The sequence below is a fragment of the Vitis riparia genome, chromosome 16 (genome assembly GCF_004353265.1).
Source record: "Vitis riparia cultivar Riparia Gloire de Montpellier isolate 1030 chromosome 16, EGFV_Vit.rip_1.0, whole genome shotgun sequence".
Classification (NCBI taxonomy): Eukaryota; Viridiplantae; Streptophyta; class Magnoliopsida; order Vitales; family Vitaceae; genus Vitis; species Vitis riparia.
Window position 1 is genome coordinate 13,008,900 of NC_048446.1, and position 144,179 is coordinate 13,153,078.

Below are 144,179 nucleotides of genomic sequence, written 5' to 3' on the forward strand. Positions count from 1 at the left end.
TATGCAATAATCTGTACTTTCTTTTCAAATGTTGTATAGCTTTTGAATAAAGGAATCGAACTGTTTCTTGTTCTTGTCAAATACAGTAAGTGTTTTCTGCAATTTATTGAATAACTTCCAAAAGATTGAGAATGTGGAAGATGTAATGCTTTCAATATCAAAGATAACAATGGTTCAAATGCACTGTCAATGACAACCTTTGAAAAGCTAGCTTTAGAGTCCAACAATTTTACAAATGAAATCTCTTTGATAGTTTCGCCAATGCCTCTTTGTGAATCTAAGTCCTCCTTTATAGTTGGAGAGGCGGATTCCAAATGAGTTCAAATTTCTCTCCCGAATCTTGAAAATCTTTGGATTTTTTTTTTTTTTTTTTTTTTTTTTTTTTGGTCATTCTGAGTGTTGTGAAAGATTCAATGAAGGTGTTCAGTTATCTTGTCACTTCTTTATTCTTTTGTGATTTTGAGTCTTATGAAATAATCTTTTCTCCTTTTGCAAACACAATGAAGTTTTTGTCTTGTTTAGAAAAGGATGGGTGTCTAGTTACCTCTTATCTTATTACATTTCATAAAGAAATCTTGATTTTGGATTATTCATAGTTAAGCTGTGTTTCATTATTTTGTCAAGGAAGTTGTCTTGCTGAGCTATCTTTCATTATTTTCTAAGGAAAGCAATCTTATATTATTGATAGCAAAACTATTTGATGGTTTGAGTCTAAAATATTTAGACCAAGTAATTGTTTAACTTCAGTCTTGACTTTTCTTACTATTTCAGTATGAATTGGAGTTTAGGGAGAAGAATTTTTCTCAAGTCTATTACACAGTTTGACACATAATGAAGACATTTTAAAAATCTTTGTCTTTAATTTAATCAGGGAAGTTTTTTTACAAATCTTATTTATTTTTTAATTAGCCTAATTATTTCTTGATAAATTTCATGTCCCAAAAATCTAATCTTGGTGTTGAAACTATGGGACCATTAATTTTCCTAATAGTATAACGAATATTTGAAAATGTTAAGATCGTTAATCTATTAATACTGAGAATATTAAAACTTCCTAATATTATTTCTTATCATGGGTCTTTTATTAATATGAATGTTATTTTCAAATATGGGTTCCAAAAATCTTGTAAATTAATTGCAATTTTTTAGAATTGGCTCCATATAATCGCTCATTAGTTTTTTCATAATATTGTGTGGGAACTAATCTTTCTTGAATACAATTAAGATTTGCTTCTAAATCTATCGGAGCAATTGTTCTTAATTCATGATCTGTTATCATAAAATTGATATATACATATCATTTATGTATATATATTCTTGATATCTGACTTAGAAATATAGTTTCTTCTTTTTTGTTTCCATTAGTTTTTAAAGTTGTTCTTCTTGAATGTTGTAAGAACTGTGTTATGCTAGCATTAAAAATTTTAAATTAATTTGTCAATTTTCTTCTTTAATCTTTTTACTTGGAATTTTCTCTCTTTTATTTCATATTGTAAATCTTGAAGTGCTTAAATTATAAGTTTGTTCAACTCTATTATCTTATAACTCTTGCCTTTTAAGATTTAAAAAAATTGTAATATATCATCTTCTTTGAAAAGTTGGATTATTTATTTTGTCAATTATTTCTAGAAATATATTTTGGTCCGTTGTGAGTACATTAACAATTTTATGCTACAAAAACATGGTCTTATACGTTCACATTCACTTTCTTTTGATAGATTTAGTATGTAAGGAAGAATCTTATAATATTGTATTGTTTAAGTTTTCTCATTGTGTTTCAGTTTCTATACAATATTCATCAGCAATATCTAAACTTATTAAATTAAACATTTGATTTTTCAAATCTTCACCTATGTGTAAGTTTTGAATTTGTTATGTTACTTTACATTGATATTTCTAGAGTTTTGGTTTTCCACATTTGTAGCAAATAAGAGTCTTAAATTTAGATTTTTGTTTATATTTTTCAATTTTGTCTTGTCTTTCATTTTTCTCTTTGAAGTATTGCTTTAATGGTTTTTGTATTACCTTTTGAATCTAAAATATTTTTTCCTTTTCTCTTTCTTTGACATATTGAAGGAAAAGAGTTAAAATTTCATACCCGTACTATTCGCTCATAAAAAGATCCTAACTCCTTTTTGTTTTATTTGAATTTATTTTGAATTCTTGCATTAATTTTTAACAAAGAACATAAAAACCATGCTTCTTAATTTATGCAATTAGTGATTTCTCCATCTATTAAGGCTTCATAAGGAATTACTCCATCAAATTTTTCTTCAATTCTAAGTTTGACTCTTTCTACAAGTACTCTTGGAAGACTATCAATAAATCTAATTTTCCAATAAGGTTGATTACATCTATTATAGTAAAAACCTTAGTGATAAAGACATCTTTATACTAGTTAAAATCTTCCAATTTTTTACACTTTATATTAGAAAGAATTTTTGAGGTTCTTTCTTGAAATAATAGAAGTCTACTCAAAAGTATTTGGTTGTTACATGCATTAAAGTATTTATAATATCTTGTAATTGATCTTCTTGTTTATAGCATTTACTATGTGTATGTGTGCTCTTGATGATTGAGAATATTATCTAACCATTGTTTTAACTGCATAGTGAATCGTCTTGATATTGTGAAATCATATGATCAATTTTTTTTTTCTAGCCTTGTAAGCAATAATAGTCATTATCATTTCTTATAAAATATTGATTATTTGGTGTTCACTTATTCCATCTATATTTCATTCATATACGTCATGTCCATCATATTTAGATTAACTAAATTGACTTCTTTCACTTTTTTCTTCATATTGCATATCAAGAAAGGGTAGAGCTACTACTTGGGTGAGTTGGTTGAGTTAATGACTAACTCAAACCCAACTTGAATAAAGAAACAATTAACCTGAGTTCAATCCAACCTAAAGTCTAACTCGAGGTACTCAATCCAAGCCCAATCCAACCTCATTTTTATGAGCTCGGGTTGTTCAAGTTAGACTCGGGTTCATCAAGTTGCATAATTCAAAATCTATTTATAATATTTTTTAAAAAAACTTCTAAAATTTATTTATATAAAAGTTTAACTAGTAAATAAGACAAATTTTCAAAATAGCAATAAAAAAATAAATATAATTTTTTTATAAAATATGAGATTTTGTCTCACTATGGTGACTTGGGGATGATCATCTATATATATATTTTATAACTCCCTATAAAATAGAGAGACCCCTAATGAAAATCCATTCAGTTTTTCTCGTGCATTCCATCATTTCTTTCTTGTTTTCTTCTTCTTCTCTCATTTTGTTATAGCACATTATCAACACGAATAGTCTCTACAAAATAAATAGAAAGACTTTTTCTCTTCTTTCTCACATGAAAGATATGTCATAAACTTGTACTCTAATTTTCTATTTTATTTATGTTTGATAAAATTACCCTCTAATTTTCTATTTCGTTTATTTTATTTGAATACATAAATATGTACAAATATTACTTAGAGAATATGTTTTTCTTTCTAGTCAAAAATCATGAAAAAAAAATCATAATCAAAAGTTATAAATATATATATATATATATATATATATATATATATATATATATATATACAATCCTTATAACCAGAAGTTATGTGGTAAATTACAAAATTATAAATACATAACCAAAAGTTATGTATATGATTCCTAATGATTCCTAATTATTTGTTTTTAATTATACAGCATAACTAGAAGTTATACAAAACAATATTATATAGTCAAAAACTATAAAATGAATAGTTCATAGCATGAAGCTATATACAAATCTATATAATAAATAATTCATAGTTTGAAGTTATGTACAAATCTAAAAAATGAGTAGTTCACAACCTAAAATTATGTATAAATTTGCACATTTTTGTTTTGACAAAATAATCATAGCTTGAAGCTATGAAAGATATTAGCTTTTAATTTATTTTAATTATATTGTATAATCGAAAGTTATACAAAACAAAATTTTATAACTAGAAGCTATACAATGAATATTTCATAACTTGAAGTTATGTATAAATTTATACAATTATGTTACAATAAAATAGAATGTATAGTAGAAATTATATAGGAAAAAAAATTTCATAGCCAAAAGCTATATAAACCATACTTTCTATACTCAAGGAAGAAACTTGAAAACATTGATATTTTAATTTTGTACAGACAGAAGTTATACAAAAAAATTCTTAAAGGCAGAAGTTATGAAAAATTCTATTGATAATTATTTCATAGTAGGACTCATATAGACAGTTTTTAAAATTTTGTTGTCTAACTAGAAGTTCTGAAAAATTTATTCTTTAATTAATATTGTCTTGTTAGTTTATGAAAAATATTGTTTATCATGATCAACCTATGTAGAGAAGGAAAGCTTATATTCTTATAATTAGAAGTAATATAATAATTTGTATTTGGTGGCCTAAAGCTACATGAAAAACAATTTGTATATCGTTATAGGCTAAAGTTATATAAATAATTAATTTGCATATTCTTATGGCACGAAGCTATAAGAAAAAAACTTTTGTAAAAAAAATTTATATCTTGAAAAAAATATATGTAAAATATTTTCATAGCCTAAAGTTCTATGAAAGAAAGTATGTATATATTTTCTATATATGAAAACTATAGAGATTATTATTATTATTATTGTTATTATGTTATTATAGCTAAAAGCTATACAAAAAAAAAAAAAAAGGTTAATATTATATCATTTCTCATCGCTAAGACCTATGTGGAACAATTAATTTTGTAATCTTTCATGGCTAAAAGCCATATAGAAAATTTATAACCTAAGTCATATATGTGAAACAAAATATATGTTATACATAAATAGAGATTATTATAAGTATTATGATATAAACATCGTTGTTTCACTTATAACCTAGAGTTACAAGAATTTTATATATTTCTATAGCCTAAAGTTATGAAATATGAATGTTTCTCTTTTTTAAAAAAAATTATTTATTGAAATCCTTAATTTTCTATGATTGGATGTGAATGTATCATTAGTATTTTTTCTATTATATATGAAGGTTTAAATATCTAGATCTATAATTTTCATGCTTCATTTTTTTAAAATGGTCATGTTTCATGAAAAGGCATAATTAAATGTTTCACATTTATAAATTTATTTAAATATTTTTAGTTTTCTATTTAGCTTGTTATTGTATGTAATATCTATGTAATTAAAATATAATAGTCTTTTAGTTCTTTAGAATAATATAAAATAATGATATGTCTGCTAAAAGACTACAATCCTCCCCTAAGTTCACTATAACTAGATGTAATTGAGAATAGTAAGTTTTTCATTAATAACCACCAATCTTTTCTAATTGGATTGGAATTGTTCCCTGAAGTGAATGTAACCAATTAACAATACGATCATAGACTAGAATATGATCTAAATCCAATATACAATAACTTCTTAATCTATGAGGGTCATTGTTTTCCCAAAAAGAAATTCAAACTCTACCACAAGAACTTGTGAAATGAAATGAAAAAAAAAAAAAAAGTTAGGTTTGTATAATAAACCTACCATAGTTGAACAAAAAATGATTGTTGATGCATACTAGTCATACGGTCAAACATTTCATTGACTTCTACCAAAATTAGAAAGAAGAGATTAGTAAATAGAAGGTTAACATATCTAACCTAGATTATTATAACTTTCTTTAGAAATCCTAATGATAAAATTTACTAATTGATTGGTGACAAAAAATATTTATGTTTTATTTACATATAATATTGATTGCTTAATAAGTATATTCTAAAATGCTTGTCTCACTAATTGTATAATATGTAATAATTGATGTCATTATCATATATATCAATTTATGCAAACTTGATTGAAAGCTTCAGATGAGCTCATACTATGTCACTAGTTGATTGATGTCATTACTAATTATATCAATTTATGAAAACTTGATTGAAAGCTCTAGACAAGCTCATACTATGTCACTAGTGGCGCAAGAATCCATATGAATGATAGTTGATGTTCTATCAAATCTAGAAGAATATGAGATGACTAACTTGGTTCCTCATGGTGAACAATGATGCATCAACTCCTGGAAATATCAAATGGATATTCGTTAAAGAACTAGAAGTTTCTTCAACTAGTGAATGGTATATTTGAATCTTTAAAGCATATTATTATATGTTAAGCAAATTTCTAATTTAATGAGACAATTTTTTCCACCTTTAGAGGGAGAAAATCTAGTTCCAAAAGAACATGAAATTATTTGGAATATATTAACTTTGACTCATCTTGATCCTTATATTAATCAATGTGAATTGGGAGTTCAAAAGATTATTTATTTGCAAGGACTTGCAAATTAACTATTGGATGCTTTCATTGATGCAAAGAAAGTGAAAAAATGATTTTTACCTACTAAGAATATTCCAATAAGAATTGATGTCTTTGAAGGACAATAAAATAATGAATTTAAAGCACGCATAAAGCGTGGTAAACCTTGAAGAGACAAACACATTCCCTACAAAAGGAAAACACAAGGCAAGAGGAATATATAAGGAAAGATATATGAAAATGTGGCACTCTTGAAGAAGTTGCATCTAAAAATGAGTTATTAAAATGACTTATCAGTCTCAAGTAACCCCTGAAGAGGCATAGTTTAAATAAGTACCCCTAGGAGAGGCACATATTGTACAATTAGCTCTTGAAAAGGTATAAGCACCTAATAATGATGATATATCTCAATTAGTTATTTACATTCAAGAGAAAAATGTAATTGAAATACATCTATTATAGATAATGTATTCTCATTCCAAATGGTCATTGACATCATAAAAAATGATAATGACCTTGAACCACAGAGTATGGAGGATGCCAACATAGAAAAAATTGGTCAAAATGGAAAGAATATATCCTGACAAAATTAGACTCATTAAAAAATAAAAAGTATTTGAACCAGTAATCCAAATGCTTGAAGTTGTAAAGTTTGTCAAATATAAATAGGTATTTATAAGAAAATGCAATAAGAAAAATGAAATCACGAGATATAAAACATGACTCATGGCATAAGGTTTCTCGCAGAAACCTGGTATTGACTACGAGGAAATATATTCTCCTATGATGGATGTAACCACATTTAGATATCTAATTTATTTAGCAATATCAGAAGCTATGCGTCTCATGAATGTCGTTACTGCATATTTATTCAAATCTTTAGATAATGACGTACAAATAAAATTCCCTAAAGGATTTCAAATGTTTGATGCAACTAATTCAAAATATTATAGCATATACTTAATTAAGCTACAAAGGTCCTTGTATCGATTAAACAATCCAAAGGCATGTGGTACAATTATCTCGATGAATATTTGAAATGGGAAGTATATTTTTAACACGTTATTTGCCTATGCATATTTATGATGTTAAATATTTTTAATTATTATAGTATATGTGGAATATTTAGATTTTGTTTGAACTCCTGAAGAGCTTACAAGAATAGTTTACTATTTTGAAAAGTAAATTTAAAATGAAAGATCTTCGAAAAAAAAAAAATTCTTGACCTACAGAGTGAGTACTTTTCAAATAAAATGTTAGTTTATTAGTCAACATATACAAAAAAAGTCTTGAAGCACTTTTATATGGATAAATTACATTTATTAAGTTCTCTTATGGTTGTTCGTTCACTTAAAGTGAACAAGGACTTCTTTCATCCTAAAGAAGATAATGAAGAATTGTTTGGCCCAAAAGTACCATATCTCAATGCAATCAATGCACTAATGTATCTTGCAAATTGTATTAGACCAAATATAGCATTTTCTGTCAACTTGTTAGCAAGATACAGTCCTACCTCAAATTTGAAGGCATTAGAATGAGATTAAACATATATTATGATACCTTCATGGAACAAGTGACATGGGCCTATATTATTCAAAAGAATCAAAATTGCAATAGATTGGGTATGCAAATGCAGGATATCTTTCAAATCCTCATAATGCTCAATCTCAAATGGGATATGTCTTTACTTATAATGATACGACAATATCTTGGAGATCAGTCAAGCAAACAACGGTAGCCACCTCTTCAAATCATTCAAAAATTCTTGCAAGTCATAAATGTGTATGGCTAAGGTCAATGATTCAACATATTCAAAAAACATGTGGACTACCTTCCATCAAAGGCAATGCAACCAAATTATATGAAGATAATATTGCTTGTATTGACCAAATTAAAGGAGGATTCATAAAAGGTGACAGAACTAAGCATATCTCCCCTAAATTCTTCTATAACCACAAGCTCCAAGAGAAAGGTGAAATTGATGTTCAGCAAATTCAGTCATGTAATAATCGACCAGGTCCATTCACAAAGGCATTACCTTCAACCACATTAAAAAGGTTAAGGTATAACATCGAAATGCGAAGATAGAGAGATCTACCAATTGAAAAGTTTAAGAAATCATTATCATGTCTACAAAAATAGGAGAAAACCTATATGGATATACTGCACACTTTTTTCCTTCATCTAGGCTTTATCCCACTAGGTTTTACTAATAAGGTTTTTAACGAGGTAGTTACCATATTCTTATAATCATCCAAAGCAGAGTGTTATAAAATATAAGATTTTGTACCACTATGGTAACTTGTGGATGATCATCCATATATATCTTTTGTAACTCCCTATAAAATGGAGGGACCCCTAATGAAAATCTATTCAGTTTTTCCCGTGCCCTTCATTCTTTCTTTCTTGTTTTCTTCTTCTTCTTCCATTTTGTTATAATAATATGTTTTATAAAACATAATATATATATATATATATATATATATATATATATATATATATATATATATATATATATATTGATTTTCTTTTTCTATTTTTAATATAAAAAAATCAAATTATATTATATCATATATATATTATATAGGATAATATGTATTATAAAATATTATAAAAACATTAAATTGTGTTTGGATTAGATTCAAGTTGCCCGAACTTTAACCTAAACCCAACCCAAATTGAGCTTAGGTTGAAAAACCTAACCCAAGCACAACCGGAGTATTAAAAATGATTTACTCAACCCTATCCAAACATCGAGTCAAGTTTGGGTTGGTTTAACATAGTAATTTTCAAGTTTTTGGTCTTGATCAATAATTGTGAATTTAAATATATTTTCTAATTCTTTTGTAGTTAATTTTGAAGGATGTTCCAAGGTATTAATAGTGAATTTAAAGAGTATTATAATTTTTTTATTAAATGCATTGATTCCAAACCACATAAATGTAGGAATGTTCATGTATTTATAGTTTTTTTTTGTCTAAATTTATTCCTTTCTTCGTTAGTGTATTTTGAAAAGAACCTTTTTCTTTTTTCTTTTATTGTAACAAAAATTCAAATGGAATATGGTCTTTATCAATCTTAAAATGTTTAAGATATTATAAATAACTATCTTGGTTTAGAGGGGTTTTCTTGAATTTGAGATTGATTGGGTGAAAATTAACCCATTGTAATTCTTGATTTCTATTTCATGAAGGTGTATAACCAAAACAAGATTGAAAGAAAGAAAATCTTGATCGGTTTTTTACATTTAAGGAAGGAATTCTATGGTTGTTATCCCTTCTCTACCTTCAATATAATAGGCGGATTGAATATTTTCCATTTTTTGGGGGTCATTAAATTTTTGAAATTGCATTTTGATTAAGTCGACAACCATTCCCAAGGTAACCACATAAGATCCATTGTTAATGCATGTCCATAATTTGCTCAAGGAAGAAGAAAAGCTTTTCATTGATTTTTTTTATATGGAAGGAGAGAATTATATGGTTCTCATCCCTTCTCGATCTTAAATATAATAGGCATGAGATAAAAGTATTTTTTCTATTTTTTTTTAGGGGTTGTTAAATTTTTGAAATCTCATTTAATAAAGTCGTCAATTGTTCTCATGGTAACCACATACGTTACCATTGTTGATGCATACTAATCATTTGCTCAAAATATCAAGTGTTTCTCCCTTGAGAGATGACATCAATCATTTGGGATTGGGAGAAGTTGTTATGGTTTTGTGATATATTTTGTAAATAATTAGTAAATATTTGGACTTGAATCAATAGCGTCTCCTTTGGTTTGATCATTAAGAGTTAAACCTCTATCCATAAGCTCATTATCCATACAACTTAAGGTTACATTAGAATAACAACTGAAATAAACTGGCCCATTAGTCATGTTTGATTCCAAGAATCCAATGATTGAATCTCCAAAAGTATTAACTTGCTTCTCTTGAACAATACAAATAGGTTTGTCAACCTAACCTTATTAATGGTTTAATAACAACTTACACATATCCTATATGCAGACATCTTAATTTTCTTTTGAAAATTTGTACATTTTTTAATTAAGGGTTGAATTATTTCTTATTCTTGTCCCACACAACCAGTGTTCTATGCAATTTTTATTCAATACCAAAGATAACAATGCTTCAAATGCAATATCAATGACAAACTTTGAAAAACTAGCTTTAGAGTTTAGACTCTAAGATATAACCTACACTTTTTGTTGCTCAAATGGAATGATGGAATTATTGAAATTTCCACTTTGGAAAATAATTTAGAAGTGATAATTTTACAATAATTTGGTGGTCTAAATGTTCATTCAACTTGAAATTTGAAGACCAGAGAATGGAATAACTAACCTTTTTTCCCCTCTTTTAGCCAATTAGACACTAATAATGTCATTTCTCTTGCGCTTATAATAGTTACCTCTATATACATATACGGACAGCAGACAATTGTGTTTTGGGCCCAGCTTGACCCAAAAATTAACATTTGATCCATATAACTTACATAATTAATAGAAATGATATAAAATGTTAAGAAACCAATATATCCTTCAAATTTCCATATATTACCTGTTAAGAATATAAAATAGTGATAGACTAAAATATCCAATAACCTTTCATGTAAACTTTTTTAAATTTTGGATTTTAACAATTTTCACACCACTATTCATACAACCATAATAATTCTATTTTAACAATTTGGATTTTTCATTGTTTTTAAATTTTTTTATATAAATAATTGAAATTCAGCATTATTTTCTATTTTAAATTATAAATAAAGAAAAATTATGTTCAAAAACTATTTTAAAAAATACTTTCTAAAAAAATAGTAATTGATTTATATTTTTTATATTTTCTTTTTGAAAAAACATTTAATTAAAAAATGAAAACTATTTTTAAAAATAAAAATTGAAAACCTTATTTAGTACTATTTTTTTATATAAAAATAATAAAAAGAATTAAATTTTATTTATTGATTATCCATTTTTATTTTTTTTTCCCATTAGTTATTTTAATAATAAAATAAAAAAAAATATAGTATGTTTACAATTAAACAAAGGAATTGGTCAATTATGTGTTTTTTGTGAGACTATCTTTTACATAAAAAAATAATTAAATAACTAAATTATATATATTTATTACTCTTTTTAATTTTATTTTCTTTATTTATTTTTTGTCTAATATAAAATTTTAATATATCCATAATTAACAAAGTAATAGATTAATTGTGCACATTTTGATCTGTTAAAATAAATTACTTTCTAATTTAAATAAATAAAATGAAATAAGTAAATAAATTTGGGGTTATTTCTATTTTTTAACATATCTTATATTAATATTTTTTGTGGTTAAATAAATTTTTTATTATTTTTTTCTTTAATTCCAAAAATAAAATGAAATAAATAAATAAATTTGGTATTTTCTAACTAATCTTATATTCATATTTCTTATGGTTAAATAATTTTTTTATTCTTTTTTCTTTATTTCCAAAAATAAAAGGAAATAAATAAATAAACTTGACTTAAATAATAGTTTTTAAGTAATTTCTTTGTCTTATTTTTAATTACATTTTGCATTGAAAATAAAATAAAATAACGTTTTATTTGTTTTAATTATTTTAAATGTTAAACTATTGGGAACATAGTTTACACACTCATGTGGATATAATTTATGCATATATATATGAAATTTATACCATTATACAATGTTATTACACTAATTGTACAAGGGGTATACAAGACTGTACATTTTAAACAACATTTTTTTTTCTTGTCATCTAAGGATTATACGTTTTCCTACCACAAATTCTTTTATTTTATGTACTTTATTTAATTCGCATATGGCAAATCAAATACATACCTTAATAATTATGTTTAGGGAAAAATTTTGTTTTTACGTTTTATATCATTTTTAAATCAAACCATTAAAAATATGGTTCATACATCATATGTGGCACATAATGTATGCATATAGATGAAATTTGCACCATTGTACAAGGGTGTTATACTAACTGTACAAGGTAAATGTTCAATTGGACAAGACAAATGTTCTAATTATACAAAACAAATGTTCTAACTATACAAGCTAGAGGTATACAAGGCTATCCTTTGTGAAAGATTTCAATCAATTTTGGACAACTTTTTTTTTTGTCTTATCATCTAAGGATTGCACACTTTCAAGGTACACATTCCTCTATCACACACTCATCTTATGCACTTTATTTAACTCGCATATGACAATTTGAATACTTATCCCACTAATGATGTTTAAGATAAAATTTTGTTTTTCCATCTTCCACTATTTTTTAAACCAAACTAATGAAAACATGGTTAATCTACCTATGGTTACACATTGAGTGGGGGGTATGTGGAATTTGAGTTATTGTACAAGGTATGTACACTAAGTATACATGATAAATATATTAACTGTACAAGGGTATACAAGACTATTATTTGTGAAGGATTTTAAGTAATTTTGAAAAACTTGTTTGTTTATTTCCCCTAACCGAGGATAGTTGACATTTCATACACACATTGGTTAAACATACATTCATCTCATACACTTTATCTAACTCGTATATAATCATTTGAATAGGTACCTCACTTATGATGATTGTAAAACAAAATTATACAAGAATTTTTCTTCTTTTTTAAAACAAAACCAATACAAACATGGTTAACCGACTTAATGTCATATATTCGTGAGATGATGTATGAAATTTGAATTATTGTATAAGGGTATTACACTAACTGTACAAAACAAATTTACTAATTGTACAAGGGTATACAAGACTACTTTTTATTAAGAATTTCAAGTGATTTTGAAAAACTTTCCCATTTTTTTTCCACTTAAAGATTTTTCCGCACTCAAATTCTCTCACTCAAGAATTGTTTCGAATTTTATTTTTAAATTTCATCATCAAAATTTTGTAATTACATATTTTGTTTTTGAAGTTTTAACAATGTTCTTTCTTTCCACTATTTTTTTTTTTTTTTTTGTGAAATTTTATCCAAATGAATCTATATTTAAAATTATAATCATATTTATCAAATTTTTTACTAAAATTATCTTTAATTCTTTTAATATATTTATACTCATTTATTTAAAAAATGAAAAACTAATTTTTTTTTTTTTTTTTTTTTTTGTAAACATGTTCTATTACCTTTCAAGTAAAAAATTAGATAAGTTTGAAAGTCAATGAAAAAAAATTAAATACTACTTTTAATAATTTTTAGATAAAATTTTATATAATATATTTTATTTGAAATTTAATTTCTAAAGTTTCACTAAAAAATTATATTGACAATTTTCTTGTTGTGAGTCAAAATACTTTGCATTAGTCTATCTAGATAAAAAAAATTATTAATATAATATTAGAACTTCATATCTTAGTTATTTTTTTCAATAAATTTATCTTTTAAAAAATTTTAAAATAAAAGCATTAAAAATTAAAAAGCCAAAAGGATATATATATATATATATATATATAATAAGAGTGAAGTGATAGTCAATTTTTAAATTTTTTAAAATATGGTTAATGTAGAAAATATAAAAAATGATTAAAAATAAGATAAAAGTATAAATGAAAGGGTAATATAAATTTAAAATAAAAAATGAAAATTAAACTAAAATATAAATATGAAAAATCCCAAAATTTTGTCCTTACTTATAATAAGAATAAAAAGATTCAATATCTTTAAAAATGAAAAAAAAAAAAAAAAACATTATTGTTTTTTATTTGACATAAAATAGAAATATAGATTGAAAGAAAAAAAAAATTAAAAATGAGTAATACTTAATAGGGAATAAGAAAATGAAAAAAAAATACAAAAAAATTAAAATTCACACTCACTATGTGCCTATGTAAGGATTAAAGGTATCTTAAGGATTAATGAAGGACAATATCCTTCTTCTCAATTTTCAAACTTTCTTTGAGTGTTGAGCTTAATTATGTAAGATATATGGACCAGATCTTAATTTTTGGATTCTCCCATACATATACTTGAAGAAGAGTGCATTTGAAAGTGATTTTAAAAAACGTTTTTAACATTTATAACACTTGAATTATGAAAATTTTCAAGCATTAAAAATATTAAAAGCGCTTTCTATAATCACTACCAAACGGGTTCTTAAAGTGTGTTTAGGAGTGATTATAGAAAATGTTTTTAACATTTCTAATACTTGAATGATGAAAATTTTCAAATATTAAAAATACTAAAAGCGCTTCAAACGGGCTCTAAGTCGGATTTTGAAATTACAAAAAAATATCCATTTTACTCGTTAAAGACAAAAATATGATTAAAATATACTTACATAATTCATTACATTTATAACATTATAAGATGTAAGATATAAATAATGTCTAAAATAAAATAATAAATAATTTATTAAATTCCTATACACGTAGATATCATGTTTTGAGGGGGGAAATTAGAGAATAATACAAGGGGTCCAATAGAAGCACTTAGGAACGGCTTCTAATCAAAATTGCAACTTCCCCAAATATAATTTTTCAAAGTAAAGAAGCTTTAAATCTCAAAGCCAAAACTACAACTAACGTAGAGAATTGCAACTTCCTCAAAAATAATTTTTCAACCAACGAAAGCTTTGAAATCTCAAGCCAATACAACAACTAACCTAGATCCCAACAAATCCTAGAACATAAAATTACAAAATTACCCCCGGGTAACAATTTTAATACCAAAAATGTCTCAATTATACCCAATAATTTCTCTTTATATCAGTATTCTCTGCAATACCACATCAAGATACTCTTGCCTTTTTGCCTCAGCAAAGAACATCCATTCCACAAGAGAAGGTTGTCACATGCCCAACCAAGAATTGGGTAGCGTGCATAATAATGATTTACATGACAGGATAAAATATCCATGATAAAAATGAAAACAGGACTTCCAAAACCCTCGTACCACGTAGACCCTCACTCAAATACAATGCAATGAGAGCATTACAGACTGCAGATAACCCCCTTGATTGGATTGGAAAAGAAAAGATCAGAAAATAAAAACACAGTCAACTGTTACGTCCAGCTAAACATAGTCAAGAGGCAAAAACTGGTGTCTAGAGTAAAATGGATAATGGCAGATAATATCATATTGATGGTGGTGTTTTTTTTTTTTTATTTAATTATAAATAAAATCAAATATTTTGATTTTTTCTATTCAACAAAAAATTTATGATAAGTCATGAAAAAATAGAAAAACAAATAAAATAAAGTCTAAAAGCAAATTGTTTTTGGCAAGGAGTTAACTTCCTTCTCAAACCCTTCCACAGGCAAACCCAAGAACTCACTAAAGGAGACGAACTTCTTGTAATCCGAATCCCCGAAGTTCTCATCGAACTCCACATCCTTCCCACCCAACGAGTCTAACTCTAGGCAACCCTCAACATTACTATCTCCTAAAGACCCCTCGTTCTACTCCCTCCAAGGGTTAAGGCTAAAAACCCTCACCAACAAATCACCCTCATCTTTGAGAGAAAAAGAAGGACACGGAGCGAGAGCCTTACCCCCAAGAAGAAATCCGTAGACAAAGCCAAACCTGCAAAGCCATCTGCTTCAACCAAGAGGGCGACATCAGCTGAAGGTGACCCAGACACAATGCACAAAGTCGTCGACAAGATGCAGGGATTAGGAGGAAGCTTCTGGACCACCCTCTCTTTGCCAATTAGTGCGACAGGCCTCCTTATAAAACCGTTGGCTCCACTAGACGGACCCTCAGCAGAATGGGCCAAAACAACAAGAGGTTAACTAGGCCCAACGGGCCCTGAACAAACGAACCCTCAGACAGACCCTTAAGAGGATAACTAGCCCTTGAGGCCTAGCTCAAGTGGTAAAGGGATGGGGAGGGCTTGTGGAAGGTTCTAGGTTCAAGAGAAAAAAAAAAGGCCTAACACACTTAAGGCCTCTCTCTTCGAAGCCCAATGGGGAATAAGGACTTCAAATGCTGCCCACTAACCCAGAATGGCCCATCAAGGGAGGCCCATGGACCATCCAAGAAGGCCCAAGGCCTAACTTAGCCCTTCTCACCTGCACCTTCAGCCTCCAAAGCACTGCTACAGAAAGAGGACCTTGTACCCTTCAAAGCGTGGTCAACACACAAAGGACCAGTTGACGCCGCCTGACAAATTTCATGATTCCCAAAGTCTACCCCCACTCCCCTAGTCAAGCTTAGTCTGCCCTCACAATCATCCTGACCTCCACACCCTGCATCCCTCCTTTGTGGAAACCAATGCCAACATTGGAGAAGACTCCCACCGTAACTGACTGGTGTAGGCCGAAGACCCTACCACCACATGTAAGAGGCTAGGCACCCTCTTCCCATTGGAGCGAACGAAAATTCTGGCCCACTGGAAATGTCATCTCCCCATTGTCTGCATCCACACCCACAAACCTCCGCAAGCGCTCCGACTCTCTTGAAGAACTCCATTCCCCACTATTGCAACAAAAGCCCAAAATATCTTACCCAAGCTCCTTTAACAGGAGCCCATTCCTCGAGACAACCCGCTTCAGGGCTCCACCAGTCAAACTTCAAACTTTTTCCATCTACAGTACAGCACCCCAGGCTCCACACCCCGTCAACATCCTTAGCGTTATCGAAGACAAACAAAATCAAAGCACCACCCAACCGCTTTAGGCGAAGATTCCCAGCCAGACTCCAGTTGTTGCTAACCCACAAACTTAGTGTACTCAAATCTAGAGGCTCATCAACAAGACACCCCCAACTGCCCACAAGGCAAAGCTTCAACCGCTCCAGGTTGCTCTCTATATCCTCTTGCCCACACGCTAAATCCAAGCATCCTCTCCCATTGCCTTTTTACCATTGGTGACTCTGCATGGTGTTTCTTCTGCACACAACCTCCTAAGACAAACATTCCCATATGGCAACTATGAAGAGTTGTTTGCTGGCACCACCCCAATGATCCTCCACTTGCTTGCTAGTCTTCCAAACCCATTCAACACCCCTTCCTTCTGGGAAGATTAAGGAAAATCTCTTCCCCTTGGACAATAAAACGGAATACTGCAAGAATCTTCCCGCATTGTTGCTTCGGAGTTCCAACTTGAAAACCCTTCCCCTTCCTTCCACTCCAAACTAACAAGCTTACTGTTAGTTCTGAGATAATCTTGTTATTTCTGAGTTTATGATGATTGTCATCTTATAAAGGACAAGACTCCAAATAGAGTGTTGCGGCAGGGAGTAGTCCTTAGGGATGGCTTGGATCAACTTGTTGTGCTAAGAACCAATTCTGGTTCCAGCTTGAAGTCCACAGTTTCCAATAATCCAAATGTTCTTTTTCCATCCATGTTTCTGTCATATTCTAGTCCTACTGTTTCAGAGTCTCTTTCAATTTTAAACTCAGTAAGTTCTTCTACTTGCATAATTGTCAGTGGAATAAACAGAGCAAAATTGTGGAATAAGAGGCTTCGCAACCCTAATGTTCAAGTCCCTAGTCAGTTACCCTCTGTAAATGGAATTCATTTCTATGAAGCTTGTCAACAGGGAAAGGAAGGCTAATTTATATTTCCTATTTCCATGAATAAAACTATATTTCCCCTTGAACTAGTGCATTCTGATATTTGGGGCCCCTGCTCCTATTCTTTCTGCTGAAGGTTACAAATATTACATTCATTTCATTGCCAATTTTTGCAAGTTTAGTTGGATTTATTCCCTTCGTGCTAAATCTGAAGCTAAAGGCATCTTTTTTCAATGGAAAAAACTAGGTGAAAGACAATTTAATAGAAAATTGAAGTGCTTGCAAACTGATTGGGAGTGGATTGGGGGTTGAATATCATGGTCTTTCATCTTAGTGCTCAAGGTGTGATGTTTAGGAATCCTTGTCCCAAACACCCCAACAAAATGGAAAATCAGAGCATAAGCATAGACATACAGTTGAAACTGATCTTACTCTTTTAGCTCAAGCTAGTGTGCCTTCCCATTTCTGGTGAAATTCCTTTGTTACAGCTGTCTACCTTATAAACAGGCTGCCTGACCCTACTCAATCATTCATCACCATTTGGAAGAGTTTTCAATAAGAAACCAAACTAGTCTTTCTCATAATTGATGTGCTTGTTATCCTCTTCTTATACCTTATAATCATCATATATTTGCTTTTCACACATCCAAATGTGTATTTCTTGGTTATAGTCCCTCTCACAAGAGCTAAAAGTGTCTACACTCATCCAGGCAAATTTATATGGCTAAAAGTATTTCCTTTGATAAAAACAAATTTCCTTTTGAACGGATTTTTCTTCTGCCAATTTCTTATATAAAATAGATTCTGTTACATCCTCTTCAGTTTGGATTCTACCAACTCCAACACCTTCCTTGTCTCAGGCAAATTCATGTCACCAGCTCTGGCACCTCAAGTTATTCAGTTCAGCACTTACAAAGTTTAGCAACACCAACCTTTCCTGGTCCCGAATCGCTTTCTTCACCTGAACACAACCTCACAGCTTGTTCCCATAAATACTCCTACGCAAACCAAATCTAAATCTGGTATTTTTAAACCAAAAGCCTCTACAGCCAACCCCATACCAGTGTCTGAATCTGTGACTACTGAACTAAGGAGTATAGATCAAGGACTAAGTGGTGACTGATGAGAATTGGAAAGATGTCATACTTGATGAATAGAAGGCTTTAATGAATAATAAAACCTGGAGTTTAGTACCTTTTACCTCTGCTATGAATGTCGTTGGAAACAAATAGGTTTTCAAAGCTAAATACAATTCTGATGGCAGAGTTCACAGATATGAAGTCAGTCTTGTTACAAAGGGCTTCCAAAAAAGTTCAGGTATTGATTATTTTGAAACTTTCAGCCCAGTTGCGAAGCCATTCATCATCAAAGTCATTCTTAGCTTGGCCATAGGCAGAGGTTGGGATAACCAACAAATTGATATCAATAATGTCTTCCTTAAAGTGGAGTTACAATAACTTGTAAACAAGGAACAAGTTAAGGGCTTTGTTGATAAAGGCTTGATTACATTTGCTGCTTGCCCGAAGCTTCATATGGGCTGAAGCACACTCCTAGAACTTTGACAATATCAAAAGACATTGTTGCAATAGGGATTTGTCAATTCTACATCAAATAGAAGCTTGTTCAGCTACAAATCAACTAGTAAAGTTGTTTTACACCTAGATGATGTGGATGATAGCTTAATTACTGAAGATGATTGAATCAAGTCAACAAGTGGCAACTGCTCTAAACAATCAATTTGCGTTGAAGACCTTGGGTTTCCTTCATTATTTTCTCAATTTGGAGCTCATAGAGACACTTAAAGGGTGTATCTTACTCAATGAAAGTATACATTGAACTCAACCAATCTAGCACTCAACTGTAAGCATGCATTAAATGACACTCTCTCACCCTATCTAGCACTCAACCAATCAATAAAATATAACAGGGCCATCTTGAATATATTGGTGAGTCCATTGGAAAAAGGTACAGATAAGGGAATTCTTTAGAGCTTGATCTGAACATTGAATTCTATCAAGAGATCTTTGATTTCATTCTTGTCAAATTATCCAAAAAAAGCAAAGAGGAGTTGCCCTCCACATCTTGGCACAAGGCACTTCACTAGGCGTTTCACTAGGTGTGCACCTGAACAAAGTCAAACACAATCTAGGATGCATGTCAATTTTATAAAATATGACCAAACTACAATTAAACTAAAAAGAATTCAAGATTTCAAGCATTTAAAAGAATCATCTGACCAAAAACTAATGAAATTGTTTAAAGTTTCAATATACCATCAGGAGTTTTGTGTATAAAAGATTTTAAAAAGTGGAAGAAAATAGATGAGGCATGCCTCTCCAACATGGTGCGTGCCTTTGTGTACGTGAGGCGCTATATCCATGCATAGAGGAATATCAGTTAAGATGAATGTTTTATCAGCAAGTATCAATTGAGATGATTTGGACAAGCAAATCAAATAATGAGGGCAGTGGAATGCCTAATACAATTAAATTAAACCTAATAGTTGTTATGCCTGATGGATGATTCAAGGTGCCAATCGGAAACCCAACAGGCTGAAAACATCAATTATTGATTAAAATTGTCATGACACATGAATCACTGTTTGTAAACCCAATTTTGATCCAGTCGTTTTACCTTGAACCAGATTAATCAAACAGATGTTAAATTCTTTATGAGAAAAATGCTACTTCTGGTTGCTTAGAAACCCAAAAAGTTTTCCTTTTACTTTTATATGAAAACAATCAGCTCCATTTGGTTGAATTGAAAAATAAAAATCATGTTTTCTCTTTGGTCAGACTATTTTCAGTTTTCTTGGGAATCAAACTGAGGAAAACCGTAAAACTCAAAACTCCAAATAAATTTTTCCACTTGCCAGTTTTCCAGGCAACCAAGCATCTATAACAGAAATCGAAAGAAAATACCCACAATTCACAAACTAACAAACTATCTGGACTATCTGAGTTAAAATCAATCCCTCACAAATCCAAAATCTTACCTCAAACATTTTTATCACTTTACCCCAATTTTCTCGCGAGAGAGATAAATCGGATCAGAATATATATAAATTAAACCCATCCAATAAAAATCCAATCCCTCGGAAAATTTCATTTATATCATTCCTTTTCAGGTACAAAATCATATAAAAAAACGTATAAGACCCAAAAATAAAAAAACGAAGAACCTGGATTGGAACGATGTGGTTTATTCTATTAATCGTCATCTCTTTTCTTAGGCTTGCGATACTTCTCTTCGAGGTGCCTGGCCATGAAAATAGCAGTGTTCGCGAGTTTCTTTATATTGGGGACGTTGTAATTCTGAGCTATGTAAATTCCACATGCGGTTCCTACCATGAATGAGAAACTGCCCTTGAATATCCCCATCACCCTCTCTCTATCTTCTCCTAGGGCTTACGATTTCGATCTGTGTGAAAAGTGACCTGGGACGGAAGGGTAGTTTGGTCCTAAGTTTTGTATTTATGAAGAAAATAACCAAATAAATTACTTCATAGGAAGGATTGCTAAAGTGAAAATAAAAATAAAAATAAATATATATATTTTAAAATTGAAAATTTTATTTTGTATTTTGTGTCAAAGGGAAATTTTAGAAGTAAGATGAAAAAAAATAATCATTAAACAATTTAAGTATAGCCATGTCTTTAATTAGCAACTTATTTAATTATATTAAGGGACATCTCATTTTAGTAATTAAATATTAATTCATAATATTTTCAATGAATAATAAGTTTGTGTTAAATAAATTAACAAGATTAATTTTTTAATTAATAGATCATTAACAATACAAAAATATCTCAATTAATAAACATACTTTTAGCTTTGTAAATGATGCAAAACATGAAATAAAATAAATTAACTAAACAAGAATTAGATATTCAATGTTAAATATATACACCAACTCGTGTAAATTTTCTTACTTGTTCGGTAACTTTCTTTTAAGACTTTTGTAGAGAGTTTCGGCCATTTATTTCTCTATGGTTCTAATTTGTTCCGCACATGCAAAAGGGTTTCTCGGCTTCTGCACAGGGTTGAATTGCTTCTCTACGCTTCTAAAATGTTGGCCGACCTTCTGGATTATTTTGTACAGTGAGTCAAATTTTGTCTCTTCAAAAAATATTATTAATAATTTTAAATATTAATAATTGTTTTTAAATAGAAAAGTAGATTAATGGAAGGAAATTTTGAAGCAAAATTGTAAAAAGCTTAAATAATTGAACATAGATATTTCCATAATGGATTAGAGGAGTGTGCATTTTTTCGAAATGAATATATTTTCAAATGAAATTAATAAAATAACCTTAAAACTAAAAATTCATTAAATATTGAATTATACTAAAATAAATAAATTAAATTACATGCTTAAGAAATTAAAATTTTGTTCTGTAATTGTTTTCTTTGAAAATAAGGTTGTCAATTTTGCTAGAAAATAAATTTTTGAAAACTTATTCTAAATGTTTTAAATATATTTAATTTAATTGTTTTCACTTATTTGTTTGAGAATGTTTTAAAAAATAGTTGAATAAATATGAAGAATAATTAAAAATAAAATATTATAAAATTTTAATTTTTAATAACATTTGAAAAACACATAAAACATAACATTCCAAATTACCAACAGATGGTTTTGTTTTTTGAAAACATTAGAATTGTTTTTGAAAATGTTTTCAAGTAGACCCGAACTTTCATTTACTTCAAATATATTTATATTATAAAATTCGGAATGACATTTTTTTTTATAAGTTTTTGACCTTTTTTTATCCTTATTTTCTTTAAATATTTACCAAATTTATATTAATGCAACACAACCCGTAAAGCATTGTTCACTCATTTGTAATTTCACCCCAACTCCATTCATTTTGCCCACTCCTTTGTCGTGATGTGTGGCAAGCCACAAGAATTCTTGCCATTACACCATCTATACTAGCTTGATTTCTCATGTCAACTCTTGTACATCCTTAATTTCTCTTCAATTATGGTTAATAAATAAACCTCATTTGCTCTCACACCATCTTCATCTTCATTGTATTCTCTTCTTCTCCTTTCAAGGTTTTTTTTTTTCTCCTTCTCATTTTGTTGATATATCATAAATTTTAAAAATATTATATATGGTATAATTGGAGTTTGAAAATATATATATAATCATTATTGATGAAATGGATGACAAACCCAGAATTTTTACCATTCATGGAGAAATCAATATGCATTTAACTCACTCAAAATTGAAGAAAGAAAAAAAATCCCAGTTAACACAAAATGTAGGAATAAAATCCCTTGTAAAAAGCATAATTAGGGATTAGGTTTAGGATTGCAAATTTCAACAATTTTTTCCTTACATTTTCTTGGGAACCAAACAAAGAAAAAACATAAGAGAAAATAATCTTAGTTAACGAAAAATCACCTCATAATGACAGGGTTTCAAAAAAATATATTGTGTTGATGTTGTTCATCGTCTTGACTCGCATTCCCTTCTCTCCTAGGCCCTTTTTGACCCACAAAGTGGGTTTGCATATCCATATTCAACCAGATTTTCTCTTTTAAATTGTATATTTCAATTTCCAAGAAACGTACTCAAACGGGTTTTATCTATACATACATATTATAGCACATCTTAAGTTACCCTAAAGGAACTCAACACTTTGGTTTATGTTATTTCTCTACTAGTTCAATACCTCTTTATTGGTTTAGCAATACTAATTGAATAGGTTATCCCATTACAAGGAGCATCACAGTGTATCATACTTTTATTAAAGCAAACTTCATATTTTAGTATTCAAAGAAGTAAAAAACAATTACTCGCACGAGCATCAAGACAAAGTATCAATCGCTCTTTAGCCTTCTTTGTCTTCACTTTTATTTTCTTTTTTTACCTTTTCCCTAATAGCTAAAGCTTTAAGAGTTAAACTCTTTTTCTTTTTGCCCTCAAGCTCTTGATGGCTTTTCATTGTAATTATCTCATGAGTCATCAAGGACTTAGTCAATTCCTCCAAAGGTAGCTTAGTCAAGTTTTTTTATTCTTAAATCGCAGTGACCTTAACTTTCCACTTCTTAGAAAGAGACCTTAATATTTTCTTCACTTTTTTAGATTCTTTATAGGTCTTCCCCAATGCTTAAAGTTCATTGACAATGTTAGTGAACCTTGTAAACATCTCAACAATAGATTCATTATCATTCATAGAAGATAATTCATAGTTATGACCAAGAATATTGATTTTAGGCTCTTTCACTTGATTTTTTCCCTCATAAGTTACTTCAAGTAACCTCTAAATATTTTTTGTCAACTCACATCAGCACGCACAAGCATATTCATCTCTACTAATAACACAATGTAAGAAATAAATAGCTTTTGTATTCAATTAAGCTTTCTTTTTATCAAGTTCATCATATTCTTTCCTTGGTTTTGAAATAACCATTTCATTCTCTAATTCTATTTGAACATGAGGACCACTTTCAAGGACATCCCAAAGATCAAAATCGATTGACTTTAAAAATCATGTCATTCTTGTTTTGCAATAAGCATAATTAGTTCCCATAAAGAATGAAGGTCGTAGTAAAAAATCCTTATGGGATAAGTTTGATAAATTAGTCATGTCCTTTGAGATGGTTAAATCTAAAACAAAAGGTCTAACTATGATACCAATTGTGAAACAAGGTTAAATTCATTAAGAAAACTACCCAAAAATGGGGGGGAGGGGGGGGGTGAATTGGGTGATTAAAACTTTTTCAAAAACTAATCAAATTAAGAAACAATTAAAACAAGTAAATAAATAGAAGAGGGAAGAGAGATGAAAACTCTTTTTATAGTGGTTCATTGACTCTGCCTACGTCCACTCTCCTAAAACTCCTTTCTGAGTAAGGGCCTCACTATCTAAGGCTTCAAACCAAGCCTTCAAACTTATACAGTTGGATTCAAGACTCCAATAGGCACTACTATTCTTTTCAAGTTTAAAATCAACTTGAAGTTTTAAAACACTCAACTTCTCACCAAAAATAGACTTTTAACAACACTCAACCTAGCACAGAGTATGGCTCAATACAAAGAAAAGTTAGGATGAATTTAATGGGGTATGTTAAATGGATTTGCAAGTGAAAAGTAAATGCACTTGAGTTGAGAGCTTTTACTGAGAAAAAAATAATAAATAAACAAGCTAATGCAGATGTTCTCTTCTCAATAAATTCATAAGAGCTCTAAGTTTATTATAAAACAGGCTCAAACATCTCATTATGCAAAAGTAGGCCTCGATCGGTCAAGCTCTAGTTCGATTGGTTAAATAGTAATTGGGCATTAAATGCACTTAAGGATGAAAATATCAATTTCAACGGATATATTGGTAACTTGGGTTTACGAATATATTAGGATATATTAGTGGATATTTTGACACAAAATATCGATAGGCCAAAAATTGATCAAAACTCATGGAAATATAAGAAAAAACTCTTAGAAATGAAATTAGAAGTATAATAGACATTTTAAAGTTGTTTTATTAAAGAAATTGATATATTGGCAATATTAAATTTAATTATATCAATAGGTCAATAAGAAATATGAATTTTACAAGTGTACACTTATTATTAAGTTACATGAAAGATTTGATTCCATTAAATATTAATAATTTGTATATATTACATTGTAATGATCCTTTAGTACCAAAATGATGACCGATGTGGTTCAATAGAATTGGTGGCTAAAGAAATCTCATCTTATTGAAGGAGACAATATCAGTACCAACTCACCAAGCCTCAATAGTATTGATTAAAAATCCAAACATGTTATGCATAGATCTCTTAAGTCCTACACACTGCCTCCACATGGATGGGATACTCTGGGTCCACTCATGTGCTTGTTTCAAATCCTCCTTACATCTTATACGAAACATAATATCACATTTGTGTAGAAAAACAATAGCTAGACATACCATACTCTTCATTGGTTGAACTTGAGTCCATCACATAATTTTGAGAATGTTGACCATAACCCATCATATAGAGATGATAAACATTAGTCACATTTGATATATGAGTCACTAAATTAAGTCTTTATACTCATAGACTCAAAATTGGTTGAAAATGACTCCTCATTAAATGGTATCATCCTTCATCCTCTTCCTCTGTACGACTTCCCAATAGTTCCTATATATGGACCAACTCTTCTAGAGCCATGATTTTCATCTTATGTGCAATGCGTGAAATCATTCTCACAAGTGAATGAGCACATTGGATATTGATTTTCTTATTGTTACCTAACATCTCCTCCAGCATTTCCCACATTATCATCACCTCTATCATCAATTTCACCTCTTGAACTATCATAACCAGAAGTAGAAGTACCAACAACACTAGGTTTACTACTTTGTCTAGCACTTGTGGAGTCAATCGAAGGTTGGGAATTTATTACCACCTGAAATGAATCCTCGGTGTCTTTTCTAAAACTCTCACTATGAACTTCATCAGACAATACTTATTCAACATCAACACCAAATTCTCGAGCACTAGCGGTAATTCATGGATCAAGATTTCTAATGTCATCATCTAAGTGTAGAAGCCTGTCCCATTGAAACAATTTATTATCTTTGTCTTTACCCACCTCTGTTAAAATATTAAGGAGATCAAGATAATCTTTCTCAGCAACTTCATCATTATCTACCTCCATATCCCGTAACTTTAATTTCATGTTATAATAACAAAAAATTGATTGTTGTAGTTGGGGGTAAGCTAAACGATTTCTTTGCTTAGTGTGGATGAGAGTGAATGTACTCCAATTTCTCTCATAAACGAAAGATGATGCAGTTTGTGATAGAACTTTGATGGTTAGTTTCCTTAATGTGGGCGTATGGTTTCTATACATGAACCATCATTCAGTTGCAACCAATTTCACAATTGTATAAATATTTATGTTGTAAATCTACAATAATGATAATGAATTTAGTTTTCTATTAACAAATAGTACTCACCGGGGACCATTTGTGATTTTGCTACAATTGTCGCTCGATCGCTGAATCCTCTTTTCGCGTCTCAAAAGAGTACAAGCTATGTATTCAATATTCAATATATCAATATCATATTTTTAATATATGTTAGGATAAAATGATGAATGAAATTATTGTTTGATTAAATTATGTAATCTAACAGTTTTTAGTTTACCTCATTTGCAAATTGACCAAGTGCTTCAACCACCAGGTCTAATCTAGCAAAAACCTCATGGACAACTTGAAGTAGCTCAAGATTGTTACCAAATCTAGGCTTGTACTGGAACCTTGGATTTAGGAAGTATGCTACAACAACAATTAAGTAGAGTTATTATTTTGTAATAGGAAATTATATAACTCAAAACTAACAACTTATGAAGATAAATAGTATACTAACTTGCCTGCTACATGAAATGGATGTCTAAGTGTTTTTTCTTAACAACTTTTAATTATTTGGAACATCCATTCTCTAGCATATAGATGAATAAGGTTCTCTTTCATTACTTGCATTAACTCTTACACAAAACGTATTGTAGGAACAACTTTTGAATCTACGAGTCTAAGCACCATGTACAATGGCTCATATAATGAATCTACTTTTACCACTTTGTCCCAATAAGGATGGTCGAACATTAATTTCTCCACTTCTTGTCCGATTTTTATCCAACTAAGCTTGTGTTGTGCTTATTCATCACTCATAAATAATTTCTTGAAATTGACCCTTTTTCTTATAAGACTATCAAGAGTAATGTAGTTGGTTGCAAATCTAGTAGCACCATGTCAAACAATGTCTCTCCACCACAAAACTTTCTCATCTATGCAAGTAACCAACCATGGCTGTAAATGAAGTTGGTTGTCTTGCAGGCATTGGTTATCACCTCTGCAATATTGGGTCTTTTGCTAATGTCCTCGAACATTAAGCCAATGCAATGTGTTGCACGTAGAGTCCAATATATGTTATACTTCTTCATTAGCAACTTTCTAGCTTTCACGAACATTGAATCGAACTATTATCTGTGATAAATTGGACCACATTTTCTTGCTTGACATTTTTTATAACATTCTTCAACAACTCATAGATCTATTTGTGGTGTTTGATATTGTTGGATGCATCCACAGATTTAAGGAAGATTGTGATGCCTTTTGAATAGGTCATGAAATTAATTATACTTAAAATTTCGTCGGCAATGTCCATCAATCGGACATTATAGTGCATTCATATGTCTTTCATTTTTCTCTTTGCAAGTTCACATAAGCATCCATATCGTTGTACTTATGTCCAAGTATTTATTCTTGATTTCATATGGAAATGGAGGTTTGATACCCATACCTGCAATTCATATGTAAGAAATATTTAAAATAGGAAAAAAAAATTCTACACATACTCAAAGAATATAAAAATATACTAATTACATGCTTGTTATGCACCGATTATCATGTTCTTAAAGTGATGAGAGTTTGCTTTATAAGACACAACACTTTCATAAATGAAGAATTTGTTGATTAAGCACCTCATAGTTTCTTTGATGCTTCCACCTTTGAATAGATCTTTGAAACTTCTTTGTCTTGCTACAAAGGATTTGCACAATGAGAGGGCAACAGTTAGTGATAGATATGAATATAAGACAGTTTTTTATTTCCGCATCTAACCCGTTACATCACTAGGTTGTGAAGGCTCCCTCATTTTAGGCTTGCTTCCCACAAACATTTCTTGTTATTGTTGATCTCATTCAGTAGCTTCTGAGGCTCAAACTGTAGCTCAACAAGCATCATACTCATCAATGTGCATATTAGCCTAGTGCGTTGATTACTATTAAAAAAGAGCATATTTTAAATAATAATTCTCACGAGTTTCACATCTTTTGAGTAGTAATTATGCCTAAAACACTCAATTAATATGGCATTGTCCTTACAAGAGTTACTAATAAGTTTTATGAAGTTTTGGAGTCATTTCAAGGTATGATTTTGATAAATTGGTGACAAAAGAGATGAATCAAATTGAAGAGAACAAATAATGTTGATGATCATCCAAATGCATAATGAAAGAAGTAATGCAATTGGTTTGGACCGGGATTTGAGCTGATTTGAAGGTAGTTGAAGTGGGAAAAAAAGAAGGAAATGGAAGAAATGACAAAAGAAAGCTTAAAAATAAAATATTTCCATTTCGCATGACTATGCGAAATGGACCAGAAGGTGGAATTGTGCTACAAATAAATGAGAATTGTCAAGCTGATTTTGCATGATCATGCGAAATTTTCGCACAGTCGTGCAAAATACTCCAGAAAGTTATAACTATTGTTGCTGAATTCTTAATTTCGTACAACCATGTGAAATTGGTTGAGCCCGCGCGAAATGATTATTTTGTTATTAAACTCCAGATTGCTTGAAGAAAAAACTTCTGAAAAGCCTTTTAGATGAGGCCAAGTGTTCACTTGACCTTGGCCTATAAATAGAAACTTGATTTTCTCATGAAATGAGCTTTTTTGACATTTCTAATTGTAGAATTTTTCAGATTTTCTCTTTCAATAGAATTCTCTATTTTCCTTTATTTTCTCTCATTTTCTCACTAGCCAAACATGCCTTGTAAGACCAAATCTCCAAGCATGAGTGGCCAAATCTTGTTTTTCTCGAAGGAATGAGGATCTAGAGGCAAGATATATGGTGAATTAGATAAATGAGCTTTGATTGCAAAGACAATTTGATACAATTGATTAATTAATTGAATTTTGGGGATTTTTCTCTTCAAATTATTTGGATGACTACTACAATGCAAACTAGGTAGATTCATTAAATTCTTAAAAGCTAGATTTTATGAGATTGAAGAGTTGCATTGTGTGAATCATTGAAAGATAATTTAAGATTAATTGAATATATGATTTGAATTGATCTCTTGGATTAAATAACCTAAATTGAAGAAAAAATAGATCTAGCTTTAAAGCTAAATAAAAAATCGGTTTAGATGAAAATTTAAGTTTTCAATCTAACTCAACTCTCAACATCTATTCACCATGAAATTGTTTTCTAAAAAATCCTAACTCCGAGAATTTCATTTCCTATTAATTTTTTTCTATTTCACATTTCATTATTCTTCTCAATTTGAAATCATTGTTATTTTGAACTTTTATGATAAATTGTCAAATTAATTTCACTTGATCACAATCATTTCTTCTCCTCATTCAAACCTTAATTACCGAAAACAATCCATCCTAGGGAACGACACCTAAAAATCACTATACAACAGTAGTTTGTACTAAAACCACTTTTTGATCGGGTACAAGCTACTCTAGAATAATGAATTAGGTTATAAATTGTGTTTTGATACAATAAATCGAAAAATCAATTGATTTGTACGCATTATTGTCGTCATCGACATCATCATCCTCATCATGAGTCTTTGACTGTCTCCCACTGTGCCACATAATTGAGCTCGAAATTCTTCAATATCTGTAGATTTTTTTTTTTTTTTTTTTTTTTTTTTTTTGCTTTAGTTTGTTTTTTTTTTAATGTAAAAGCTCTTTTCTTTCTTGTTTCACTTCTGAAGGCACTTTAGGACACTTTTTGGTATTTGAGTTGGGGTCTATATATGATAAATGAAATTTAAATTGAATGTCTCCACTTTTAATCAGTAGACTACAATAGTTACAAATTATGTCATTTTTATTCCCCTCCACAAGTGTACAATGCTTCAAAGCAAGATCTCATTATGCTTTGCCACTCTTATCTACACTTGCGCTTCCAATTCCGTTAGTCATTTCCTACAACTTGCAAAATTAAAGTGTTAATTTAATTCACTTAAATATATTGGACATTTATAATTATTTAGGGGATTCAAATGTAGAACCTTGCATATAAATTAAATTGGATGAGCAATAGACTATAATTTAACTTGAATATAAGGTTAATATTAAATTTAATAACAATTGAAAGTAAAATATGCATAACATAAAATTAAATAAATACTTGACTACAATTTAAATTTAATAGTACACTAATTGTAAAAATATTAAAATTAAAGCATTAATTTAATTTACTTAAATGTATTGGACATGTACTAATTACTTAGAGGATTAAAATGTAGAACCTTCCATATAAATTAAATAGGATCCACATTAGACTATAATTTAACTTCATGAAATTAAATAAACAATTGATATACTAAATTTAAACCATTAATTTAATTTACTTTAGTATATTGGACATGTACTAATTACTTAGGTGATTAAAATCTAGAACCATGCATATAAATTAAATTGGATATACAATATACTATAATTTAACTTGATTATAAGACTAATATTAATTTTAATTCATGCCATAAAATTGAATAAACAATTTACTATAATTTAATTTCAAGACTATAGTAATTTTAAAAGAAAAACTAATCTAATTTTTTTTAGTATTAAACTAATTTTCAAATAAACTAACAATTTCAATCATTCCAAATTTTAAACTTCTACTAATTACATAATTGAAATTGAATTAAGTACATATGGGATAATTTAAAGTAAATGATCAACCTCGATTTGGAATTAATGCACCAGAACACCAAATTCTCAAATTTATAAAATTTTGAGAATAATCACAAATAAATTTTGAGCAATATGAAACAAGATACTTTTAATTGAATTGTGGATAAAATAAAGGGAGAATTGTGTTTTGGGTCCGGCTGGGCCCAAAAATTAACATTTGGTCCTTCAACCACCCATATTTAAGCCCAAGACTCAAACAAAGTATGAAAATTAAGATGAAGGATATTGTCTTTCATTAATTCCTAAAATACCCTTATCCCTTATATGCCTACAAGTGAGTGTGAATTTTAATTTTTTTTTTTTTGTGTTTTTTTTTTTCTTTTCTATTCCCTATTAAATATGACTCATTTCTAACTTTTTTTTTTCCTTTTTATTCCAATATATATTTCTATTTTATGTCAAATAAAAAGCAATAATATTTTTTTATTTTTCATTTTTAAAGATATTGAATCTTTTTGCTCTTATTAAAAGCAATGATAAAAATTTTGGGATTTTTCATTCAAATATTTTTTATCTTTTAGTTTAATTTTAATTTTTTATTACCCTTTCATCTATATTTTTCTCTTATTTTTAATTATTTTTTATATTTTCTACATTAACCATATTTTTAAAAATTTTAAAATTAACTACCACTTCACTTTATTATATATATATATATATATATAGCTTTTTAATTTTTAATGTTTTTAGTTTAAAATTTTTAAAAAGATAAATTTGTTGAAAAAAAATAACTAAGATATGAAGTTCTAATATTATATTAATAATTTTTCTTATCTAGATAGATTAATGTAAAGTATTTTGACCCACAACAAGAAAATTGTCAATACAATTTTTTTAGTTAAACTTCAAAAATTAAGTTTCAAATAAAATATATTATATAAAATTTTATCTAAAAATTATTGAAAGCGGTATTTAATTTTTTTATTTATTGACTTTCAAACTTATCTAATTTTTTACTTGAAAGGTAATAGAACATGTTTACACAAAAAAAAAAAAAAAAAAAATAGCTTTTCATTTTTTAAATAAATGAGTATAAATATATTAAAAGAATTAAAGATAATTTAAGTAAAAATTTTGATAAATATGATTATAATTTTAAATATAGATTCATTTGGATAAAATTTCACAAAAAAAAAAAAAAAAAAATAGTGAAAAGAAAGAACATTGCTAAAACTACAAAAAAAAATTACAAAATTTTGATGATGAAGTTTAAAAATAAAATTCAAAACAATTCTTGAGTGAGAGAATTTGAGTGGGGGAAAAATCTTTGAGTGGAAAAAAATAGGAAAGTTTTTCAAAATCACTTGAAATCCATAACAAAAAGTAATTTTGTACACCCTTGTACAATTAATAAATTTGTCTTGTACAGTTAGTGTAATACCCTTATACAATAACTCAAATAACTCAAAATTTTATTTCTTATGTGTTAATTTTTGTAGGGAATGTCTTAATGAAATAGTTTGGTAAAAAAAAGAAAAAAAAAAACTATCAATAATCGTCTTAATATCAAATTCAAGTTCTTTAAAAATCGTACAAAACCTATTAGGAGCCTTATACACCCTTGTACACTTAGCACATTTCCCTTGTACAATTAGTGTAATACTCTTGTACAATGACACAAATTTCATATTTGTCATAACTTAAACGTATTTTCAAAAAGAGACAATATAGAAAATAAAAATAAAAACTAGAAAAATATTTTAAAACCAAACTCAAATATAATCTATATAATTTTTAGTTATTTGTTTTCATCTAAAACAAGTAAATATACCTTTCAACTCTTTTTATATAAAAATAAATAAATAAATCTCTACTATGCATTGATATAATCCACTTCTAAAATTAGGTCATATGAAAATATTTTAATTGAGTACTTAAAATAAAAACTCTCCATCCATCATCATTTTAATCGAGTACTTAAAATAAAAACTCTCAATCCATCCACTTTCTTTATTTTTATTTTTATTTTTTATTTTAATAAATTTTCAATTAATTCAAATCATTAAAAAAAAAATCCTTAATAAACAAATTTGTAGCATTTCATATAACTTATTACTAAAAGTCATGTTCAAAAAGTTATTAAAATAAGGAAGGAAGAATATTAAAAAAAAAAATTGAACTTTTTATTTTATAATAGTAAAAAAATAACTTTAAAATACTTTTTAGTATAAAAAAAATTAAAATAGTGAATATATTTATTTTAAATGGTATTTTAATCATTAAATTATTTACTTCTAAAATGTAAACTATAAAAATAAATGTAAAAGATAATTTTTATTTATTTAAATTAATATTTTTTTAGAAAATATTTTCCAAAATAGTCTTTGAATCGTTAATATAATTTTTATTTATTTATAATTTAAAAAAAAATTAATGTAATTTTTCAATTATTTATAAAAGAGTTTTAAAAAAATGAAAAATCCAAAAATGGTTAAATAAGAAAGAAGAGTGACAAGTAGTAGAATAAAGACAAAAATGAGTCAAGTGGGTATTTTTGTTAATTATTATCTCATATCCTTGGGTTTAAATATGAGTGGTTGGAGGACCAAATGTTAATTTTTGGGCCCAGCTGGGCCCAAAACACAATTCTCCCTAAAATAAATTGAGAATGAAATATATATAGAAAAATTTTGGGGCAAAATAGAAGTTGAATGGTCATTTTAATGTTAAAATTCATTCTTGGTCATTAGATTAAAATTTGAATGAAAAATGACCATTGGATCTTCAAATAACCATTGAAATCACATATTAACCGTGGGATCAAGGCTAAATTTAATCTTACCCTTTGGATTTGGCTTTTGACGGTTGGGATTAGCTTTAAAGGTCAAGCAATTAAGATCTCTAAGAAATGAAAGATCCAAATCAATAATTCTCTACCTTAGTTATATTATCATCCATGCATGTGGCATAATCCTATATATCACATCATCTAAAGCTAAAATCCCAAAATTAGTATAAGCTCGGGAATTAATTTTAAACACATACATTAAGAAACTTAAACACATACATTAGCTGCAAAAGATGACTTAGCATTTATTTAAGTAGGTAAAATAAATTAATATCATTATTACATTATATCAATATTTATTTAATTTGTTTCAATATCAAGGAGTGAGGATAATTTCCTTTTATTTATTTAAAATATTGGACATTAATTCTTACTTCTAAAGTTCTGGTTCTCCAAATTTGAGAATATTTTAATTATATAATATATGAAAATGAGGCTTCTTTTGGCGGGAAGCTGACTCAACCCTCGGACCATGCGGCGCAAATGGTGGGCCTTCGTACCTGCCACTCATCATTCGCGTCTTCTCCACGCTCCTCATATGCGCGTCAGGAAGCTTTCTTATTAAAGCAGTTGTTCCTTCTTTTCTCTTTCTTTTTCTTTTGCTGGTGTTTTTCTCTTCTCCTCTCACTCAAGGACAAGTATCAAGAACACAACAGAATCCGCTATCTCTTCCTACACAAAATCGCTCCAATACACCAACGTCTGGTATGTTGGACTCAGAAATTTTTTCTTTCAATTTCTCTCTAGATTTCTTCACATTGTTTCCTATATTTAAAATGAAAATGCACCAATTGATCATTTTTTTTTTTTATCAAATGTTTGATCTTTGAAGGGCTTCTGGATTGGAATATTTCATCTGCTTTGGAGAGTGTTTTTTATTTTTTATTTTTTTTAAATGGGAAAACGTGGTATGCTTTGAGGGTTTTGTTTGGTTCCCTGAAAATGGAGTAACAGTCCAGACGAAAAGGAATTTAAATTTATAGCATTTGTGTCTGTTTGTTTGCTCAGAACTGTAGAGAAAAAAAATGGAAAACATAATAAAATTAAAGTTTTTAAATCTGATTTTGGAGGTGGTGAAACAAGAAATCTCACTCAATTGAGCCTAGTGTTATTAGTTCTGACTGTGGAGTTGAGTTTTAGATTGGCATTGATTAAGAATCTGCTATGCATTTAGTAGAGTATAATTTGATTGAGGCCTATAGTTCTAATGCCCAATAAATGTGATTACTTGCAGTCAGACCATTGTGCCGATGAGATTCAAAACAAAATAAATGGAAAAGCAAATATGGGCAAGAAGATATTTAAGATGTTTTGGCAAGACTCAAGCCACATCTGACCAATGAGACAAGGAAATCTATTATAATTATTAAGGAATCATTGATTTGCATCCCAATCAATGTTGGAGAGGGGCAATCTAGGTTTTTCGAGCCTTGCAACTGTATAGACATACAACATAAGACAGGGGGAGAGCAGTCAAGCAAATAATAAGACGTAAAACAGTGTAATTGTAAAATGAGTTCAATTTTATGCTGGGAAAATCAACCATGGAAGTTATGCTCTTGCTCAAGCGATTACTCTAAAAGTTTACAATAAGAAGAAAGATTATATGGTATTTATTGAGCTAGAAAAGGTATCATTGGAACTTTGTGGAGATAATATGGTGGGTATGAAAAAATTTAAGAACTATCAGATGTATTGTTGTGTCTCAGGACATGTATGATGAAGAGATAACTAGCCTAAGAACAAAGATTTTAGGTCATTGTGTAAGTGGAAACAAAGGCTTACTGAAGACAGATGGCCAAAAGCTACATAGAAGTGACCATGTTTGTTATTCTGGATCAATCATGCAAGATTGAGGAAAATGAGTCCATAAAAATGGAGCATGGTGAATGGATTGGAAATTACGTGTATTATATGATCATACTAAGTAATTTATAAGGAAAAAAATTGTAAGATTTATTAGATGGCTATAAGGTCAGCTATGCTTTATCATATTAAATGTTGGACAGTTAAGAAAACATGTTAAAAATGAGTGTAGCTGAAGTGAGGATGTTAGCATGTGTGAGTTGTAATACAAGAAAGGAAATGAATAAGGGAAAATGATACTTAGGAATTTAGAGATCATAACAATTGAGGATTCAAGTAAAGGGGGAAGTTGACTAAAATGATTTTGACCATGAAAACCAATTAATGCACCCTAGGTGACTTAATCCACCTGGGTTCGGGGCAGTGCATTCTCAATCTAAAAACTAATCCTTCAGATATTACTTATCACATGTTTCATACCTTTTATTCAAGTTTTATACCAAGGGTGGTCTCTTGTCACTTACTTTGGGTAAGACTGCATATATAAAAAATTATTAAGATTGTCAGAGATGTGACTTGAATTTAAGCCACAAGGATGATTTGCATACAGACTTCTTTTTCCCTCAATGTTTATGTGGTCTATGGACAGTGGGATATCGGATAATGTTTACGACTGTAGACTCTAAAGCATTATGCTTGTTACTAAACTTTTTTTTGTCTTGTGCTGTTAAGAGATGCCTTTTTTTTTTTTTTTTTTTGAAACTTTTCATTCAGCCTATTTTGTTAGAATACGTTTATTGGTAGCAACTCAACTTTGACTAATTCTAACACTTAATTGTTAAGTTCACAGTTAAATTATTAAGTCTTTGATTTGTTGCCCATAACCAAGCCATCTAAGCTGAGTTTTGTTTGTCACTCAGAGATGCTACCTCCTAGTTCTTGAGCATGTATGAATTTCTAATTCTATCTTCTTTTGTCTTTTCCTCAATTCCATATAATGGTTAAGTTAATAATCAAACACATACGATTTCCTTGTAATGGTATGACGGATATGGGAAGATGCTTCTGTAGTGGCCTTAAAAATGTAAAATAAATGAAAGAAACTATGTATAATGGAAGATTGAAAGGGAGTTACTAAAGATTATCATCCTACATTCAAGGTTCGCAGAAGTGAAAGAAGATCTGGAGTTAAAGGACCTGCCCATGGTGGGGGGCCCTTTTACATGGACTGGAGGAGCGAGTAATCAGTCTTCTTCAAGGTTGGATCGTTTTCTGGTTAATGAGGAGTGGGATAGCCATTTTGGAGATGCGAGGCAGTTTCTCCTTCCAAGACCCGTGTCCGATCACTTCCCGATTCTTGAAGAAATCACGTGGAGGCAAAAATCCAGGGAAGTGTGGCTGAAAGAGGGAGATAGAAATACCGGTTTTTTCCACAAAATGGCCAACGCACATAGGAGGAGGAATAATGTGGACAGAATTAAGATTAACGGAGCGTGGCTCACGGAGGAAAATGATATCAGGGAAGGGATCGCCAATGCTTTTAGGACGTTGTTGTCTAATCCGGGGGAATGGAGACCTTCTGTTTCTGGGCTGCAGTTTGAGATGTTAGAGCCTTTGGACGTCAGTGCATTGGAGTCTCCTTTTATGGAAGAGGAGGTGCTTGACGCCCTAGAAGGCTGTAATGGGGATAAAGCCCCGGGGCCAGATGGATTCTCTATGGCCTTTTGGATTTTTGCTTGGGATTTCGTGAAGGCTGATGTGATGAGCTTCTTTAAGGAGTTTCACGAAAATGGCAAATTTGTTAAAAGCCTAAATGCAACATTTATGGTCTTAATTCCAAAAAAAGCAGGGGCTGAAGCTTTAGGGGATTATAGGCCTATAAGCTTGGTGGGAAGCTTGTACAAGTGGCTAGCCAAGGTATTAGCCAATAGGCTAAAAAAAGTGGTTGGAAAGGTGGTCTCAAAAGCTCAAGGGGCGTTTGTGGAAGGTAGACAAATCCTAGATGCAGTGTTGATAGCCAATGAAGCCATTGATTCGACCCTTAAGAATAATGAGAGCGGCATTTTGTGCAAATTGGACATAGAGAAGGCGTATGATAAAGTGGACTGGAACTTTATTCTCACAATCATGAAGAAAATGGGCTTTGGGGAGAAATGGATTAGGTGGATTCGGTGGTGTATATCCACTGCAAGCTTCTCAGTGATGATCAATGGAACCCCTACGGGCTATTTTCAAAGCTCCAGGGGTTTGAGGCAGGGTGATCCCCTTTCCCCCTACCTCTTTGTCATTGCTATGGAGGTCTTTAGTGTTTTCATTAAAAGGGCAGTAGAGGGAGATTTTTTATCTGGTTGTAGGGTAAAAGGTCGGAGCGAAGAAGGGGTCCTAATTTCCCACTTGCTGTTTGCTGATGATACACTGGTGTTTTGTAAACCTTCTCAAGATCAGTTGACGTACCTCAGTTGGCTTCTCATGTGGTTTGAGGCTGTTTCTGGATTGAGGATAAATTTGGAAAAAAGTGAATTAATTCCAGTAGGGAGGGTGGAGAGTATGGATGATCTTGCTGAGGAGTTTGGATGTAGTATGGGTAGTCTTCCAACTACCTATTTGGGGATGCCCCTGGGTGCTCCTTTTAAGTCAGTCACAGTTTGGGATGGAGTGGAAGAGCGCTTCAGAAGAAGGTTAACTATGTGGAAGAGACAATATTTGTCCAAGGGAGGAAGGGCGACTCTCATTCGTAGTACTTTATCGAATTTACCCATCTCTTTAATGTCATTGTTGTGTTTACCAAGCTCAGTTAGACGAAGATTAGAGAAAATTCAAAGGGATTTCCTATGGGGTGGGGGCAACCTGGAGCATAAGCCCCATTTAGTAAGATGGGAGTTGGTGTGTTTAAGCAAGGTGAAAGGAGGCTTGGGGGTCAAAAGCCTATCCCTCCTTAACAAGACTCTTCTTGCTAAGTGGAATTGGCGTTTCGCAAATGAGAGAGAGGCTTTGTGGAATCAAGTGATTAGAGGGAAGTATGGAGAAGCTAGAGGGGGATGGTGCTCGCGGGAAGTGAGAGAGGCTCATGGTTTGGGTTTGTGGAAAGGAATTAGGGCGGATTGGAAGTTGGTGAGTGATAGGATGGCTTTCATAGTTGGTAATGGAAGAAGGGTGAGCTTCTGGAGGGATAGATGGTGTGGGGAGTCTCCTCTGTGTATGACCTTCCCCTCTCTTTTTGCTGTGACGGTTGAGAAGGAAGCGAGGGTGGCAGATATATGGGATCCTTTGGCTGAGGGGGGTTGGGGGGGTTGGAACCCCTGTTTTTTAAGAGCGTTTAATGACTGGGAGGTTGAGGAGGCAGAAAGATTTATGGAGAGGATTCAGAGTAAAAGAGTTATTGAGGATGTGGAGGATATGGTATCGTGGACTGAAACCAAGAGCGGTAAATTCTCGGTCAAGTCTCTTTATATAGCTCTTGAAGCGGGTGGTTCATCTTTGTTTCCTTCAAGCTTTATTTGGAATGCGAATGTGCAGCCCAAGATTTGTTTCTTTGCATGGGAGGCCACGTGGGGCAAAGCTTTAACATTGGATCTAGTCCAGAAAAGAGGATGGGCCTTGGCGAACAGATGTTTTATGTGTCTTGAGAAAGAGGAGACCATAAACCACCTCCTTCTTCATTGTTCCAGGACGAGGGCTTTATGGGATCTTCTCTTTGCCTTATTTGGGGTGTCTTGGGTTTTGCCCTTTTCAGTTAGAGAGACCCTTCTGAGTTGGAATGGCTTCTTCATGGGTAAAGACCGCAAGAAGGTGTGGAGAGCTGCTCCTCTTCACATTTTTTGGACGGTTTGGAAGGAGAGGAATCGTTTGGCATTCAAGGATGAGTCGGTGTCAATTCAGAGATTGAAACAATCTTTTATTCTTACTTTATGGGCTGAGGCTAAGTTGTTCATAGACGATTGCCCTCTAACTATAGCTAATTTTATTGATTGGTTGGGCTCTAAGTAGGCTTGTGGCTATAGGTTTTTTGTCTTTTGGCCTTTGATGGCGGGTGTATAGGTTTTGTATACTTAGAGTCGCTATTTTAGCGTCTCTTTCCCCCTTTTTTTTAATGAAATTCATTTACTTATCAAAAAAAAAAAAAAAATCAATTCTCCACAATCCAATCCTTTCTCTGGAAACAATCTCAAATCATTGAGATACTGCCTATTCCTTTGCAGTTGATCTCATCATATTGCAGCTCCGCCCTTTAACCAAAAAGCAACAAGTTTCTCCATCTTCCCCTCTGGTACCTCCATCAGGTAAAAAAATCACTCTACTTCAGAAATCAATGCTGAAAAATCCTTCACATCCAGATTCCTTCTTGAAAGTGGGAATTCCTGCCTTCAGTCTATACTCTTGAAATTCTTTGTTTCTCCTTGCATGCTGAAACTACATTCCCACCATCTTCATTAGAGTTAAGAGTCTTCTTCGTGTAAAGGTTGTCAACACGGGCAGGCAGGAATAGGTCTATTCCTATGAACAAGTCTGTCAACAGGATCCTCCAAGACAACCCCTTTAGCATTATTCTTTTTCCCACTGGCAACATTCAAGTTTTGTTGGACCAGCAGATCATGAATCTCATCCGATTAATGTCCTGACCTGTCAATCACCATCCCAATAGCTTCTACTCCATGATCACCTTCATTAGGGGGCCTACCTTTGATCACATTGTTAGCCATCAAGCCAAAAAAATCCTCACTCTAACACCAATTGACCAGCATGAAGCAAGAGAAAAAAAAAAGGGAGAACATGTCTAACCTATGAAAAGAATTCTGGATTTGGAAAAGGAAAACTCTCAAAATATTTCTATTAGATTGAAATTCTGAATAGTTGATCAAAGATCTCACACCAACATTTTTGAAACCTATTTCTCCCACCAAACTTATTGATGAGCTCAACAGCTTTCAAAACTCAGAAATTAGAAGGAAGTCTCAAATAATTTAGTACCACAAGTTGCAAGTTTCCTTGGTAATTTGAGAGTTAATTACTCCTATTTGACTTGATAATCATGTTGGGATTTGATGTCCTCTGTCAATGGAGAAGACAGAATTTTTTTTTTTTTTTTTTTTTTTTTTGTGGAGTTAATTAGAGAGGAGAAAGGTGCACCTAGTGTATTGGGCAATGGCATGCAAGGATAAGGAGTTTGGAGGCTTAGAAATTAGAAAGTTGGATGTTTTAAATAGTGCTATGCTCAGAAAATGGTTGTAGAGATATGCTTATGAGAGTGACAGTTTATGGAGGAAGATCATCCAATGCAAGTCTGGAGAGTTGGATGGTGCAAGTTTTAGGTGAGAGAAACTTTTGGATTGCTGTTCATTGTAGAGGGAGGAAAGAAGGGGAAATTCCGAAGTGAAATCTTTTTATAACTCCTTATGTGTTGACAAGTTAGGGTTGTTCCTGCTCAAGAAGTTTAGTGCACCTATGTCCCATTGAGACCCGTTTCTTTACCTAGGAGGTGGTGTAGGGAAAGATCCAAACCATTGATCTCCTTATGAGGAGAGTAGACGATAGTGAACAGATGTAGTATTTGTGCAGCCAGTAAGTAGTCAGCCAGTCACATTTTAATTCATTTTAATAGAAACAAATTGCTGTGGGACATGTTATTGGTAATTTTTGGGTTGCAATGGATATTTTCTACATTCAGTTAAATCTCCTATTGGGATGGAACATTCAGGGCTTAGATAAGCAATGGAGGAAGGTATGAGGAATGACTCCCTTTTCTTGTTTTGATGCATTAAAATTTTATCAAAATTTACAGTCTTTCCAAAATCATGTACCTGCTCAAATTTCTCTATAGTTAAATTGATCTGGTTAGGCCTGGACGCAGTCTCGTCTCCAACAGGTGAGGTAAAACCAATGCTTCTTGTTATTTTTCATTAAACTGGTTTCTTAAAAATACAGATGAACCTGAGTAACTTGGTTTAGTTGGCTAGGTTTCATTGAAACTCTTGGCTTCATAGTGCAACTGCAAAAGCCGAGAGAGGAGAAGCAGTGTCAGATTTGGGATTGGAAGAAAAGAAAAAAAAACTAACCACAAAAAACCAGTCAGAACTTATTAGAGTTTTGTGCTTTTGACTGTCAGTGAAAACAAAATGGAATGCTTCCACTTTTATGAGTGATCCAAATGCTAAACTGTTGGTTTTTGATATTTCTCATTCATAGATTTGAATTAGTTTTCCATTCAAAGTAGTACTTGTTCTTCTTTCTTGTTTTTCTTCATCATCCTGAATAACCATGGTTTTCCTTATTTTCAATAATATATTTTAACCAGTAGAATCACATTGACCTAGTGGAGTTCTGTATTTGGCCATTCATCAGTTTTCAAACTGACTGAAATTTATAGAATTACAAACCATGTGTCAAATGTAATCCCTGATAATTTTCCATAAAAAACAGTATCGAGACAGTGGAAATATTACTAATACACATTAAACATTATGCATCTTTGGTGGAAGCGACAATAGCTATCAAAAGGCGGAAGACAGACTTTGATTAATAACACCTTATCTAGCTTACCGATTTACTGTATGTCTCTCTTTATCATCCCTAAGAGGGTAGCAGCTAGATTGTAAAAGATTCAAAGGGATTTCCTTTGGGGTGGAGGAGCTTTGGTTAACAAGCCCCATCTGTTGAGCTGGTTGGTTGTTTGCTCAAAAAAAGTGAAAGGGGGGTTGGGATTTAGAAACCTTGGGACTTTTAATAAGGCCCTTTTGGGTAAGTGGTTGTGGAGATTTGTGACTGAAAGAAATCCTCTGTGGAAATAGGTAATTGTTTGCAAGTATAAGCAAGAAGATGGGGGTTGGTGCATGAATGAGGTGAGAGAGAGGCATGGAGTGGGGTTTTGGAAGGCAACCAGAAATGGTTGAGAGGATTTCAAAGTTGAACTCACTTCAGGGTTAGATCAGGGAACAAGGTAAAGTTCTGGAAGGATAGATGGTGCGGGGATTTGTTGTTGCGGGATGCTTTCTTGGATCTTTTTTCTATAGCTTCCTCTAAAGATGCTTGGGTGGTTGATGTTTGGGACAGTGGTACTTGAAATCCTAGGTTTATTATACAATTGAATGATTGAGAGTTAGAGGAAGTAGATAACTTCTTTGAGAGGTTGCATGATCATTCCCTTTCTATGGATTCAAAGGACTTAGTAAAGTGGGCGGACACAAAGAGTGGTGTTTTCTTTGTTAAGTCCTTCTACTCCTCCTTGGCTAGCAGGGAGCGGATCCTTTCTCTCATAGCATAGGCTCCTATTAGAGTTAGCTTCTTTGCTTAGGAGGCAACTTAGGGCAAGATTTTGACTTTGGATCAACTTGGAAAGAGGTGTTGGAAGATACCTAACAGATGCTACATGTGCAAAGAAGAAGAGGAAGCCAGTGATCATATTCCTCTTCATTATCCGAAAACTCGTATTTCGTGGCAGCTGATTTTTGGTTTATTTGGTATACAATGGGTGATGTACTTTTCGGTGAGAGGGTTGCTCTTGAGTTGGGGAGGCTTTTTTGTTGGTAGAAAAAGGGAAAAACCTTGGAAGGTTGCTCTTTTATGCCTTTTTTAGGCCATTTGGAGGGAGAGAAATAGGAGAACCTTTGAAAATTGTGAAAGTTTAGATTATTTTGTTAAAAATTCTTTTTTGTATCTATTTTGGGATTGGGTTACATTGTATATTGGGGATGGCTCTTTGTCAATGCTTGATTTTTTGGATTGGTTAGGAACTCTGTAAGGTGTTTGTTTTTGTGTATCCGTGCCTTTTTGCTTTTTAGTTGCTTGTATACATTGTGTATACTCTTTTCTTTTTAATACAATTGCTTTTGCCTATCAGAAAAAATAAATAAATAAATAAATAAAATAAAATAAAATAAAACGTCATGTATCTTTGACAGACATATCCAACAGTAGTGATTCTAGGTTGCTCTTGTAGAAGTAAACTCCATGTTTGAAGCATGGGTGTGCAAATGTGATTGATCCATCATAACTTCCTTTTTTTTTTTTAATTACAAAAAGGAGTAAGAGTCCATCATACTTTAATTCATGTTGTGATAGGAATTCTTCATTGGTTCCAAAATGTCTTTCTTTTTTTTTTCTTTTTTTTTTTTGGCATTATTTTCATTTGCATTACATTCAGGGGAGCAATATAGCTACAATACCATCAACCTAACTTTTCTTGAGTTCATAGTGGTTCTGGTTTAGTGTTTTCTAGTTGGTGTCGATTTTTTATTTTTGTGGCATGAGATTTATGATGAAATGAACTGATCTACAGCTTATTTTCACTCACAGTTGGTTCTAGATGAGAAGATGTGAGGATTCTATTCCTGCTCTTTCAGAATCATCCAGCCTTTGTTCCTCTAGTGGAGGTGACATCAGTTATGGTTCTAGAAAATTGGGACCTGCATTTGATGGATTGTTTGAAATTGGTCAGAATTGAGGACATCAGCATATGGGCAATGATATAATTGTTCACAATTTATGGTGAGCTTTAGAGTATGACTGGATCATCTCTCTGTGCGCTGCCTAAGCTCTACTTGTTAAATTGGTAATCTCTCTTCTTTATTTATATATACACATGAACTTTGACATGCACGTGTTGATGGAGTTGCAATGAATGATTTAATTTGTAATTGGCTTATATTCTATGGTTTGTTCTGCAATTCCTTGAACTTATGTTGTTTTTGTGCAGTTTGTAAATCTTGATTGTCAAGCTGTATTCTCATTCCAGGATAGTCCTTGGTTTATGTGAAATTTAGATTACATTATGCCTGGTTCTTGAACAATTGATATAAAATTCTTAAAAAATTTTATCAGGTTAGATTAGTATATAAATACAAAAGGGGGAGAAGGAAAAAAACTACAAATGACAAATAAAAAAATAAAATAAATAAAACTAAATAAAAAAATAAATAAGAAGCAGGAGGAGGAGCTACTTCTGCTGACCACTTTGAGATGAGTCACAGTTTATGTTTTTTATTGGTGATATGAGAGTGTTCTTATCATGTTTATATATCTATAAAAGGTACCTCAGCTATTAAAAAACAAGTTGCTTCTTAGGTCCTGAAATCCTTGGCTTGTCCAATTGTTTATTTTATAATGACAAGGGGTCTTCCTGTGAATTTTGAAGAGATTGACATCCTACTACTTTAATTCTTCAAATGAGATCCCACTAGTTTTCTGAAACCTACCATCTTCTCCAGCACCCACTTAGAAGTGACAGTGTTGCCTTTCAAGGTTTGACCGCATCGACAAGAACCAATCTTGTCCTGGAATCATTCAAGGGGTTCCTTGTTTGGCATACATGTACAGGCTCTTCACTACCTTCTCTTCAGTCTTCTGCCCTATTTGTTTTGAAACTAAGTTGAACCCTTATAATGCTCTAATTCCTCAAGATCCAAAATCAGCAACAGAGTTTTTCATGAGGATACCATTTACATTTTTATGGGCATTTTATAAATGCCCCCAAAATGATATAAAAAGAAAGGAGTAGGTTTTAAGAACAAACCACATAGACCAACCATGAAAGTGATAAATCAAATAAAGGTGCAAACATAAGATTATGCAGTTTGCCATCATGCCTCCATCCCCAAATATGGAAAATGCTTCTCAAGTAAAAATCCTTTTAGGAGCCATAATGGAAGTTACCTTGAATTAGCTGTTTAAGTCCAAGGCAGGTAAGGACTATAGGGAGGGTGTTACAGGAAGCTAGACTAGAAATTATATCCCCCTGTATATGAAGAGGGTGAGCCCTTAAGGTGTATTTGAAAAAGGATAAAAGTGAATATACCTAGTGGGGGTACAGAGGTAATTTGCATGTCTGGGCTACTTAAATCAAATTTAGCCCTAGTTAGTTATTTGAATCCTAGTAAATCTTAAAAAAAATTCTTTAATTGAGACCTACTGAAAAGTGCAGCTTTTACTTGTATTATCAAATCAATTACTGAAAATTGCCAAAGTTAAACAAAAGTGGCGAAGATAGTATATTGGAAGTATACAAGTGAGAAACAAAATAAAACAACTACAATAGATATAACCCTACTTTAAGACTTGGAGCACAACCATTCTATAAAATCTAACAAATTTTTTTGACCTATCTGACCGTCAACTAGAACATAGCCTTGAGACCACATATACAAACTATTAATAAGGGAGTCCTTAAGAGATTGGATAGTGTGTTGCTCCCTTCAAAGGTTCTCCAGTTTCATTCCTTCCAAATTGTCCAGAAAAGGCAAAGAGGAGCTATTCTCCAAACCTTCCTTCTCTTTTTGCCCACAAAGCTTCCTTAACAACCAATTAACAAGTCCATCGAAAATAGGAGAACCCATGAGATGCAAAGAAAAAGAGAAGAGAAAATGTCATAACTCTCTAGCTATCCCACAGTGAATGAGAAGATGATCTATTGATTCATCTGCATTTTTGCACATTTAATAATAACCTGCCAAAACTCATCCTCTCCTTTTGAGTTGGTCCATAATTAGTGTACTTCCCCAAATCGTTTCCCAAGCAAAAAAACTCACTTTGGTAGGAGTCCACGATCCTCATACTATTTTTAAGGGGAAAGGCACTTCACCATCCACTTCCAGTGCATCATAGAAAGACCTCACCAAGAATATCCCTCTTTTGCTAGCATTCTAAATCATTTTATCTTCCTCTCCTCTTTTTCTACCAAACTCATAAAGTTTTAGAATAAAATTCTCAACAGAATCCATCTCCCAATCATGAAAATTTCTTGAGAAAACACAGGTTCCAAGTGACCATCTTCCTTCAACCTCCCGAACATCTTCTACTCATGCCTCCTTGGAAGCTACAATGGTAAATAATAATGGAAAAGAATCCTTTAAGGGCATGTCATCACACCACACGTCATGCCAGAATTTGATTATTCTCTCTATCCTTTTCTGATTGACTTCCACAAGCCAACACCACTGCCTTCTCTCCCTACCTGAGAGCTTCAACCTCCTAATTCTTCTCCGAACTGTCCATCTATAGGCTTTCTCTAAAGCATATCTCTTTCCAAGGTGAATCTCCAACACCATTTACCTATTGATAATGGACAAATCCTTAATACCAAGACCCCCTTTCTTTTCATCTTTGCAAATCATTGATCAATTCATTAGATGAGCTTTTTTCTCAAAAACCCCTCTCCAAAGGAAATCCCTTTGGATTTTCTCTAATCTCTTAGCCACCGATTTAGAAATAACAAAAAGGGACATGAAGTAATTGGTAGGCTGCACAAAGGACACTTTAGCAATGTAAATCTTCCTCCTTTTGAGAGGTATTACCTTTTCCAAAGTGCCAGTTTTTGAAGAACCTTTCCTCCACCACATCCCAAACAGCTTTAGCCTTAAAAGGGAGTATCTAGGGGTTGGCCCAAATAGGTGGCAGATGTTTTCCTACTCCACAACCCGACATTAATGCTAGCTTCTACAAATTAGGGACACCCCCTGTTGAAATAAGCTCGCTCTTGTTCAAGTTAATTTGTAACTTTGATGAAGCCTCAAACCAAAGCAAAACCCAAGCCATGTTTGTAAGTTAATCTGGACAGGATCACAAAAAAGAAGTGTATCACCTGTGAATAGGAGGTGAGAAATCTCTACCTCCCTATGGGTCTCTTCTCCATTTCTTGCCGGTTCAAGAACTGTGAAGATGGATTTAGTTGGATTTTTTCAGGAGTGTATGGCCCTACCTTGAAGAGATATAGAGAGCTGTTTTGGGAAGAGCTAGGGGCCATCCGCGGGCTCTGGAGCGATCCTTGGTGTATCGGAGGAGACTTCAATTTGATCAGATTTCCGAATGAGAGTAGAAGAGGGGGGAGGTTGTCTTCTTCAATGAGAAGATTTTCGGAAGTGATTGATGACCTGGACTTGAGGGATCTCCCCCTTCAGGGGGGTCCATTCACCTGGAGCGGAGGGTTGAACAATCAAGCTATGTCCAGGCTAGATCGTTTCTTGGTGTCGGAGGATTGGGAGGGTCACTTTAAGGGGGCAGTGCAGTGTACTCTTCCTAGGCCTGTGTCCGACCACTTCCCTATTCTATTGGATGGGGGAGGGGTTAGAAGAGGTCCTGTCCCTTTCTGGTTTGAAAATATGTGGCTTAAGGAGGAGGGTTTTAAGGACCTGTTGAAGGGTGGTGGCAAAGTCTAAGTTTCAATGGTTCTTTTAGTTTCATCATTGCCGAGAAGTTGAAGGCTTTGAAGGCTATTTTAAAGTCGTGGAACAAGGATGTTTTTGGGCAGGTGGGTATCAATAAGAAATTGGCCCTGGACAAGGTGATTTTCTGGGATGGTCAGGAGAAGCTTCGCCCCTTATCATTGGAGGAACTGGAAGCTAGAAAGGTAGCAAAGGGGGACTTCGAAAAATGGGCTCTAATGGAGGAGGTTTCTTGGTGACAAAAATCAAGAGAAGTATGGCTAAGGGAGGGTGATAGAAACACAGACTTTTTTCATAAAATGGCTAACTCCCATAGAAGGAGAAACTGCCTGTCCAAGATTAAAGTTGACGGAGTATGGTTAACAGAGGAGCAGGAGATAAAGGGGGGTGTGGTTAGAGCTTTTAAGGACCAGTTGACTGACCCGGGGGGCTGGCACCCATCTATGGAAGGTTTGGACTTTAATAGAATTGGAGATGAGGATGCAGCTAGATTGGAGGAGGTATTTTCAGAGGAAGAGGTTTTTCAGGCTCTTTCAGACCTGAACGGGGATAAGGCTCCGAGTCTAGATGGTTTCCCCCTTAGTTTCTGACAATTTTGTTGGGATTTTGTCAAAGAAGAGGTTATGGGTTTTTTGATAGAATTTCACGAGCGTGGCAGATTCGTCAGGAGCCTGAATTTGACCTTCCTGGTCTTAATCCCAAAAAAAGCAGGCGCTGAGGACCTTAGAGACTTCAGACCGATCAGTTTGGTGGGCGGATTGTATAAACTGTTGGCAAAAGTGTTAGCTAACAGGCTTAAGAAGGTAGTGGGCAAAGTGGTGTCTTCAGCTTAAAACGCCTTTGTTGAAGGAAGACAGATTCTCGATGCTGCCCTTATTGCCAATGAGGCAATAGATTCTTTGTTGAAATGAAATGAGAGTGGGGTGTTATGTAAATTGGACTTAGAGAAGGCATACGATCACATAAACTGGAATTTTTTATTGTTTGTATTGCAAAGCATGGGATTTGGGGAGAAGTGGACTGGGTGGATCTCCTAGTGCAAATCTACAGCAACGTTTTCAGTCTTGGTCAATGGCACTCCGGAAGGCTATTTCAACAGTTCAAGGGGGCTGCGTCAGGGGGATCCCCTATCCCCTTATCTTTTTGTGATAGGAATGGAGGCCCTTAGTAGGCTGATCCATAGAGCAGTGGGGGGAGGGTTCCTATCAGGCTGTAGAGTCAATGGAAGGGGTGGGGATGGGGCTTTGGTCTCTCATTTGCTGTTTGCCGACGACACGTTAGTGTTTTGTGAAGCTTCTGAAGATCAGATGGTTCACTTAAGCTGGTTGTTGATGTGGTTTGAAGCCATATCAGGTTTGAGAATCAACTTGGACAAAAGCGAAATTTTTCCGGTTGGTAGAGTGGAGAATTTGGAGACTTTGGCTCTCGAGGTTGGCTGTAAAGTGGGCAGACTGCCTTCTTCTTATTTGGGGATTCCTTTGGGGGCGAACCACAAGTCTGTGGCTGTTTGGGATGGGGTGGAAGAGAGATTTCGGAAACGGCTGGCCTTGTGAAAGAGGCAATTTATTTCCAAAGGAGGGAGAATCACTCTAATTCGGAGTACATTGTCAAGTATGCCCATATACTTGATGTCTTTACTTCGAATGCCAAGAGTGGTTAGTGTAAGGTTGGAAAAAATTCAAAGGGATTTCTTGTGGGGAGGGGGTGCTTTGGAGAGGAAGCCTCACCTAGTTAATTGGGATACCATTTGTTTGGACAAAAGGAAGGGGGGGGGGGGGGGGGGGGGAGGGGCTTGGGAGTTAGATGTCTATCCACCCTTAATAGGGCCCTTCTTTGCAAGTGGAATTGGCGTTTTGCGAATGAAAGGGAGAACTTTTGGAGGCATGTCATTAGTAGGAAGTTCGGGGAGGAAGAAGGGGCTTGGGTGTCTAGAGAAGTTAGGGAGAGTTATGGAGTAGGATTTTGGAAGGAAATAAGGAAGGAAGGTGCCCTTATGCAAAATAAAGTCGTTTTTTTAGTGGGGAATGGTAGAAGGGTAAAATTTTGGAAAGATAAATGGTGGGGGAACTTCACCTTATGCAATTCTTTTCCCTCCTTGTATGCTGTTGCCTTCTCTAAGGAGGCTTGGGTAGAGGAGTTTTGGGATTCTTCGGGAGGGGAAGGGGCTTGGAGTCCTAGATTCTCCAAGCCCTTTAATGATTGGGAGGTGGAGGAGGTGGAGAGGCTTCTTTTGACAATCCGAGGTGCAAGGCTTATTCCTCATGTGGAAGATAGAATGATGTGGAAAGTGACTTCGAATGGGATTTTTTCAGTTAAATCCCTCTATAATGATCTATCTTCAAGAAGAACTGGCCTTTTCCCTCATGGTTTGATCTGGAGCCCTAGTGTGCCTTCCAAAGTGAGTTTTTTCGCTTGGGAGGCTGATACACACAAGGCAAGAAATTAACCAGAAAACGCAGAGAAAAAGTAGAGGAATAACTGGTATTTCTGTATTAATGTCTGAAATGAAATATCCAAGCTTTCGAGAGGCTTAGTTCTCTCCCAAATGGGCAAGCCTAATTCTATATCATTCTTTTTCCCCCTCTCCCCCAAATCCCACCTCACCTTTTATTCCCTTCACCCCTCTGGTCCTAACAGAAAATCTCAACCAAATACCCAACACCTCCTTTCTAACAGAATTTGCAATCATTCCTTCCACGTCAGCTACTGCTTGCAATTCCAGAATTATTCTTACGCCTAGTGTAGGTGAAGTGCACAGGTGGCCTAACATTACCTCCCCCCCAAACTTTCACCTTGTCCTCAAGGTGGAAAGCAGGAAATTGTTGGTGAATCAAATGAAAATCTTCCCAAGTGGCTTCATATTCTGGCAAAGACTTCCATTTCAACAGCACTTCAACTTCACCCGGCTGGCCTTGAGCTTTCGGACGAACATCTAGCAATAAATCCGACTCCACAACAAGTTCAAGTTCCGGAGTTAATTGTGGAGGTAAAACTGGTGAAGAAGAGGAGACTCCATGTGCAGGTCGCAACTGAGAGACATGGAAAACAGGATGGATTGCTGCTGTTGGGGGAAGCTCCAGCTTATAAGCCACCTTGCCAATATGCTGCAGAACCTTGAAAGGACCATAATATCGAGTAGCTAATTTTTTGAACTTTCGTTGCGCAAGAGAACGCTGCCGATATGGTTTCAGCTTCAAAAAAACTAAGTCACCATCTTGAAATTCTGCATGATGACGCTTGGTATCAGCTTGCAGCTTCATCCGCTGTTGCGCTCGTAACAAATGCATGCGCAAATCATCCAAGACAGCATCTCGATAATCCAAAAGCTGATCTACAGTAGACACCAACGCAGTGCCTCGTTCATAACGGATGAGAGGGGGTGGATCGCGACCATACAAAGCACGGAAAGGGGTACAACAAGTGGAGGAGTGAAATGAAGTATTGTACTAATATTCAGCCCAAGCCAACCATTGAGCCCAACTACGCGGCTTATCAGAAGCAAAACAACGTAAATAAGTTTCTAGACATCGATTAACAACCTCCATTTGGTCATCAGTTTGTGGATGATAGGCAGTGCTACGCTTAAGAGAAGTCCATTGCAACTTAAACAACTCATTCCATAAATTGCTCAAGAATACTCTATCCCGATCAGAAATAATGGATTGAGGAATGCCATGAAGCCTCACAATTTCACGAGTGAAAATGGTAGCGACCGAGACGGCTGTAAATGGGTGTCTTAAGCCGATAAAATGAGCATATTTACTAAGTCGATCCACCACTACCAAGATTGCATCCAAACCTTCCAAACGAGGTAGCCCTTCAATGAAATCAAGTGTGATCTCATCCCAAACCTGCGCCGGAAGAGGAATGGGCTGCAGGAACCCAGCAGGTGTGGTGGCCAAATACTTGTGCTGCTGACAAACCAAGCATTCCCGAACAAACTTGGCTATATCCTTACGCATACCAACCCAATAGAACTCAACTGCAAGGCGGTGATAAGTTTTTGTTTCCCCTGAATGGCCCCCAACTGGAGTGGTATGAAACTCTCCAATTAGAGTAGAAATGAGCTTAGATGTCCGTGGAATAACGAGACGATTCTTGTAAAACAATACCCCTTGTTCCACAGTAAACCCAACATGAGACTGAGTGCCCGAAGTGATGTTGTCCTTTAATTTCTTCAGAAAATCATCCTCTGCCAATTCTGTCCGTAAAGTGTCCCAATGCTGCCACTGAGGTACTACTAAGGTAGTACACTCTACTTGATCAGATACACGGGAGAGAGCATCTGCTACTCGATTGCTTGCCCCACTACGGTATTGTATATCGAAGTCATACCCCATGAGTTTAGTAACCCATTTTTGGTATTCTTCCCCAACTATTCGCTGCTCCAAAAGGAACTTCAAACTCAGCTGATTTGTCCTCACAATGAACCGTCTTCCACGTAGATATGGCCGCCACCTCAAAACAGCAAATACAATGGCCATCAATTCCTTCTCATATATAGACTTAAGGCGAGCTCGGGAACCAAGAACTTGGCTATAATAAGCCACTGGCTGCTGGTCCTGGAGAAGAACAGCACCCAAACCAAATCCAGAGGCATCTGTCTCTATGATAAAGGGTTTGGTGAAATTGGGCAACGCTAAAACAGGGGCTGAGGTCATGGCTTGCTTAAGTGTTTCAAAGGCTGCAGCGGCTTCCGAATTCCACCCAAATTTATCCTTCTTTAATTGATCAATCAATGGCAAAGCAATGTGGGCATACCCAGCCACAAACTTCCGATAATACCCTGTCAATCCCAAAAATCCCCTTAGAGCTTTCAAAGTGGTGGGGGTTGGCCAAGAGAGCATGGCCTGAATCTTGCTAGGATCTGCTGCTACCCCCTGTCTAGAAATGATATGGCCCAAGTAAGCCACCTCAGTTTTCCCGAATTCACACTTTTTTTGGTTGACGAAGAGGCGGTTAGCTTGCAGAATCTCTAGAGCTTGTTTTAGGTGCTGCTGGTGGGACTCTTCAGAAGGACTATAAATCAGGATGTCGTCGAAAAATACCAAGACAAACTTCCTAAGGTAGGGCCGGAAGACATCATTCATCAAGGATTGGAAAGTAGCAGGGGCATTCATGAGCCCAAAGGGCATGACGAGGAATTCGTAATGCCCATCGTGAGTCCGAAAAGCTATTTTGTGAACATCTTGGCTACTAACTCTGATTTGATGATAACCCAACTTCAAGTCTAACTTAGAGAAAATTTTGCACCGTGTAACTCATCTAGTAACTCATCTATTACTGGAATTGGATACTTATCTGGTACTGTTACCTTATTCAATGCCCTATAATCCACACAAAATCGCCAAGACCCATCCTTCTTCTTAACAAGCAGAACTGGACTTGAAAAGGGACTGTTACTGACTTGGATTATTCCAGCTGTAAGCATTTCCTTGATTAATCTTTCAATTTCGTCTTTTTGGGCATGAGGATAGCGATACGGACGAACACTAATCGGTTGGCTGTCGTCTTTGAGTACAATGGAATGTTCATGTCCTCTAATAGGGGGTAGTCCCATGGGCATGTCAAAAACTTCTGCATAATCTGCCAAAATCTGATGTAGAAATGGTGGCACATCGGACTTTTCTTCACCCAAGCCTTCTAACTGATTCAACTCCACTAAAATCCTAGTGCCCTCATGCTTGATGGTTCGTATCATAGCCTTTAGAGACACTAGTGTCTTTCCCAGTGAAGGATCCCCACGTAGAGTAACAGATTCATTACCCAGCCTAAACTTCATTACTTGAGTTTTCCAGTTGGTATGTGTCATACCCAAGGTCTCAAGCCATTTGATTCCCAAAATCACATCAGCACTTCCCAACCCTAGTGGTAAAAATTCTTCTACAACATCAATCCCCTGTAGATGAAGAGCTACCCCTCTGCATAATCCTCTCCCACGGACAGCAGTTCCGGTCCCATAGTAATCCCATATTCCTCACTGTCATTAATAGGCAACTGTATTCTTTTAACCAAATCTAAAGATATAAAATTATGGGTTGCACCTGGATCGATCAAGACCACCACCTCCTGCTCACCCACCATTCCCTTTAATTTCATAGTTTTTGGGGTAGTTAATCCCACAACAGAGCTGAGCGAAACTTCCGCCACTTGATTAAGTTCAACCGCCTCCAAATCAGCTACTGCCTCTTCCGTAACGTCAATCTGACTCGATTCTTCTTCATCGGCGTCATGTATGAGAAGAACACTTAGTTCTTTCTTCTTGCAGCGATGCCCGGGTCCCCATTTTTCATCACACCGAAAGCACAATCCCTTCTCTCGTTTCTTTTGTAGCTCCGAATCAGAAAGTCTCCTCACTTCCCCGGCGATCTTGGCTTCCGAATGATTTGCCCTAAAAATTGATCGGGAGGCTTCAGAGGGCACAATACTGCCCCGTGAAGTCCCTGTTCCTGCTCTTGTAACCCCACTAAAGGGTTTATGGGCTTTAGTGATCCACAATTTTTCCTCAATCCTTTGGGCCAAGTCCATGGCCCGGCCCAAATTGCTGGGTTCCAGAATCCTAACCTCCACTCTGATTTCTGGCTTCAGTCCGTTAATGAAATTACCCAGAGCTACTTCATCAGAAATGTTCTCTAATGGCGCCGACAACTCGATGAATCTCTGGCGATAATCCTGTACACTTCCGTCTTGAACCAGGGCTAACCATTGCTCGTGAAGAGTGCCGACCTGGGTTGTTCGAAACTGCTTCAAGAGAAGCATCTTCATCTTTTCCCAAAGAACGATGGATCTTTTCCTGTTTTCCCACTGATACCAAAGTAGTGCATCACCTTCAAAAGCCATAATTGCAGCCTCAAGTTTCTCTTCATTTGTTAGCCGATTAAATGCAAAATATCGCTCCGCCTTGAGAATCCATCCATCCGGATTCGTTCCGACAAACGGAGGCATTTCGAGCTTCCGAAATCGGGATTCATGGCGAAATCCGGCGGAACCAGAGCTGCCATCTGACCCATGAACCTCCCCCATAAAAGGTCTGTCTACCCTATTTCCCCCAGAAGAAATTCCTCCAGCCCGTACAGCGTCTTCTTGCAATTTGATGAATTGCTCGAATCTGTGATTCAGATTCTGCATCTCCTCCTTTAGCGTACCCATTTCACGCCGAAATTCTTCCTGCACTGTTGCAATTACCTCCTCCATAGAATCCATACGCTGAGCCATGTTTTTACTAGCCATTTTCTCAAGTTCGTTACCGCTTTGATACCAATTTGATACACACAAGACAAGAAATTAACCAGAAAACGCAGAGAAAAAGTAGAGGAATAACTGGTATTTCTGTATTAATGTCTGAAATGAAATATCCAAGCTTTCGAGAGGCTTAGTTCTCTCCCAAATGGGCAAGCCCAATTCTACATCATTCTTTTTCCCCCTCTCCCCCAAATCCCACCTCACCTTTTATTCCCTTCACCCCTCTGGTCCTAACAGAAAATCTCAACCAAATACCCAACACCTCCTTTCTAACAGAATTTGCAATCATTCCTTCCACGTCAGCTATTGCTTGCAATTCCAGAATTATTCTTACGCCTAGTGTAGGTGAAGTGCACAGGTGGCCTAACAGAGGCTTCTTGGGGTAAGGTGCTTACTATGGATCAGCTTAAAAAGAGGGGGTGGGCTCTTGCTAATAGATGTTTTCTGTGCTGTGAGGAAGAGGAGTCTATTGATCATATTCTTATACATTGCTCCAGGGCAAGAGTTTTATGGGAGTTATTGTTTGCCCTTTTTGGAGTGTATTGGGTCCTCCCTTTTTCGGTTAGAGATACCCTTATTGAATGGAGGGGCTTTATGTTGGGCAAGAAGCGTAGAAAGGTGTGGAAGGCAGCCCCGTTGTGCCTTTTTTAAGCGGTTTGGATGGAAAGAAACAGGATTGCATTCGATAATGAGGACTTTTCGGTTCATAGGTTGAAAAATTCTTTTGTTTGTAATATTTGGGTGTGGACAAAGTCGTTTGTAAATGAGGGTCCTCTTCCTTTACTTAGTTTTTTAGATTGGCTAGGCGCTAGATGAGGGACGGTTTTGTATCTTCTCTTCTTTTGTTTGTGCCTTAAGGGGCCTTTTGTATACTCCCTGTATGCTTTTGGGTTTTCCTCAAGGTGCCATTTTCTAATATATTTCTGCATTTGCCCATCAAAAAAAAAAAAGAAATCTCTACCTCCCTCTCTTGCCATGAAACTTTAGATGAACTGTCCCTCCACTACCCTTCTCAAGAGAAAGCTAAAAGCCTCCATGACCATTACAAAGAGATAAGGGGTCCCCCTATCTCAACCCCCTTGCACTCTGGAAATCTTGCCTCGAGGAACCCCCATTAACCAAAACTGAAATCTTGTTATTGAAAAGCAAACTTGGATCCACTCAATCCATTTATGACCAAAGTCTAATCTTTCGCTTCACCTCCAAAAGAAAACTCTAGTTTACATGATCATAGACTTTCTCTATGTCTGATTTATACACAACCCCCTATCTACGATTCCTCAATCTTGAATCAATGGCTTCATTAACAATAAGGACTGCATCTAATATTTGTCTCCCTTCCATAAATGCATTCTGAGAATCTGACACCACTTTCTCAATCAATTTTTTGAACCTATTAGTCAAGAGTTTGGCTAAAATTTTGTATAGACTGCTTACAAGGCTAATGGTCTAAATTCCTTTGAATCTTCAACTCCACCTGTTTTTGGAATCAACACCATAAAGGTAGAATTTAGACTTTTCTCAAAGGTTCCCTATTTAAAAAACTCTTTGGAAAAGTCCACTATCTCCTCCTTCACAAACTCTCAACAATGTTGCCAAAAAGCCAAGGGGAAACCATCAGGACTCGGGGCTTTGTCCCCGTTTAGGTCCATAAGAGCCTCAAAGACCTTCTTTGTGAATGCCTTTTCCAGCTTAACAGAGTTCTCAATGCTCAACAAATTGAGAGACAGGCCATTTATATTTGATCTCCACTCCCCCATTGGTTCTGATAGTAGCAGCTTGAAGTAGTTTACAATCTTTGTTGGAATCTCCAATTCCTCCATTACCCATTCTCCATTTATCCTAATTCTCCCAATGAGATTTCTTCTGTGCCTAGCATTAGCTATTTTGTGAAAAAAAAATTGTATTTTTGTCTCCTTCCTTCAGCCATGCCTCCCAGGACTTTTGCCTTCAAGAGGTTTCTTCTAGGACAGCCCAATAATGAAACTCTTCTACTGCCAGTCTTCTAGCATCCCTTTCTTCCAAAGATAGATGACCTTCCCTCTCTTTTCCATCCCAGTAGTCGATCTGATCTAATGCACAGCACTTACAGGCTGCAACATTACCACACACTCCTTTATTCCAAGCTTTAAGGTCTTCCATTAACACTTTCAGATTTGAAGCCAAAATAAAGCTATACAACCCTTTTACCAAATCTTTGAACCCATCCACCTTCAGCCACATGTTCTCAAATCTGAAAGGTATTTTACTCTTCTGACCTCACCTCCCTCCAGTAAAATAGGGGAATGATCAAATACTGGCCTTTGTAAAAGAGTTTGCAATGTATAAAAAAATGATCATCCTAGATACTTACCATTATCATTTCTTGAAAACTTAAGAAATATTGGGTTAAATGCATTATTTCAGCTTGTAGTTTTTATCATGTTTCTACATTTGAGAAAAAGGGGGAAAAAGAAAAAACACATAGATATAGGAAACAAATATGTATTGCAAGAAGAAATTATAAAGCAATATATATGACCAGTTTAGCATCATCAAAAATGGCTAGGTGCTGAGATTAGATGTTAGCTTAGAGGATGGAGGAGAGAGAGAGAGTGAGGGTTAGAGAGAGAAAGTTCGCGAGAGAGAGAGTTAACGGCGACGAAGGGGGAGCGATAGATCTTGCAGGGGGCGAGCGCCATGCGAGGCCCGAGAAGAAGGTCAGAAGGGGTAGATTCGGCGTGGAATCGAAAATGTTCGAGGTCGAGGTGGAGGAGAGGAGAGACAGACTGCAAGCCACGATTGTAGAACGAAAAGGAGGGATCTCGTCGTGGGTTAGACTAGGCCCGGTGAGCCTTGGAATAGTATTCGAGTGCCTGACTCTGAGTATCGAAAATGCAAGGATGGTGAGGTGGGTCCGAGAGTGGAAGGAGAACGGGAGGGAGTATTCTCTGACGCGTGATTTTAATAGAGGGGGATGCTTTCTCCGGCTGGGGGTCGCGGATCTGGAAAGAAAGAGATTCAGCGTCTTTATCCCCAAAGGCAGAGGAACAAAGGGTGGCTGGGCTTCAATGGTGGAATTACTCCGGAGACTGGGCTGTGTAGAAGGAGGCAGTAAGAGGCAGAAGGAAGACGAGCCACGGCCGAAGCATTTTTTGGCGAAGACATATGTGGATGCTATCAAAATGGGGAATGGGAAGGAACGATCAGTAGCAAGGGTAGAGGCGTCTAAGGAGGAAGTGGGTCGGAATCTGTCCAAACTTGAACATTGCATTGTTGGGTCTTGGAACCCTAATGCAGGAAAGGGGGATGAGCTCAGAGGGTGGGGAACCAAATTAGCGAGAATCTGGAGGCTCAAAGGAAATTTAGGGCTTGCAAAAATGGAGAAGGGTAAGGTTTTAATGGAGTTTGAGCTCCCGGCAGAGGCAGAGCAAGCTGCACAGAGCGGAAGTGTGTCGGTCGGGGGGCTAATCCTCCGATTAGAGAAGTGGAGGCCGGAGTTAGGATGTCTGAGGGAAGGGGATAGGTGTAGTGAAGCATGGGTGAGAGTAGTAGGCCTACCTGTTTCCTTGTGGGAGCAGGGTATTCTGAGGAGGATTGGGGATGCGTGTGGGGGATTTCTTGCGATGGATAATCAAACGGAAAAAATGGAAGAACTACAGTGGGCACGTCTCCTGGTGAAGCGGAACGGTGAGGTTCGTCCTACTGAGGTGGAGATTTGGGTCGAAGGGATTTGTTTTTTGATAACTCTATGGTGGGAAACCAGGCCAGTTATGAAGGCTCCGGCGACTGTAATGAAAGGGAAGGCTGTCGCGATGGGAACGGAGGAAGGGGGTGACGAGGGCGCACGCGCGAGGGTGCGCGTGAAGGGGGTGATGGAGGGCCCGAGGCCCGAGGATGTTCTGCTGTCTGTTGATGGGACGCGTGGTCAGTGCAGCAGACCGGGCCAAAATTCAAACCCATCTCGGTGCGAAGATGGGCCTTCAGAAAAGGCTCATGCTTTGGGTGGGCTGGACTTATTGGGCCAAGCAAGGCCAACTGGGTGGACTAAGGACCAGTCCCCTGAATCAAACTTGGCTGGGCTAGTTAAATACGGGCCTGGGAAGCCCATGGAAATAGCATCGCCCTCAAGCCTGCCTAAAGAGGTTGGGCTGGTTCCTCAAAGCCCAGCTTCTCCAGCTAAGGCCCAGGCGGAGAAGGGCCTCTCTGATGCGGAGTGCATTCAAAGGCCGTCAAGGGGCCCAGATGCGGCTATTTCCTCCTTCTGGGTGAAGGATGGTCAGTGGGGGACCCATGGAAATGAGAATCAGCAGGGGGGGATCTCCAGGACCGACTGCGCACTGCTGGAGGAAGACGCAAGGTATGATTTTGTCCCTCCTTCCCTTGGAATGGTGGCCTTTGAACCTTCTTCCTCCTCCCTTTCTCCTTTTGGTCAGACTTCTGTGAAGAAGTCTTTCGACCGCTCTGGGGCTTTTGATGATTCAACCGAGGGGGATATTCCGTGCAATGGAATTGGGATTTCAGAGCAGGATGAAGGGAAACGGTGGGAGTTGGTAGAGATCAGTGAAGATTGTAGGGAGGATAACAGCAAGGCACTGTGCCTAGCCCGGTCATTATGTCAAGAAGAGAGTGGATGGGTGGAAGCGAGATGGGAGGATAGTGACTTGGCCAGGTTCAGTCAATTCCTTGGCTTCTCGACGGAGGGCTTGGAGAAAGACATTTTGGAGTTTATGGGCAAAATCAGGAAAAGGAGAGAAAGAATCCATAACAAAGCCCTGTTGGAGAAATCAAAATTTGAAAGAGAGTTGAGAAGACTAGAATGCTCAGTCAACTATGAGGGAGGGAGGAAGAAAAAGTGTACTGGGCAAGGAAGAGGGTGCCAAATCTTGGAAGTCCAATGAAAATAAGGCTCTTGTGTTGGAACGTGCGCGGGGCTAATGACAGCTCCAAGAGGAAAATGATCAAAGCTATAATTAGAAAACAGAAAGTGGATTTGTTTTGCATACAGGAAACGAAAATTCAGTCCATGAATGAGGGGTTGGTGAGGAGTTTGGGCTCCGGGAGGTTCATTGGCTGGGGTGCTCTGGATGCTCAGGGAGCCGCAGGAGGGATCCTGATTTGCTGGGATAAAAGGACACTGGAAATCATTGAGTTGGAAAGGGGTCAGTTCTCAATCTCGTGCAGACTGAGGAATGTAGAAGATGGGAAGGTTTGGATTTTTACAGGGGTGTATGGTCCATTTACCAAAGATGAAAGGGAGACCCTTTGGGGGAGCTTGGGGCTATAAGGGGAATCTGGGATGATCCTTGGTGCGTAGGGGGAGACTTCAATGTCACTCTATCCCTTGAGGAAAGGAGCAATCAGGGGAGGTTGTCTGGCGCCATGAGGAGGTTTGCTCAGGTAGTGGATGATTTAGAGCTTCTGGACATTCCTATGCAAGGGGGGGTGGCTTCGTGGAGTGGGGGAAGGAATAACCAAGCTTGGGCTAGATTGGACCGCTTTCTCGTGACTCAGGACTGGATTGACTGTTTCAGTGGGGTTAGTCAGTGTAGGCTGCCCAGACCCACATCCGACCATTTCCCCATTCTTCTGAATGGTGGAGGGGTCAGGAAGGGCCCTTCCCCCTTCAGGTTTGCGAATATGTGGCTCAAAGTGGATGGGTTTAAGGAGCTCCTTCGGGGTTGGTGGCAGGAGGCCGGGGGGAGGGGGAGGGCCAGCTTCAGAGTGGCCACAAAATTGAAGTCTCTGAAGGAGAAGATAAAAATCTGGAATAGAGAGGTTTTTGGGAGGGTTGAAGTTAACAAAAACCTTGCCTTGCAACAAGTAGAATTTTGGGATAGGGTGGAAAGGGATAGGGCTCTAACTGAAAGAGAGACAGAGATGAAAACAGAGGCTAAGGATGCTTTCAAAAATGGGTGATCTTGGAAGAAACACACTGGAGGCAACTATCTAGGGAATTGTGGTTGAGGGAAGGCGACAAGAACACGGGATTCTTTCACAGGATGGCTAATGCCCATAGAAGAAATAATTCCATGGATAAGATCAGAATCAATGGGAGGTGGCTGGAGGAGGAGAGGGAGTTAAGAGAGGGGGTTGTGCATGAATTCAAGCAGCTGCTGACGGAGGAACAGTCTTGGAGAGCTGATATTGAAGGGCTGCAGCTGCAAAGTTTAAGCCAGGCTGAAGCTGATGGTATAGAACAGCCTTTCACTGAGGCAGAGATTTATGCGGCATTGATGGGGATGAATGGTGATAAGGCGCCAGGCCCGGATGGGTTCACAGTGGCATTTTGGCAATCCTGTTGGGAGTTTGTGAAAGAGGAAATTGTGGAGTTCTTCCAGGAATTTTTTGAAGAAAAATCTTTTGCCAAGTCCCTTAATTCTACCTTCCTAGTCCTCATTCCTAAGAAAGGGGGGGCGGAGGACTTGGGGGATTTCAGACCAATCAGTTTAATTGGGGGTTTGTACAAGCTTTTGGCCAAAGTGCTAGCCAATAGAATCAAGGGGGTGTTAGACAAGGTGGTTGCGCCGGACCAAAACGCTTTTGTGAAGGGTAGACAGATTTTAGACGCATCACTCATAGCCAATGAGGTGATTGACCATTGGCTCAAAAGTAAGGAGAAAGGGCTGATTTGTAAGCTGGACATTGAAAAAGCTTATGATAGCATGAACTGGAGCTTCCTCATGAAGGTCATGCGAAAGATGGGATTTGGGGACCGTTGGATGAAATGGATGTGGTGGTGCATTTCATCGGCAAGCTTCTCAATTCTGGTGAATGGGGTGCCAGCTGGTTATTTCCCCAATTCTAGGGGGTTACGCCAAGGAGATCCACTCTCCCCCTACCTCTTTGTGTTGGGAATGGAAGTCCTAAGTGCTATGTTAAGAAGGGCTGTTGATGGGGGCTTCATCTCAGGTTGCAACATTCAAGAGAGAGGGGGAATGGAAATAAATGTATCCCATCTTCTATTTGCTGATGACACGATCATTTTTTGTGAAGCAAGACAAAGTCACATGACCCACCTAAGCTGGATTTTGATGTGGTTTGAGGCAGCCTCTGGTCTCAAAATAAACCTTAATAAAAGTGAAGTAATCCCGGTTGGGGAAGTGGAAGATATAGAGATGTTGGCGGTGGAGTTGGGGTGCAAAGTGGGGACCCTCCCTTCTGTCTATTTGGGGCTGCCTTTGGGAGCCAAGTACAAGGCTAGGGCAATGTGGGATGGGGTTGAGGTTAGATTGAGAAGAAGGCTTGCCTTGTGGAAAAGACAATATCTGTCAAAGGGCGGGAGGATTACCCTTATCAAAAGTACCTTGGCTAGCATGCCCATATACCAGTTGTCTCTGTTTCGCATGCCTAAGCTAATTGTAAAGAGACTTGAAAAAATCCAGAGGGATTTTCTTTGGGGAGGGGGAAGTACGGAAAGAAAAATCCATCTTATCAATTGGGAGGTGGTGTGCACCCAAAAGGAGAGTGGGGGTCTTGGCATTCGGAAAATTGACCTCTTGAATAAGGCCCTGTTGGGGAAATGGATTTGGCGGTTTGCCTTTGAGGGAGATAGCTTCTGGAGGAAGGTGATTGGGGTGAAGTATGGCAAATTGGGCTTTGGGTGGAGAACTAAGGAGGCCCGCGGAACGTTTGGGGTGGGGGTTTGGAGGGATATTCTGAAGGAGTCATCTTGGTGTTGGGAGAACATAGAATTCAAAGTGGGCAAGGGGACTAAGGTAAGGTTCTGGACTGATCTGTGGTGCGGCAATGAGGCGTTGTCCCAAGCTTTTCCCCAGTTGTTTGCTCTGGCGGTTCACAGGTATGCTTCGGTAAATGAGATGTGGGACTCGAGCCTAGGTCAAGGAGGGTGGAACATAAGACTCTCAAGAAATTCCAATGATTGGGAATTGGATGCCTTGGGAGAGATGTTGCATTTGTTGAGGGACTTGAGGATCACTAGTGAAGAGGACGCTGTGATTTGGAAAGGAGAGGGACACGGTCGCTTTCGGATTAGAGATGCCTACAAGTTGTTGACAGGGCCAAATGACATTACCTTCCCGAAAAAGAGCATTTGGGTGGACAAGGTCCCAACCAAAGTTGCTTTTTTCGCTTGGGAGGCTTCTTGGGAGAAGGTCCTAACTTTGGATAACCTTCAAAGACGGGGATGGCAGCTTCCAAACCGGTGTTTTTTGTGTGGTTGTGAAGAGGAATCTGTAAATCATATTCTTTTACACTGTACAGTTGTAAAGACTCTGTGGGAGATTGCCTTGGCCTTGTTTGGGGCCAATTGGGTGTTCCTAGAGAAAGTTAAAGAGATGTTAGAAAGTTGGAGGGGCCCTTTTGTGGGGAAAAAGAGGAAAAGGATTTGGACTTCCATTCCATTGTGTATTTTTTGGACGGTTTGGAAGGAGAGAAATAGATTAGCATTTAGGGGGGGATCTCTAGCTATTCAGAAATTAAAGAATTCGTTTGTTTGTAATTTGTGGAGTTGGGCTAGGGTGTATATGGGAGAGGAGTCCTCTTCGCTTTTAGGCTTTTTGGAATGGCTTGCCACTCCCTAAGGGATGGTGAGTTTTGTTTTTGTTTTGGCGTAAGCTTCTACGTATACTCCCTGTATGCTTTGGGGCTTTTTGCCTAATTTTTTTTATATATGCGCTCAATTATCAAAAAATATATATGACCAGTTTTATTAAAGACAGCACAGTTGAAAGAGGTAGCTATATGCATGTATAAATATGATACGTATATAGACATTTAACTTTAGAATTTCCATGAAATTAATTAAAAAATGTAACATACTATTCATAGATTCATTAGATAAACATTCTAAATCTTTAAGAAAATTTGAAGTTATAAATTCTATCTACGCAACTAATAAATATAATATTCCAAGAGGTCCACGAGCCTGTAAGTCCCTAAACCAATAAATCAAAAAGAAATTATCATCTTATTCCAATATTACAATATACTTGGAACACTAAAAATATTTGCCCCATATTCAAAGTTTTAATCTTTCTAGTTAAATCATCATTACTTAGAAAGGGAAAAACTCACTCACACACTCTCTCTCTTTCTCCATCCACACACACACATATATCTATTCAAATTTGATTTTTCCTAAAAGGAAAAAACAGATTCAAATATATTTACATTGTGTATATCATGTGCATGTGTATTTGCATCATGGGATAAAACATGATATTTATTGATGGCATGTATTATTTACATAAAACATGTGTCTTATCATGTATTATAAGTTTTGGTTTCTATAGCAAAACGGGTCATATAATATTACAGTCATAATTACATTAGCACAAACAATATTTAAACAAATTACATGGTTTAGAACTTTAAATTCCAAGGCTCCTCATTCCAAAACTGACCTATTGAATATATCTGTCAATCCTGTTTTGACAGAAACATGATTGTACTCAGTTTAGACCCACCAATTTCATTTTGTTTTTCAAGTCATAGTCATTTTAAGATCAGTACCCTATTGATGCCCACTAAGAAATTGAATGCTACAAATTTCAAGCAATACTACACTCTTCTACAGTGTATTTTGTAATTACTTGTGGTTTTTTATTTGTGTTTTGAGATGTTTTCCAGTCATTTCCATTTGAAAGATATAATTTGAATAAAAAAGAAATCCTTGGCTTTGGTATGGAGAAGATATGCTAGCTGATTCAACTGTCTTGGATTGTAGAGTAGACTGATTTTTTTATCAATTACTTGAGCCTCCTATGTTGTGCAGGTTGTTAATCTAATTGTTCTTGGTAATATAGTTATAGAGAGTGTAGAGGGACACAACTTATGAAAGAGTTGACTCTTGTTTAGAGGGGGCAGATTAACTCAATTTAATAATATGTTATCCAACATTTTTTGTTCTTTTCTGCTGTTGTGCCTCATTGCACTCTTGATGTTTGAGAACTGTTAAATTACCAACTGACTTAAAAATTTAATCTGTTAGATACTGGGTCAACTATGCATATCATGCCAACATATACTTGGGTTAAAAGTCTAACATCCTGCCTCTCTGGCAGACTTCTTTGGACTTACATACAAGCTTAATAAATGGAAATATTTATGAGGTTCAAGCACAAAACCTTCCATAAACTAGAGCCAATTGGTAGTTTAACACGGTATTGAAGTCTTATTTTGTCATTATAATTTTATTAGTATCTGATTTTATATCTGTATTTGCCCATGCTAATTGTTATACATATTGGGCAATTTCTCTATAAGGGATAACATTTAAAATTGTGACTGGTATTTTCATTCCCATCAAAGCCTTGTACACAAATGCTTTTCTGAAATGGGTAAAATATCAAGGTAGGAACCCTTTGTCAGATGAAGCAGTAATTGGTTTGGTTGTATACTAGTCTTTTATGAACTTTTTATCTGTTGTGAATATATATCCATTTAATAATCTGTTCGTCTTCAAGAATCTTCTGACTTCCATACATACAATTTGTTGCTCTTTACTCATCAATACCATTGATCCTATTTTTGTGGATGGTAATTGAGCTGACTGCTGTATTTGTGAATTTTTTGTTTCTTTTTCTGATGTACTTGTTCAATATTTGTTCCTCTGTCAAAATGAGCTGACTTGTATTTTTACATTCATGTTAATCATAGATGGCCACACAGTTACCCTCATCCCAAGACAATAACAACCAAGCAGCTAAATGGGATGCAACTCGCGATGCTTATCTTGTTGAGCAACTACTCTATCATCAAAGTATTGGAAGACGACCTCAATCTGTCTGGTCAAAGGAGGCTTGGAGGGAAACTCGTGCTGCCTTTAATCTTAAATTCAGCACATCATATAATGTAAAGGTGTTTAAAAACCGCCTAACAAAACTGAAGGATCAACACAACACCATAAGGGAGCTTATTGGTGTGAATGGTTTTGGTTGGGATGATCATTATCACATGGTCACTGCTGAAAACACAGTGTGGGACGAATATATACTGGTATATTCATCTGTTCTTTTTCTTTTAGTTTTTTAAGAACTACTGAAATATGCACATGTTAGTTACTACACGAACTTTGAAACTCTTAACATTGTTTTACTGCACAGAAATATCCCAAAGCAAAACATTTCCGTGGAAAAACTTTTCCATTATACAATCGTCTTTGTATAATGTTCGAAGGCATGTCAAGTGAAGGCAGAGATGCACAATCCATTGGACGCCCAAAAGTGATTGATGAAACAGAAAATGCACAAAGTCAACGTTGCGTTGCTGACGTTGCCTACATGGACAATGATACAGTCCCAAGTAGTGATGATGAAACTTCATCAGAGCAGCCAATTCAAAATAGGACCAGGATGTCACCAGTATCAAGTACTCGTCGGGTAAGAAGAAGATGTGAAAGTGTTGGAGAAAAATTAATAAGCTTATTGACAGATTTGTTAGCTGGGCATGCTGGAAAATTTCATGCCAGCCAACCATTGCAAACATCAGCTACAAGTGGGGAATACTCTTACAGTGAATGCCTGCAAGAGTTGAAAAGGATTGAAGGCTTAGCTATGAGTGAAATTGTAAAGGGGGCTCATGTATTAAAGGATGAACAAAACAGGATAGCTTTCATGACTTTTGAAGGACCAGCTCGTGTAGCTTTCTTGCAATCTTGTTTTAAGTGAGTTTTGAGTTCTCTGTATTTTTGTAGGAATGATAAACTGTTCTTTCATTCTGTGGCTCAGTTTCACAATCTGTTGTTGTGATGAATGATTCCTATTCTGGACTAATAAACACATTTTTTTCAGTGAAAATAGTTATGATTATGATGACTGCATTATTTTTATTCAGAGTAGAACATCCCAACTTCCTTTCCAAAGTTTTGTGAACTTTGAGATGTTTTAATGGATTTCCAATCCAAATAAATTCTGCAGGAACACCTAGTCCAGCAGGGTTGGCTCATGATTGGTTATTTGAAATGTAAATAACATCTTTATGTGGGCAAGTCTTCTCTAGGAATTACATGTTCCTCTATTTATTATATAGAAAATACTAAGATATTGATTTAATATCTACTGAATTTTTCATCAATCAAAGCTTTTAATTGAGGATACAAACAAATGGGACGAAGTTATAAGTATACAATTGAAGCAATGCCTATTGAACTCTTCATTACTATTTGTTTCTATTTATATTTTCCTTTTCCATTAAATTTGGCCACATATTAGCATTTAAAAGGGTTGGAACCACCATCACTTGTTTGCTTAGCCTTTTTCATCATTAGGAGCTGTTTTTTCTCTTTTAATTGTTGGCATAGCCCTTTACAACAAACTCAATTATATATTGGAATGCTCCATTATAAGACATTTTTAACTTAGAAGCAATTTCTTAATAAGATTGAAGTAAGATGTTTTTCTCTTAAAGCTTTATAGAAGAGATTTTAAATTTAACTTTTATACCTTAAATATTAATATTTTTTATATTATTTTTATATCTTTCACCAATCAAATATTAATAAGGTTGAAGTAACTTAGAAGCAATTCCATTTGCCTAGATTTGGGACAATTTGATTGAATATGACGCTCATTCACCAATCAAATGAGTTGTCGTCAATTTGGGATTTTTTTTTTCTTATTATCTAATATTCTATCAAATTATTACCTCATATTCAATACAAGGTACAATTTTTTTCCTCAAAATTCTATTAAATTGTTAATAATTGACTTAGGCCTTGGGGATTGTAACAAGCACGCTAAATTCCAATTAGTCCACATGCATGAATCCTAATATAATGTACCATCACTAAAATTAGTATGAAAAAGAGTTCTCTAGTTATGCAAAGCAACTAGGGTACATGACCCCAAAATTTGTTAAGGCCTGTCTAGAGGACATTCCGGTATGCAATTTGGTCCATTGGGTTCCCTTTGATATAATCTAAGCCCCATATATTTTTTTTTAATAAACTTACCTTAGAGATTTGGGCATGTAATTTTTTTTTCTTAAACAAGCTTTTGGAAAATAGTGTCTTAGCAGCTTGTTGGATGTAGGGATAGGATGTTGTGTCTACTAGGAGACATTCTTGAAATGGTTGCATCTTCTTTTGTCTTGGTCCCCTAACTCGAAAACCTTACATTCTACCTATTCATTAGCTAGAAGGGAAGTTTGAAGAAAAAGTTAAAAAGAAAGAAAAAATTATTGAATTAAATAATTAGCATTATCAACCATGGGTCAAAACAAAACAATATCCCAAAACAATAGTGCTTTGGGATGAGTTTCACTTGTCCCCCACTTGTTTGTTACACAGTGTGGTCAACCACCTCTAGAAGGTACAAGTACATTGAGCCTTAATTATGGTTGTGATGACTGATGACAAGAGAATGTTATTTAGAATTTTTTAGGAGGGTGTCATAGAATGTTGAGCAGGGAATTTTTTTTTTTTTTATAAGGTTGTTAATAAGAGTTATATGGGTCGATGCAGTTTTGATATTTGAAAATAATCATATAAGATATTATTCAATGTAATACATTAAAAGCATTTCAAATATAAACATTATCAAACACACTTTAATCATTTTGTATAAACTAGAAACTAGCAAGAGCTCAATTCCGAGCACTTAAATTAATATTAATAAAGTCTCAGTTGAAATAATTAAGCCAAAATTTAATTTATGATTATAAAAGAACAATTTTCATATCATAAGAATTTTATTAAACATAAAATAATATTCTATATAAACATTAAAAAAAGAAAAAGAAAAATAGAAAAGAGAGGAAAACAAAAGACAAAACCCCTCCATAAGAATCGACATGATTATTTGCAAGAGAAGTAAACAATCCAAGGGATGCCATTAGTTTAGGATACTTGGCGCTAATGGAGGTCACATTTGCCTCACACACATGAGGTGAGATACCCTTGATGTGTGGGACAAAGTTAATTTGATGGATAAGATAAGAAGCATCCATGATATAGGTGTTTTGATTCAACAAGGTTTATATAGATTATCATTCTAAATGATGATGTTTAAAGCTCCTAATTATTATAGGGCACATTTCTTGATAAAGAGGTCATCCTCCATGTATATAGAAAGGCTAAGGATCAACTTAATTAAAAACATTGGTTTCATCATGGCACGACATATTCTAAAAACGCGTCTGATAGAGATTTTAACTAAAGCTCGATAGTGCATTTATTAGTAATGTTTTTATTAAAAATATTTTTAATGAGAATTAATTAATATTTGAATAATATATTATATGATAAATAAATTAGTTTTGAAAAATCATCGATGAAGTAATTATCTAAGATTTATCTTTAATGTTTTTGCATATCTTTGAAAAGTTACTAAACACCTAATTTTTATAAGAAAAAGCTCAAAATCAGTCTCATATAAATTCAAAATTATCAATGATTGAGTGAGCATCTCTAAAGCACTGTTTAGAAGTAGGTAGAATTATGATTATACATTCAATTAACTTCAAATTCATTGGAAAGTCTCTAATTTGAAGGATAAACGGCAAGTACTTCAATGGAAATTCCAAACCCCATGTGCCCCAACACACCTCTATTTAAGCAGAAACCAATACAACATTTGAGCCACAGAGACTCCACATATATAGTATCCATCCATGTCTGTCTTCCATTCATATTCTATAAGTACTGGTCCTTTAAACCTTATACTAGAACAACCACAAAGTAAAAAGGGTGACTAGGTTTGTTTGTTGTGGATTGGAGGAGTCCCATGGGGTGGCTCATAATCCATCACTTTCGCATCCTGTGAATCATTATTGTTGGAATCTATGGTTTCATCTTTGACGTCAGAGGCATATTCTAGCATTGATCTCGGTTGCCTTCTTGATCCCTACATAAGCATCATGGATAGCATAAGCATACTGTGTATTTCAAATAATTAAATTTTACTAGCCTTAATATTTTTGTTTTGCAATTATATATCACAGAAATTTAGACCCTTGTTCTTAAAAATAGTTTTCTAACTTCTAAGTCAAGACTTCGGACAAACTTATGACAAAAAATAATTTCTTTGAACATTTATTTTGAAATTATTTTTCACAACAAATTTTAGGTTGTTTTAATTTTTTATAATAGGGTGTTTTAAGCATGCAATAATTAAAAATATGAAAAATATTTTTTTTATTACCTTCACGTACCGAAAAATAAATTGAAAAAACTATTTTTTTTTATAGTTCGAGCTTCCAAATTTTGCTTTTCCAAACCTATCCACTACAATTCCATTTCCCCCACTCCTCCATTGGAATCCTTCATACTTTGCATTTGTCACACTCACTTTGGACGATAGTAAGCTATTGAGTCTTGAGATCCTAGACTCCTAGCAACCCACTACTCCATCACACTATTAAAAATTTAAAAGCCCAATCTCTGGCTAACTGTCCAACTACAAAAGCATTTGATGATTAATTTACCTCTATTTTTGCTGTCTTTAGCAAATCCAGGTGACAAGAAAACCCAAGAATCTCACTTCCTGCATGTTGCATCCCCATCAATGATAGTAATATAAATATAAAGTTACTAAAAAGATGAAAAAAAAGAAAGAGAACTTTGTTATAGTTATGTTGAATATAGTAAGTATACAGTCCTCAACAGTAATCTAAGGCTCCAAGAATTAATTCCTCTTTCTATATGTGGCTATGAGAACTTAAAAATTTAATTGAATGGCTAACTTGTTGAAGCTTAGAAGAGATGAAATATATGAAACAAAAATGAGAGATGATGTCAAGGGAGATCAGTTGTGAGATGGAGGGCGTGTTCGGGGTCGAGAATAATCTGAAAAAAACTCAGCATGTCCTTCATGGATCTTGTGGGGGACACGCCAAGAAACCCAAACAAGAGAGTTGATTCTTGGAACTGCACCTTTGCCAACATACTTCACTTCCTTAACAGCAGCCTCTGATTCCTTTGCCTTCTGGGTGAGGGTGATTGCACCACCATGATTCTTTCCAACAATGCTATCACCATCTGTTTTCCCTTCTTCAACTGAACCCTGCACACCCACCATTTATAAATCTTTTGAAACTAACCCAATATTCAAATCGGTCTAAAAATTTTTCAGGAACATGAAATATATATAGCACCAACCTTGCTCGAAAAAGGGATTTGTGTAGCAGAACCCTTGTGAAAGAGTACCCCGAAATGGCGAGCACTGCATAGGTGAATGGAAAGGCAAAAGAGGAAGATGAAAAGGGAAGAGAAGAAGGACATGATGAAGAGAGTTGACCACTCTCCTCAAATGTTAGAGACTTGGCCGGGGTTGAAAGTTGAGAGAAGTTGGGATTGTAATAAAGTTATGTGTTGGGGATACGGGGAGTGATGAGCGCAGTTGAATATTTGTACTTCAAAGGAATGGAAGGAAGAGAGTTATATAGAGGGGTTTATGAAAGAGAAACTATAGACTTCGTCGATATGAATTACACGTGTGGAAGCTCACAAAGAAAAGAGAAGGAAAAAATAATAATATTTTTTATTGATGTCGTGGTCATATCTAAAAGTTCTCAAAATTAATTTTATATAAGTATCGATCACAGGGAGTCTTGCTTAGTGTGTTTGTTAGGTTCTTGGTTTGTTCGAGGTAAAAACTAGAGTTCTAGTTTGGGTGCATTAATTTACTTGATGTGGGAGAAGATTGAATGTGTTTGGGGTTTCTATGGCTGCGTAACTCATCTTCATCATAAGAATAAGGTAGTTGAATATAAAAATTTTCATTTATAGATGGTTTTTATCCGTAGGAAACCAGCCACGTAGAAAGGCAAAGTGTCAAGGGTTTGAGGGAGAGAAGAGCAAAGTGAGAGATAAATAGAGGGTTAAAAGAGATTGGCAACTTAGCTATGGAATCAAGAAAATAATTAGGAGAGCGGAAAATTCTCTTTTTTTTATCTTATTTTATGAGAAATAAAACATTTTTTTTAATATTTTTATTAGAAAAAATAAAACTATAGTCCAAAATAAATACTTGCAGAAGATCTTTATAACTTAAATTATGTATAGTTTCTAATGATTGACAACTTTCGTCTTCAAACTTAAATTATAAATTACTAGAGTTTCTTATTACTCCATTTTGTAATTAAATTTTAGATATAAATGGACACCGAGAAAAGCTTGATCGGAAGAAAATAAAAGAGATGTAAAGAAACTCAAACCTTTCCGGAGAAAAATATATTATAGGACTCACTATTTATAGGCAACTTTATAGGTGGATAAGGATTTCAAACTAAATGTGTGACATATGCATCTTGTGATTGGTCATATCATGATGAACCACGTATGACATATTAGACATGTTATACACTATATGATTGATCCAAGTTGATTTTACAAAATAGAACATCTAGACCATAATATTAGAGAATTTCAAATTTTCCTTTTGTTAATGCTTTTTAAAAATTCAAATAATTCTCTTTTGCTAATTGTTAGTACTTGTTTTTATAAGGCATTAGGAATGAACTTTTTAACCTTCTCACCACCAAACCCATCCTTCTTGTTCATATGTTTCCCATAATAATCCTATTAACAACTTAAGTTCATCTTACTAATTTCTGAGTTTCAAAAGTAGAAGAAAAAAAATTATACAGCATGGTGAAAAATAATTAATTTCAGCCAGTTGATTTATTCCATAGTTTGTCAATGAACTAATGGTTTGAAATATCAGTCATGGGATTAAACATGATCCTCTAGGGCTCACCTTCTCTGTATAGGCTTTAGATTTTAACCATATAGGACACTGCAAAGGTCCTAGACTTCTCCTGCTGTAAAGCTCCAAACAAAAACTTTAACATCACCAATTAAACACACCACATTGATGTGGAATTGAGTAAGATGACAATGATATCACTATCATGGAGGATTAGAGCTAAGTACACTGCTCCCTTACAGCCTCGTTTCCTTTAACCCTTAGTTGAAAATAATGGGCTAATTCATAGACATCAATGGAAGATTGCATTTGATAATATATACTTGTGTATACCAAGATTACAGTGGGATTCATTTGACTTTTTCCATGCAAAACAAAAGTTAATACATTTGGGTTATGTTTGGTTCCGAAAAGTAAGGAAAGAAAAAAAATGATAAGGAAAATGATTTTATCATGTTTGATTGTCCTATAAAATATTCCAAAGAAAATGAAATATAATTAAAATTAGTTAGAAACTTATGTATTTTAAAATTATTTAATCTTTATATCGATGAGTTAAAATAAATAAAATAAGTTTGAAGTAACAAATAAAAATAATTTATCATCTTTAACTCTATTTTTTATTTTCCTTAACTTTTTGTTTTTTTTTGCATTTTCCCTCAAATTTTCCAAGAACCAAACATAGCTCGATCAATATTATTTTCCTCTCAACCCTTTTGAATTATGACACACGTTAATTCTTCCATTGGGCCAGTGAAATACCCAAATGGGGATATGACAGTGGCAGATGATATGACAGTGGAAGATTAATTAAATCTACTTCATTTGAAAAACAACCAAATAGAACAAAAGAAACCAGACTGAGCACCATATTTGATAAATCAATGAGTTGGCAGTAGCTTCCCCCAAACAAGGCATGGTTAAAGTGCCCAAAAAAACCCAGAAAGAAGTCCAACAAAGAGGGCAAAAGGGGTCAAGGAGACCAAATAATGTAGGACTAGCTAGAAAGCTAAGAGGCAGGCCATTTTGTTGTCGTTTTGGTTTGAAGATACATGTCATGCTTGTGGCTCCGTGTTTCTTGCTCTTCCAATTTCTTGTTATTTTAATGCAAGCTCCTTGGTTTAAAAACCCAACTAATCTTTTATTATATTCTTCTCTACTACATTTTTTTTTTTCTTTTACTTTGATCCCAAGTGAGAAACTTCGACACTCTATTCTTCAATGATCTCATGAATTTTTGACATACCGTACGAAGTTGTTAATTGCATGCGTATGACTGCAATTAATTGATTAATTAAAAGGGTAAAAGAGGCGAGGAACATAATTTGTGGAGCTAATGTCGCTCTTTTAACCTTAAATTTTGAGACCCAATTCGGAAATTACGGCTCTTATGACATTTGTTGAAGTATTTACTATTTAGAGAAGAAAAAGTGGAAGACTTGGGCTGAAAACTAGGCTGCTCTTCTTCCAAGCTTATATAGATTAAACGAAACGGTGAAGAAATGTTTGTTATGGGGTTTTGACCTTCTCTACTCAGATCACGCTTCTAATTTAGGGATTATGATTGTGATGGAAAGTACAGAGAGAGAGAGAATTAAAGGATGATCTCTCAATTCCATCCTAGGCTTCCATGGTTCGGTTAAAAAAGTGACATAGAAGAAATTTCCATCACTAGAGACATCTCAAACTTACCGTCTAAACTATTGAATATATATGATGAAATTTAAATCGTTCTATAAAAATATAAATAAATAAAATCAAAATCTAAAAGTACAAATGAATGAAAATAAAATGAGTATAGAATCACCAAATGCAAAAATGTATACATAATATTTACAAGGGAAAATAGAGAGAAAAATTGACAGATTCTTCTTTCATTGATTAAAGAAATAAGTTGTACAAAGAGCCCTAAAACAGAATAGCCAAAATGCCTTTTATAATAGAAGTCACGCATAAGGAGCTGTAGAATATTGGCTATAATAGAAAAAATAAAATAAAAATAAAAAACTAAAACTGATATGCTAAAATTCCCCCTCAAGATGGAGAATATAGATCATGAATTCACATCTTGCCTAAGAGACCATGAAATTGATTGGGATGGAGAGCCTTAGTAAGAATGTCAGCAAGTTGGTTTTAGGAGGTAACATGTAGAGTCTTGAGAATCCCAGCTTGAATCTTCTCTCGAATGATATGACAATCAATCTCAATAAGTTTGGTGCATTCATAGTAGACTGGGTTTGCTGCAATGTGGAGAGCAGCTTGGTTGTCACAATAAAGAATAGTTGGCCCATGATGGGCTATCTTCAAGTCGTGAAGAAGAGACGAGCCACAGAATCTCACAAGTAGTGTTGGCCATGGATCGGTACTCGGCTTCGGCAAATGAGCGAGAGACAATCGGTTGTTTCTTGGACTTCCAAGAGATGAGGGAGGTCACAAGAAACATACAAAAACCAGAAATAGAACGACGAGTGTCAGGACAAGAGGCCCAATCAGAATTTGCGAAGGCTTTGAGTTGCACTTTGGAATTTGATGAAAAGAAAAGTCCTTGGCCTAGGGTTCGCTTGATGTACTGTAAAATGTGAAAAACAGCCTGAAGATGTGGCTTGCGAGGGGCTGCTAAGAATTGGATGAGACGATTTATAAAATAGCTCAGGTCAGGACGAGTAATAGTAAGATATAGCAGCTTACCAATGAGTCGCCTATAGCTGGTAGGATCTTCAATCAAGTCACCATCATCTTGAGATAGTTTCAATTAGGATCCATGGGAATGGTGGCAGGTTTGCAACCCAAATGTCCAATGTCTGAGAGCAATTTCAATGCATACTTGCGTTGACAAATAGAGATACCAGCAGTAGATCGATCCACTTCCAAGAAAATATCTGAGTGGCCCTAAGTCCTTCATCTTAAACTTGCAATTGAGGGCATGCGTTAAAGTATCCACAACAAGTTGATCATTACAAGCAATAATGATGTCATCAACAACGTAGATCAAAAAAGCTAAGAAAGAAGTATCTTGATGTTTTGTGAACAAAGTGTGATCATTGGTTGATTGAACAAAACCTTCTGATAAGAGCATTGGAGAACTTGTGGAACCATTGAGGGAAGGCCTGTTTCAAGCCATAGATAGATTTATGCAGCCTGCACACAGCATTAGGAGGCAAATGTTCCCCCTTACGGCAAGTGTATCCAGGGGGAAGACTCATGTAAACTTCTTCCATAAGGTCACCATGAAGGAATGTATTAGTGACATCAAGTTGAATGAGAGACCAACCATGAATTGCAGCTAAAGAAAGCAACATTTTAATAGTAACTAGCTTGGCAACAGGAGAGAAGGTATCAAGATAATCAATACCTTCTTGTTGTGTAAATCCCTTAGCCACAAGGCGTGCTTTGTACCTATCCACAGTGCCATCAGCTCAAAACTTGACTTTGTACACCCATTTACAACCAACCGCTTGTTTGCCAATGGGAAGAGAACAAATGGACCAAGTGTCATTGCTTTCCAATGCCTGCAATTCAATATTCATAGCATCGCGCCACATTTGAGACTCAATGGCCTGAGAGAATGATGTTGGTTCAGTTTGAGAACTAATGGCGAGAACAAATTCACGGTATGGCTTGGAAAGCTTGTGGTAACTCAAGCAAGAGGAAATAGGATATAGAGAAGGCTTAGAAGAAACGTGTTCAGTGAGGTAACGGTGATAATCAGACAAGTAAGTTGGTTTTGTGGTGACACGATGTAAGGCTGTTTGAATTGGGGCTGGTGAGGAAATCCACTTTGAACTATGGGAAGAAGACATGTTGGGCTGACTACAAGAAGGCTCGGAGATGGACTGAATTGGCTTAGGAAGGACACGATCATTAAACAAATCAACAACATCATTGCTCACAGTAGAATGAGCAAACAGAAAGAGTGATTCATGAAAAATGACATTCCAAGAAATGTAGATCTTATTGCTTTCTAAGTCAAGTAACTTGTAACCCTAATAACCAAAAGGATAGCCAAGAAAAACAGAAGCTCGAGCACGAGGGGCAAACTTTGTACGTTGGTTAGAAAGCGTGGAAGCATAACATAGACACCTAAAAATGCGAAGATGGTTGCAGGTGGGTTTGTTGTTATTCAACAGCTCAAATGGGGTTTTATTGGATAGTAATGGAGATGGTGTACGATTGATTAAATAAACAGCTATCAAAACACAATCACCCTAATAACAAAGAGGAACACAAGATTGAAACAATAAGGCTCGTGCCACATTAAGTATGTGTTGATGTTTACGCTCTACAATTGAGTTTTGTTCAGGTGTAGCAACACAAGAATGATAAGGAATAACACCCTTGGTACGAAAAAAATAATGGAAAGCTAATTTAGGGGCATTATCGGAACGAACAGATTTAATTGCAGTGTTATATTGAGTAGAAATCAAATTGAAAAATTTAGGAAAGACAGTGAGAACATCAGCTTTAACACAAAGAAGATATACCCAAGTAGCACGTGTGTAGTCATCAACAATAATGAGGAAATATCTGTGTCCAGTTGGTGTACTAATATTAAATGGTCCTCAAATGTCAATGTGAACTAGATCAAAAGGATTAGCTGACATATTATTATGTGAAACAAAAGGTAAACGTTTTTGCTTGGCCATATGACAAATTTTATAGTGAGAAGACAAATGGGATAAAGAATTGGGAATGTGTAATTCATTGTGAAGAATTTGAATTTTTACATGAGATGGATGTCCAAGGTGAAAATGCTAAATATCACTTTTCGACATTACAAAATTTGTAAAAATAGAATTACAAAATTCATTCCCTGATTCTAGAAAATAGAGATTCTTTCGTCTTCTACCTTTCCCAATCGTCAAGCCCTGAGTGAGGTCTTGAATGACACATGAATTTGAAAGGAAATTAACACTACAATTATGGCTAAGAGTAAGAGCATTAAGCTGAGAAGATTGAAAGTGAACATGGGGACAAACAAGACATTATCCAAGTTCAAAGTATCAGACAACCTCACAAAACCTACACGATTGATTGCAACAACATGACCATTAGGAAGAGTGACTGTGGTATTATAAACCAGTCTGGAATGAGAAAACAGAGAAATATTGCAACAAACATGGTGGGTGGCCCTTGTGTCAATCACCCAATGTAACGACCCGCACCCAACCATGTAGATATTGTCCGCTTTGGGCCCAAAGGGGCCCTCACGGCTTTAAAACGCGTTTACTTGGTTAAGAGGAGCCTCTACATATATAGCGCTAGGAACATTCTCCCCTATCCGATGTGGGACATCACAAACACCCCCCTATGCAGACACAATGTCCTCGTTGTGTCCCATGGGATTGCGGGGCCAAACAGATAAAGCCAAACAAACCCCCACACCGGGGTCGGGGATCGGCTCTGATACCATTTGTAACGACCCGCACCCAACCATGTAGATATTGTCCGCTTTGGGCTCAGAGGGGCCCTCACGGCTTTATAACGCGTCTACTTGGTTAAGAGGAGCCTCTACATATATAGCGTCAGGAACATTCTCCCCTATCCAATGTGGGACATCACACCCAAGCATCGGAAGGAACAAAAGGATGAGAAAAAAACTGAGTAGAACAATTGTTACCATAGATTTGAGAAATTGAAGGTCCTGATGTTGATGGAGACTCAAGTGGGTTGATAGTTTGCTGTTGAAGGTGCGTGCTAAGGTAGGCAATGAGTTGTTGAACTTGATTCAATGAGAGAGAGACTGGTGGTCGAGAAGATCCCACTGTAGCAGCAACAACGGAAGGAAAATAATGAATGCCCTTCAATGGTTCAGTAAAGGAGCTTGGGATTGAAGGGGGCTCGTCTGGGCCATTTGTGTTTGGGCTTTCTCTTTGGGCTTATAACCTGGTGGGGACCCATGCAATTTATAACACCTATCTACTGTATGCCCTGTGAGCCCACAATGGGTGAAAATTGGGCGTTCACATCTGGGCTTTTGTGAGATGATGCAGTAGCTACAGAAAGAGCCTGAGAAGAGGCATTGAACGCCATGGAATCCGATGGAGCGGAGGACCTAGATCCAATAGACCATTGGCATTCTTCTTGAACAACAAGATTGAATACTTTCGCCACAAGTGGGAGCGGATCAAGCATCAGAATTTGGCCTCTTGTGCTAGCATAAGATTCATTCAAACCCATTAAAAATTGCATCACATACTCCTGCAGTTGATAATCCATCCAAGCTTTCATACCTCCACAGTGGCAGACGGGAATTGGTTGATAGTTTTTGAGTTCATCCCAGAGAATCTTCAATTGAGTATAATAGGTATTAACATTAAGCGAGCCTTGTGAGAAACCATGTAGTTGTTGCTTGATTTGGAAAATTCGTGGAGCATTGCTTTGATGGAAGCGTTCGTGTAGATTTGCCCAAATAGCATGGGCACTCTCGAGATAGAGAAGACTATCAGATATCTCTTTTGAGATAGCGTTGAGGAAGCAAGATGTGACCATGTTGTTGCATCGGGACCGGATTCCGGCTGTAGGGTTGTCAATCATGGGCTACGAAAGAATGCCATCCACGAATCCGGGCTTATTCTTTGCGTTGAGAGCCATTAGCATGGCCCGACTCCATGTATTATAGTTTGAACTAGTGAGGAGATGCGAAACGAGCACCAAGCCTAGATGATCACCATTATGTATGAAAAATGGGTTATTAGTGTTCTCCATGAAAGATTGATCTGATTGTGTTGTCGTGCTACCAGAGGTAGGGGATGTGAGGGGCTGAAATCTATTATCATTGTTATGCTGACCACCACGAGCCATTTCAATGAGCGACAGAGGTAAGAAGCTCTGATACCATATTACAAGGGAAAATGGAGAGAAAAATCGACAGATTCTCCTTTCATTGATTGAAAAAATAAGCTGTACAAAAAACCCTAAAACATAGTAGCCAAAATGCCTTTTATAATAGAAGTCACGCATAAGGAGTTGTAGAGCTCTGCAGAGAAAAAACAACTTAACCAACTATTGGTTATAACAAAATAAATAAAATAAAAATAAAAAACTAAAACTAATATGCTAAAACATAACATCACCGGATTGATAATGTCTTTCAATACCCATTTTCCTTGTGACCCAACAACACAACACACTTCAAACCTCTATTACTTCTAAACCCAAATTAAACTAGCTTCCTAGAAAGCCAATGAAGCTTTGAGTATAAGATCAAAGACCCAAGGGCAGTTGATATACTTCTGCTTGATTACCAAAACCATGAGAAGCTAAATAAACACATATCAAGAGAAAATACATGAAAAAATTGAACACGCCACCACCAATAACTAATGGTATAAAAGAAGCTTATATATTACAAGGTCAAATTTCAAAATGTTATAAATCAATTCATTTGTATTTATATATACTGCATTAAGAAACAATACAAATTTCCCATCATATAAATGGTTTAGTTCATCTGATATCACTAACCAAAGGAAGAGAAAAACGAATGAGCATCCAAGAGTTACTACCTTCAAAATTAACAATACTAATTTGTTTCTGATAACCAGTTTACATATACCTTACATGCTGCAAAATCCTATCCATAGATGCATGTAGACAGTCCATTTTTTTCACAAGAAAAAAGGGGAAGGGGGGGGAGGAGAGAAAAGAAGCTATATTGGCACCTTTTTCATTTCTCACATTATAGCAATTTGTTTAGTAAGCAGCCTTTATGTACAAGAGAATGAACAACATAAACAAGAGAGAAAAGAGCCAAAAAGGAAAAAAAAAGGGTATGTGCAGTAATTCAACAACACCGATTAACCCCCCCTTTCAACTCTTCAACTCTCCAAATACAAGAAGTATGGAGCTTGAGGATTGAGGATGGCGGAAAATGTTGTCACATTTGGAGAAGATTATTCACAGTGACAGTTGCAGAATTTGTTTGCTGCAAGTCCTGCAAAATTTCGATCTCTATTGGATTCTTATAGTACACCAATCAGACTATTGAAACTACCAAAAAATCAAAACAATGAATTCAGACTACCAGTCAAATAAAGAAATTTAACCTAAAGCAATTTATATTTCATTTTTAGCACAAGAGTGATTTTATCTGTGGGAAGGTTTCTCAGGTCAATTTTGACTCATCTGGACTTGGAATTTTATTGAAAATGAAAATAATAATACTACTTACTACAGCAGAGGAAGCTCCCTTTTTGAGACCAATTATATTTCACAAATATGGAAAACTTGTAAAGACATCATCAAGAGTTGTGAGACCAAACAATCTTTGAACCTATAGATAAACCATTTCTTCTGTTTTTTCCCCCACTATAACATCAGCCAACAATGAGCCTCTTTAAAAGATGCTTACAATAAAAGCTTCCAACCTTAAAGAAAACAAATGATGAATACACAAAGAAGTATAAAGTCATCAAACTTGAGAATTATATTTCGATATCATCCATATTGATATATTACTAAATTTGTAATATATTAATATGTTCCAAAAATTCAAACCAAACAAGGGTTCAACCCAAACCAATCTATGCAGGTTGGTCACTTTTTTCCATGGTTTTAAAAACCAGATCAGACCGGCTGGTCCGACTGGTCCAACCGCTAGCCAGTCATGATCCCGGTTTAGTCTAGCTAATTGAGCCAACCAAGGGTTAAACCAGAATCGAACCGGTTAAACTGAAGGTTGAATCGACGAACCGCCCGGTTCCCTCCCAACCAGATAATGAGCTTTTAATCTTACAAATTAATGATTCTTGCATGCCTTTTATACCCCACAATCCCTACATATTTTTTATCCATTTTCAATGTGGGATTAGTTAGTAAGAAGAAAAATAATTTGCAAGCGGGAGAGCATGAGGTGGGACCTTCAGGTGTAAAAATTGAAGCTTAACCATTAAGCTATAAGCTTCTTCATTGTATAATATTAGCAAATAAAAATATATAACAAAATTAATATTTTTTTTCAAATCTTTATTGCATAAAAGTATAAATCACTTTCACATTTATTTTTATAATAATTATATAATGTAATTAAAAAATAATATAATAATTTCAAAATAAGAAAATACAAAAGACATGAAAATAAAATTAAATATTATAATTTTTTTTTCAATTTAAATATATCTTTATATTTAAATATTATAAATGTTTTATTTAATAAAATTTAAAATATTAATATATCTATATTTCTCTTCATCATTTAATTTGATATGTCAAATATAAAAATGAAATATTATTAAAATTTTTAACTATATATAATTTTAATTTCTTATAATTATTTAAATTTTTTTATAATATATAAATTATTATTTATGACGTCATCAATTCGACCGTAGTCCGACCAGTGAACCGCAAACCGGTAGCTTTTTCGGTTCAATCACCGGTTCGGTTCTGAAAACATTGTTTTTTCAAAGAAAATGTCAGCCTATGGTCACTAAGGCCAAACCCCCCAACCCGTATAGACAACTTTGGCTTTTCTACCTCATTGTTCACCTTTTTTCATCTTAACTCTCTAAGGATTTTTTTTCTCCAAAGGTGTCCTTACTCTGGAGGATTAAAAAGTAATTCAATATTTCCAACTCACTCACAAGACAAACAGATTTCCTTGCAAACACCACCTCAGACATTGCACACCTCCATTTACACACACACAAGCCCACACAGGCAGGACCAAAACTTGACAGACAGAATAGTGGCTATTGTGATGCACTAAAAACAATTTTTTTTTTTTTTGAGGTCTACATTGTGATCCTTGAGTGATGTGACCTGGGACTAAATGCAAGAGTTTCATATGGTGTTCATTCAAACTATACCTGGAAAATAATCTCGTCTGGGATGTGGGGCAGCACTTCTCTTACTGTCTCTGCCAAGGCTAATATATTTGCTAGGTTGTCATTGGCAGACCGTGAGGCAGTCCTCATATGTAAACCACCATTGCCTCCTGGGTATCTTACAGCAGCAGCAGGAGGAATGGGCAAACCAGATGCGGTAGCCTGAGAAGGATTCATAGGCCAAAGGCTCCAAGCAGCATCTTCAAGAGCAGTCTGGGCATACGTTTCTCCAACAGATGCAAGATGCCTCATCATCATCTGAACTCTACCCAATCCAACCGATCTGATAGCAGTAGATGGACCAGCTCCATCAAGACCCTGGTTCGGCCAAGTATGCAACCAACTTGGATCCAGTCCTGCTTCTCTATACAAAAAAGAGGTAAAAAATAATAGTAAGGGGAAACAATGAGAAAAGGTAATACAACTGGTTTGTACAGTGGAGGTGGGGGTGGGCAAACACCCCCACAATGCATACTCCAACACAACACAGAATACCACAGGGTGCATTTGCATTGGACTGCAAAGGACATATTAACCAGTGTGCTTAGAGGCTTAGCAGTTAAGTAGGTGTTTGAAACTGCAAATGACCTCAATTAGAAGGGATGAAGAAGATAGATTGGGTGAAAGGAACCAAATGTAGCAAATTCTCTATAAAATCTTTTACACTTCATTAACCCGAGCGGGAGTGAGACTTTCCCCACAAGCATAGGATGGGACCCTTAGGTTCCAACAAAGGTGCGTTTCTTTGCTTAGAAAACTGTCTGGGAAAGGATTTAATGCTTGATCAATTCAGAAGGAGGGAGGGGGTTTTGCCAAATATATGTCACACATGTAAAAAGGAAGAAGAATCAGTTGATCACATGCTCCACCACTCCAAAGCAAGAATTTGATAGCAGCTAGTTTTTTCTCTTTAGAGTGGCCTGAGTGATGCACTCCTCAATAAAAGAAAATCTTCTAAGTTAACAAGGTTCTTTTGCAGGGAAGAAGTAAAAGAAAGCTTAGAGGGCCGCTGCTCCTTTGTGTCAGTTTCAGATGGAAAGGATGGAAAGAAATAAGAGATCATTTGAAAATACTGAATAATTGAATTAAGCAATCAAATCTTCCTTTATGTACATCTTTTTGCATTGGGTTAGAGCGTACATGATAGGCTTTGTAGATAGGCTAAGCTCTAAGTACAGAGAGAGAGGTGGTTTTTTTGTTCTCTCTTCCTTTTTACTTGCTTAATGGTGCTTCTTGTATACGTCTTGTGTACCTTGGTGCATCCTTTTTCAAGCATTTTTTATCTGTTTTTTCCTTTTGCCTATATAAATGTATGTATATAATATATTCAATCTGAGGGCAACTGGGTGGCATTCTTACAAAACCATAGCCTCATAATACCTTTCAACATGTGTTCCAAGCTGATCATGTTTAATCTATATGCTCCAGCTTAAAGGGGAATGTTAGGATTTATTACTGATATGGTGGAGTTTATTTGCTATATATTATATTATGAGTATGATTGGAATCTCTTCATTTTTAGACTCAATATTTAAATAAGTTGAAATGTATAGGAAATTCAGTAAGACAATGACCTGAACTTCTTCAATCTATTCTTTCTTGTCTTTTTCAAAAACCTTAGAATCACAAGTCAGAATTTTCAACTTTTGAAAGTTTCAACTTTTTTTCAAAAGTTCAAATAGGTATTTCAAACATTTTAAGTATTCTAATAAAAGAAAGAATTATGCACATAGAAAAATTCAAGCCTTGTTTGGGAGAGCTTTCTAAATGCTAAAAACTAAGTTTGAATCCTAGAAGCAACTCATAAGGATACTTGAATAAAACTCCCAAACATGGCCCCGACACAAACAACATGATTTCCTTGCATTTCGAAAAAGCATGAAGACAAAAGCTCTCGGTCAAGCATTATGTGGGAATTGGATTTGAGTTTAATAAAAAATTCTAAAATGTCAAATTTACCCTTCGTTTTTTAATAAAGTACTTTCAAAATCCCATTCCCAAAAACAAAATTAACCTATAAGCACATTTCTACTTAACCAACTTAAATGTGAGACTGGCATTGGACAATCGAAGTGTAAAGCACTAGCATAATCACAAAACATTTTGTCAAAGAGGATTATTATTATTATTATTTTTTTGTTCCATATAAGCAGACAAAAGCAATTATCTTTAAGCAATGTCAAACTCAACCAAGTAAGAAAATATAAGGAACTGAACCTCCAAGCACTGATTTCTAAAGCATCATGTGTCTGATTGGGGAAGACTCCTGCAGGTAATGCATGTGCAGCAGGACCTGGTCGATCAAGTCCTGAACTTATTTGACGGGCCAACTGCTCATCACTTGATACTTCTCCAGTGTGGGGGTTAGCATCATCCCTGGATCTGCCTGTGAAAAGTGGCTTTCGACATGTGGGGCATGAATAAATCTCTGTCAGACCTTGATCCAACCTGGAATTAACACACAAGTTTCAGTATCTCATTGGTCCTCCTATACTTCCAATCAGACAAGCCAAGGGTTGATAATAGCAAAGCATAAGTCTTACCAAGATCTCAAGCATGCAAGATGGAAAAGGTGATTGCAATGCAGTTTTTTAGCCTTAGCCATTGGTTCCTGTCATTTTCGCAGTTTCATTGCAGGTTGATTGATCAGGCGAAATTCTTAGAAAAAAAAAAAGGGGGGGGGGGGGGGGGGGGGGGGGGGGGGGAAAGATCTAAACTTACCCTACAGATTGCGCATTCATCATCATATGCTTGTAGCTCTTCAGATGTTGCATCTGGAAGTGCTGCATGCAGGGTACCTAAAGCCATCCTCAATTTGATGAATCCCTTGACACGCTTTACAATTGCGCTCAGCAAGGCCTGCTCATAATACAAACTGAATCAATTAGAACAAAGAATACCAATTAAATATATAGTATAATGAATATAAAATGAGGACACAAAAATTGACAAAATCAAAAAGCCCTGAAAATGTTGTAATAGAAAGGTCAATGAAATATTACACGTATATTTAGAAAAAGGATAGCATCTACAAGATGGAATGCCATGCCATGAAGCCACCAAATATGTAAGTAATGACCAAGAGCCATTAACAAAGTTGCCATGTCTAAGAGAAAACCCAAGTTCCGGATAAGAATGCCTTTCCATTCCAACAATGAACCTGCACTCACACTCATTATTTAGGAAATTAAGGAGAAACAAATCCACCAAAAAGATGCTTAAATTAAATAATTAGCAATCACACAAACAGAAGAAAAGAAAATATATGAAATAAGGATTCCTAAACCTCAGCAGACGGAATATACCAAATGCATATATCATAATTGCACAGAGGTGATTGAAAAATGAAAATTAACAAGGAGAACCAAGTGAAAACATAACAGACTAACAAATGACAAAGAAAGGCAGAGGGGAGGGGGGAGAGAAAGAGCTGACTGAAAAAAAATGAATACTGACAAGAACCAAGTGAAAGCCATTAAAAAAACTAAAAACATGACAAAGAACAAGATAGAGGAGGATAGAGAGAAATGACTGAAAAATGCATACTGTTGAGTTACCAACTTTTCTAAAATATTAAACTATTTGAAGCCCATGATGTATGTTATTTTCTAACACCCCCTCACACATGGCCCTATACCTGCAAGTAGAAGGAAAAGATGGTAGTAACAGCAGACAAATCACAATGGACTGTAACTCAAGATCTCCTATTAACCTGAGTTTTGATACCATATTAAATTACAACTTTCCTAAAAGCTTGAACTGTTAGCAATTGGACCCATATTTTTTATTTTTTATTTTTTATTTTTTTTGATAGATGCAATTGGACCCTTAACATACACACTCTGACAAAAATTAACAAGAAGAACCAGGTGAAAACAGAACAAACTAAAAGAAATGACAAAGGGAGAGGGGGGTGGGGGTGCTTTGGTGAGGAAGAAAGAGATGACGGGAAAAATGAATATTAACAAGAATAACCAAGTGAAAATGTGACAGACTAGAAATAATGACAAAAAATATTGTATCAAGATGAGAGGAAAAATGAACCAAGGAGTCAACCAAATGACAAAAACAAAAGAGCAAACAACAAGATGACAATAGAAATGAATGCTAATTCCCTTGTTGCTTTTGCAGGAAAGGTATTCTTAAGAAAATAGGCAAAATTGGGGGAAAAAACCTTTAACTTTAACAAGGGGAAAATCCCATTGTCATGAGATCTTTTTCTCCAGAGTAATCAAAGTAAATTTTCCTTAAGCTTCATAGTAAAATATCCATAAATAAAAAAAAATAAAAAAATAAAAAAGACTTCAAAGAAGAAGGATAATACAGAAAATCTTTTCAGAAAATATTTTCTATTGAGAACAAACAGAACCCTAGCCTAAAAGAGATTGATGTATTCTCCTGTTATTGATGCCAATAAAGCCATGCCTTTGCTTAACATGCTTTCCTGTTCACTCGTAGAACCTCACCTTTCTGGAAACCTGAGACTGTCTTATGTTTCACAAGCAAAACCAGAAAACACTTTGCTAAAAACATTTGTGCTCGCTAATGTTCTTTTCCACAAAGCATAAGCACTCCCAGCAACCCCAACTAGAGATCTAAAAGTTTATATAATCCACAAAAACTGTGAAATTTTGAATATTACCTACTGGTGATATATGAAAAATTTTGGATCCCCGGCAATTTATGCTGTTCCCTTCTGAATCATGGAGCCATATATCAATCAACTGAAATCCATGAACCACAATAGCCTACAAGCAAAGAAAGGACCTTGTCAACCAGGGCTTTGATGTTTTATGATCCAAATGTTATGGGGCCATTTTGATGTTTTATGATCCAGATGTTATGGGGCCATGTTTCTGATACATTACCTGTAGTGTCTCAAAAGCAATACTCCAAGGCTCAAAAAACAACAACAGGAACATAGGTGAACTTAACGTTCTATATATCACCAGACACAGCCATATCCTGTAATCCACCATCAAAACACATAAGACATTTCTAAGCTATCTGCAGTTCTGCAAAACTTAATTACTTGCTGAATATTAGGCAAAGTAAGATGGAAAAGGCTTTAAAAAAGAAGGTTCAAAGCACTCCATTCTCAAATTCACAATACATATGCAAAAGCAAGGGCAGGAAAATTTATATATACTTTCTTCCTCTATTATGAAGGACCATTCCCTATTTGCAGAGGCGAAGCCAGTGTAGGCCCCAGGAATTAAAATTTAATAGGAATTTCAAAATTAAAAGACAAAAAAAGTATTTAAAAAATAATTTTTTTCTTCTTTAAAAATATTCATCAGCACTTATCAAGACTTAACTAATATTTAATAAAAGATAAAAACACAATAATTAATCATCATCTGTTATACATACATATACATATCATCAAGTAAATTGCTTTAAATTAAAATTGCACAATTTCTTCTAAATCAGCTTGTATTTAATCAACTTCCATTAAAAGTACCCTAAATTCCTCTAATTCCACTTATATTCATTTATTTCAAAAAACTCAAAACCTCTCAATGAAACCATTAATTTTTTTTTGGAACTTTTTTGGTATCACCTTTTGAATACAAACATAATATATATATAGATATATGAGAGAGAGAGAGAGAGAGAGAAAAATAATTAAAATTTCTTGTAAGACACTTTTTATTTCATTTTTCTTTGAAAAAAATTTTTGGACAATTTTGTCTTACTAGTTTCTGCCTTTTTTTTTTTTTTTTGTCCGGATTGGAACTTGAACCTGGAACTTCCGACAAAACCTCTCAACCCTTTACCACTTGAGCCAAGCCTCAAGAGCTTAGTTTCCTTTAATTATTAACATTTTATAATTGTTCTAATTAAAAATTATTTTCACAAAATATTACAAGTTTATGTCTACTAAAAGTTTAAGATGTTTTGATTGTTTGCAATTTTCATCTAATTATATACTTAATTTGGCAACTTGTTATTTTATTTTCTACAACATGCATTGATATTAAATGATTTGACATATTCTATTTGTGTTTAATGTTTTTCTCATTTTTCATCACTACTATTAGAAGTGTTTGATTAGTTTATCAGTTACGAGATATGCAGGTCCTTTCAAAATATTAAAAAAAATGTTAATATTTATTTTATTCAAAAAAATTTAATGATATTATGTTTAAATCTTGCCCCTGAATCTAAATTTCCAACTCGGCTCCTGCCAATTCGAACTCACTTCGTGTGGAAGGCTGGTCCCCTTAAAAGGGACACTTCCTTCCATGCATCTCATTCCCATCCAGAGAAATACAAGGTAAATAGAAGTATATTATTGATTTAGACCCCCATGTACATTCAACACAAAGGATTTTGCATGGATACTAGAGGTGTTTAAATAATAAAGACACAGGGGTTTAATTGCCACATCGAAACAGGAAAAAAATTGAAAATCCTAAATCATTATCAGCTATGAAGGTCAGGTTTTGAGGCAATACCAGAACAAATCAACAGACAGCACCAACAATAGTACTGAAAACACACGAAAATATGTCCATGGTGTAGCAGATGGAGATGCATTCAAACGTTCAAGTCGATCTCTAGCTAAAGCTTGAAACATCTGCATAATATGCACAAGATGCATAATAAGTTTTCCACTCATCCATTTCCAATCTAGAGGGTTTGATCCCAAAATTACATCAAATACCTTTAAAGAACAAAGAATAGTCAGCCACATTGACCACAGGCCTGCTTGAAATATTGTTGATGGGACAACCAGAGGAAGAAATGTTCCCTGTATTAATCATATAACACATAGAACAATAACTAAATAACATACTTAGATGACCTGCATGACAAAACTATTATTCTTTTTAATAAGGGACAAGCATAACAAATTGATCTGAAAATTTATTCCCAAAATATATTAAGCACTTTCAAACACAACATTAGTATAAAAACATCACTCTGCATCAAAAACCCAATCATAGTGGCATAACTGTAACAATTTGACACTATGTTGCAGCAAAGCCTATAAATGAGGTGAATAGCAGCACTTTATGGATTCTTCTGAACAATTGATCATTTGAATACCAATAATAATGATTACTAACCAAATGCTCATCCTATATGAAGTTTTTTAATTGAATTGCACAATATTTTAATATTTATTTGGACATCACACACACATATAATGCAAGACAAAAAGATTTACTTTGTATCAATCTAACAACCACAATGTTCACCAATCCTGAACTTTTAGTTTCCAGTTTGATACATCAAAATCCGTTGCAAAAGCAAGAACAATATGTTTCATCATATTTCTATCTTCAAATGATAAATGTTTTCTATGGTGAACTTTTTCATTTCATAAGAAACAACCAGGGAGGGACTGGAGCAAAGCATTAAGAAAACCAAACATAACTAAAGATTGAAAAGTTTTACAAAGAGCTAGAAAGGTTGAGTGCTTGGGCAAGAAGTTAAAGCATAAAAATAAAAAATAAAAAAAATAAATTGAAACTAGACCAAAATCACTCCAAGATCCCAAAGCAAACGCCCATTAATGCCTCTACTATTGGCCTCTCTGATAAACTCTAAGAGTGCAACCTAAACTCCACGTCAATAGTGGAGTCATGTCCCATAGATCTGAAGAGAGTAAACAAATCACGCTGCCACTAACCCCCCAAATACCCCCCAGCGCCTGAATTACACATGGAATAGTTAATAAAAGGACATTTTCAGCTGAATTCTACTTGCTAGGCTTAATGTTCAGGAGCAAATATCAAAAAGCATATAGTTTTCCAGCATTAAAAAATTAAAAATTAAAAATAAAAACATAAAACATTAAAAAAAAAATTTAAATAAAAATGATAAAAAAAACAATGAATTCTCATCTGATCCACCAGATTTGTCCCAACTCTCTGGGAAATACTCTGCCAACATCTAAAAGCAGTTAGGCAATGGAGAAAAAGATGACACAGCATCTTCATTGCTTTTGCACATCATGCACAAGTTAGAAGATAGGACTCTGTTTCAATTATGGAATCATTAATAGTCATTACTTTAGTTGGTACATCGTAATCTGTACTTTTTTTTCCACTTGTTTTCTTTTGACCGTTTATGAGTAGTTTTTTTTAAACACATCCAGTCAAGAATTCAACTCGAACTGAAACGAAGAATGAGTACTTTCTTAGCAGGATGGAAAAATTTTCAAGAAGTTGCCCATAGACATTTCTAATTTAGTGATTTGCATTGACCTTCCTCTATGCTACATGGACTTTAGCACAAGCGTCTTTTGCTGCTATGTGCCCAGTCAGTCAGATTTGTTTAATGCACAGATCTTAAGACATGGAGAAATGATTAAATAATCTCATTTCCCTTTTATTTTCATTCTCTCCGCTTGGCCAAAATCAAAGTGTAAAACTAAACACAATGTTTACCATGAGTCAGAGCGACAATCAATAGGAATTTATTATTTTTCTTTGTCCAACAAAACAGTTGGGTATGTATTAGACCAATAGGCATGTAAGAAACATATCCCACACCCAGACCCTTGTCTTGTCATGTTCGATATGGGAACTTCACATGCTTTGAAGTGTCCATGTAACATAGAACTTATGAACAATTAACCAAGAAAAAGCCTACATCACAGGAAACTCTGGCTTCTGTACCATTTTCACAGCCAGAAAATTAAGCAGGCAATAGTCATCCATTAAGAATTGGAAATAAAATTTGGAAAAGACACAATCACTTATAAGAGAGATTAATATTTCTCAACATGGAAGGAGACAAACCAACCTATGACATGATAAAATGATTATGACCGCATCAAATTCTCAGTCATTTAGATTTCTATATTAGCAAAATTCAGGAGAGAAACAATAGATCCATTGACATATTCCAAAATATGGGCACCTCTAAGATAAGAAATTTTGCAAGTATGAGGAAACTCTAGAGCCATCTCCAACCAAACCATGTATCTAGTCTGAAAGGAAAAATCTATTAACTCCTGGGAAATAGTCTTCCAAGGACTGGTCTGAGTTTCTGTAGCAAGCTTTATTGGATTATTTATTCCCATCTGCCCTCACTTACTACTCTACTTCTAATCCTGCATAAAAGCATAAACCCTATTGTAACTATTTCCTCTCCTAAGACTAACTTCACTACCAAAATATTGCCTACTTGCTCAACATTCCCATAAAAAAAAAGCCCAGTTTTTTTGCTTATTCATATTTGTAACCCATACCAATGATAATATCTCCTCTTATGTAAAGCATTGTAGCTTCTGAAGGGAACATTTCTAGAAATTGTCTTCTAACTCTATAGAAAACAAGGAACATAGAAAGTCACAAATTCTCCTAACATGCTTGGGATGAAATACCAAACACAATGTTATGCACCACAAGCTTATGAAGAATGTATACCTTGTAAATAACATAATTGATAAGCCGCCCCACTAATTTTCGAGTTTCAGAAGGATACAACTCTGCAAAGAATATAGTCTGCACAGGAAAACAAAAAAGAGTATACTTCAAAAACAGTGTTAGGCATGAAGATATTGTTTCATCAATACGAGGCTTCATTAATCAAGACAAATCCAACATATAACCATCCAGTTATCAACCAAAATTAATAGCCCAAAGTTAACCATATAAGTTAGTGATGGAACCTACAGTAATTATCTATTCAGTTTAAAATTCTGAATTTAGCTGTCTCTTAGTCGAGAAGGTTTAGGAGTTTAATCATTAATAGCTTGTAATTTAAAATTTTTGTCTTACATGGATATGAACTTTATACTAAAAGGTTCAATATTTGTTTTGAAGGTCTATTGTCTTTCAAGTGTTTCTATAACTCATAATTTAAGTCAAATAGGAGAATTTTAATTTCTACACCGGGAACCTAAGTCACAAGTTTCATTCTTCAACATGGATAACCAGTCCTAGGCTAGAGCTTAAGTAATTCAAAGGAATTTTAAGAACGCAACTTCTCTATCATGCCTGCATGGAAGTGTACAGTAGTTGAACAAATTCTAGTGCTTTTTTTCAATAAGAAATGTGGTAACCATCATCTAGCTTAAATATATATTCATTTTTTATTCAAATAAGATTTATACAGTTCTTCAGTATTTATAAATTTTAACAAGCTCCTCTTATTAGCATCTTCCAGCAACCCAGTAGTTCACTACTTTAAGCTTACTAGTGTGCCTCCTTTCATTTTCATTTTTCACCAAAACTAAAAGCTAGTCGTACAAAGAAAAGGACCCCTCCTCCGTGAACAATACCTAGCATGATGAATAATCTCATTTTTTTTTTTGCATATCTCACTTTTTACACCCAAAAAATGCTGAACTATGGACAAAATGAAAATGGGAAAATTGAACAGGTGCCCACTTGGTAAAGCCCTCATATGAACACTATAGGCTTCCCATGGAGGCCTATCATGATTCTTTTCTTTTGTATAATGTTCTTTAACAATTAACACATAAACAAGGAGAACAGGAGATTTTAAAGCTTCAATCCTATAAATAAAAAAGAGAATGGTTCAAAAGTGAAAATACTAAAAGCCAACAATTTGAGAAATTTCACACTCTAGAAAAGTGAAACGGTAAGAAATAATTGTAGATACCTAAAAAATGAAAGTAAGAATAAATACATAAATAAAATAAAAACAGAGATATGGCCCTCCAAAAGGATACTCTGAACAGATACCAAATTGCTTGCAGCCAAAGTTCTTAAAGAATCTAATAGGAGGTTTTTAGTGGTCAAGAAGATGGTGACTTCGGTATGTATAGATCTGCTGAGTTCATTTTTTCATTAACTTGTGCAATCACCGGAGAATCTTTGAAGCAAAAGGTTCTCAGAAGAAGTTTAGAGGAAACCACAGATGTTTGAGACAGGAAAGAGGTTGGTACATGTCATTCTGTTTGTCAGAGCACAATGTGCAAGGGAAATTGATTTCAGTTTTAGTTCCAAAAGGAAAAAACTCGATGGATTAGAGAACTTTGCTGCGCTTAAAGCAGTCTACATGGTAGCGAAGGTGACCCTAAAGAAGCAGAGAAAAGCAGCCTCAAGATTGTGTTACCTGCTCCATACAATGACAAAGAGACTAATAATCTTCAAGGTTGCCTACTTTCAGGCTCTTGTGAGGAAAGATCAACTCCTACATGGGTGTGTTTGGATTTATTCAAGGAAAGTGTAGAGCTGGGAAAAATGTTTTTGCAATTGTATTGCAGAATGAGATGAGAATTTGATTGCAGTTGGAGCTCAATGGATTACTTTCTTCAATTGGAGGCTTAGTGCCAAAATAAGGAAATTAGAATGCGGGTTAAGAGGCACACAGGTCTCAGAGTATGTTATTAGTACAGTTAAGGTTTTATAATTTTTTAGAAGAACCATGATTTGAAGAGTAAAAATTGAAAATGTTTGAGGTTTGGAAAAGCAATACAAGGAAAAGTAGAATCCTTTCTTGGAATGTGCTAGGATTAAATGACAAGGAGATGATGTCCTGTCTTGTAAATATGAGTAGGATGATGATGTCTTTCTCCTTCTTTTGTGGGCATAGATGGTATATTTTGCGTGTACATGGAATGCATCCCCTTAGACATTTTCTAATATGGTTGCCTGCTTATCAAAATTTTAAAAAATACCCTCAAAATATCTAGTTTTTCATGTGATTGCTTCAAACTCCATTTTGTTTGAAGAGGAGTAAAATAGATAGCACCATCAGAAGTTTATCATTACCCAGAAGCTTAGCATGACTTCATTCTTCTACATTAGTCATTTATGAAGTTTTATTTCTAGGCGTTAGCTCCCTCACTTGATGAAAACAATAATAAATCAGAATTAAAATGCAAGATGTACTGCAATATATTAATGAAGCAACAGTAAAAAAATGCAGAAGATTAACACCATGGGCAATAGAACTAATAAGAACACATCATGAACCACAAAGATACAGCGTATTTGGGGCAAAAAGCATAGCAAAGAATGTCTAATTACAGGGAAAAACTAAGATTCTTTACAAATGCTACTTAGTTCAAAATAGATGCTACTTCATATGCAGTTTATATACAAAATGAGAGTCATGAGTGCACACTATCACATTAACCTTTGTCTGCAAAAGAACAAATTTACCTTAAGACACAATATGAGCAGGACAAATATATTGAGCGCAAAATTGACCAGCAAAGCAATTGTTGCATGAGAACTCAAAAGCAGATCTAGCACACGGCTTGCATTCCCGGAGTGGATATAGTTATCACTGATTAACCCATCAGACTTTAGTCTGTGTAACGATTGCTCTGTCCACCATTGCAGACCCACAAAGCTGAATACCGTGCAGGCCGCAGAGACCAATAAGTAACTCGCACCCATCAGAAACAGACACTCTCTTTACCAAAATCCAACTCCAAAACTTTCATTAAATATAAATTGGTACAACTCTTCACATCCAACAAGTGATTCGGAGAGGTTCACTTTCTTATACATCAACAATTAAAATATCCCAGATGACATCAAGCGATCTGCAAGAGAACTCATTAGTCAACCACTATTATAGATGACTATAAACATGCATAATACAACACCGATGGACGCTTGTTATGCCCATTAACCCAGAAAATTAAGGCTCCGTTTAATCGCAGAGAAGATGCAGAAAAAGTGTTTTTGATTTTGAACTCCCATCACTCGGGACTCCATAAAACCAAACCCCCGGTCCATCGACCCTGCAACAACTATTTGCCTTAGTTGAGCCGACTTTTTCATCCAAAAAAGAAAACCATCTAAAAAATTCAAGTAAAAGAATAATTTTCTTTTCCCCTTTCCTCCATTTCCTCAGCAACCAAACATGAAGAAACTGATGAATAATCTTCTTGAACCGATGGAATTATAAAATTCCACTCCAAAAATGCCATCAGTCAAGAACACAAAATTTTTAAAAAGACACCAACTTTAGGGATAAAAAAAACTTGAATAAATCAAGAAAAAAACAACCTAAAAAAACCTAAAAAACCAATTCAAAAGAAAATAAACCAACAAATGACACGCAATAGCATGAAGATAAAAGAAAAAGGAGACACATTTGACAAATTTAAAGAGGGGAAATCGAACTTAATCGAAAATAAAGAAAATTGAATGAAAAATAGAAAATTGGGGAACCTGATTAGATCTCTTCTGCATTGCAATCGTAGAGAGGAAGAGAAATCGAGCGAGAGAAAGAGAGGTTAGGTCAGTTTTTGCGGGAAAGCGAAAGGGAGATCGTAAAGAAAAATTATTTATTTATTTATTTTTCATATCTTAAAATCGTATTATTATATTCTTGCTTTGTGCCTCCCTTGCACTCCTCGTTCGGAATTTATTAATTTTTTAAGGTTTTTTTTTTTTTTTATTAAAGGAAAATGGTATCTTTTAATCCTCTGGGTTAATTACGGATTCTTACACCTCATTGCTGACGAAATTGAAAAGGATATTCCTTTTTTTGTTGGCTTCATGCAATAAAAATGACTTTCTAAAAAATAATATTATTTTTTATTTTTAGGAAGTAAAAAGGAAACTCATACATTCTCTCAAATAAATTTTTGTTTCATTAAAATTTTAAAAATATTTAATTTACTATTGTCTTATAGTACAATAAGAAGTAAAATTTTAGAATGTCATATCATTTTGAGACAATAATAATAAGGAAAATTCTAAAACACTGATTCAATATTTGCTCAATTTACAATTTTTGTCATTAAAATTATATAATAAGATCAAATTACAAAGTAATAGAGTGTAAATTGGAAATAAAATAATGAGACCATATGATATATTATGATTGTTATCGCTTTTGAAAGAAAAAAAATATTATTATAGATCATAATAATAATTTTTTTAATTTTTTTTCCAAAATAAAAAAAATTAAGTAAAAATTTAAAAATATTTAATTTGTCTTTAAAGTTGTATTATGAAATTTAAACCATTATTGGATGGTCCAAATATATAACATCACGAAACAAACAAATAAGATCAAAATATAAAATAACGAAAGGTAAATTGATATAAAATAATAAAATAAAATAAAAATATTAAAATTGAAATCAAAATATAAAGTTATTCTACTTTGAAAAATCAAATCCATATCTAGTTTGATTAGATACGAGTCACATGACATAAACATTAAACATGAGAAAATGTTGTAAAATTTCAATGGAGTAGTCAAAATGTGATATGGTCAAGCTTGGGAAGGTTGGACGAAAGAAGTGTTGATGAGAGATGGTTTATGGTTGGTTATGGGAAGGGCATATGTTTATTTTAATGATAAGTTAAAATTATTTAGAAGATAACAAGGTGTGTAGGCAATTTAATAGAAAGATAAGATGACATCAAAGTTGGTGGGCAATCGCATTGTAGTATGATTAGAATCGCACCCCCTAGTCAATATTTTTATTGAGAAAGTGAAAGATGACATGACATGCGAGAGTTGGGACTCACCTACCCATCTCCTCCAGCTAATCATCTTTGCCTTTTTAAAGTTCATGTATTGCCTCTCTAAACTTTTATCAACCACTTTATGTTTTTCTCTTTTTTTTTTTTTTTAAGTCATAAAATAGTAGTACAAAAATGGCCAAGAGATTTATATTAAAAACGATTATTTTAATTTTAAAAATAATATATATATTAATTTTAAAAGTAAAAAAAATAGAAACTTAAAAGGTTGTTTTAACATATTTTTTAAAACTTATTTTTTTTAAAAAAAATATAGTCAATCAAATCCATATTTTTCATTTTACTTTTAAACACGGGTGAAAACAACTCTTATTTATTAAATTGTTCTTATTTCACTTTGTTTTTTTTAAAGTTAATTTCAGTTTTTAAAAAATAAGTTTTATAAAATATGGTCAAACAAGTCCATATTTTTTTTTTCCTTTTAAAAATCGGTGAAAACAACTCTTACTTATTAAATTGTTCTTATTTCACTTTGTTTTTAAAAGTTATTTATAGATAATAATAATAACCAAACAATGTTAAAAAATTTTAAAAACGGTTTTCTGTTTTTAAAAACAAAAGCCATATTTTAAATCATGTGGTCAAATGGGCTCTAAGCCTCGTATGGGCTCTAAGCCTCTTTTGGTAACTATTTTTTTTAAAATAGTTTTACAAATTAAAAATTATATATATATATATATATATATATATATATATATATATATATATAATTTTTTTTTAAGTGGAACTTAAGCGTCTTTTGGTAACCATTTTTTTAAAACACTTTTGCATTATTTAGAAAAAATAAATAGAAAAACATGTTTATAATAAAAAATATAGATAAGCAATTTTTATTCTTAAAAAAATGTTTTCAAATAATATTTTTTTAGTTGTTTAAATTATTTTCACATGTTTTTTAAGAGTTATTTTAAAATATGAATATACAATGGTATTTATTTTTTCTACTTCATTCTAAATAGAACTTAAAACTAAATAATGTTTAATAATGCTAAGTATTATGTTGTTTGTATTTGTATTATTTTATTGTTATTAAGTATTAAAAAATAAAGAAAAACCAATATATTACTTTTCCATTTAGAAAAAACTAAATATTTTGGCTTTTTCTATTTAGCAAAAAAATATTACAAGTAATAAAAATAAAAAATAAAAAACAAACAAACAACTTAAATTCAAAAAGCAAATTACTTTCAACAAAAAGTTAAAAGAACAAACACCTTTGAAGAATAATTAAAACTAAAGTATAAAATATATTTTTAAAATATAAAAAATAGGTTAAAAAATTTTCAAAATTTTAAACAGATTTTTGTTCTATAAAACATTAGAGAAGAAGATTGTTTTTTTTAAAAAAAAAATTAAAATACTTCTCAAACAAAACCCTAATATCTATTTGAATTTATTTACTATTTTTAAAATCAATTTTTTAAAACAATTTTTAAAATCATTATATTATTCATATAAGCTTTTATATATATATATATATATATATATATAAACTTATATGAAGTAAGGATAAAAATATCGGTAATTACGGATATATCGGTAGTTCGATTTTATGGATATATCACATATATCACATATATATTGATGAATATTTTGATACAAAATATCGATTGACCTAAAATTGATCAAAACTTATGAAAATGTAAAACAAAACTCTTATAAATGAAATTAGAAGTATAATAAGCATTTTATAGTTGTTTTGTTGACGCAATTAATATATATATATATCTATATAAGTGTACATTGATTATTAAATTACATAAAATATTATTCAATAATAATATTGTGATATTTGATTATAATATGTTTAATTTTAAAATATATTTAATATTAAAATTATGATATATTTAATTTAATTGTATTAAATGATAATAAATGTATAATTTCTAAACATTTAATTAATATATTAATGATATTAAAAACCTTTTGCACTTAATTTAATGAAATTTTTTTATTGCTTGTAAAATAATTATAATTAATTTGTTGTATAAAGGATTGTTTTAATATTTTGTGTACATGAAAACTTTTAATATATATATCTGGTGCATGATAATTAACAAAGGGCAAACTTACCCTAATGGTAAGTGGAGGTTGGCCCCAACCTATTGGTTGGGGGGTTCAACTCCTGGACCAGCAATACAAAGCTCATTTTGAGCAAATGAGCTTTATTCTAGAGAAACAATCGTCACTTGTTTCTTTGGACTCTAAGAAAAGGAAAATGCCACCAGTAGGGGGATGGTCATGGGTGGAGAGGTCCATAAACTAAGATAGTTTATTCACCACACATGCAATGTCAAGTTGGGACCTAGGTAAACAAGATAAATATAAGATTGTGACTTAGGTAAACAAGATAAACACTAGTAGAAGTATAATCATTTTTATTACCTACCCAATCTACCCAATCAACATAAGAAAAAGGCAATTGATTTCAGCTCCTGTTGAGGGTATAAGAAAAAGCATGGAATGATAAAGGAGATCCCTAGGTAGACAAGATAAACACTAGTAGAAGTATAATCATTTTTATTACCTACCCAATCAACATAAGAAAAAGGCAATTGATTTCAGCTTCTATTGAGGGCATAAGAAAAAGCATGGAATGATAAAGGAGATCGCCAATAAAGGAAAAGACTAAGGCTATCAATAGGGGTCTCACAAAGATATCGCAATAATCACTTCACAACATTCCAATGATCATGGGTGGGACGGTGCATAAACTAATGCCAACTATGGTTCAATATTTAGATGGATCTAACAACAAATATTGTAGACTGCCAACTATGGTTCAGTATTTAGATGGATCTAAAAGAGTGGTGTTGGAGTGAAGATTGAGAGTTAGAGTAGTGGCAAGTGGTGTAGTAACTGACTTTGCATCAATCATGTGTGTACAAGCTAAAAGATCTATAATGTAATGATGTTGAGAAAGAAGCAAGCCATGTGGATGGGAAGTAACTTCAACTCTAAGAAAATAAGTGTGAGGGCCAAGATCCTTGATAGAGAAGCATTGAGCAAAGAGTGTGTATATATATATATATGATCAAATTTAGGAGGAAAATCAAAGATCATTTAGGCTATCTTTTGGTTTCAAGAAAATTTGAAGAAAAAAATGAGGGAAATAAATTTAAAATTAATAAATTATTTATATATATATATTTAAATTTATTTTACTTATTTGTTCTTATTTGTATAAAAAATAAATAATTCAAAAATATATAAAATTCTAACTAATTTTAATTATAAATTTTATTTTCATACTAAACCAAAAAAAAAAAATATTTTTCTTAGTAATTTCTTTCTTTCCTTTAATATTTTTCTTGAAACAAACATTATGTTATTGTCCAAGAAACAATTAGGTACAAATATTTAAGGAAGTTAATTGGGCATCGTTTGATAATTCATGCCTATGGGAACGTGTATGAATGAGTTTTAAAGGGATAAGGATAGGACTTTAGGTTTAATAATTAAATCCTATCAAGTTTAGGCTGTGGCAACATCATCCCAATCCCATTCTCATTATTTAAATCAATTTTCATTATCATACCAATGGGACGGGACGGGATGGAACGAGCCCAATTTAATATTTTTTGTTTTTATGTTTTTTTTAATAAAATTATTTTAATTTTTTATCTTATTAAAAATAAATATAATATATAAATAAATCTTTTTATAATTTTTTTTTCTGAAAACATATTTTTATTTTATTTTATATGTTTTAAAAAGAAAAAAGAAAATATAAATTAAAATATTCTTATTTAATTATATATATAATTGGAAACTTGTAGAGCCTTTTTCTCAAACTTGTTTATTATCGATAAAAAAGTTCAATCATTTTACCATTCTCGATTCATAACCATCATAATTATCTATATTCCACTCTTCATCTTATAATAAAAACAAATAAATCTTCTTGTTTACAAGAACCTTCTTTTAGCTTAGAGTGTGCTTAATAATATTTTTCTTTTAAAATATTTTTAATAGAGGTGCTTTTAAAAGAATCACCTTTCAAGTATTTTTTCAAAAAATATTATAAATGATTTTTCAACACTATAAGTGATTTTAAATTTTTTATCAAATATCTATTTTTTTTTTCAAAAACACTTTTTAAGGTAAAAGTGTTTTCTAAAAACAATGCTAAATTGATTCTCCTCTTTTCTTCTAAATTTTTTCCTTAATTGTATATTTTTTTTGTTTTTAATCTCTTTTCATTTTGTTTTTTTTTTCTCAATTCTATTTTTTTCTTGTTTGTTAAATTGTCTTCCTCTTAAATCATTTTCTCTTTGACTTTTTTTTTTCTTAGCATTGAGAGGACAAAGTCTAGGGTATCAAAATGAGAGAAATATTAGATTCACAATTTGGTTTTCTTTAGTTCAATCTTTTGTCTTCCATATGTTGTTTATGGGATTGGTTTTTTATTTTTATTTTTCTAGATTTGATTATAAAGTATTTTCCTTTTTGGATTTTATTTGCAAGATTACAATTATCTGAAATTTTCTTTATTAAATTTTGTGTTTGAACTTATAGGAGGGAAATATCATACTTTTTTTTGTTGGACTTTAGGGATTCCAACATGTGATAATGGATATGAAGGTTATAAAACTTTTATGTTTAATCCCAAAATTCATAGATTGGATGATAATAGATATTTAACTTGTTGATTGCCCCATAATGAGTATCCTTAATCCATTGTAAATAAAAAATCCAAAAGGATGTTAATTGTCAAGAGTTGCCATTTCAAAAAGAAAAATTAAAAGAAAACGTGATATATGGCAAAATAATAACTAAATGATTAAAAGAGAGGTTGTTAGAAAGTTAGATAAGTTGTTAGACACCTCAATGTAGCTCTAATATAAACACAATAAAACTAAAGCTCAAAGAAAATGAGCAAAGAAATCTTTTCAAAAGTTAAACTCTCAAGTTCCATTCTATATCTTTCATGGTATTAGAGCATCATTCCCTCTATCTTTCTCTATTTTTATAGAAAATCTTAGTTCTAGAAATTTTTTTCTCATTTGCTAAACACTTCAACTTAACACTAGGAATGGCAACGGGCGGGTTTGGGACGGGTCACCCCTATCCCATTCCCGTCCCAAACCCGGGGCGGGGCGGGGCGGGGCATTCTCATCCCCGTATATAGAGTTAAAATTAAATCCCATCCCGGCCCGTCCGACCCGGGTATGTGTTGTCGGGGCGAGGCGGGGCGGGACGGGGCGGGGCGGGGCGGGCTATGCTGTGCTGGGCTATGCTGGGCTGGGCTGGGCTGGGGTTTTCATCTTTTGTTGATTTGAAGATGTACATCAGATCAATTTGGATAGTCATAGGAGATGAATTTGCATATTCTCAGGATTGCTAGCATTAACTTTGATTCATATTTCATCTATAATGGCCCATCAGTAAATGCAAATTGTAACTGTAAGCTCAAAATAATTGTAAGACTAATAAACAAATGTGTTCAAAATTCTATGGAAAGCCATTTACATGATATAAGAGCAGGCCCATCCCATGGCTCCATTAGAGCTGAGAAATATTCATACAAGGCCTTTCGATCAAGATCCATATTCTTGTCATTTTGCTATGCTTCAGGTATCATCATCATGACAGCTTCGGGGAGACTTCTACCTGCTGAAACCAGAAGCTCAAGAACGCCATCAAAAGCTCCTATAAAGCAAACAAAATTCAGACACAAGCCAGTTAAAAAAGGCATGAAAATGCACCTGCATGCTTCCACCAATGATTCATGTATTCATAGGAATTAGATAGTAAAACACATGGATTCATACTTGTATTGATATATATCAATGACTGTGCATATATATACAAAATGTTGAATTACAATCTAACCAGAATCAGATGAGCTGGCATCTACAATGGGTAGAAGCTTCTTCATCTCATTCTTTGATAGGCCAAGTTCCTTGCACTTCAATAGACCCTCACGTGCCTTCATCCTAAAAAAAGAAAACATGCGGCATCAACCCAACATTTCTTCAATTGTTCTAGAATGGAAAATTAATTAATTAGACTAACAAAAAATACAAAGAATTGACAAGGTCACAGAGACGCAATGTGCTTCATTGTTTAAAAATATATGTTTGCTCTTACAAGATAGTATAATATTCTCAACAATTATCTCAGAGAATAAATAAAACAAATTTCATTAGACTATAGCACCGGCCAACCACTAGTTACTCAAGTACATGACAAATCCTCCAATTACTTGAGAACATACCAGTTTACATTGCCTCGAAGTGTGTAGATTTCCCCATTGTGGCCCAATACACGCATGGGTTGAGCTCGGTCCTAACTAGGAAATGTGTTTGTAGATAACCTAGAGTGTATCTGTATTGCAATAAAGGAACAAAAAATTGTCACTATGAAATTCATCTATCTTTATTCAAAATATGGAGAATTCACTTGGACTACGGACATGAAATTGTGTTAAGGGCACTTCAATAAAGAAGATACTGCAGTGCCAGTACAGAACATCATGAAAACCCTAAACTACCTTTGACCAAACACAATTTCCATTCCACCCCTAAATTGGAAGTTTCATCCTCAAGAACTGATCACTGAGCATTGCACCAAGGTTCTGCAAACATGATTTACTTCATAATGAGGTTTCTTACCAACTCATTACTCGATAATGGAGTTTCTTACCAACTCAGCCAAAGGAATCCAATCCAACATTCTCTTCAGTTACTGGTGATCCCCATGCTGTTCGTTGTTGAAGTATGGAGTTACCGGACAAGGAAGAAAAGTATATGGAAAAAATATTTACCAAGGCCATGTAGCTCGTAAACCTTTCATTGCCAAGATCTACATAGTAGTATCCCTTCACTTGATCAGGCTTTAACTGCCCTTTGTAAACAACAGTCCTGAAAAACCAGGCAAAGATGTGAAAAAAAGTGGTGGTAGAAATGCATTTAATCAAGATACGATAGATACTTTTTAAAGGGAACAATGCAGCTTTCTGAGAAATAGACCTTGAGTATGGATCCTCAAAACTAGCATAAAATTATGTTCTAAAAAGAGTAATATTTATGTTCTATAGCAGAGGATATGTAATTAATTAAGAGTATATGAAAAACCCAAGGCAGAAGATTTCAGCTCCAAGAGGAATAGCATTAATATGGTTGTTCTTGATTAATTTAGAAATACAAGATGGTGAGGTTAGTCAAAATACCTATGCGTGTATTAGTGGATGTTGTTGCTGATCCGGGGCCACTGTATAGGCTTGTGGCTAAGACATCCGATAATAGGGTTCTTTAAGATCAAGTTTGCAAGATGATGACTGCAGAATTTCCCTTGTTCAGCACCAGGGCCCCACATTTTAACTACTCAAGTTGATATCTAATTAGGAAACCAAGGCAACCAATCAACAACATAAACACAAGAAGCAGAATATATAAACCAACCTCCCATCGTCAAATATATTGTATAACTTTGAGCATTGTGAGCAACCAAGCGAAGTTGGCCAGTTATTTCTTGTCCTGCCATGACATAAAGTGGTTGCAATAGAACACAACGTAATTGGTACCAATGGGTTGTTGGGGCACCAGGGGCAGTGGTAAGCCATCTTTGTACAGTACTGCAGATCAAATCAATTTCACAACAATAAGCATATCAACTGTAGCCACAATCCCATATGCTAAAAAGAATGTTCAGGATGCAAGCTTATCATAACTACAGAAGACATTCTGAGCATGCCACACAACTTACCTCCCATTAAACAACACATCAAACCAACAAGCTAATCCATGCACTCTAGCACCCACAAGGGATATGAACTTCAGTGGGATTTCAATTTCATACAACTCTTCTTCCTGGAGAACAAATCAGGAGATACCTGTGATGACTAGTGGAATGTTGTCAACCAACAAGCATAAAAAGGCAGCCAACCTTTTTCCAGAGAAAATAAAACTGAATCAAGCAACAAGGGTGAAGCTAAGACTACCATGAATAATTTCATAACCTAATAGGAACACGTTGAATTTAATAATATATATATATGTTGATAAGAAAATTGAGTTGCAGCAATTGCAGAATTCAGATATTTTATACAGACCCCCCCCAAAAAAAAATTCTCCCACAATAAACAGAACCCAAGGCAGACCAAGAATAAAAATACAGTTAAGGTGTATGAAATGATGAGGCAAACATGAAGCAAGGGAAATTGAAAACGGGTAAATAAGATTTTATAAAATTTTAAAACGGGTAATGTGTGGATAATTTTAATTACAGCAGATAATATGGACTACTAGGCTTTAGCCCATTTGGTGAAAAGGAATGGAAGTAGAGAGGAGCTGATGAGCAATGTGTGTTGCCACTTTATGATGGATGTTGCTTTTTTTTGGGTTGCAGGAGGGATAGTTTCATAACTCACAGAGCTTTCTGTGATGCTTTGGCAGAGGAGAGTGCAAAGGCAATCACTGGGAACCCGGTTCTACTTTCCTCACAAGCTGCTGCAGGGCCATCATCATCAACACCCCATTCTCATTCTCAGATGAGCCTTCAGCAACAACAACAATTCAACAGCAACCATGATTTCCATGCATTTCATATGAAGAAAGAGCAGCAAAGTTTCAGTATAAGGTCTGAGAGGTGGTACCACCATGGCTTTCATCATCTTCTTCATTGTTCCCAACAAGGTTAGACCATGACTTCACACAGACCACCCAAGATTTGGCTCTCCATGACATTCAAAACCCTAACCTTAACCCTAGCCTTGGCCCCACTCTTCCTCCATACCATCCAACACTCTCCTCACACATGTCTGCTACTGCATTGCTGCAAAAGGCAGCTCAAATGGGTGCAACAATGAGCAAGACTACTGGTGGTTCTGGTGCTTCACCACCAGCCATGATCAGACCCCACCAAGCTCACGTGTCTGCTGATCACTCTCGTAACAATACAACTGGTTTTGGGTTGAATTTGTCTTCACGTGAAGAGATGGGTGGTGGGTTTGTCCAAGGCTTGGCCCCTTTTGGGAATAAAGCTGCTGCAGTTCCTTCTGCTGCTGCTACAGCTGCAGCTGCTGCTACAGGCCCAGGTGGTGGTGCTCCATCTCATTCTCTTCTTCTTCAAGATATGATGACTTCTCTGTCTTCTGCAACTGGGTTTGACTCCTCCTTTGAAGATGCTTTTGGTGGTATGCTGAATTCAAGGAAAAATGGCAACAATCTCCACCAAACTCTTCCATCAAAATCAACAACCACCACCACCACCACCCACCATAGCAGTGGTGGTGCTGGAAATGATGGTTTGACAAGAGTTTTTCTGGGTCTAAGAGCTCTCTCCCACAGCGACATTCTCAGTATAGCTGGCCTTGGAACCTGCATGAACACCTCTCCCCATGATCATCAGAATCAGACCCAAAAGCCATGGCAAGGTTACCTCCTACATTCGGACTCATGCCTCATGCCTCATGAAGCAAGTAAGGGAAATTCACATATAAAAGAGATATGTGCAGTGAATAACAAGCTCAAAATTTCTTCATAGAGTAATCTAATACCTTTATTTTAGCGAAATCTATAGTGTGAGATATAGAAGGGGCCACCAATAACCTTGGATCAAAAGCATCTACTACTGGCTGCAGAAAAGTAAATTAAGACACAGTAAATAATTAGGCGGAAAAACCTAAATCATTGAATAGTAGTTACCATGAAAATATAACAGAAGAGCAGCATAGCAGTGATAACAAAATGTCATCCATGCACACCCTGCACCAGAGATTGTCAGTGATCACTTGCCAAGAACTTCTGCAGAAATTTCATTAAGCTTTGGAAAACCACCATCCAAGGCTTACTTATTGAAGAGAGGTCACTCACCTTGAAGTAGGTCCCTCTCAGTAAGGCTTCCTTCGAGATGGGCTTCTCCCTTAGTTCCAGAGATAAACATGAAAATTCAAGAAAACACATACATACACAAGTAAATGCAAGATTTATTGCAAAAATCATATAAAATAATTTCTCAAAATCTTCACTAATTTATTGAAAACTTACAAGGACTTTGATCCCATATGGCGGGTTTTGGATTTTGATCCCAGTTTTTTTTGCTGCTGACAAGGGGAAAACTTATTGAAAACTACTGCAACTGGGATCCATATTCTGATCAACTAAGCCAAAATGTTCCTGCACCCACATTTCCTTACAAGGACTCTACCTTGCAAGTCTTGAACTTGATTGTAAAGAATGTGGTTCTTAGTTACAACCATGGTAATTAACATCATAGAAGACATGCCAAATATAATATCCAAAATTAAAATATATCCATAAGCTTAACAACATTGAAAAAAAAAAAAAAAAAAAAAGACATTACAAAGAAATTGTTAGCAAAAAAGAAAGATAAAATGTCTCTAACATCATCTTAAGTAAAAAATCTAAAGCACAAGTAAATCATCATTTTCATCCATCATTGTGAGTTGGGGCTGTAAGTCATGAATTGATGAATCACCTAGTAAAAAAAACACCAAAAAAAATATTAGAAAACTTTACTAAATATTTTAATAAAAAACAATTCATAAAATTGGTAATTATGTAAATCGGTTACCTTCTTTTTCCTTCCATAACCAACTTTGAGCACACATTAAGGCCTCCAAAGTATCTGGATGAAGCCTACTACGATGTTTTGATACCACCCTACCACCCGTGCTAAAGGCTGACTCAGATGCAACTGTAGATACCGGAATAGCATAGATATCACGAACAATCATCTGCAAAGTCGGATACTTTATACCATTTGTCTTCCACCAACTTAAAACATCAAAATTTGAATTCCTTGGCAGAATAGACTCCTCTAAGTAATAATCTAACTCCGACTTCGTATGACTTTCTCCAATGGTACTATGAACAAACAAGTCAAACTTTGAAAGAGGATCTTGTTCATCATAGTTTAACTCCAAAAGAGTTGAACCTGATGAAGTACCATAGGATGAAGTTTTTTTGCCCCAAATTAGACTTTGATTGATACTCAGAAAGCAACTCATAACATATTCCACAGATTTTTTCTATCTCATTTGAAGCTTCAGACCCATACATTAGTGGAAAGTAAAACTCTAAAATCTTTATCTTGTATCTTGGGTCAAATATAGCTGCTATTGCCATCACAATATGACACCCACTCCAATACTTGTCAAACTTTTGCAACATACTTGATGCCATCGTTTTCACAACATCATTTGAGCATATCAACCAATCATACAATGCCTCTTTGATTTCGCACACTTTGATGAAGAAAGTATTTGCAGTGGGATAATTTCGTCCTGAGAACAACTCTGTTATGTTGTAAAACAATTTCAATCTTCCACATATTTCCTTTGCCATATTCCATTCTTCCTCTGATGGCACAACCATGTAGTATTTTTCACGTTGCTTCAAACGTGGGAACACATCTTTATATGTTATAGCAATTGATAACATCAAGTATGTGGAATTCCATCGTGTCTTACAATCAAGACTTAACTTCTTATTGCATGGAATACGCAATTGGCGAGCTGCATCTTCAAACTTTTCCATTCTTGATGGGGTTGCTGACCAATATGCAACACTCTCACGAATTTTTTCAATTTCTACTTCAATGACATCCAAACCTTCCTTAACAATTAAATTCAACACATGTGCCGCACATCGCATGTGGAAAAATTTTCCATTCAATAAGAGTGAATCGCTCAAACATAATTTCTCCACCAAGATATTGATCATTCCATCATTACTTGAGCAATTATCCACAGTGACTGTAGAAACTTTTCTATCCATATTCCAATCCAACAAGAAATCCATTAATACATCTGAAAGAACTTCTTTTGTGTGTGGAGGAGGCACATAAACAAACCTAAATTAAGAATAAAAAATATCATTAACACAAACAATATCATTAAAGGATCAAATAAAAAAACACTTTGGAAGTTAAAAAAAAATAACATAACTAACCTTACAATATGATGGTGTAGTAACCAAGACTCATCAATGTAATGTACAGTGATAGCCATGTAGCCTTTCTTTTGATTTGATGTCCACATATCAGTTGTGATAGCAACTCTACTTTGAAGTTTCTCTAAGTAGCTAATCATCTTATCTTTCTCAACCTCATAAATCTTCATTATATCACCCTTAATCGTATTGCGGGAAACCATCTTAAACAAGGGTTGGAGACTAGTAGCAAATTCTCTAAACCCCACATGGTCAACGATTGAAAGTGGGTACTCATGCAATATAATTGCACGTGCAAGTTTCTCTCTTGAGATTTCTTGATCAAAGGTAAAACCACCAATTTGAACTTTTCCATGACCTTTTCTCTCGACTGCCAATTAATTGTTGCCTAATATCAACATTTCTTCGTTTCATGCACCTATCTATGTGTACATGTAAGTGTTTTGTCCCATTCTTGCTATCGGCCTTAAGCTTTCCCTTACAGTGCTTACAAATAGCATAATCTTGTCCATCTTCTATGATTTTATCAAAATCATTCCAAACAACCGAAGTCAACTTTCTTCTTTTAGATACCAAGGTTCCATCAGTAGTTGAAGTACTGCCTGTAATTGGAGTTGAACCCGCACTTGGCATGGAAAAGTTTTCCCCTTCTTCTGATGTCATTTTTCTGAAGTCCTTATCTGCCACTTTCTGTTAACTGTACTTCAGCAACTAAGAGTAGATGGTGCAGAAGTTGAGTTAGAGAATAAAACACTTGATCAGGAATTAAAGATCATAGCACAACAGCTTTTGGTGCTGCAAAACGAGAAACATGAGCTTCTAGAGATGAACCAACAGTTAGGGCTAGAAGTGAGCAAGAGAGACCACTTGGAGGGAGTAAAGTGTGATGTGGAGAGTTTATGCAAGAAGCTGGTAGACTTTCAGAGAGCCAACGTAGAATTGAAGGAAGAAAATTCGAAGGAGATTGAAGAAAATAGATATCTGTCAAAAAAATTATCAGATGTGAAGGAGGAGAAGTGCATGTTGGAAAAGGAAAACAATACTATTCTCCATGAAACTGTTGCCCTTAATAACCTGTCTTTGGTTTTGAACAACTTCTGGTCTGAGAAGGTAGGGGAACTAAAAGCACTTGCTGAAGATTTTGGCAATCTCCATGGGGTTAACAGTGACCTTGGGGAGGAGGTGGGAATTTTGACAGAGAAATTGGGACTGCAAGAAACTGAAAATTTACATCTGAAAGGGCTTGTTGAGAAGTTGGACAAGGAGCTACATGAAGTTACAAATTTAAGTGATCAGTTGAACAATCAACTTTCAGTTGGAAAAGATTTGCTAAGCCTGAAGGAAAATGATCTTTCAGAAGCAAAACAGAAGCTCAAAGCTGCACAGGACTTGACTGCAGAATTATTTGGCACTATTGAGGAATTGAAGAAGGAATGTGAAAAATCAGAAGTTCTAAGAGAAAATTCAGAGAAACAGATTCTTGAACTATCTGAAGAAAACACAAGTCAGAACAGGGAAATTGAATGTCTTCGCAAGATGAATGAGAACTTGGAGTCTGAATTGGATATGTTACATGAAGAAATTGAAGAATATAAAATCAGAGGAGAGAAATTGAATTCAGAGCTTCATGAAAAAAGCAATGACTGTGAACTATGGGAGGCTGAAGCTACAACATTTTACTTTGATCTTCAGGCTTCCTTTGTCCGTGAAGTTCTGTTTGAAAATAAGGTTACTGGAGTGTGAGAATCTTGAGGATGAAAGTGCTTCAAAAAGTATCAAGATTCAACAGATGAGAGAAAGGGTTAGCTTCTTGGAAAGTGAAATTGGAGGACTGAAAGCCTTAAGATTTCATCCTACCAAAAGGCTGTCAAGGGAAAACCAAACAAAATACCGAACTTCATATCAAGCACAGAATGAGGATCATACCACCCAACAACAAGGAGCAACAGATGAGAAAAGAACTGTTGTCTCCTATCTGAGGCTTACCAAGAACAATATATTTTTTTTTAAACAAAAAGGTTGAGCAACTTCATTTTTACTAAACTTCTATGAGGAATCTATCTTGAAAAAGCATATATATTAAGGATTTTTTTATTTTTAATGGGAATACAAAAATATTATTAACAATGCCTAACAAAAAGCACACCAAAGTAGGTAAATCGTATACAAAGGGCACCATCCCTAAGTAAAATGAAGGGAGAGAGAGAAAAAACTACCTCCCCTAATTAATACCTTAACACTAAGGAAATTTTAGGACAAAAATGGTTTCAGACTTGTTTGGGAAACACGAACTAAAAAAAGGTTTAGCATAGAAACACTCTTACATGTGGATGACTGATGACAGCAACTCACACATGGAATCCATGGAGAACCTTAAGTAAATCAACCCACAATTATTTCCCAATTAATCACACCCCTACTAAAGCAACAGGTTTAAGACTATAAACTAGAAAACGAGTGAAATATTGGAGGAAAAGAGCATTTTATAAGCAGAATTGGGAACTAAATAGAGGAAAATTTTAAAATGCTCCTCCCTACATCATCAATCTATCCGAAACTACACATACTCTCTCTTCCCCCTCTACAAACACTAATCTTAAATCTAAAAGTGCAAACACATCCCCAATTTGCCTTACAATAATCCAACCCACAAGACCAAAGAAACATATCAATAAGTCCTATATTACACTGACATGCATGACAATTGACAAAATGAACCTTTCCCAAAGAATCCTAGAATGAAACTAAATCTCCAAAATTATTTTGCTAAAAAAATTCCTTCTTATAATAAATTAAGTAAACAGATATAAGAAGTTGCTTTTGTATAATGGTTCGACCAAACCAAATTGTTGAATTAGCCTAGTTTTACAGAGGAATTTGTCTCTTCAGGCTCCAAATATTAAAAATCCGAGATTCAAAATTTCCTTTTCCACAGCCTATCAAAGCAAAAAAAGAAGGTATATGCAATTTTTTTTCCTCAGTTTCTCAACAACCAAAGAAAAAAGAATCAAATCAAGATTACAAGCGCTTCAAATCTTGGAGTGAGATGATTCAAACAATGAATTGAAATTGTGGCACAGTCTTGGAAGTCGAGCTAAGAACTTCAATGAATAACTACATATTTGGTATTTAGGGATACTTACATACTTCGTTATTCTGCTGTCAATATGAAACCCTAGAAAAATTTGACGATAAGATCCGTTTCTCAATATGAAGGGAGTGGAAGCATTTGACGATAAGATCTGCTTATCCCCTATTAAGATTCACAAGAAACAGATTCAAAACCCTAAATAGCAACCCGAAAACTAATAGAAAAAAAAAAATCCTTCAATAATCTGAAACTGGAAATGGAAAAATCCTAAATCTCGTATCTCATTTCCGAATTAGAAACGGAATACAACACCAAATCAAGGCATCATTCAACCAAAAAATCAACAAAAAATCTTACCGGTTTGTAGATACGTGAAAATAATAGTTGTGATTCTTGATTTCTTGTGAATATGGGATAAACAAGGATGAATCGAGAGGAAATGGATTTTTGAATGGATTATCTGATGGATTTCTCCATTGAGTGGGAGGAAAAACCCTAGCGTCGACAGGAACGTAAAATGAGGAGAGGAAGCTAATATTTATAAGTGGGGGGTAAAGTAGTAATTTCATATTCGGGGCGGGGCGGGGCGGGTCAAATTATAACTACACCCGACCCCGCCTCGAACCCGATTCGGGTTTTAAAAAAAAACCTGAACCCGGCCCATCCCCGACTGCCATATTCCTATACCCGTCCCAATAGGGGCGGGTCGGGGCGGGTGACCCGGGAAACCCGCGAAATTGCCATTCCTACTTAACACATGGTAACATCAACTCAATCTTCTAACCTATAACTACTACAAATTTTACACCCTCTTAATTGACTGGTGTGATTTAGCTAATACAAATGTTGAACAATGTTTTCCCAATCAAACTCAACATGAACAACTACATTCTTTAGTGCACATAGATGGAGAATGTGATCTTTGCCAACGACTTTAAAGAACACATTGGAGGATTGAAAATTTGCCCTCCAAGTGGCAAATTCCGGTCACTCAAATCCAAATTTTATCTCATGTCAATGAGTTGATCGCATGATCTTGAGTTGGATATATTTTTTTCTTAATTCTTGAAATTATGGGATAGATCATTGGGTATCAAACCTCTCATGCAACATGGTTTGCCTCAGAGAAGATCTTCTGTGCCTAATTAAGGTATGAGTGACCAATCTTCTCTATTGTACCAAAATACTTAAGTCTAATACGTAGTAGCTCTGGCCAAGAAAAATTAGAGAAAAACTACTATAGCTTTTGTAGTATTCCGAGTATCATCCTTAGGGACTGACTTATGGAGTTTGTCAATATTAGGATAAATGAATCACTTTTAATTAAATCCTAAAGTGAAAAGCAATCTATGAATTAACTTTTATGTAATGAACTAAGTGAAGGAAACTAAATTAATAACAAAATGAATATTGATTTTAAATTAGATTGATTCAATTTGAGATTTTCATAATCCAACTTAGGGTATAGAAATTATAGAAAACAAAAGACTTTTAAGTAATATGATCTTAGGGTTTTAGGATCCTTGGCTGCTCATGATCAACCTGAGCTCTAAAACTCAAGATTGCATTTGAAACCTAATTTTTCCTTTTAAAATAGATTCCTAAAACTATCAAATGAATGAGATTGATTACATGTTTAAGGTTTGAATTTGTAACCCTTCCTACTCCTTATAATTTTATTTTGGGGCAAGTAACGATAAAGAAGACCATGATAACTAATGATCAAGAGTTACCAAGAATCACTAGTATTGGGTAATAACCTATCGTATCATTCCCAAAACTAACTCACAAGGATAGGATAAAAACAAAATTGATAAATTGTAACTCGACCAATAATTAATCTCATTGTTATAATGATTTACCCATTGTTCTTATAAGTTTCCTAGTCCTTAGGTTTTCATGCTTCAAGCCCTAGGTTGGCTTTTAGCCTCTCATGGGAGTGATGTCACGATCACAATCCATAATTTGAATCAAGAAGAACTAAAAACAATATACTTAATAAAGAAGAAAAAAAACAAACCAAAGTTCTTGTCTTCTTTTGCCTCAAATGTCAAACCCTTCGAAAAAATATCCAAGATCCTAAAACCTAGAACTAAGAGAGTTTATATTGTATCATCAATGAACTAACACGTGGCACACTCTCATTGGCCACTTATTACAAGGAAAATTCGTAAACAACCTAAAAAAGCTTTAAAAATTGCGAGTTCTAAATGAGTACAAAGTGTTTGGAATTAGATGGAGGCATTTGGAACTTATTTCGATGTGTCTTGGGGCTCAAACTCGATCACTAGTGGCTGTGTTCAAATTTTGGGTGAGTTCCAAATTAATTTTGAACTCATAAATGGAAGGGAAAAGCTCAGTTTGAAATCAAAATAATGAGTTCAAGATCAGAATAATGCGTTCAAAATTCATAGAGAATTTTGAACTCACCCACTGTCCATGCAAAAACTCCATGTTTTCGGGTTCAAAATGCGTGCCTCTTGCTTAAAATAGGTATTAGGATTCGAACTTAGCCTCTACCAAAAGTTTCCTTGCTTTCCTTTTGAGTTTTAAATGGCCACAAAACCATTTTGAACTCAAGTTGTCAAATTTGAACTCAACTTTCCTTTTTGACTAGTTTGTTTCAAATGTGCATAATTTCCTTGTTTCAGTTCTGATTTTTTTCACTATTTAAAGCATTGGATTCTTGACTTTTAGATCTTCAAAACAATATATAGTTTGCCCAAAATGGACTTTGGAAAGTGCTCCAAATGTTGCCTCAAAGTCGGAGTACATGGTGCCACCATATTTTGAGTTCCAAATTTCCAGGCAAACTTGATGAATCTTGCTTCATGCCTCATTGTCCATGTTTATGTGCCTTCTCTCTTACTTCGTAATAATCAATTCTCATATCCCAAACTCGTGACATCCTCATCATGCATTTTCTCAAACTACATGAGTTTTGACTTGCTCAATTCCTCATTTAACATTTTCTTAATCTTTCAAAATCAATCATGGTTTCAACTTGTGTCCTTTCTTTCTTTAAACCTGAGATAAATCTCTAAAATAAAATTTAAACTCATGGCTAGGGCCATAACATCAATTTAGGTCAAGTTGGGTGATTTGAGTGTCCTTTGGTGTACAAATCATATCAAATATGTGCCATTATAGCACATATTTTTTTGCTCAAATCAACAAGTAATGCAATTATGATTGGAATTCCAAACAACATGAAAAGACTCTCCTTTAATGATGGAGTACATCCTTAAGATAAAAAAGTCTTGTTGACAATTTAGCTATAATTAGAGAACTTCTAACAAAAAGTGACCAAATTCTATAACTTCTCAGAGATCTTGGAATGAATTATAACTCCATAATTGTTTCACTTACAACTCATGAAGATGATATTTCTCTCTATTCAATACGCAACATACTTCTTACCCATGAACAACATTTATGTTTTCAAAATTTTATAGTAGAAGAAGATACTATATCTACCAATATTGCTACCTTATAAGGCCAAAACTAAAACAATAGAAAGAACCATAACAAAAATAATCACCTTAACAATAGGAATGACTTAGGATATAATCAAGGAAGAGGTCCATCTGGTGGTTGGAGTCAAGGAAATTGAAGCAACAACAACAATAATCGTCCATAGTGCCAACTCTATGGGAAGTTTGGTCACATTGTCATCAATTGCTACCATCGTTTTGACATCAACTTTCAAGGTTATAACACTAAAAATACCACTTCATTTAACAACAGCAACAACAACCATATGCAAGCATATGCCTCCCCCTATACTATAAACAACGAATATTGGTTTCTTGATACTAGTGCAACAAATCATCAATCATAAGGTGTAGATATTAGGATAGAGCCCATAAAAGCATGACATGATGTAATAAACATGTGGATTTTTATTATTTATTTAATAAAGTTTTAGTTCACTTTTATCTATCATATTTTCATGTATTATACTTTGTAAGTACTTTTGTCTATATCTTTTATATTGTACGTGACTTGGGTGCATTAGAAGTTGCACAGAAGATCCAAATCATGGGTTCTTTGCAAATAGATGACTTGTTCACAGTCAGTTTGTGGGTCTAGGTAACTCATTAGAGGGTATAATGCATCACATCCTACTTGACATGATGACTAGTCTTAGTTATTGGGATAGGTTTCCCATGGAGAGTGCATTAGTGTGTATGGTTATGCATTGGACAAGACCTATAGTGAGTCACGACTTAAAACTATCAAGTAATCATGACTTCGCCAATATGTTTCATTGTGTTATTTCTCAACCTTGAGAGGATATTGAGCTTGTGTTAAAGTTAGAAGTGGCTTTGACCTATGTGTGAGATTGTAAACTGATCATATATTCCCTATGGATTGGATCACTATCGATGAAATTAGGTAATAATAGGTATTCTCAATACAAACACCGTGATATCTCATGGAATTGAAATAGAGTATCCCTTTAGGTGATTCTAAGAAGGTGTATTCATGTAAACTATGGTTATAGTAGTTCTTTAAGTAGAACTTGACATTAGATCTTAGAGAGTTAAAACATGTCAATTAAACACGTAATAGGAGGATCTCTAACTCAAAGATAGTAAAGGTAGTCTTGAAAGACTGATAACTTTCACCTTATTAGACTACAAATACTAGTTCATAGGGAAACTAAATGCAATGGGTAGTAGGTCATAGACACGAGCACATAGTGTCTCGTTGTTATTTAAATAAGATATTAGAGTTCAATTGATTCTCTATAGTGGGATGCTAAATCAACTTCAAAATTGGATTTTGAGGGAGCCAATTCTCCAATGAGTCCTACTGTTCCTGCATTGAGCTCATATACCTTGTTAGCATGGGTTATGAGGGTTGGATTGACTATAAGTTCACTTTTATGCGAAAAGTTGTTTTGGTAATTACATAAAGTTGCACAAGGATAAGTGAATAATGTCTTTGGATTGAGTTAATTGATTAATTAGTAGGCCTTGTTAGGTTTTTAGGCTAGATTAAGTAACCTAAGCTCTTAGTGGGCTCAAGTCACTTAAAGCCAGTTAAGAACCCTATAAATATCCTCTTAGGGGTTAAGGTTTCCATAATTTTTTTTTAGAGAATTGTCTTCCACCTCTAGAGAGAGAAAGATTCATAACACTCACATTTTCATCTTCACTATGTGGATTCGATTTGGGAACATCCAATCTAAGGTATGTTTTTTGTTAACATTTTTTGAATCTATTTTAAGTTTAAAAATGCAATTTTTTCCTCTATGCATAGGATTTAGAAAAGCCTAGGATAGTAAGGCATGTTCCTAACTTGATCCAAGCTTGGGAAACATAGAGATCTGAGATTTTCCTATCAACAAGCACTCTCTTAAGTGTCCAACCATATTTGGGAAACGACAAAGTAACTATTGGTAATGGTAAGAAACTTTCTATTCTTCATGTTTATGCTAAATCCTTTGCTTGCACTATCAAAACCTTTCGGTTAAAGAAAGTCTTTCATGTTCCTCACCTTACTACTAACCTCATTAGTGTCTCTAAATTTTGCATTGACAATAACACCTTCTTTGAATTCCATCCCCATGTATTTCTTGTCAAGGACTCGGTTACGAAGACAACTCTTCTTCAAGGTTACTTGTGCTTATATCACAATTTTGGCATAATGTATATAACTCAACATATCATTTTTTATGAAATAATGTTCCCAGTTCAATACTCATTTGTCCTCTCCATCCTTTTTTCATCTCATACCTCTTATCATCCTATCTATACCTTGGCAATTCTACCCACTCTTCATCCTATCACCACTAAACAATCATTGGTTCCTACCACCCTAGATCTTACCAAAACTCATAGCCCAAACTCTTTTTCATTAGATTTACAACATATTATAGATCAATCCCCCCTATTAGCATATTCAATACTAGTAGTTATTTTAGTTTCCTTTGTTGAATCCACAATAGAAATTGATAGCTACAATCCTCAACACACAAATCACCATCTAATGGTAATTACTCATGCAAAGGTCGATATTTTCAAGAAAAAATGTGCTTCTAGTTCAAAAAGTTGTTGAACCTCATACCTTTAAGTAGGCAAAGAAGGACATGACAACTTGTCCATACTCCTTTAAATGACAATATTATAGGATGTAAATGGGTTTACAAACTCAAACACAAGCTTGATGGGAATATTGACAGATACAAAGCTCGCCTAATAGCAAAAGGATTCAACCAAACTTTAGGTATCAATTACTTTGAAACATTCAATCCAGTTGTAAAAGCTTCAATAATAAAAAAAAAATGCTTATAATTGCTTTTTCTTTTCAATAGTTGATTTGTCAGCCCAATGTTTAGAATGCATTCCTAAATGGTGACCTTGAAGAATAAGTGTTTATGAGCCAACCTCTTGGGTTTAATGGTAAACAATTCCCTTCTCATGTCTACAAATTATCCAAAGCTTTATATGGACTTCAACAAGCTCCATGATCCCGGTTCACTAAGCTTAGATACAATTCCTTGAGTAGGGCTTCCAATCATCTTAAGTTGACAATTAAATGTTTATCCATCACTTTGCTATTGATATTTTGATTCTTTTGATCTATGTTGATGATATATTAGTCACAAGTAGTAGTTTATGTCAAGTTTTCTCATTCAACTCCTATCTCACTACCTCTTTTACACTTCAAGATCTTCGACAAATGAATTACCTTCTTAGTGTGGAGGCTATTCATATTACCAATGTATTGCATTAAAACTAACAAAAATAAATACAATACCTCTTGAATTGCAGCGAGATGTTGGACTCTAAACATGCCAACGAACGAACATTAGGCAAGACCTTATCCCAACATGATGGGGGAACCTCTCATGGATGCAATCTTGTATCACCACATAGTTGGTGCATTTCAGTACGTAACCATCATATGACCGAATATCTCATTTTCTATTAACAAGGCATGCCAGTTCAAGGCCAACCCAACAAATACTTATTGGCTTGCAATGAAGAGAATACTTTATTATCTAAAAGGCTTTCCATCTTATAGTTTATAGTTGTAGCAATCTCCCTCGCAGATCAAGGATACACTAATGTTGATTGGGCCTCTTGCCCAGATGATCGTAAGAGTACTAATGGTTACTATGGGCATATTTGGTTGCTATTTTAGAAAATAGTTTTTGGTGTTTTTTTTTTTTAAATTGTGTTTAAGAACCGAATTCTGGAAAACTATTTTTGTACTAAAAAAAAACATGTTTAGTTGAGTTAATAAAAAAGTTTTTTTAAACAAGTAAAACAAAAAACATGTTTGGAAGAAGTTTTTTTTTTTTTTCAATTAATAAAGTGTTTTCTTCAATTAACTTGATATTATAAATATATAAATAATTTTTATATTCACACTTCATCTAATTAAAAAAATTATTCAATTTTGAAATTTTTACAGCAATTATAATTTTCTTAAATAAAGGATGACTTGTAACCATGTGTAATATTAATTTCAATAATATTTGTATTTGTACCTATGGTAAACTCCATAATCATTATGAAAACATTCAATTTAATCATAAATGCATCGTAATAATATATGTTCTTATTATAATAAAAAATCATCTAAATTATATGTATACTAACACAATCAATATTAACACAAATAAATACTATAAGTATTCTGATACCAACATCATATTTTAATATAATATATTAAAGTTTTAGAGTTTATAGATGATAATTTTTTAGATAATATATACATTCACTTAACAATAATTAAAATAAGAAGAAGAAAGATGATAAATAATAAAAAAAAACATATGACGATGCTACACCCACAACCACCAATAAATAGAAGATGACTTTGAGGATTTGTTTTGACAACTAGTTGTTGAGGTTGTTGTGGATCATACTTGTCAATCCATATAAAACAGTGAGTATGTTCCTATAATACATAAATTGTTAAAAAAAAATAAATGTGATGTGTTTATTTCACTAATATCAATATGTTTTCATGTAATAATTAAATATACTTACATGATATAATGATCAATGATAAAACCAATAACCATTGTTCTTTCAATATGAAAATACGCATTTGTTCATACCCACAATAACACATGGGTCTTTTGTCCATTATACTTTATGATTATAAATCAAATTTATAAGTAATATTTAATTATTAGAAATTACACCATACATCACATAACACTAATGAGAACTAGTTAAGTTAACAATATATATAAATTCTAACCTATTATTGAAGTATTGATAAATATTTAGAATTAAAAACAATATAAGTCATAGATTGACATTAATATAATTTGCCTACATTACTTGAGCAATTTGATCTTTACAAGCTATCATAGCTACTGCACTTTTATTTGATAAATCAATTGAATGACTTGTGTTCCCTGTGCTTTTTTTTTTCACCTAGGACTGAATTGTCTTCTACCTCATATTCTCTAAACAATTGATCATTTTGGATCGATAGATGAATCCAATTATGAAGGGTACAACATGCAACAACAATTGATGGTTGCCTACTTGGCTTATAACAAGGCATCATCCTTAATATTGGAAATTGTGTCTTCAAAACACCAAAACACCTTTCAATAATATTCTGAATGGATGAATGTTTATACTTAAAAAGTTCTTTATACCTGACAGGTTGATTACATCTATCCCGATATTCTTGTAAATGATATCACTTACCTCGATATGGTGACAAAAATCCAAAATTACAAGGATAACTAAAATCAACTAAATAATATTTTCCTTCACTTGGCCAAGAAAAATTGACTTCTAGTCTAGTCAATGCATCCAAAAAGACATGTGCATCATTTGTTGTTCCTTCCTAACCAGTATAAACAAATGTGAGCATCATGTCAAAATCACATGCACACATAATATTTTGTGTTATAACCGTTTTTCTACCCTTAAAACTGATGTCTATTAGTTGGGACCTGTGCACTAATATGGGTGCCATCAATTGCACTAATGCAGTCCTATAACAACAAACATTTATTATTATCAGGAAATTAAAACAATGGTCACAAAAACTATTTATGTACATGAAATTTACATTTATAATTTTTTTATTATAAAATCTTACCTTAAACGATGGAAAATATTTAGGATTACTAGGAACATATGAAGACACCTCATTGGTCATATTGCTAGGACGTATGAGAATTTTGCCTAGTCAGCATAATGTACGTCTTCTTTAAAGTGTCGAACGAAAAATCTTTGTGGAGTGTTGAAAACGGTTTGCTACAACCCTTATTTTCACATTATGTCCTACTATTAGTAAGAACATAACAATTGTCTCTTCAACTGTGAATAATTGTGTATCCTACAAGTTTTCATGTCTCTTAAGATGATCACAAAGGTTAAAAAATGTTTCTTTATCCATCCAAAATAGTTCATAGCATGTATGATGATGACCATCTATCATATCTCTTATAAATTGTGCACCACTTAATATTGATGTCCTTTGAGGTGTCTTGCATAAAAGTATATCCTCATGCTCATTCATTATGCGAGGAATAAATTTTTTATCTAAATTATCGTCCTCTTTAGAAGATAAAGTTGACTCCTATAGTGAACCACTACTTATGCTATTATCATCCACTGGTTACTACACAAAATAAATTAACTCAAAATATAAAATAGCATCAAATGAACATTAAAAATAGATATAATATAAGTTTTATAACCATAAATAACATCCATACAATGAAAAACTAAAGAATATAGTAAAAGATTCTAACCAAAAGAGAAATAGTACATATTACATTGTCATCATAATAGTTATTCATCCAAACACTCACATTTAAAGCCTATCAAGCCATGTCATTTCCTCTTTTCAGGCATATTCTTAAAAATCTCTCTCCACTTTGATGTTGTGAATTTCTCAACAACTTTTAAATATTCGTGATAATCCAACAAGTTAATGGTTTGTAAGGTTGTCATACACTTTGTTATGCTAAAATCATTAGTACCTGCACTTGTAGCTTTACTACTAGTTCTCCTCTTATATTTTTCCACTCTAGCCAACAATGCTTCAATTCTAACTTGAGATGTCTTTGTTCTAACCTTTGATGTCTTAGCCCAAGCTTTCAAAGCATCTCCCATTTGACTTAATCTGGACTCTTTCTTACCACTATGCTATAATAGAGAATTAGTTGCACGCTTTCCAAAACAAATGGCCACTCCTTCCACCATCTATGGTCGTAGAGGATCATCGGGGATCCCAATATCTACATCCACATGAACTCCAACATGTTCCAAATTGTCATCCATCTCATTCTTATCAATGAATGTTTTGTGGATCTTGGGTGGAAGAGTAGTGAAGGACATTGATTATTGTTGACGAATTAAAGATCAATCCTAGCAAGTTGTAGTTTGGGCATCCATTTGAGCGGAATCTTTTTGGATTTGGGTGTGCCTAATAGAGGAAAAAAAATCCACTCTTAGTATAAACCAAATATTTAAATTAAAAAAGGAATAGTTTATAAGTTGTTTTTACTTAAATGCAATTTTGCTAGGTTCTCTTTAGAGCATGCATCGTGTTAGTTTCAGCATCCCAACCAAATCCAGTATGCTTTAAAAGATTAGAGAACTCATGGTGTATTGCACGTAATCTGTTAAACTTTTGTTTAAGCTGCTTCAAATTGAAAGTTCTTTTCTATTGACTATTGACCTCAAGTAACATCCTCCTCCATGTGTTAGTATTAAATGTATCACTATCCATGTTACCTTTATTAACTTTATTTAACATGATGTTAATAAAAATTTTCTCCATATTACTTCTCTACATTCTTACATCCTCAACATCTGTTCTCTTAGTTGTCATTTGTACAATCCCAACACAAATGAGAACTGTACAAAGAGACAACTTTTAAAATCATCAATGAAATTTAAGAGTCTGTTTGAATAGGAATTAAGATTGTTGAAGTAGTATATAAAAATATGAAAGAAAAAAAATGAAAGAAAAGTAAATAAAAATAAAAATAGATTTGATATTAATTAGATCATAGATATATATATATTTTAGTTTTTATAAAATTTGAAAGAAAATACAAGGAAAAAAAAATGAAAGAAAAGTAAAAAAAAAAAAGAAAAATAATTTGATTAATTTTAAAATAAAAAGATTTTTTTATACATTTTTTTTATAATAAATCAAGCATGACAAAATTGTTTTTAGTATAATTTTACATTTGGTTTATAATAAAAAAATTAAAATAATTAATTTCAATTACATTTGATTTTCTTTTTATAATAAATCAAACCTGACAAAATCATTTTTATTGACATTTTTTCTTAATTTAATATTTAATTTTATTAAAAATTATAGTATTTTCTATTAAGTTGAGAGAAAAAGCTTTAAAAGAATTAATTTAAAATTTTCTTATTATTTTGGGAAAATTAAATAATTTTCTACTAGAGGTAGAAGAAGAAAGGTAAAAGATTTCATTGTCATCTTGGGAGAATATGGAAAATCCCAAAATTTCCTAGTAGAGATAGGAGAAGAAAGGTAAAATAATTTTTTTATATATGTGACATAACATTTAAGGAAGATAATTAAGAAATGAATTCAAAATTAGTTTATAGCCATAAATTTGACATCCTAATTAATAAATTTGGCATAGTGCAACTAGTCTTTATAGGTAGTAGTCTCTAGTTTTTTTCCTACCCATTCCAATTTTACTTTCTAGTTTCCATTAGGTATTTTTTATTTTTTATTTTTAAGTTATAGACAAAAAAACACGTGAGAATATTTTTGGGATGCAATTCTCTAAGAACTAGAAATACCAACTTCATTTAGCTCATGTATTGTAATGCCATCATTGATATAGGTTAGCAGTCTTACAATTTGAATCATAGACATCTTTATCCAATGACACAACCAAGTTCTTTCCCTAATTTTGTAATCAATTAGAACAAATAGAGCCTAATAAGGCTCGTCAATATGAAAATCCTGTAACTATTTGCTCAATTAATACAATATTGATTGCAACATTTACAAATTTCTTATCTAAAAGAATGAACCAAAGAAAATAACAATTCAAGCATGATTTGATTGTTCAACAATTCATAGGGCACCCCATCAAAATCACCTTTAAATCTAATTTAAATTGTTTTGTGACAAAGCTTCAAACTCAAAGAAGAAGTTGAAGGAGAAAAAGACATTACAAAATATAAATTTACCAAATTAAAAATATATAAAAATTCAAAAAAAAAAATAAATATTCAATAAACAAGAAAATGGACATAGCATTTCAAAATGCATAAAATCAATTCAAAATTATCAAATAGACAATGAAATAAACAGAACTAAGAAAATTTCTCCTTTTTCTCTGAACCCAAACAGAGATCCAGCAACATTCTCACACCACCTTATCAATGAAACAAAAATTTTCAATCTTGAGAACAAAAAGCATAGAAGAATACTCTGTTTCATTGCCTTGAACAAAACAACCCAAGAAAAACCTACTCTTATCAAATTCTTTCCTATCTCCTTTCCCAGTTTTCTCAGCATCCAAAGGAGAAAAATCAAAAAGTAAAAAATTCCTAATAGAATAAAAAAAAACTTAGCTCCCATTCAAATAACATAATTGAGAAATGATTTCCACAATCCCATTCCAAACAAAAATCAGATTTCAAAACAAACAAAAATAAAATAAAGGTTTCGATATGTCGAAATAAACAAAAAAATGGTTTCACTTTGTTTCATTTTGAGAACTTTTACATTTTTTTGAAGACAAAAGAGCTGAGAATACCAAAAAGATTCTCTCTTTGTCTAGACCAACAAGTGTTACCCAAATGCTTATTTTGCCATATCTACCAAAAAAACCTTCAATATGTGCAAAAATAAAGGAAAACACAGATATGTTGGTGGAGTTACCTTTGTTTCATGTTGTTAGAGATGCCCTCACTGTGCTGGAAGAGAAACCACAGGTAGGGAAAAGTGTGAACATAGAGAATAATACACAAAGAACAATTGTTCTCTAATATTTTTCTTTTGTTCTTTAAATAGTAAAAAAAAAAAACAATATTTTCTTGTTCTCTAAAAATAGTCATTTTGAGAACATGGGAAACAATAAAAACAAAAACTACTCCCTTTATCAAACATGTTTTTAGTGTTTTTTGTTTTCAAGAATAGAAAACAATTCTTGAAAACAACAACCAAACATGCCCTATGGTTTTCTCGACCCCAACTTAATCTCATGGTTATCTACCAAACAACATGTAGTCTCTCAAAGTAGTGCCAAGTCTAAATACCATGGCTTAGCCTTTGTTACAAACAAGATAATATGGGTCCAATTAGTTATGAAAGAACTCTATGTTTCTTAGTTTGTTGCCCCCTAGTCAAGTGTGTTAATTAAAGTGATGCTCATTTAGCTGCTAATCTAGCTTTCCATGCTCGATCGAAGAATAATGAACTTGACCTTCATTTCATCCGTGATAAAGTCCTAAACAAAGATCTCACTATTCACTACATTCCATCTACTGATTAGGTTATAGATATCTTCACCAAACATTTACCAAACTCTTAGTTCTTAAGTTTTAAAACAAAACCCTCCATTATTCTAAAACCTATGAGCTTACAGGGGGATGATAGACAACAAGGTAATAAATGAATGGTTAAAAAAATCCTAAATGAAATTAGTTAAGCATCTTAAAAGGTTAGAGAGTCATTACGAAGTTAGATAAGTTATTAAGCATTGTTAAAGTTAATTACCAAGCTCAATGTAACTTTAATGTAAAAATAATGAAACCAAAGCTCAAAGTTAAGCAAAGAAATATTTTTCAGAAGTTAAGCTGTAAGTTCCATTCCAAATCTTTCAACACATTTTAGAAACATAAAATTCCCAAAATATAACTTCCATTCTAATACTAGAAATCTCAAAGGTCATTTTTGTTGCTATGGCAAGAGTGCTATCATCTCCCCATTTATGTCAATAAGGAGATAAAGTGATTACATCTAATAAAGATAAAGTGATTACATCTAATCATCTCTCCATTTATTTCTTCTATATAAAGTGTCTCATTCATGCACCTAATTATCTTTAAATTGTCTGCTTCTCAGTGAGTCAGCATTACCCACTTATCCTCTTCTCTTCAGGCGGGGTGAGGAAGTTGCAGCTGATTTCATATGGAAATAGCACTAGGTCATCTCTTTGTATGCTAGAAACGAAGAATTGTTACATTTGTCACACTTTTCAGTGTCTTCCAATTGAAATATTGGTTGAGATCATGATTTAAGTAGTAAAAACATCATCAACGGACTTCTTTAATTCTCGAAAAAAATGTGCATTATACTCTAGTTTTTTTTTTTTTCAAATATGTATATAGATATATAACTATATTATAGATAGAGATTAATATTTAGATTTAAAATTATAGTTGCAAAAAATTACATGAGACATCGAAGGATAGAGGAGCCACGCGATATATCTTACTAGAAAAATTCCTAGCTAGCTCATGTATGAAGCTTGGTGTGCGATGATTTTATTCTTGAAAATTTGCAAAGATCTTAGAAATCTAGAGGCATAATATAGGCAATGAATGGTAAGTTTTTATTTTAGATGATTTGGAAATCTTGTTTAAATAAATATTTGTCTTATTTGTTGTAACACCCCAAATTAATTTTTGGGGGTAAAATAGTAAATTAGAAAAAAAATAATTAAATACTTTTAATGAGGGTGGAAAGGTCTTTTTGCAATTAAAAGCCTTAGGTATAAATTAGTTTTTTCTTATCTTCTTTATTTAGAAAACTCTAATACACAAAAATCAGAGATATCAGAGAATGTAGGTGTAAACCCTCCATTTTGTTTTCTTAATAGATGTGACACTAGATGTCTTCTCATACTTCTCTTTTGACTCATAGTCATCTCTTGGCTGCCTTTCGAGCTTAATTTAGACTCAATTAGATACACTTGGCCCATTAGGCACACTAGGCCCATTTAGATGCACTTGGCCCATTAGGTACCACCTTAGACAAACCCACTTTGGCACCCTAGACCCATTTAGTTGCACTTGACCCATTAGGTACACTTCTAGGTCACTTGACACATTTCTAATCACCCTAGGTCACTTGACACATTTTTTATCACCCTACATCACTTAGGCACTTTTATAAACCTTCTAGGTCACTTGGCACATTTTTTATCACTTAGGCCCATTTAGGTACACTTGATCCATTTAGGTACACCTAATCCATTTAGGTTCATTTGGACTCTCACTATGACCTTGACCACCGTTCGAGCTTAGGTTAGATTTCACTTAGTTGTGTTCCTACCTAGCTCACTTTGACACCTTCTTAGTTTAATTTCCACATAGTTCACCTTGGCACTTTCCACTTAAGTCACTTAGGCACTTTTCACCTAGGTTGCTTAGATGTTTTTTTGGGCTTAATTACCTTAGATTGACTTTTTGATTGCTTGATTTTTTAGATTAGATGAGTATTTGGGCTTGATTTTTTATTTTTGATTGCTTAAGATGAATTTTCGATATTTAATTGTATCAATTTGGTATTTTGTTTTTTTTTCTTCATTTTTTTATTGTGTTTTAGTTTAATATTTAGATGATTGATTATATGAATTTGATATTTATTTATTAATCTACTTATTTATTTTCAAAAAAAATTACATGAGATTGGTGACTTTATTTTTAATTTACAATGAAATATTTTCCTTTTTTAAATTTGCATGATTTCTATTTGTTTTGTTTTATTTTATTATGTTACAAGTTTCTAGCTCCTATTTCTTGGTTTTTTTTTTTTTTATATATATATGAGATTTTTCAACAAGGAGATCTCCACACACACGGGTGTCACATGAAAAGAAAACAAAGGAAAGAGATAAGACTTTCTAAAAATAGACCCAGACCATTTTGGAAGGAAATAAGGAGGTTGCCAAGGAGATAAGAGAAAATGAGGTTAACTATACCATGAGAATTTGAGTGGCATCATGGGAACCAGGATTGCATGGAAAAACTGAGTTTTGGAAAAAAAAACCAATGGTGAAAAAAATATTGCATGGGAAAGAGGAGTTTTGGAAAAGAATGAAGGTTGGGGGTTCTCCAAAGGGGAAGAGTAAAAGCCTTGAGAAAAAGGGAACCTTCAAGAGGTTAAAAACAGTGAGAGCGGGCTGTTGGAGAGAAGAAGAACGATGAGGAAGAAATTGAGGTTTTCAACAGTGGGGAGTCTCAAGAGAAAAGCAAAGAAAAGGAGAGACGTTTTAAGGAGAGAGATGTTTGGAGAAGAAGGTGAAAAAGAAAAAAAAAAAAGTGGGAGGAGGGTTGAGAAACAATCAAGGAAAATGAGAGAGTTGGGTAGAGAAAGAGGAAAAATAGAGGAAAAAAGTCTTGAAGGGGATCAACACTGGTATGATTTCTATAAGCTGTCGATTCCTTCATTTTCATATCATTTTATTATGTCTTCTGTGTATAATGGGATTCTATTTTGATGCTTGGATGTGAACATTGGAGGCCTTTGCACATTTTTATAGAATCTGAGTTTGCTTATACCCTTTTATGCTTGATTTCTAATCGGTTTTTCTATGCTCTGTTTTGAGTTTTTATATGACATATTGGCAGTCATGTCTTGATTTTTCTTTGAAACCCATTTGAGATCCATTTTGGTCCACCCCTGCATCTAAGCCCATTGATTGGAATAGGTAACGTGGCTTTGGTTGCTTTATATTTGCTTCATTCGTTTGTACTCTGTTTTTTTATTTTATTTTATTTTATTTTATTTTTATATTGCTCTGTTTTTGGGTATCCTACCTTGTTGCACATCAGTTGGCATATCCCTATCTGAGGGGGCTGGGTATTGCAAACACCAAACTTGGAATACCAGTTCCACCCAATTTTATTTGTCAAAGTAGATTGTTTTGCATTTTGAAATTGATACTTTTTTCAGAGACTTAAATGAAGGCTACCTGACTTCTGATTGTCTGACTTCTCAGCAGGACATACTTAGATGTCCATTTTTTAGGAACATCAATGAACCCACACATTTCTCCTTTGTCTCACCCCTGGCTTTCCCAATGCCTGTGCGTAGAGCAAAATGTCCAATTTTTTAAGATGGTCCCAATTTTGATATGGTATTCAAGGTTTTCCATGGCCGTGACAGGGTTGTTCCACTTTCTGGAAGAGTATTCTTGTGTTTTGAGAATTTAGAACCTAAATAGGCCCCACCTTAATTTAATCCTTTAGCTTCAAAGGCAGCCACAATCAGTTTGTCAAGCTTTGGTCATGGAGGACCCTTTAGTTTTGATTCATTCCCTAATAAGTGGAAGAATTAGAAAAATGAATCAAAATCATCTAATAAAGAGCCTTCTTTTCAGAGAGGTGATTCAAAACATGAAGCAATGAGCAACGAATGGCTGGAAACTAGAAAATTCCCAAATTGAAGTCGTACTAGGTTGTGAGCCATGTCATCCCAATTACTACCAAGGCTCTTCAACCCCCTCCTAGCATGAAATTCAGGTGCCTTCCAACAGTTGTTGCTGCCCGAGTAGCACTAGTACAGATTGATATTGTGAAGAACCTCCGCCCACAACCCCTACCTGCAAAAATGCTTGTTATTGGTGTATTAGGCATGACAACAAGTGTTTCTTTAAGAATATGGAGGGAACACACAGAAAAATTCTCACCTTCCTGGTTTGCAGTTGTCCATGCTTGTTCCTTTCATAGCCACGCTTAGGAAGTCCATATTGATGCCTAAGATAGCTATGACATTTACTATTGCACCCTTGCATGGCCACCTTTTAGTGGGCCTATTTTTTTTTTTTTTTTTTTTTTTTTTTTAACTCAATGCCCTCATTTCTTTTTTAATTCTCCATTTGTGCTTTCAAATATTTTTTTTAAGTCCATTCTCATATTCTTCAAAGTTCAAATTTTTAAATTTAATTTTCAAAACTTCGATTTTCAAATTATTTTCCATTTTTCCAAAGTTCCAAATTTAATCTTTAAAATACCATTCTTAAATATTTTGCAAAATTAAAAAAAAAATCCAAATTTAATTTTTAAAATACTATTCTCAAATAATTTCCAAAATTCCAAATTAAAAATATAATTTTCCAAAATTTCCAAATTTCCAAATTTAATTTTTAAAGTACCATATTCAAATAATTTTCCATTTTTCTAGAGTTCCAAATTTAATTTTTAAAATACCATTCTCAAATAATTTTCCAAAATTCCAAATTTAATTTTTAAAATATCATTTTCAAATAATTTTCCAAAATTCCAAATTTAATTTTTAAAATACCATTCTCAAATGATTTTCCAAAATTCCAAATTTAATTTTCGAAACTCCCATTTTCAAAATTTTTAAGTATAAAAATGAATAAATTTTCATAATTCCAAAATAATGGAGTTTATGAGAATTAATTCATAGAAAAAAATAAATTGGACTTTGGTGGGGACCCAATATTCATAATATTTTCTTTCAAAAATAATTCGAGTAAATTGTATGGTTGATATTGTTTGATTTTGCTTAGTTTTGTGTGAGATATTTACATTGGTCATTGTGCACTAACTTTGTTTCATAATAGTGTTTTATTACCTACTGCCAAGGTACGCTCTCACTCTCACTTTGTTTATCCATTATCATGACTAGTTTTTTATCTGTGATCATTTTGGTATCCATTGATTTCCTTATCAATTATCATATTTGCTTCACCTTATTTAGTAGAGACCCGTTTTTAGGGACTTAGAGGGCTGCTACGACCTTTTTACCGTACCTTTCCAATAAGTAACCTGACCCCCGGACCCGACTTTGGTTTTCTATAGATTTTCTTTTCCAAATAAGGAGTCACACTTAGGGTTTTCTTTCTTATTTTGTTTTCCCTTAAAAATAAAACAAAAATAAGTGGTGACTCCAAGTATTTTCTAAAAATCATATTTTTCACCAAATAAACAAAAAACGAGTCGCGCCATTGAGTGGGAACGCATCGAGTTAAAAATGCGAGGTCCACAGTATGTACAGATTATTAATATTTAATGAAATGAAATCTTTCATGTAACTTAATAATGAGTGTACACTTACAAAATTCATATTTCTTATTGACTGATACAATATAATTAAATTTAATATCCCCAATCATATCATATCATATATATATATATATATATATATATATATATATATATATATATATATATATATATATAAAACAACTTTAAAATGTCTATTATACTTCTAATTTCATTTCTAAGAGTTTTTTTCTTACATTTCCATGAGTTTTGATCAATTTCTGGCACATTGATATTTTGTGTCAAAATATCCACCAATATATCTTGTTATATCCGTAAACTCAAGTTACCAATATATCTGTCGAAACTGATATTTTCATCCTTAAGTGTATTTAATACCCAATAACTATCTAACCAATCGAACTAGAGCTTAATCGATCAAGACCTATTTTTGAAGAATGAGATGTTTGAGTCTATTTTCTAATAAACTAAGAGGTCTTATGAATTTATTGAGAAGAGAACATTTGCATTAACTTGCTTATTTATTCTCTTCACTTGCAAATCCATTTAGTGTACCCCATTAAATTCATCCTAACTTTTCTTTGTATTGAGTCATACTTGTGCTAGGTTAAGTGTTGTTAAAAGTCTATTTTTGATGAGAAGTTGAGTGTTTTAAAGCTTCAAGTTGATTTTAAACTTGAAAAGAATAGCAGTGCCATTGGAGTCTTGAATCCAAGTGTACAAGTTTAAAGGCTTGGTTTGAAGCCTTGGATAGTGGGGTCCTTACTTAGAGAAGAGTTTTAGGAGAGTGGACGTAGGTAGAATCAATGAACAACTATAAAAAGAGTTTTCATCTCTCTTCCCTCTTCTATTTATTTATTTGTTTCAATTATTTCTTAATTTGATTAGTTTTTGAAAAAGTTTCAATCACCCAATTCACCTCCCCCCCCCCCCCCCCCCTCTTGGGTATTTTTCTTAATGAATTTAACCTTATTTCATAATTAGTATCATAGTTAGACCTCTTGTTTTAGATTTAACCATATAAGAGGACATGATTAATTTATTAAACTTATCCCATAAGGATTTTTTACTACCCGACCTTCATTTTTTATGGGAACCAATTATGCTTATTGCAAAACAAGAATGACATGATTTTTAAAGTCAACCGATTTTGATCTTTGGGATGTCCATGAAAATGGTCATGTTCCAATAAAATTAGAGAATGGAATGGTTGTTTCAAACCAAGGAAAGAATAGGATGAACTTGATAAAAAGAAAGCTTAATTGAATACGAAAGCCATTTATTTCTTACACGCATTGTCTTATTAATAGAGATGAATATACTTGTGTATGCCAATGTGAGTTGACAAAAGATATTTAGAGGTTACTTGAAGTAACTTATAAGGGAACAAATCAAGTGAAAGAGTCTAAAATCAATATTCTTAGTCATAGCTATGAATTATTTTCTATGAATGATAATGAATCTATTGTTGAGATGTTTACAAGGTTCACTGACATTGTCAATGAACTTCAAGCATTGGAGAAAACCTATAAAGAATTTGAAAAAGTGAAGAAGATATTAAGGTCTCTTTCTAAGAAGTGGGAAGCTAAGGTCACTGCAATTTAAGAAGCAAATAACTTGACTAAGCTACCTTTGGAGGAATTGATTGGCTCATTGATAACTCATGAGATAATTACTATGAAGAGCCATCAAAAGGTTGAGGGCAAAAAGAAGAAGAGCATAACTCTTAAAGCTTTAGCTATTGGGGAAAAAGTAGAAAAGGAAAATAAAAGTGAAGACAAAGAAGGCTAAAGAGCGATACATACTTTGTCTTGATGCTAGCGCGAGCAATTGTTTGTTACTTCTTTGAATACCAAAAGATGAAGTTTGCTTTAATAAAAGTATGATACATTGTGATGCTCCTTATAATGGGATAACCTGTTCAATTAGTATTACTATACCAATAAAGAGATATTGAACTGGTAGAGAAATAACATAAACCAAAGTGTTGAGTTCCCTTAGGGTAACTTAAGATGTGCTTTATATGTGTATATATATATATATATATATATATATATATATTTCTTTATCTTGTTTTAGACAAAACCCATTTAAGTACGTTTCTTGGAAATTGAAATAAACAGTTTGGAAGAAAATCTGGTTGAATATGGATATGCAAACCCACTTTGTGGGTCAAAAAGGGCCTAGGAGAGAAGGGAATGTGTGAAGGCGGTGAACAACATCAACACAATATATTTTTTTTGAAACCCTATCATTATCAGGTGATTTTTCAATAACTAGGATTATCTTCTCTTATGTTTTTTCTTGTTTGGTTCCCAAGAAAATGTAAGGAAAAAAAATGTTGAAATTTGCAATCCTAAACCTAATCCCTAATTATGCTTTTTACAAGGGATTTTTTTCCTACATTTTTTGTTAATTGGGATTTTTTTTCTTCAATTTTGAGTGAGTTAAATGCATTTTGATTTCTCCATGAATGGTAAAAATTATGGGTTTGTCATCCCTTTCATCAATAATGATTATATATATTTTTTCAAACTCCTATTATACCATATATATAATATTTTTAACATTTATGGTATATCAACAAAATGAGAAGGAGAAAAAAAAACCTTGAAAGAAGAAGAAGAGAATACAATGAAGATGAAGATGGTGTGAGAGCAAATGAGGCTTATTTGTTAACCATAAATGAAGAGAAATTAAGGATGTACAAGAGTTGACATGAGAAATCAAGTTAGGATAGATGGTGTAATGGCAAGAATCTGGCTTGCCACACATCACGACAAAGGAGTGGGCAAAAGAATGGAGTTGGGATGAAATTACAAATGAGTGAGCAATGCTTTAATGATTGTGTTGCATTAATGAAAATTTGATAAATATTTAAAGAAAATAAAGATAAAAAAGGTACAAAACTTACCAAAAAAAATGTCATCCCGACTTTATAGTATAAAGATATTTGGTGTAAATGAAAGTTAGGATCCACTTTCAAACATTTTCAAAAACAACTCTCTAATGTTTACAACAAACAAAAGTATCTATTGGTAATTTGGAATGTTATGTTTTATGTGTTTTTCAAATGTTATTAAGAATTAAATTTTATAATATTTTATTTTTAATTATTCTCCATATTTATTCAATTATTATTTAAAACATTATGAAACAAATAAGTGAAAACAATTAAATTAAATATATTTAAAACATTTAGAATAAGTTTTCAAAAAAATCATTTTCTAGCAAAAAAAATTGACAACCTTATTTTCAAATAAAACAGTTACGGAACAGATTCTTAATTTCTTAAGCATGTAATTTAATTTATTTACCTTAGTATAATTTAATATTTAATGAATTTTTAGTGTTAAGGTTATTTTATTAATTTCATTTGAATATATATTCATTTCGAAAAAATGCACACTCCTCTAGTCCATTATGGAAAAATCTATGTTGAATTATTTAAGCTTTTTACAATTTTGCTTCAAAATTTCCTTCCATTAATCTACTTTCCTATTTAAAAATAGTTATTAATATTTAAAATTATTATTAATATTTTATGAAGAGACAGAATTTGGCTCGTTGTACAAAATAATCCGGAAGGTCGGCCAACATTTTAGAAGCGTAGTGAAGCAATTGAACCCTCTGCAGAAGCCGAGAAACCTTTTTGCATGTGCGGAACAATTTAGAACCATAGAGAAATACATGGCCGGAACTCTCTACAAAAGTCCTTTATCAATGCTCTTGAATCCTCTAACAGAGACTATAAATAAGTGCTAACACCTCTTCAAAATCATTGTGGTATGCTCTTTGACACTCTAACATAATACCTTCCCAAAATCGTTATGATTAGTGTTGTCAGCTCCTTCCTATCATGATCCATTAATATATTAAAGGAAAGAAAGTTACCAAACAAGTAAGAAATTTTACATGAGTTGGTATATATATTTAACATCAAATATCTAATTCTTGTTTAGTTAATTTATTTTATTTCTGTTTTGCATCATTTACAAAGTTAAAAGTATGTTTATTAATTGAGATATTTTTATGTTGTTAATGATCTATTAATTAAAAATTAATCTTGTTAATTGTTAATTTATTTAACACAAACTTATTATTCATTGAAAACATTACTCATTGATAATTAATTACTAAAATGAGATGTCCCTATGTATAAATAAATAAGTTGCTAATTAGTTAATTCTACAATTAATTACAACATATTCAAAATCCGTATATCTCCATACTCTCCTCTCCCATAGGTGGATTAGGGAATATGAAGTTTACTCTTCATCTTCTGCTCTTGCCTTACTCCTTCAAAATCTTGTTCTCGGGTAGCATTGCAGAAAGAGCATGTCTCGTGCTTGCAAAGTCCTCCCGACCTCTCCAAATTACATCTTTTAAGGTTGTTCAAAAGAATCAATTGTCTCACCCGGTATCAAACATTCGCAAAAACAGGCATCTTATTCTAATGATTTATTCGATTCCGATAATTAGTTCATCAATTCCTTATCAAGCTTTCTATGATACAGGTGGCCATATAGCAAGATGGTCACGGATCACATGATTCTTGTCTCATGCCACGCTGCAAAATTAACAAAAACAAATAAATAAATATATCAATTACAGTTTTAATTCATACCCCATTTTGAATTAGATTGGTAAGACAAACTTACCTTCGTTAGAAGATGGTGTGTCTCGGAGTTCATAGCTACACAAGGGCAGAAAAATTTGTTAGTATATAATTAGTAGGGTTTTCTCCATTGTCACTACTAAATTATAATGTTTACTTTTACATTATGCTTTGTCTTAAATAGCTTATATTCTTCAATTTGCATGCAGGGATGGAGGTGGCTATACTAATTAAAACTTGTGAAGCATGATCCTCTTAAATGGCAGGATACATGTATGGACAATCCTGTACACGAGCTCCAAACTCTTCATCAAGTCTGATTACAGACTCTCACTGAATCTTCATTACAAAAAAACTTCGATATCCTTTTTCTCTATTTCTATAGGTTCATATTTGGGTTTAGGACATGTGAACATTTAAATGGTGGGATACATATATGGACAATCCTGTACACCAGCTCCAAACTCTTCATCAAGTCTGATTGCAGGACTCTCATTGAATCTTCATTACAAAAAACTTCGATATCCTTTTTCTCTATTTCTATTGGTTCATATTTGGGTTTAGGACATGTGAACATTTAAATAATAGGTTCACAATTCTTATATGTCCCTTCTAATTGGTTGGTTAGACCATCCTTGATAATTGATATCGATAGAGGTGGAATATGATTACCCGCCACTTAATTAGGGCCCATGTAGTTAGGTATACCTTTTCTTTTGTGGTAACAAATTGATTTTCTATTAGGATATTAGGGCAAGTTGTCAATTACCTCCATTTTCTATTAATTTAGGTACTCGTCTCATTTAAAATAATAATACATGCAAAACTAAGTGCTGGACTTACAGTGTGTTTTGATCAAGACCGTACAACTGGGGCCATAGATTTTTTTGTATGGTTTCGATGGGTGGGTACCATTATAAAACAATATTTAGAATGTCTCATTTGACTGAAAATGGATTATTGATAAATAGTATTAGTGCTTACCGATCTAGACCATTTAAATAAACATCTAAAGGCAGTGGTTGAAGGGGAACTCGGGGAACCCAACTGAGACGGACGGTTATCCGGCCGGCCAACAGTTGTGTCAACATTTTCACAGCAATAAAAATAGAATGCCGAGTGCATTGTTATACTTCATTCATCATATAATTCAACTTCTTAAAATAAATAACATATAATAGAACTTCGGAAATTAAATCTTAAATCTTACCGGAGTGCATGATGGTGAAGTGTCAACTAGGCTTTTTAATCCCAATTCCCATATGCTCATCAAGTAATCCCTACAAATAAAAAATTTGTATAATGAAACTTTCTAAACTTTATAACATAAAAATTTCCTTATGTCGTACTTACTTTGCCTTCTCAGCTAGAACATCTCTTAGCCATTCCAAGTATGGATGGCAATGAGACGGGTTTTTTCGGGTACCCGTCCGTCCCCACTCCTAATGAGACGAGTTTCAATTTTAACTAAATGAGTTTAAGATGGGTTTGAAATTTTTTTTAAAAAAAAACTTGGGGTAGGTTCGGATATTGCCTTTGAATTTTTTTTAAAAAACTTGGGGTAGGTTCGGATATTGCCTTATCCTATCCGCTCCGATTATATATAAAATTAATTTTTATTTTATTATTTTTAATATGTAGATAATAATAAAATAAATTATAAAAATATGATAATTTAATTATTTATAAAATATATTTATTTTAATATAATTAAAAAAAATTTTAAAAAAAAGTTAAACGGGGTGGGACAAGATAGATATGAGAATTTCTCATACCCGCCCCACCCCGTTTAATTTTTTAAATAAGATGGAAATGATAATTATTTTAAATAAACGGGACAAAATTGGGATGGAGGCGATCCCGTCCTGAACCCGCCCCATTGTCATCCCTAATTCCAAATGAAACCATGATCTCATACCGGGGATTAAGGAAATCCTACAAAAACAACTCTAATTAGCTTCCACTAGAGTGATAATTTCACTTAAATGTCTTAATGAGTACTTCAATTATATACCTTGATTCTTACAAGAAGTACATTATTCATTCATCTTGCTGAAATAGCCTTGGCTATATGGGTAAGATTTGCATGTCTAACTGCCTCCCAAGCAAGTGAATCCTTTGCATCATGGATTCTCTACTTTTTCACCCCGTATTGGAATAAAATTCCCCCAAACTATCCCGATCAAAAGAATTATCTTCTTTGTCATTATTTGTTTCTCTCTATCCCTCATTAGAATTATTCAAATATTTTATTTTCGGCCTCCCCCATCGCATTGCATTGTTCTAAGAAAACCATGAATAGAATGCATTGCTATATCATCATTCAACAAACCAACAAAACTTATTTGTCAACAAAAAAAAAATTGGACAGTATTTTGAGATTCATCTTTTGTATGGTTAAGTTCTGATCCCAGCAGAAACCTTCTGCACATCCAAAGGAACATAGACCAGTTCAAGTTTTGGCACCTAAGTCATGGCTAAAAATGATCTTATGAACTACTAAGGACATTGCTATAGTACTCTGAAAACTTTTGAAAGAGTAAAATTAACCTTAGGAATTATTTGCAAATTGGTGAAATCCCAATTAAACATGTCACATTTATGAAATTGATATTGATCAATCAAACAAGCATTGCATATATCAAGACCAATAGCCAAATATGATGAATTTCACTTCAGCTCCGGATGGTAAATATTGTACACAATATGATGAAAAAGGAACAACATTGATTGCCCTCAATGTCTACTCTTTCTTTTCACCCACAATGACCTATCGACAATTTTGTCTACAAAAAGGAAGTAGGCATCACCCCAAGGTTTCTTTATAGCAAAAATAAGAAAAGGAACTATTTTCCTCTTTTCAGACATATTCTTAAAAACACTTTAATGTTGTGAATTTCTCAACAACTTTTAAATATTTGTCATAATCCAATAAGTTAATGGTTTGTAAGGTTGTCATGCACTTTATTATGCTAAAATCATTATTACTTGCACTCGTAGCTTTACTACTAGTTCCCCTCTTATATTTTTCCACTCTAGCCAACAATGCTTCAATTCTAACTTGAGATGTCTTTGTTCTAACCTTTGATGTCATACCCCAAGCTTTCAAAGCACCTTCCATTTGACTTAATCTGGACTCTTTCTTACCACTACGCTCTAATAGAGAATTAGTTGCACGCTTTCCAAAACAAATGGCCACTCCTCCCACCATCTCTGGTCGTAGAGGATCATTGGGGATCCCAATATCTACATCCACATGCACTCCACCATGTTCCAAATTGTCATCCATCTCATTCTTATCATCAATGTTTTGTGGATCTTGGGTGGAAGAGTAGTGAAGGACATTGATTGTTGTTGACGAATTAAAGATCAATCCTAGCAAGTTGTAGTTTGGGCATCCATTTGAGCGGAATCTTTTTGCATTTGGGTGTGCCTAATAGAGGAAAAAAAAAACCCACTCTTAGTATAAACCAAATATTTAAATTAAAAAGTGAATAGTTTATAAGTTGTTTTTACTTAGATGCAATTTTGCTAGGTTCCCTCTAGAGCATGAATCGTGTTAGTTTCAGCATCCCAACCAAATCCAGTATGCTTTAAAAGATCAGAGAACTCATGGTGTATTGCATGTAATCTGTTAAACTTTTGTTTAAGCTGCTTCAAATTGAAATTTCTTTTCTATTGACTATTGACCTCAAGTAACATCCTCCTCCATGTGTTGGTATTAAATGTATCACTATCCATGTTACCTTTATTAACTTTATTTAACATGATATTAATAAAGATTTTCTTCATATTACTTCTCTACATTCTTGCATCCTCAACATATGTTATCTCAGTTGTCATTTGTACAATCCCAACACAAATAAGAATTGTACAAAGAGACAATTTTAAAAATCATCAACGAAATTTAGGGGTCTGTTTGAATAGGAATTAAGATTGTTGAAGTAGTATATAAAAATATGAAAGAAAATTAAATAAAAATAAAAATAAAATTGATATTAATTAGATCATAGATATATATATTTTTTAGTTTTTATAAAATTTGAAAGAAAATACGAGGAAAAAATGAAAGAAAAGTAAATAAAAAGAAAAAGCAATTGATTAATTTTAAAATAAAAATATTTTTTTTATACATTTTTTATAATAAATCAAACATGACAAAATTGTTTTTATTAGAATTTTACATTTGGTTTATTATAAAAAATTTTAAATAATTAATTTCAATTACATTTTATTTTCTTTTTATATTTTTATAATAAATCAAACATGATAAAATCATTTTTATTGACATTTTTTCTTAATTTAATCTTTAATTTTATTAAGAATTATATTATTTTCTATTAAGTTGAGAGAAAAAGCTTTAAAAGAATTAATTTAAAATTATCTTATTATTTTGGGAAAATTAAATAATTTTCTACTAGAGGTAGGAGAAGAAAGGTAAAAGATTTCATTGTCATCTTGGGAGAATGTGGAAAATCCCACATTTTCCTAGTAAAGATAGGAGAAGAAAGGTAAAATAATTTTTTTTATATATGTGACATAACATTTAAGGAAGATAATTAAGAAATGAATTCAAAATTAGTTTATACCCATAAATTTGACATCCTAATTAATAAATTTGGCATAGTGCAACTAGTTTTTATAGGTAGTAGTCTCTAGTTTTTTTTCCTACCCATTCCAATTTTACTTTCTAGTTTCCATTAGTTTTTTTTTTTTTTTTTAAGTTATTGACAAAAAAACACGTGAGAATATTTTTGGGATGCAATTCTTAAGAACTAGAAATACCAACTTCATTTAGCTCATGTATTGTAATGCCATCATTGATATAGGTTAGCAGTCTTACAATTTGAATCATAGACATCTTTATCCAATGACACAACCAAGTTCTTTCCCTGATTTTGTAATCAATTAGAACAAATAGAACCTAATAAGACCCGCCAATATGAAAATCCTGTAACTATTTGCTCAATTAATACAACACTGATTGCAACATTTACAAATTTCTTATCCAAAAGAATGAACCAAAGAAAATAACAATTCAAGCATGATTTGATTGTTCAAAAATTCATAGGGCACCCCATCAAAATCACCTTTAAATCTAATTTAAATTGTTTTGTGACAAAGCTTCAAACTCAAAGAAGAAGTTGAAGGAGGAAAAGACATTACAAAATATAAATTTACCAAATTAAAAATATATGAAAATTCAAAAAACAAATAAATATTCAATAAACAAGAAAATGGACATAACATTTCAAAATGCATAAAATCAATTCAAAATTATCAAACGGACAATGAAATTAACATAAATAAGAAAATTTCTCCTTTTTCTCTGAACCCAAACAGAGATCCAGCAACATTCTCACACCACCTTATCAATGAAACAAAAATTTTCAATCTTGAGAACAAAAAGCATAGAAGAATACTCTGTTTCATTCCCTTGAACAAAACAACCCAAGAAAAACCTACTCTTATCAAATTCTTTCCCATCTCTTTCCCCAGTTTTCTCAACATCCAAAGGAGAAAAATCAAAAAGTAAAAAATGCTTGATAGAATAAAAAAAATTAGATCCCATTCAAATAACATAATTGAGAAACGATTTCCACAATCCCATTCCAAAAAAAAAAAAAAAAATCAGATTTCAAAACAAATAATAATAAAACAAAAGTTTTGATATGTCGAAATAAACAAAAAAATGGTTTCACTTTGTTTCATTATGAGAACTTCTACATTTTTTTGAAAACAAAAGAGGTGATAATACCAAAAAGATTCTCTCTTTGTCTAGATCTAACATTTTCCCCAACAAGTGTTACCCAAATGCTTATTTTGCCATATCTACCAAAAAAACCTTCAATATGTGCAAAAATAAAGGAAAACACAGATATGTTGGTGGAGTTACCTTTGTTTCGTGCTGTTAGAGATGCCCTCACTGTGTTGGAAGAGAAACCATAGGTAGGGAAAAGTGAAAACATAGAGAAGAATACACAAAGAACAATTGTTCTCTAATGTTTTTTTTTTTTTTTTTTTAAATAGTAAAAAAAAAAAACAATATTTTCTTATTCTCTAAAAATAGCCATTTTGAGAACATGGGAAACCATAAAAACAAAAACTACTCCCTTTATCAAACATGTTTTTAGTATTTTTTGTTTTCAAGAATAGAAAACAATTCTTGAAAACAACAAGCAAACATGCCCTATGGTTTTCTCGACCCCAACTTAATCTCATGGTTATCTACCAAACAACATGTAGTCTCTCGAAGTAGTGCCAAGTCTAAATACCATGGCTTAGCCTTTGTTACAAACAAGATAATATGGGTCCAATTAGTTATGAAAGAACTCTATGTTTCTTAATTTGTTGCCCCCTAGTCTAGTGTGTTAATTAAAGTGCTGCTCATTTAGCTGCTATTCTAGCTTTCCATGCTCGATCGAAGAATAATGAACTTGACTTTCATTTCATCCGTGATAAAGTCCTAAACAAAGATCTCACCATTCACTACATTCCATCTATTGATTAGGTTATAGATATCTTCACCAAACATTTACCAAACTCTTAGTTCTTAAGTTTTAGAACAAAACTCTCCATTATTCTAAAACCTATGAGCTTACAGGGGGGGATTATAGACAACAAGGTAATAACTGAATGGTTAAAACATCCTAAATGAAATTAGTTAAGCATCTTAAAAGGTTAGAGAGTCATTACGAAGTTAAATAAGTTATTAAGCATTGTTAAAGTTAATTACCTAGCTCAATGTAACTTTAATATAAAAATAATGAAACTAAAGCTTAGAGTTAAGCAAAGAAATCTTTTTCAGAAGTTAAGCTGTAAGTTCCATTCCAAATCTTTTAAAACATTTTAGAAACATAAAATTTAATTTTTCCCAAAATATAACTTTCATTCTAATACTAGAAATCTCAAAGGTCATTTTTGTTGCTATGGCAAGAGTGCTATCATCTCCCCATTTATGTCAATAAGGAGATAAAGTGATTACATCTAATCATCTTTCCATTTATTTCTTGTATATAAAGTGTCTCATTCATGCACCTAATTATCTTTAAATTGTCTTCTTTTCGGTGAGTCAGCATTACCTACTTATCCTCTTCTCTTCAGCCAGGGTGAGGAAGTTGCAGCTGATTTCATATGGAAATTGCACCAGGTCATCTCTCTGTATGTTGGAAACGAAGAATTGTTACATTTGTCACACTTTTCAGTGTTTTCCAATTGAAATATTGGTTGAGATCATGATGTAAGTAGTAAAAACATCATCAACGGACTTCTTCATTCCCGAAAAAAGTGTGCATTAAGGCTCTAGTTTTTTTTCTAATATGTATATAGATATATAACTATATTATAGACAAAGATTAATATTCAGATTTAAAATTATAGTTGCAAAAAATTACATGAGACATTAAAGGATAGAGGAGCCACGCGATATATCCTACTAGAAAATTTCTAGCTAGCTTAGGTATGAAGCTAGGTGTGCGATGACTTTATTCTTGAAAATTTGTAAAGATCTTAGCAATCTAGAGGCATAATATAGGCAACGAATGGTAAGTTTTTATTTTAGATGGTTTGGAAGTCTTGTTTAAATAAATATTTGTCTTATTTGTTGTAACACCCCAAATTAATTTTTGGGGGTAAAATAGTAAATTAGAAAAAAGTAATTAAATACTTGTAATGAGGGTGGAAAGGTCTTTTCGTAATTAAAAGCCCTAGGTATAAATTAGTTTTTTCTTGTTTTCTCTATTTAGAAAACTCTAATACACAAAAATCAGAGATATTAGAGAATGTAGGTGTAAACCCTCTATTTTGTCCTCTTAACAGATGTGACACTAGGTGTCTTCCCATACTTCTCTTTTGACTTGTAGTCATCTCTTGGCTGCCTTTCGAGCTCAATTAGACACACTTGGCCCATTAGGCACACTAGGCCCATTTAGATGCACTTGACCCATTAGGCACCACCTTCGACCCACTTTGGCACCCTAAGCCCATTTAGTTGCACTTAGCCCATTAGGTACACTCCTAGGTCACTTGACACATTTCTAATCACCTTAGGTCACTTGACACATTTTTTTATCACCCTACATCACTTAGACACTTTTCTAATGGCCGAAAGGGTTCCTCTAAATGCGCATTGAGTTGTCATTAACATAGAGGAAACAAATGTACGATACAATATGTTTATGATATTCAAGAAGTCTTTGTAAATGTGGTCTTAACTTAAGAAGCACCTTTTAACGTATCATAGGGTTGACCTTAATTCTACAACAGATGGTAGTATATCCTTTGTAGAGCTTGCTTTTTCTTAACACCACTGTCTAGCAATAGTCTAAATAATTAAAAAATTTATAGTGCTTTTTCCATGTCACTAAGTTGTCTATGTTGTATTCACTCAAAGCATGGTATGGAATCTCTTACCAAATGTGCCC

General features: G+C 33.7%; 6 protein-coding genes across 6 annotated transcripts; 1 reads left to right on the forward strand and 5 right to left on the reverse strand.

Annotated features, from left to right (window-relative positions):
• Nucleotides 1–20,729: 20,729 nt before the first annotated feature.
• Nucleotides 20,730–21,255, reverse strand: LOC117933129. Its single transcript, XM_034854522.1, has one exon. It carries the CDS (start codon nt 21,180–21,182, stop codon nt 21,012–21,014), a length of 171 nt encoding a protein of 56 aa, XP_034710413.1. The 5' UTR covers nt 21,183–21,255; the 3' UTR covers nt 20,730–21,011.
• Nucleotides 21,256–34,709: 13,454 nt separating this feature from the next.
• Nucleotides 34,710–67,044, forward strand: LOC117933620 (L10-interacting MYB domain-containing protein-like). The gene is made up of 4 exons (XM_034855073.1): nt 34,710–34,801; nt 44,192–44,447; nt 65,893–66,231; nt 66,339–67,044. The coding sequence occupies exons 3-4, from the start codon at nt 65,893–65,895 to the stop codon at nt 66,900–66,902; spliced, it is 903 nt and encodes a 300-aa protein (XP_034710964.1). The 5' UTR covers nt 34,710–34,801; nt 44,192–44,447; the 3' UTR covers nt 66,903–67,044.
• Nucleotides 67,045–69,764: 2,720 nt separating this feature from the next.
• On the reverse strand, nt 69,765–71,528 carry LOC117932889. Its single transcript, XM_034854198.1, has 4 exons — nt 71,330–71,528; nt 71,105–71,234; nt 70,657–70,715; nt 69,765–70,076 (listed from the first exon to the last, which is right to left on the reverse strand). Exons 1-4 carry the CDS (start codon nt 71,450–71,452, stop codon nt 69,924–69,926), a joined length of 465 nt encoding a protein of 154 aa, XP_034710089.1. The 5' UTR covers nt 71,453–71,528; the 3' UTR covers nt 69,765–69,923.
• A 7,266-nt stretch (nt 71,529–78,794) lies between these two features.
• Nucleotides 78,795–79,412, reverse strand: LOC117933271. The gene has a single exon (XM_034854650.1). The coding sequence runs from the start codon at nt 79,410–79,412 to the stop codon at nt 78,795–78,797; it is 618 nt and encodes a 205-aa protein (XP_034710541.1).
• An 894-nt stretch (nt 79,413–80,306) lies between these two features.
• LOC117933098 (E3 ubiquitin protein ligase RIN2-like) lies at nt 80,307–95,926 on the reverse strand. Its single transcript, XM_034854485.1, has 13 exons — nt 95,821–95,926; nt 94,798–95,186; nt 92,089–92,166; nt 89,373–89,459; nt 89,164–89,285; nt 87,571–87,667; nt 87,345–87,450; nt 85,705–85,862; nt 85,424–85,561; nt 85,246–85,313; nt 84,920–85,150; nt 82,685–83,066; nt 80,307–80,811 (listed from the first exon to the last, which is right to left on the reverse strand). The coding sequence occupies exons 2-13, from the start codon at nt 95,035–95,037 to the stop codon at nt 80,755–80,757; spliced, it is 1,764 nt and encodes a 587-aa protein (XP_034710376.1). The 5' UTR covers nt 95,038–95,186; nt 95,821–95,926; the 3' UTR covers nt 80,307–80,754.
• Nucleotides 95,927–104,334: 8,408 nt separating this feature from the next.
• LOC117933272 (probable histone-arginine methyltransferase CARM1) lies at nt 104,335–106,881 on the reverse strand. Its single transcript, XM_034854652.1, has 5 exons — nt 106,800–106,881; nt 106,652–106,729; nt 104,860–104,963; nt 104,556–104,728; nt 104,335–104,474 (listed from the first exon to the last, which is right to left on the reverse strand). Exons 1-5 carry the CDS (start codon nt 106,824–106,826, stop codon nt 104,335–104,337), a joined length of 522 nt encoding a protein of 173 aa, XP_034710543.1. The 5' UTR covers nt 106,827–106,881.
• Between the last annotated feature and the right edge of the window lie 37,298 nt (nt 106,882–144,179).

Excerpts from the sequence above, each read along its gene's own strand:
- LOC117933129 (XM_034854522.1), bottom strand. The coding sequence starts at position 21,182 with ATGGGGATATTCAAGGGCAGTTTCTCATTCATGGTAGGAACCGCATGT.
- LOC117933620 (XM_034855073.1), top strand. The coding sequence starts at position 65,893 with ATGGCCACACAGTTACCCTCATCCCAAGACAATAACAACCAAGCAGCT. Across the intron at positions 66,232-66,338 it reads TGTGGGACGAATATATACTG|AAATATCCCAAAGCAAAACA; the intron begins GTATATTCATCT and ends TTTACTGCACAG.
- LOC117932889 (XM_034854198.1), bottom strand. The coding sequence starts at position 71,452 with ATGTCCTTCTTCTCTTCCCTTTTCATCTTCCTCTTTTGCCTTTCCATT. Across the intron at positions 70,716-71,104 it reads AGTGAAGTATGTTGGCAAAG|GAAGTGAGATTCTTGGGTTT; the intron begins GTGCAGTTCCAA and ends TGCAACATGCAG. Across the intron at positions 70,077-70,656 it reads TAAAGACAGCAAAAATAGAG|GGATCAAGAAGGCAACCGAG; the intron begins GTAAATTAATCA and ends ATGCTTATGTAG.
- LOC117933271 (XM_034854650.1), bottom strand. The coding sequence starts at position 79,412 with ATGATTGACAACCCTACAGCCGGAATCCGGTCCCGATGCAACAACATG.
- LOC117933098 (XM_034854485.1), bottom strand. The coding sequence starts at position 95,037 with ATGGGTGCGAGTTACTTATTGGTCTCTGCGGCCTGCACGGTATTCAGC. Across the intron at positions 89,460-92,088 it reads TCAATTATGTTATTTACAAG|GGAACATTTCTTCCTCTGGT; the intron begins GTATACATTCTT and ends TGATTAATACAG. Across the intron at positions 87,451-87,570 it reads TTGCTTTTGAGACACTACAG|GCTATTGTGGTTCATGGATT; the intron begins GTAATGTATCAG and ends CTTTGCTTGTAG.
- LOC117933272 (XM_034854652.1), bottom strand. The coding sequence starts at position 106,826 with ATGCTGCTCTTCTGTTATATTTTCATG. Across the intron at positions 106,730-106,799 it reads TCTTCTGTTATATTTTCATG|CCAGTAGTAGATGCTTTTGA; the intron begins GTAACTACTATT and ends ACTTTTCTGCAG. Across the intron at positions 104,475-104,555 it reads AATATATTTGACGATGGGAG|TTAAAATGTGGGGCCCTGGT; the intron begins GTTGGTTTATAT and ends CAACTTGAGTAG.